At 38.5% G+C, this 144,179-nt stretch overlaps 2 protein-coding genes and 3 long non-coding RNA genes across 7 annotated transcripts; 3 read left to right on the top strand and 2 right to left on the bottom strand.

Annotated features, from left to right (window-relative positions):
* Positions 1-4,296: 4,296 nt before the first annotated feature.
* LOC110676659 lies at positions 4,297-5,458 on the bottom strand. Its single transcript, XR_002500606.1, has 2 exons — positions 4,666-5,458; positions 4,297-4,599 (listed from the first exon to the last, which is right to left on the bottom strand). It is a non-coding gene; the product is annotated as an uncharacterized LOC110676659 (long non-coding RNA).
* Positions 5,459-41,497: 36,039 nt separating this feature from the next.
* On the top strand, positions 41,498-61,962 carry LOC5566990 (myosin heavy chain, muscle). The gene is given in 23 exon segments (XM_021845407.1): positions 41,498-41,735; positions 43,059-43,353; positions 43,970-44,113; positions 44,747-45,127; positions 45,201-45,363; positions 47,172-47,275; positions 47,699-48,106; positions 48,936-49,106; positions 50,732-51,327; positions 51,490-51,607; positions 54,031-54,294; positions 55,325-56,421; positions 56,607-56,685; positions 57,611-57,811; positions 57,813-57,896; positions 57,898-58,029; positions 58,031-58,255; positions 58,257-58,293; positions 58,296-58,789; positions 58,870-59,403; positions 59,405-59,542; positions 59,544-59,780; positions 60,574-61,962. Coding segments are annotated over 22 exon segments (5,889 nt in total). The 5' UTR covers positions 41,498-41,735; positions 43,059-43,146; the 3' UTR covers positions 60,649-61,962.
* A 15,875-nt stretch (positions 61,963-77,837) lies between these two features.
* Positions 77,838-124,459, bottom strand: LOC5566989 (cytochrome b5-related protein). 2 transcript variants are annotated; one of them, XM_021845406.1, is made up of 6 exons: positions 124,341-124,459; positions 82,354-82,653; positions 79,349-79,740; positions 79,101-79,295; positions 78,817-79,038; positions 77,838-78,757 (listed from the first exon to the last, which is right to left on the bottom strand). In XM_021845406.1, exons 2-6 carry the CDS (start codon positions 82,645-82,647, stop codon positions 78,472-78,474), a joined length of 1,389 nt encoding a protein of 462 aa, XP_021701098.1. In that variant the 5' UTR covers positions 82,648-82,653; positions 124,341-124,459; the 3' UTR covers positions 77,838-78,471. The 2 variants fall into 2 exon arrangements, with proteins under 2 accessions (XP_021701098.1, XP_001651389.2); XM_001651339.2 differs by lacking the exon at positions 124,341-124,459 and adding an exon at positions 109,619-110,037.
* LOC110676657 lies at positions 84,955-85,917 on the top strand. 2 transcript variants are annotated; one of them, XR_002500604.1, is made up of 4 exons: positions 84,957-85,423; positions 85,491-85,563; positions 85,645-85,758; positions 85,846-85,917. It is a non-coding gene; the product is annotated as an uncharacterized LOC110676657 (long non-coding RNA). The 2 variants fall into 2 exon arrangements; XR_002500603.1 differs by having other exon boundaries at positions 84,955-85,423; positions 85,491-85,758.
* On the top strand, positions 85,910-88,661 carry LOC110676658. Its single transcript, XR_002500605.1, has 2 exons — positions 85,910-85,941; positions 88,527-88,661. It is a non-coding gene; the product is annotated as an uncharacterized LOC110676658 (long non-coding RNA).
* Positions 124,460-144,179: the final 19,720 nt, after the last annotated feature.

Genomic DNA, 144,179 nt, shown 5'->3' with positions numbered 1-144,179 from the left:
GGTCAGGACAGCGAAGGCGATGGCTACGTCAGCACAGCGGACAGCGGAAATCAACCAGCTCCCACGATGGGGGAAGTTAAGGATGCCATTCAACAGCTCAAGAACAACAAAGCCGCTGGCAAGGATGGTATCGGAGCCGAACTCATCAAGATGGGCCCGGACAGGTTGGCCGCTTGTCTGCATCGGCTGATAGTCAGAATCTGGGAAACGGAACAGCTACCGGAGGAGTGGAAGCAAGGCGTTATATGCCCTATCTACAAAAAGGGCGACAAACTGGAGTGTGAAAATTATCGTGCAATCACCATCCTAAACGCCGCCTATAAAGTGCTATCCCAGATTCTCTTCCGTCGTCTATCACCTATAGCAAACGAGTTCGTGGGAAGTTATCAAGCAGGTTTCATCGACGGCCGCTCGACAACGGACCAGATCTTTTCCGAGCGGCAAATCCTTCAGAAATGCCGTGAGTACCAGGTCCCTACGCACCATTTGTTCATCGATTTCAAGGCGGCATACGATAGTATCGACAACATAGAGCTATGGAAAATCATGGACGAGAACAGCTTTCCCGGGAAGCTCACAAGATTGATCAGAGCAACGATGGACGGTGTGCAAAACTGCGTGAAGATCTCGGGCGAACACTCCAGTTCGTTCGAGTCTCGGCGGGGACTACGACAGGGCGACGGACTTTCGTGCCTGTTGTTCAATATTGCGCTTGAAGGTGTCATGCGGAGAGCCGGGCTTAACAGTCGAGGCACGATTTTCACGAGATCCGGACAATTTGTTTGCTTCGCGGACGACATGGATATTATTGGGAGAAAATTTGAAACGGTGGCAGATTTGTTCACCCGCCTGAAACGCGAAGCAACAAGAGTCGGGCTAATGGTGAATGCGTCGAAAACAAAGTACATGCTGGTTGGCGGAACTGAGCGCGACAGGGCCCGCCTAGGAAGCAGTGTTACGATAGACGGGGATACCTTCGAGGTGGTGGACGAGTTCGTCTACCTCGGATCCTTGTTGACGGCTGACTACAATGTTAGTCGGGAAATACGAAGGCGCATCATCAGCGGAAGTCGTGCCTACTATGGGCTCCAGAAGAAACTGCGGTCAAGAAAGATTCACCCCCGCACCAAATGCACGATGTACAAAACGCTCATAAGACCGGTAGTCCTCTATGGGCACGAGGCATGGACTTTGCTCGAGGAGGACTTGCAAGCTCTTGGGGTTTTCGAACGCCGAGTGCTAAGGACGATCTTCGGCGGCGTGCAGGAGAACGGCGTGTGGCGGCGAAGGATGAACCACGAGCTCGCTCAACTCTACGGCGAACCCAGTATCGTGAAGGTAGCTAAAGCTGGAAGGATACGCTGGGCAGGGCATGTTGCAAGAATGCCGGACAACAACCCTGTAAAGATGGTGTTCGCCATGAATCCGGTCGGAACAAGAAGGCGTGGGGCGCAGCGTGCTAGGTGGATTGACCAGGTACACCAGGACCTGGAGAGCGTGGGTCACAGTCGAGGATGGAGAGAAGCGGCCATGAACCGAGGGAATTGGCGAAATATTGTTGGCGAGGCTTTATCAAGATAATTGATGTAGAGCCAAATAAGTAAGTAAGTAAGTATTCATACGTTTTCGTCAAAAAATTCACCTTAGTCAAGTTGTATTTACTATTGGAGTTAGGCATGGAAAAATTATTCAAAAATATGTTAAAATTCAAGCTATGCCTGACATGCTGTGAAAATTATTTTAAATCCGTCAGTGAATAACTGAGAACAAGCCTGCCTAAGTTGACCATTTTGTATGAAAGATTGAAAAAATTGCAAATTGTGGTCTTAACCTGTATATTCTAATTATCAGTCCAAACCAGGGATAGGGTGCGACTCAAAACTCTTTCGGTGCAGCACGCGCTGCCGGGAGACAGCACGTTCGATTTGAAAGAGACGTGCTAGTGCAATATGAATTGTGTTGCACCCATTCTTTTTTGTGTGCTAAAACTCCCATGTGCCGTTGCTGAAAATCTCTCTGAGCATTAGGCAAGGCTCTCTCAATTGATGATGGAGTACGGATGGACGTCACTCTCAAACGAACCACACAAACGTTTGTTTACTTCAAATCATACATGATTTCGCCTCACACATACTTTGATAATTTCGACGACTTCAGTATACTTTTCGTGTTGACCAGGAGTTTTGACAATGGACCGATGCACGAGTTCACTAATTTGACGTTTGAGCGGTGCCGAATTCACTAGTTTCCATGGTGACATAAATAACACGGCACCGCTGAAACGTCAAATAGTGAATCCGTGCATAGGTCCATTTCCTGAACAAACGATTGCTTTGATTAGATTCAATATAACTGACAAAATTTTCGCGTGCTCGTTGTGTTCATTCCGTTTATTGTCGTTTTCGCTTTTAGGAACTGGGTCGGTGATCAACACATAAACAAACCAACAAGCAAATTGTAGATCGGTCGATCCTGAATCGGGTTGGGGTTGAAAATGTGATTTAGAACGGGTTGCGACAGTTTCAACGTAGGTTCAAAAACGAATTCGACATATGTTATTGCTGTGTGCGTTTGAAACGCAAATGTCAAATGCAGGAAGGCGAAGTCGAGAATTGCTTTTCCACGGAAGTGTCAAGAGTTTTGTTGTTTTTTTTTGACACCCCCCTTTTCCGAGCGGAAGATTTGTTGTATGAAATTAAAAATAATTTGTCTGGCACAGGGTTCTGAATTTTCGTATCAATGATGCGAAATCTACGAATTATCGCTCGTCAGGAGAATATGCTTTTTTGCTTCCTCAAGAGAATATCTTTTTTTCGCTCACACTTATTTTCCCTGGAGTTACGATGGAGGATAACCGAAAATCATTCCACTCCAGGGATAATTTCTTTATCACTCCATCACCAACTCCTCCTGAGGATTATCACTATGTTATTAAAACCGGTGCCTCAGACGGGATTCGAACCTACAACATAGCTAAAAACGACCGCGATGTGTGCACGCTAACCATGCTATCACATTAACTTGACGAAAGCAATGGTTAATTTGATGCATAAAAGCGCCTGCTGCTTGTGGCGATGAACACATGAAAAGTTCTACATGGAGAGAAAGAGAAAATAAAATTCTCACAGCTGTGAAGTTGTGCCATGATCAATTTTCGCTTTGTTTCTTATAAGCGGTTTCTTCACCACCGCTTAGGCCTTAAACCTGGTTTAATCGTATGAGTAAACGTGGTTTACGGCGTAAGCGGAGGTGAAGAAATCGGCCCTTAGACGGATAAGCTTGCTCTGGCACATAACAAACAACTTCCTCCCCCTCCGCATGACTCACCCTACACATAACTCTTTATTTAATTCATGAACGGCCTCTAATAACAAAATAATTTCTGTACATTGTAAGAAATATCCTACGTCCTACTTTCAAATTCACGTCGGGCCCGTTCACAAATTTCATAACGCTGAAGGCGGGCTTGATTGGCCATACGAAATACAAATTGTTACAGCTCATACAAAATTCCAAAAATTTTCATACAAAATGCGTTACGAGGGGGTGGGTAGGTGTCAAAAGGGACCATTTTTGGCGTTATGAGATTTGTGAATAAACCCTTGAATGATTTTGAAGTCTAGAGCAAGCAAAAAATGATACGACACCGCCGTCAGTCACATTTCCTCGACTATGTTTTTAATTCAAAGCACATTGTGCTTTACTCCATGCGTTCCAAAGAGTAGAGCTGGAGCTATCTTTTGTCTCTCACACAGTTGAGGAAATACTCGCACCTTCTTTTGTGTCACTCAACAAAAACAGGAGACGCACGCAAAAGTCGGGTGCAGCACATGCATATTTTGCACCGCTCCGAGTTTTCTGCCATTCTCTGGTCCAAACATTTGAAAATAAAAGTCCATAATACTTAAATATGGCAGAAAATACGTCAAATATATGAATTCAGCTATTTTAAGGAGAATTTGAGGTTTTGTCCGACATTTGTTCTAGATCGAACCACTGTGCAATGCTGAGAAAATTAGCTTTGTTATTTCAGTGTGTTGTGTGAAAACTTTTCATTGAAAAGTGTTACATCTTCAAGTAAAAATTTAATAATCAAAATTCATAAAATGTCAAAAAATACCTACGAAATAAGAATAACTCATTGCTTTTTAAATAAATCATAGAGAGTTTCAATTAGACATGTAACCACAGAGATATGGATAAACTACTTTTGCATGTTTTTAGGGGGTGAACCATTTTTTTTTTTGAATGGGAATGTAACATAATAGATGTAACACCAATCATGCATTGAAAAAGTTTCAATGAAAAATGTTTATTAAAACTTAACTTAAAGGTCAAATCTAACAATGCAATTCTGTTTTGCAATACTTTTCTTAAGACTTAAAATATTGTTCATGCATAATCCTGCAACCACATAGATCTGCTATATTCCATTCTAAGCTCGATTCCACCTCATTAGCGTTCACCGGATGAAAATATTTTTCTTTCCTCCTATTTTTCCAGCAGATGTGCACAAACCTGCAGCAATGAAATCCCGCGTTGCAGTGCCAAACGTTTACTTCATTGCCAAAAAAATAAATAAAATTCCCAAGCACCCTCCTGTGAAAAAAGATGGAGAAAATTTCGGATTCCTCACAGATTCGTCATGCCGTTATGTGTACCTACCTACATATACCTACCCAGCAGCATCTCTCCGAAGGCATCATTCGGTCATTTCGGTTCGCACTCAAGGCAAACGACGTCGTCGGTCAGTTAGTTGTTGCTTTCGTTCTACATACATTTGGCCGTTCGGGGTGTGCTAATTGAAATATTTCCACCATTAGCTAGCAGCAAAACCTTCCCGCACCGGTTGCTGATCCCATATGTGTCCTCGTTTCTGAGCTGCCTCCTCGCTGATGAAAAACACACACCCTGAGGTTTGAAAAACTGGCCGATATGGACGACGCTCGACGCACGTAGCACCCACCAACACCACCGGCCACATTTTTCGGTTTATCTATTTCGGTTAGTCTAATTCAGTGGTTTTCAACCTTGTCTATACCCTTTTGAAAATTCCCAAGCCTCTCCACAGGGAAACAGTAACCAATCTCAAGGAATGTTTATGTTTTGTCATGGTTTTATAATTGATTTGAAACCTAAACTTGATTCATAAAATTGCAATAAAAGTTTTTATTGAGAAATGTGCATGTACAAAGTAAAATTGAAACTGCGAAAAGAGAGGCTTCGCAGCTTGTAGCTTGAAGCGCGCATCTAGCGAATAGGAAGTCATGGGTTTGATCCTCACTGGAGTACACACTCAATCAAGATTTGCTTGTTCGGTAATTTTTTTTATACTGGGTACGAATTGTAAATCATAAAAATACCGAACTATCAGCTTTTTGACTGAAATCTTCTGAGGTTCAGTATAATTTTTACTTTTTACTGAACTACGGTAGCTGTCAGACCCAATTTTGCAACATTACCGAACAAGCCGAAAATTCAGTAAAAACAATTACCGACTATTCAGTAGATACAAAGGTTTCGACCGTGATAATTATATTTTGAATTTGTTTATCGACATATCGGTCTATTTTGCTCGAAGTATGAGGAAGCATGGAGAAGAAAGCAATGAATACTAGATGGATAGGTACCGTAAGGGAACGGCGAGAGAAATTGGATGAGATGTTGAAGAGGGCATAACATATGAAATAGTATTACTTGAAACGTCCTTCCTTGTGGCTAACGTCCCCTATGGGAACGGCTTGGGTGTGTTTTGAGAATGACACTACCAAGACAGCCGGAGAGGATCGTCTCTCAACTTAGTGCAAAATGAAAACTCGTCACTTGCTGGGCTCCACACGATCCCCAATACGCGCTCGTTGCCGGACTTCTCATTTTTGCTGAACCGGACGCACTGATCTGCTTTCCGTTCTCCCATATCTACCAGAAACTTCGGACTGGAACCCAAGTTGCGGAGGTCGAAGCCGCCTTTGGCGTGAACGTGCCGAACTTTCTTCGCTCGCTTCACTGCTTGGTCGACCGTATCTGCACTATCGAAGTCGTCGACGTAGTGGTTCTCCACGATCGCCATCGCTGCCTCCGGAAACTGTCCGGCAAGGTCCTTCGCATTAAATTTTGTGCGGAGCAAAGCGAACTCGTGGATACAAACGTCGCCACGTCCATCACGTATAGGTATCTTCGGCTTTTCTGAAGGCTCGTTCCGTAATAGGAACCTCTGCGCTCGCTTGTTTGCTTCTCGGATCCACCGCTGGTGATGATCCTTGATATCTGCACTGAATTCGATCGCTCGCTCTCTTTTACTTCTCCTCTGACGTTCCACATCAAGCGGGGCTTCTTCTTCCTCGGACTGTAGATGATGTTCAGTAGCGGTACATATCAAACCTTTCTACAGTTGAACGTCACTAGCTCCGACGATGTTGCATTGTGTGCGTACTAGCCTGGGACTCGGTTATATGAATAAAAAAAATAGATTCTTGCTCCAGTCCACTTTTCGGATTGCTTTTAGGTCCTATAACAACCATGCAAAATTTCAGTTCGATCGGAGAAACTATAATTTTAGCGCCAGCCGTTCAAAGTTTGTATGGGATTTACCATGACCCCACAGTTATGGATCAAATAGTGTGGAGTCCAACCTATGAAATTCAATAAAACGACATGGAAAAAGTAAAATTGTAATTGAAAAGCACGAATTGAATCGTTTCGAATTGGAACTTCGGTTAGTAAACTGTTTTGAGTGTAATATTTACATAGGATTGCATAAAAATTAAAAATTGCATCGGTTTCTGAAAACCATATTATGGATCAATTTTCATATTATGGATCAAATTGTGACATATTACGGATCAGTGCGCAAAATCAAGAGATTTTAAACTCAATGCATCTGTATTGCATGATTTGGTGAAAGTTAACAATGTGTCACATATTACTGCCAAAAGTAGCATAGTTAGAGCTGGAAACAAGGGTAAAATGTCCTTTTTTGTAATATACTGCATTGTAGTAACTGAGGCATGAATTGTTTTCGATCCACACCAAGTATTCCACCATTTTTGTCTGCTAAACAATGAAATTTACCAACCTTGATGTTGTATTAGTTTTATCCTTAGTGCTATTGTCTGAAAATGTCGACTCCAGTGCTTAAAACGGTAGAAATCTACATTCTTTGGTAGTGATCCATAACCGTGGTAAACAATCATTTCTTGGTCCATATTATGGATCACTAGTTAGAAGTGCTAATATTCGGTATTTAGAATCAACAATCAAGAAAACTGTTTTCTAAAGATGAGTTCACACTAAATTGAAGCGAACGAGCATGTTTTATGCTATAACATATGAATTTTACCACTTGTGGGAGCTTATAAATGCTGACGGCACTTCTTACAGAAAACGATGATAGCTGTGTGGTACCAACTAAACATTTGTCAAATACACCGTTATTAAGCGGTTGAATGTTGTGCTTAACTTTACAAATGCTAGAAGACAAATAGTATAACATGGGAAAAATATGCTTTACGTCAAAGTTTATGTTTTGAGCGAGTTATCCGTTGTTGAACGTCAAAGTGATCCGTCACTGTGGGTGATCCGTAACTGTGTGGGCATGGTACTATTACTATTTTTCAAAAGTGTCGGATTGTTTCGTGGTCTTCGGCAATATTCTTCATAATGAAAATACCTATCGAGGTCTGTGTTTAGAATTTTTAGAGATGTCAATGGGTGACCTCTGGCGATTTTTCTTTGTAAAAGTAAGTTTTCCCATAGTAATTCCCATACAAACTTTGAACGACTGGCGCTAAAATATAGTTTCTCCGATCGAGCTGAAATTTTGCACAGTTGGTATGGGACCTAAATGTAATCCAAAAAGTGGACTGGAGCGAGAATCTAAATTTTGTCCCACACTATAGTGCGTACCCTTTGATTTAATACTCGGCTTGTCTTTGATTAAATACTTGTCGTCGTCCTTCCAAATCAGTCTCGTTTCGAATCGATCGCCGATCCACTGCGTCATCTTCTTCAAGCTTTCTTTCGCTCTTCTGTTCTCTTTCGGATCGGGAAGCAAAGTGACGGAAATGCCGGACTCCTGCAGTGAATAGTGGATCATCAGAAAATCATAGAAGTCTTGGTAAGTTACGGTGGTGCACGTGTGGTACCCGATAATTCCTCCTTCTACATTTCTTCTACTAATGAATTCAAATGAGAGCCACATTATATTAATTAAATGTATTTTTACATTTTCCTCGAAAGCTGAAATTAGATTATGAAAATGTTTTAGCTTTGTAATATCGAGTTGTCTACGTTTTCCTGATATTGGTTGAAAAAAATCAAAAAAGCAACATTGCCAAAAATCTTCCAGAAAGAATTGTAGCATTTCCACATAAAAAAAATCAAATCAATTTTAGCTCCCTTGGGAGTAAATGACATGGGTCAAAAGCGCCAAACTCAATGGATACTCAAAAATCATTGATGAAATTCAAAGTATACCGCAAAACCTCAAACACAAAAAAGACACAGAATTGCATACTACCTGTTGCATACATAAGAATTTGGAAAATAGCTTAGTTTTGTCTCAAAAAAAAACGTTTTGCATTTTTCCCAGCTGTTATGAGAATCGTTGACTTGGATACATTTCTTTAAAACTAACTTTCTTGGATACGATTGCCTTAACCCAATTATTGTTTTAGTAGTTATAAGCTTATTTATACGTGTTACCTATAAACCCAATTAAAATGCATTTTCGACAAAATTCACAGTTATGGAGTTACTTGCTTTTCCTTCGGGGGTGCGTATTACCTCGGCTTCTCTAATCTCTTTCAAGACGAACGTTTTTCCACCTTCATGATAGAATATCTTTTGCTATGCTTCAAAACGAATTGTAATCTTTCGGCAACTTATGTTATCTTGATGCAACTAATTGGTAATGAAGAATTGAAGACGGAGACAAAACATATGTGAATCCGGCCCTGAATAAGCAAATTCCAAATATCATGTCTAGCACAATTGTGCTACTTCGTACCGAAAGGGTTATGCTTTCACTAACACGCCATTCGTTTACCGTGCAAATAACCTCCTCTCCCACTGATCCACCTTTGAGGAATGATTAATAACTGTGGGGTGACTGTATAGCACTCAGAGAGTTAAGTAGATGATAAACCGAAATTAGAACTGTACCATTTAATTCCCCTAGAGTGTGTATCCTTTGACAGATACGCGTATTTTGACCTCAACTGTATGGCCGTCTTCAGTGTCGTGTACTAGACTCAGAAAGTTACTAGTTTATTAGATTTTATCATATTTTTGCTTTAACAAACTTTAATTGAAAAATATTTTAATGCATAATATTGAAATCAGCAGCGAGCAAAATTTTGTTGATAACTTCGTAGTACTTCGATGAAATTGTTTGTCTCTTACGTGATCTTGCTGACTGCTCACTGAACACCAAGTGATCGTTAAATGAACAAATACTGAAATCTAGTGAGGTTAAATCCGATATACGAGGGCCCAAATAGCCGTAGCGGTAAACGCGCAGCTATTCAGCATGACCATGCTGAGGGTCGTAGGTTCGAATCCCGCTGGTCGAGGATCGTTTCGTAAAGGAAATTTTCTCGATTCCCAGGGCATAGAGTATCTTCGTACCTGCCATACGATATACACATGCAAAAATGGTCAATCGACAAAGAAAGCTCTCAGTTAATAACTGTGGAAGTACTCATAAGAACACTAATCTGAGAAGCAGGCTTTATCCTAGTTGGGATGTAACACCAGAAAGAAGAAGCACATTCAATTTTTATAAATGCCTGGTCCAGACATAGGAATTATGAGATTCGAAATGTAATGAATTTCTTGGATGGACAATTCTTCCTATACCGGTCAAATTCCCCCTAATTGAAAACCACTGGTTTAACCTAAATACACAAAACTGGCTGTTGGACGTTGTTTTGTATGGGTGAAATATTGATTGGACCGATTCAATTCGTACTAGAATCAACTCGGTATTCCACCATTCAAAAGAGGCGAATGGCCATACTTGGTCTATGTTGGAAAATGTACATAACCATGAGAAACGCCGCACCAACATTAGAAACAAAACAGCACAAAAACATAAAATCAACCATATTTGTTAATTTATCACAAAATAGGAAAACTAATACCTTTATACCATTTGCAAACGAATATTCTACTTGCGGAATTCTTCAACGGGGTCAACACAGCGACTTATCTAGCTGAAGGAAAATGATGAATCACAGTTGCGTGGATACGTCTAACAGGTAAGTCTGAAATAGATTCGCTTGAGGTTCGTCAAAATGTTACAACAACAAATGTGGTGTTTGGTAGTGGTTGTTGCGATCGCATGGTATACATGACTGGCTGATGAGTCGGTTATTTACGTATGGCCACTCGTTGAAGAAAATTATGGATTATGTAGTTTTGGAAGACGTGGCATGTTGTGGAAACATGGAACGAGCAATATATTAATTTATGGTTTGATTTTACACCTGCACTGCACCACAACATGTGTGACTGAATTGCTTCATGTATACAAAAATAATACTGTGTCAAAAAGGCATAGCTTAATATATATATTTTTATTTTTTTTATTTTTTTATAATAAACGCTAAGTTTCTAAGTTTTCATGGTATTAAAAGAAACTGGAAATGCCTACTGTCTGTCTTTGATTTTGTTTTCCTATCTGAACAATTACAATTAATGATCAATGCAATGTTCAAAACGTAACTATGGCCAAAGCAGTACAGTTGGTTTGAAATGGCAATTGCGTTAGGTTTATAAATGGGTCCAACTAAATTTTCCAACATTTCAAATTGTAATGCTCATATTCTTTTAATGAGCTGTTTTATTTCATATTCAGCTATTCAGCAAAACCAAGCTGAGGTTCGTGGATTCAAAGCCCTCCGGTCAAGGATCTTTTCTGGATGGAAAATTTCTCGACTGCCCAAGGCATAGAGTAACTATGTACGTACCTGCCATACGATATAGGGACACAGTTTCACATCAATTTGTCCATCTAATCCAATTGCAAAATAAATGTAATGTTTAGTTTTTCGGTAGTTGTTGATAAGATGAAGTTAAGTATCTAGGGCTCATACTAGACACAAATTTAACTTTCAAATATCACATTGAAGGCATTCATTCATATTAATGAAAAATCGAGCTTTTGTCATAAGAACAAGTTTTTGATTTACAAACAAATGGAACATGGAATTTGTTTTTTGATCACACAAGCATGAACAAAAACTATCATAATTACTGCTGCAGTCAATACCAGTAATATCACGGAAGCACCGATTTTTTTTCTTGGATGAACCGCGATTAATGCAGTCGTTTTGATATTTTTCATAAGAAAGCCAACATATAATGCAGTCAAAACTTATACACATTTATACATTTTACAACAAATATTCAATTTTGGACCATGTATCAACCGCACCGACAGTTTTGTTTCATTTTCGCGTCTTGATGGGCAGCTTCTTGTCGGACAGTCGAGGATGGAAAATCAACTGTTGAGCTCGTTTCATGCTTATATGAGTTAAATATGATGGTTCACATTATTATCGGGATATCTATACCATGGTTATGTGTATGTTCTCCAAATAATAAATAGATGGTTTTGACAGACCCTATTTAAAACTTTACCTAATATTTAAATGCAGCATGATTTTTTTTTTGTTTATTTGAAATAATTCAAGATTTTTGAATGTTTCGACGCTGCAAGTGTCGACTTTTTCTTCAGAGACTAATAGGTAACTTCTTGGATTGATGTTACTTGATCAGTATCTTGCTAAATCTTTGAATGTTTCGTCATCAAAGGTGTCAACGTATTGTGCGCTCATTCATTTTTTTTTAATTTTTACATTTGAGGCATCGCTTTTGTCTTTATTATGTTTAAAGTGAAAATAATGCGTTATTTCTGGATGATATATAGACCAAGCGTGTCGTTTATCAAGTCTCTTATAGAATTCCTTAATTCTACCCTTTGCCATTTTACAAACTCCCAGTGAACTCAACACCTTCCGTAAAGCGAGTAACATGTCAACATTTCCTCTCCATCGCAAAATGGCTTGCATTTGGACTCAACTGGCGCCAGTATTGCTCTATGCAAAATATGAGAACTGCAATACTTGCACATTGAGGGTGCACTATTCCCAAGTAACATCATTATTGCGGGTGGCCAATCATGCTCATTATCACGCTCATGTTGAAAAAAAAAGTTGATTTGATAAGGTAAGGTAGGCAGCCATTGAAATCTGTACTGGACATCGATGATTGTGTCTATTTCGTCTAACGATTACAAGTTAAAGCATATCACTTGGTTTTGCACTGACATAGCTGAAAAAATACCAGCATACTTTTTGCATCTAAGCGCAAGTAATGATACTTTTCTGAATCAATATTTTTTTATGATGACTGAGTTTTATCACTTTGAAATTGCAAGCTGCAAAATCAACATGTTTAATCGAATGACGGGCAAGGGTGCCGGTACCAATGGTTGTAATGTACAAGTAGATTGGACTATGGAATAAAACGTACATTTTTCGATAAAAACGGCATGTGTTATTTTTGGTTGATAGATCGTTTCTAGTTTAGTCGATTTGCCAAATTTCCTCTCTTTATTCTATCAAAAAGTCATATAAATAATTAAGTTTACGCGAAAAATTTGTTCCCTTGCACCAATAGTTGCCGTCGTTCCAGTAGTGGATCAACGGATGGAAGCAGATTTTAAAATGGATGTATAAAAATGAAAAAAAAGTCCCAGAGATGATCTTTATGCTTCATTTGAAAGCTATTAGTTGCTGTTCCTAGGGAAAAATGTTAAACCTATGTAAAAATTTACCATTTTTATTTTTTTTGAATTTTAAATTCTCCAACGTCTACTACTGGAGCACTAGCGCAACTACTGGAACACGTGTACCAATAGTGGCTCAAGGGATCGTTCAAATATTACGTAACGCAAGAGGGGGAGGGAGGGGGTCTCACATAGTGTTACGGTCCATACAAAAATTTAAAATTTTCCATACAAAAGCTGTTACGTGGGGGAGGAAAAGGGTCGAAAATTGTCAAATTTTGCGTTACGTAATATTTGAATGAACTCCAAGCGATTTTGTGTTTGAAAATTAGTTTTATCACTCTTTTTATATATTTCCTATATAGTAGAGGTTTAAATCTTTCTGTTGACGCCAAAAGATCTCTGTTAAGGCTTTTCGTTATTTTGTTATGATTTTCCATAGCTTAGGTAACTCATTAATGGTACCGGTACCCTACTTAACCTTAAACTTTTTTGTAATTCAATCCACAGAGCATAAAAAATAAGGCTCAAACTTTTATATTAGACATAGTTTAATTTAGATTTCACTTTTTTTTTAATATGCTCACGAATTCACGAATTTTTGAACACGCTTGCCCCTTTATACCAAATTCGTCATTTTTTATATGGCCAGATACAATACTTTTCCAAACCAAAGGTATTATGAACGACGTTGATTCTTATTCTCTGACTCTCAAAAACTTATATTTTTAAAACGGCAGCGATCTCAAACTGAGGGTAATAGTGGTAATTTCGTGTTAGAGATAAAAACTTCTTTCGCTGTGTTTGTCTTTTAGTGTAACATGATGACAAACGTTAGTAAAACCATTTCTTTGGCGTTCGCGTTTGACGTTTACACGCTGTACATCAAAAAATAAATCATTATATCACGTAATTTTAGCTGCACATCAGTCCCGTCACTAATATAGTGTATAATTACTTCGTTAAAATGAAAAAAAAAAAAAATCAACTGCCGAGAGTTGAAAATCAAAGTCTAGCAATTGCTAGAACTGTTTTCAGAAATTAACAAAATATATGTAAAAGTTTCACTGGGATTTGAACACTGGTCTAGCAAGTGAGAATCACGTCTGATATCTCTCGGTCATCTCACCACGCTAAGGGAAGTAGGTTTAATTTGCCACAAATTTTGTGTTGCTACTCGAAATGGTTATCTTGGCACTTTCGTCGATCGAATCAAATTACGTTTTGAACGGAATATTGTTGTAAAAGCGATGTGACCAAATTCAATAACATCCGATAATTGATACATGGTCAAAAATTACGTCGGTCAATATTTTTTTTTTTTTGTGTGTGTGGTACCTTTCCTCTAAAAGTTACTTCCCCGACTTGCCCAGAAAGTGTCTGGGTTTTTAATGTTCACAACTACACTAGTTTTGAACGTTTAAAATTGATAAGCAGTTCTTTGCAGTGATGGAAAGTGGCGATTATTTCTGCTGAACTGGAACAAAAACAAAACCATACGCTCCCGATTGTCGGAGCGCTGGTTCACTCGCATCTATCGTGCTCCCGAGTAGCCGAAGCTAAAGTGATTCTTGATCGTGTTCAGAGCTCTTCAGAATCATAATGTGCAAAAAGCTGCTTATTTATGATTTCCAAGGGTTTTTGACTACAAACTAGTAGTTTACTGTCGATTTTATGGTTATACAAATAATTTGTCTGTCAAAACCATAATAAATCACATCTTGCTCGGTTACTCGCGAGTAAACGTTCCCGAGCTTGTTGCTACTTCTTTAGACATGTTCTCCCGAGCAGACGGGTGTGGACTTACTCACACCTAGACAGTTCGCGAGGCAGTGCTGTTTGTTATGAGTTGGTATACACTCGTGAACTGCTTCGTGATGCAAACTTTTCTAGCACTGGTTCTTTGTTGTACTTTGCTCGGCGTTTTGAACATCAACAGTTTGGTTGCAATTGATTACTTACCGTTCCTTAGAGTTCTTATTCTGTAACTGGAGATTATCCAGCTTGTTATAGAAAAAAAAATCAATTTACACCGTCTTCAGCCAAAGGCTGTACAGACAGGCAACGGACAACACGAAACACACATTAACCCAGTGATGATTTTTTCGTTTGACGAAAAATTTTCACCGACTGGATCGGAAATCGAATCCACACCTCGTGACATAATACGCCTAAACAACTGACGCAGGCTTAACCGTAGGCCACGGAGCCCACTTATGAGCGCTAGTAACTGACGAAGAGGGATATATCACTACATCTACGCCAGGTCATGCGGGAAAGTATAGGACTGGTATAATTTTATGGCAGAGAGGCTTGCTGTTTGGTTAGCAGACTGCCTATGTATCAGGCGTAAGGAAAGGTGTTCCAGAATGATGAAAGAATGGACGCGTAGGGATAAGGTTGTTTTGTCCGTTTCTGGTTCTAGCAAATGCTATGAACTATGATAGATTAACTATGATGGATTAGGAGGGGAAGATAGAACAAGTGAAAGATATAACTACAAAGTACGAGGAATGGAGCGGGCCTAGGATTGAACCCATGACCTTCTGCTTACGTTGCATAGCCATTAGACCATCAACCCCGTCAATGAAAAGATTGTTTTCAACAATTTCATAATAAACCTTAAATATTAAATTACATTAAAACTCTAATATGTGCATTTTTACCAATAAAGCTTGGTAGGAAATAGATGTTTTGAAAAAAGTTTATGGATAAATAATAATAAAATAAAAAAGTTTTTGAAGGAATAACTTTTTGTTGATTTTCAAAAGTTTTGTTTTCTTGATTTATTCAATATGTTCTGATGATAAAATAATGAATTGAATTTTCTTTATTAGAGGCTTTCAGCACTTAACCTAAGAGGAATTCAAGCACAAAAAGTGGTACCTACCGGTATAAAGACATCGGAATGTCAAAAAAGTAATACCACTAATACATTAATGGACATTGTATTTAAATTAACCAAAGATAACATATATCCAAAGTGGCAACGAAGATAAAATATGTTCGGTACAACTTTAAAATTAGATTTTCGCTACTCATATCCGAGCTAGTTGAGTCAATGTATAAGATAACTTTGTTGTTTTAAGCATGAAGTATTTTTTAGGTGAATGAAATGATTTTTGAAAACAATAGTTATTTCAATGAAATAGGAACTATTTTGATTGGAAATAATATTTCCAGGGAGATCATATTCAGACAGAATGACAGAAAACAATTTTATTCTATTAAAAATATCTGTTTTATCTTCAAACAATGTTGTTCTAATGTTGTCGTACGTCCCCCGATCTTGTTGTTTGCAATCTTCGCAGCAACTGGTCTACTAATTGAATCATAGTGTTGGAAGTGGGTACAAATTTTCAACTCATTTTCACCTCTAAGTTTCACATATGTTATGTGCTGTCAGTCTTAGGGTTCACCTCTTTGGGAAAGATGATAAAATAAGAATCTCGTAAATATTATCAACGAAAATGATTATCATGATATTACTTTTCTAGAATTGGCCATTTTCGAGTTATTATAACAACAAACTGAAAGTTTTAAAATCGTTTAGAAGTTGGAATTAGAAAAAACTATTTTCTTAAAAAAGTCTCTCTCATGAAACATTGTCCCAAATATCTACTTCATTTCAAGATTATATCACAGACAAACAGACGTAACACTTAGAACAAATCTCGATCAAAATCATAGTCACGAGGACATGTGCGCCCAATGCTAAAATGATTGTATTTGGCCGACGGGCCAACAGATGGCGGTAGTGTGCAAACGTCAAACGCGAACAAAAACGATGCGAGCGCTGCGGGTGGCGGATTGGCCACCTACCATATTTTTAAATCGACCGTTAAAAAGGTGGTCGATGGACAATGATGAGAGTGTGCCGTCTGTTTGTCTGTGATTATATGGTGAACATTGCTGCCATAAACGAGCACGGATCGAACGATCTGACGTTTAGCTTGAATTTCATTTATTTTCGGGGAACTGAGTCATTTGGGACACAACATTTATTTAGAGCAAGTTTCGGATTCCCTCTATTGGCTGATTCTGTCGGAAACAAATCCAAGTGTACTTAAATTCTGTGGATTTCATTCAAAGTTAATTCTAGAAGTTAAAAGAATATGCCAAGAAAATCTTAAAACTTATGGCATGCAAATTGGAAAAGATCTTTACCATACTGACAACAGACTTCTGCTTACACATCAAGTTTTTGATAGAAAGGCAAATTTCCGAATCCTAATGAGTAACCGAGAAAGACTTGATCAGTAAAGGTACCTTTCTATGACACTCTAATGATTTTCAAATATCAACTCAGTTCCAATCAAAAATCTTCTCATTTTAAATGATTTAACACAATATTCATGATTTTGTATGACAAATTGAAGAAAATGGTTGACAATGCCACACTGCGAAATTCAGATACCTAGAACATGAAAAAAATCAATGAATTATACTGTTTAATATTATAATTGCCATGAAAGTTTAAAACTAATTGTCTATCGAGGAAATTTTGAAAAGTATTTGATCGGGAGATTCGGGACAATCGCACTCTTTGCCCCTTCTCAAATTCAGACCTGGTGATACATCCCAAATCAAAAGCGAACGACTAACATTCTTCACGATTTTACACCGACATTGCGAGTGGGTGTTTGTGGGTGTAGATTTTTTTTTTCTCGGTGGCTTACGTCCGATGCACAAATCACACTGACAAGTTGTGTGGGAGCTTCGATTAATTTTACGTTTGATCAAATGGATATGATGGATTGTTTAATGGTAAAAGTCTACATTAGGTGGACAAGAAGCGGTGTTGGTAGATTTATGATAATTTATTGGGTTTTACAACCATTGGATATTTTCGAGCTGTAAGATAAATGCAATATGACCCTGTCAATGAGGAATTTAAATTTGTAAAATTTAAATTAGAAATTATTTAAGGATTTAGTTGTAGGTCGAAGGCATATGCACATCTCAATGCCGTCTCTACAAGATTTGGTGAGTTCAATTGAACGATCCTTTCAATATCGAGTTATGGAGAGTTGACTGTATTTCATTAGTACAGCACCAGGAAAAGAACCTTAAGATCATTTTCCGAAATTTTATGTTGAATCGTGTGCGTAGCTTTCTTGCTGGTATTACAACACCTAGTTCATAATCGTACTCCATATATTATGGCCGGACCGAAATTAAATAAATAATTGGGTTCAAATATAAGGTGATACGTCATTTCTAATCGATTTCTAAATCTAGCAGTTTTTCAAAAATGCATGCATATTGAAACAATGTGATCTTCAACGCAAAAACTTTTCTCTGAAATAGCTTCCCTTACTTCTAATATACCATTATGGTTGTACCATGGTTTCTCCATTTTTGATCGATGGTTTTGTCTCAAGCATCAAAATATCGTTATTTACTAAATTAAGGGTTGTTGAACCAATTGCCGTTTTCGAAAATATCTCAGCACGTCTAGGTTTTGAGATATTGACTTTTGAAAATGCGAAATTTGACTATTTGAGCCAACTTGCATGCAAGTTTGATAGATTGCATGGCAATTTATTCGCTTAATTTGTCACAGAATCAAAACTTCATGTTCAAACAAAGTTCATAACTTTCATTCCTCGAAAGTTATTTTTAATGGTTTCGAAACAAGTTGTATTTTGTCATATGAAAGAAACGAAGAATTTTGTATGGAGGCTGCAAGCATGGTGGAAAAAATCGATTTAATCTAAATTTAATCGCGCAATTTCCATCAAATTATATCTGAAATGAAAGTTTAAGTCATAATTTACATGATTGGTGGGTTAGATTACAAAAAAAATAGATAAAATATACTTTAAATTACATGTAAACATAAATTAAAACGGTGTTTCATACAACGTTGGCGACCTGTAGCTAAAAATTGTGTCGTGCTGAGAACGGCATTTAATTTACTAAAGACATAATTTGATCCTTGAGACACACAAAAATCTCATTTTTGTTACGCTGTGTAATGGATGGTGTTTGGTACTAGGGGATCTCCCCCTATATTTGGAACGAACATTCCATTCCAAATTCAGTAAGTTTGTGGGATAGAAAACGAGCTGAATTTTGTATTTAGGGCCCCTTTTACAGTTAAACCTCCATGAGTCGATGTTCCATTACTCGATATCGACTCATGGAACCATACTAAAAACCTAATTTCATGGTTACTATGATGGGGACCATAGCAATGCTGTTTCCATGAGTCGATGGTCCCTTCAATATCGACTCATGGAGGGATGACTGTATGAGATCCAAGGCCCCCCCCAACCGTAAATCCGGCACTGGGTATCACAAAACTCTTCTAAAAGATGTGCGACTGTGTGATGACTGCCTTTTCCCACCGATAAACGATCTGCTAGGCGGTGTTATTTTTGCCATCGCCGTGAAAAAACACAACACAGCTTCAGTCAGCAGCCGGTGGGAGAACGGGATTCTTGCCAAACTATTTTCTTCACCCTCTCGACCCCGATGACTTGTATGTCTGATCTGATCTATGTACAAATGTTATTGTCAGACGACGGTCGGAGATTGAGAGGTTCGGAATCCGTAAGGGTATGTGGCCTATGGGCAGATGTTGGTATGTTGTATCGCAGAGGATCATCACTCTTCTTTTACGGTGCTTTAAAACTGGGGAATTTTTTGCTTCGAAACGACCGAGTATTGTGGTTGTAATATTTGAAGTATTACTCAATTATATTTGGCGGATTTGCTCGACGGACGTCACCATCGTCGGATCTAGTAGAGTGAGAGACAGGAAAAGCACTTGAAAGCTAGTCAACAACCCAAGTGCTCAATGAAAATTTCTGTTTAGCAGTTCATGGCAAACGGCGAAAGTTGCGCTAAATTTATTGAATGTTCAATACACAGTTCAAATAATGGGCCTCGGTACGAGAAAAAACAACAACGTCAATACCAGATCATTGTGAAAATAGCACTCGATTTCGTAACGTTGCGTATTGGAAGCGATGGAAATAGCAATCTTTGCTATTGTCAGCTGAGCTGGGCCGTAACACAAGGACACGCACTCAAACTTTGCACAGAGTTTGTTCTATTATTACGACCTGCGCGAAACATCCGAGACTTTGAATACTCGTGTTACAAAAGAAGAAACATTGAATTGTAGGGGCTTTATCGACTTGACAATGAAAATTTCACGGGAACGTCTAAGCGGGGATGTAGCTGCGAGATAAAGTGTCAAAAAATATTACGCGCTATGAAAAGGTCGGAATGGATCTTTCAGTTGATTACGAATACATTGTGATATTTTTTTGAATAGTGAATCTTCTGTGAGAAATCCATCAATATAGATTATCTGATATAAACCCTCAAAATAAAAAAAAAATCTTCTTTAAAACAGAGGCAATAAATATATCAAATTTTTTTATAGATAAATGAGACACACACCTATAACTTTATCATTCTCATAGAAATGGTCAATTCTAACATTGTGCAGCATAAGACAAATCGAAGCCAAACCTGGAATTTTTAAAAGCACCAAGCAGATAGTAAGACACTCTATCATATTGAAAGCTTGGTCGTTAAGTATGTTTATTCTAAATTGTGTGCTTTTAAAAATGATTTTTTCAATTTATTATTTTTGTTTGACAATAAATCTTCGAGCTGTTTAGTGGAATACCTATAAGTAAATGAACAAAAAAAAGGAATTTAGTACCGTAATTCGGGGTGTAGTTGATCAGTGGGGAGAAGTTGATCATTTCCGTACCCACAAGAGTTGCTATTATCCGTTTTCAATTATCACAAGTTGAGTCATATCGTATTACCTGATTGCTGCTCTTGATGTTTCTAAATTCGGTTCGTCGTTCAATATAGTTATACCATGGAAAAACAAATTTTTAAGGAAATGTTCGATGAACTGTTAAAGGGTTCTACCCTAAACATTCGACTATTGTCAAGGCTATATAAAGCCACTATTTAAATAAACTGTTTCGTACATTCCATATATGTTCTGTGAACCCAGTTTTATGTTTGCATTGAGAATAAAAAATCATTTTCAGAGATAAAAATGTTCTTTTTGTGAGCGAACAACAAATTTCAAAGAAAATTGCATACCTTTAGGCGTTATATTTGGTGTATTCTGGTTTTCACAACATTCAATACAAATATTGATCGATTTATCAACAAGTTGTAAGATTATTGAGACTTGATTCGGGATCAGTGATCCCAAATTTAGTAATTAGCATGTCTCTTTATTTTAGGAAACATGTCACAGTAATTGATCAACTTCACCCCGGAATCGAAAATTCCACTTCTTGATTTCTAAAAAATGTTTTTGTTATTATGATAACAATTCGTAAAAATTTCGTTTCTATAATTCGATAAACATCCAACCAGTACAGCTTTTAAAAATATTTGGATGAGAATACATGCATCTTACTAGGAATTATAGAACAGAATCACTCAAAAGTGATCAACTTCACCCCATTTTACGGTACTATACCATTTAGTATAGTACACGACACTGAAGACGGCCTTACAGTTGAGTTTGAAATACGCGTATCTGTCAAATAATACAAACTCTAGTAGAATTAAATGGAATAGTACTAAATTCGTTTTGTTTATCTACTTATTTTTGTTTATTTCTTTCGTATTGTGTGTATATTTAGCATCTAAGAGGCATCCATAAATAGACATATTGAAACTACGGGTACCCCAACGTAATATAACATTCTGATATTGCAGAATATTCCAACCATCCATTATAACCATCAAAGATATTCCCTAAAAACGGGTATGTAAAACATTCATCAGCGGGGATACATTGATCAGAATGACCCTTCTCGTTAGAAGAACGTATATAAATTTTTCGTTGATTTTTTTTCACTGCATGAATGCTGCTTTGTTTTCTTATGTTTATCTATCTATCTATATAAATAAAAACTGAGTGGTGTTTGTATGTCACGAAATGGCTTGAGAATGGGACAACCGATTTACACAATTCTTTCACTGTTGTTTTCTTGAAGGGTTCCGACGTGTTCGTGCGACGAAAAAGTATAGAGAAGTTTTCAGGAAATTTGGTAAAACGGGAGAGTACCGATATGCCATTTTGTATGGGAGGTATCATTGACATCTTCCAACAGCCTACTTGATGGCAAGACGAAGTTTGCCGGGACCACTAGTAAGATTATAAAAATTGATGCTTTTACGTAAGTTGAGATTCATTTATGCGTTTTTTTTTTTCAACTTTTCGAAACAATAGTACAACAACGAGATACGGAATATGAATTTTTGTAGCTTTTATATTATTTCCACAAAAACTAGATAAAAAGCATTTAGATGATTTAGATGAATAATAGTGCTGGCTTTATTTTTCGATTTTAAACGAACATTTGTGTTTAGCCTTGCGGCTATTGGTAAACCGACCATATAACAAACATTGTTATAACAAAAGCTTGTCTGATCAGCGATAGCCGATGCAAATATTGCATTCCCTGACTTTAATGGTAACTAATGAAGAATAGTCGATTTGCAATAGAAAAATAAAACTGAAATAACAAATTGTTTTTTTTTCTCCGGATTTAATCCAAGAAATTTTAAAGGGTTTAGTGTAATTAGTGAATTATTTACTTAAAAAATAGAGCTGTCATTTGAAATTCCTCCGGGAATTTTTCAATTAAGGTGAACAATGGGATTTCTCAAGGTGTTTGTTAATTGATACTTCACGCAATTTCCTTGAAGGTTATACAAGAGTTCTCAAGGAATTCTTACAGAAATTATCTAAAGCAGGGCTGGTAGCGGTCAGACAGCAAAATAGTAGTGACTTTATTGTTTCAAAATATCAAAATTGTAACTAAATAGTGACTAAAAGGTGACTTCAAATCTTGAAACATAAGTCCAAACTGTATGTTCAGAAACGAAAACATGGGACCATATTTTAATTTCAGAATATACAAATTGGGAATTTTTTTTTTAATTTTTGAAGTCACCTTAATCAAAATTAGAAATGTTACAAACCTTCACAAATACGCGTATCTGTCAAATGATACAATTTTTAGTGGAATTAAATGGTGTACTAAACTCGGCTTTTCGTTTATTTATAGGTATTTCACTAAACAGCTCACGAAGACATATTAACTTTACATTATATAAAATTAAAAATGAAATTAACTTTAGAATATTGAAATATAACGCATACAAATAGTATCACCGAATTACAATAGATTTTACCTTTAGTAACTCTCAAACTTCCAAAGTCTGACTTTTCTTTAAAAATAATAGCTTTTAAAAAATCATAACTTGGACAGTTACAGACCGATTTCGAATCTTTGGTCCCAAACAAACCGCATTCTCTTCAAGATTTATTATATTTCAAAAGAAATGAGATTTGACATTTGGTTCCGGAAGTGATGGTTCACGAAGATGTTTCAAAATTAGCGGTAAGTAAATTATTCATTGTGTACTTTCTACAGATGAAAAGCTGCCAGAAGGTCGAATGGCATTGTTTCTTAATGATTATTGACCACTTCGGATACCCTGTCACCTAGCTCCGGTTCCTGAATGTACCGATAGAGGACATTTTGTGAAACTTGAAGAATAGTGCCGTGCGACGGCTCAAAATTCATGATATTTCATCCTGAACCAATATGAGGTTCTAGCCACATCCGGATACCCCGGAATCGGTTCCGCCTCAGTGGGACACTTTTGAAATCCTATTCACTCATATCGTCCGACGGCTCAATATTCATGATTTTTTATCCTGAACACCACAGCTATAACGCCATGGACCATGGGCCAATATGAGGTTCTGGTCACATACGAGTGTATAGCACAAAATACACATTGTTTATCGAACAGCATCAGGCCATAAAACAATATAAAGACTCTTTACAGATAATTGAAACGGATACTCTTGAAATCTTAACGAGACGCTGAGGCGAAGAGTGACCATAAGGAAACAGAACCTGGACGAGGAGACAGGGTCTGGACGTGGAAGCAGAACCTCGTCGTGGAGATATAGCCCGAAGGTTGAGGTGTAGTCTAGAGGAAGAGGTAGAAAGGACGAGGAACTAAGATTTGAAGGTTAAAACGGATCGAACAAAACTATGTCCCGTGAAGTTCGCCAAAATGATATGACGCGTGAAGTTCTAGAGCCGAATCTAGAGTGCTGATAAAATTGTACTGTGAAACTTGAAAAAAATGTAACAACAATTGTAATCCGTAGAAAACTGTACATAAATATTTGTTCGTGATTTGTATAGGAAAACTTTCCAACTCATTATATTTTTTTATGACATTCCTTCAGAAATACCTCTTACGCATTATTTGTTTATCTTCGACTCATCGATATGGATCCAAAGCCATTCCAATGGATGCAATAAAAGTAGCTTCCATAGTTAAACCTCCGAGTCAAGGAGTGTGGGTTAAATTCCCGCTTCAGTCCGGAAAACTTTTCGTCAGGAACGTATTTCGACTGTGCCACTGGGCGTTGCATGCTAGTCCTTTGTCTACTGTGGTGCCTCCTTAACCCATATCCGCCCAGCGTCCTAAAAATAGGACAGAAGCCCTGAACGCCCAGCGTCATATAAATAGGACAGTACTTGTAGTGAAAATATCTTGAAAATAAAGAGGTTTAGGAGAAGACTGTCTTCGGCAAAGTTGATCACAGGACTGCTGACTTCCACTTGATAACTATTTTAATTCAGAATTAACTCACCAGGTGGCGCACAGACGCCAACAAATGTCGCATATATAAGCAACATATGAAACAGCTTGGGGCCCAGATAGCCGTAGCGGTAAACGCGCAGCTATTCAGCATGACCATTCTGAGGGTCGTGGGTTCGTATTCCGCTGGTCGAGGATCTTTTCGTAAAGGAAATTTTCTCGATTCCCAGGGCATAGAGTATCTTCGTACCTGCCACACGATATAAACATGCACAAATGGTCAATCGGCAAAGAAAGCTCTCAGTTAATAACTGTGGAAGTGCTCATAAGAACACTAATCTGAGAAGCAAGCTTTGTCCCAGTTGGGACGTAACGCCAGAAAGAAGAAGATGAAACAACCTTCCAGCGTACAAATATTTGCTTCGTTTAAATCTCAGTCCAGCGATGAGATACAAAAATGGTGTCTATGTCTATTCGCATAGAACCTTATAAATTCGGAAAACACTCCCAAGATGGCGCTAGTGAGCCAAAACTTCATTTGCTTATATCATAGTCCAGTTATGAGATACAAAATTAGTGTCTTCCACAAAGTTGAACAAATGAATAATACCTATTCGCATAGAACCTTATAAATTCGGAAAACACTCCCAAGATGGCGCTAGTGAGCCAAAATTTGATTTGCTTATATCTTAGTCCAGTTATGAGATACAAAATTGGTGTCTTCGACAAAGTTGAACAACTAAATAAATCTATTCGCATAGAACCTTATAAATTCGTAAAACACTCCCAAGATGGCGCTAGTGAGCCAAAACTTTATTTGCTGGTATCTAAGTCCAGCTATGAGATACAAAAATGATGTCTTCGACAAAGTTGAACAACTAAACAATACCTATTCGCATAGAACCTTATAAATTCGGAAAACACTCTCAAGATGGCGCTAGTGAGCCAAAATTTGATTTGCTCATATCTCTGTCCAGTTATGAGATACAAAATTGGTGTCTTCGATAAAGTTGATCATCTAAATGAGAACTATTCGGATAAAACCTTATTTGTTCGGAAAACACTCAAAAGATGGCGCTAATGGTCGAACATTTTGATTGTTTATATCTCAGTTCAGTGATGATGTACAACGTTGCTGTCTTCGACAAATGTGTTTAGCTGAATGAGATCTAGTCACCCGAAAACTTATTAGTTCGTAAAACACTCCCAAGATGGCGCTAGTGAGCAGAGATTTTACTTGCTTGTATCTCTGTCCAGTTATTGATTACAAAAATGGTGTTTTAGACAAATTTGAACAACTAAATAATACCTATTCGTATAGAACCTTATAAAATCGGAAAACACTTATGGCGCTAGCGATCGAACATTTTGATTGTTTATATCTCAGTTCAGTGATGAGATACAACATTGGTGTCTTCGACAAATGTGTTCAACTGATTGAGATCTATTCGCCCGAAAACTTATTAGTTCGAAAAACGTTCACTAAATGGCGCTAGTGGGCAAATATTGTATTTGCTTGCATCTCAGTTCTGTTTTGAGATACAAAATTGGTGGCTTCGACAATGTTGAACAACTAAATGATTCTTAGTCACATAAAACCTTATAACACTCACAAGATGGCGTCAGTGGGCAAAGATTTTCGACACAAATGTTCAACTAAATGGGATCTATTTGCCCAGAAACAAAGTAGTTGGGAAAACTCTCCCAAGGTGGCGCTAGTAGACAAACATATTATTTTCTTATATCTCAATCCAGTGATTGGATACAAAGTTAGTGTTTTTGACAAAGTTGAAGAACTAAATGAGACCTATTCGTCTGGAAACTTATTACTTCGGAAATCACCTGAATGGCACTACTGGGCACACATTTTATTCGCTTGTATATCAGTCCACAGATTAAATCCAAATAAAGCTATTCGCCTAAAACCTTCTTAGTTCGGAAGTCATTCTCATGATGGCGCTAGTCGGCAAATATTTTATTCGCCTATATTGAAGTCCAGTGATGAAAAATTTGGTATCTTCGAAAACGATGATCAACTAAAGGAGATATTTTCGCAAAAAAAAAACATATTAGCTGGGAATTGCTTTTATTTGCGAAACATCAAGGAAACAACGAATAAGAAATAGGTCTACCTAGATCAAATCAATGGATACTTACTATCGATTCTAGTAACAATCGCTTGCTCCTTACATTTTAGATGAACCTTTACACCGTTTAGATCTTTTGATCTTTTGAAGGGAGTGAGAACGTAAAAACCAACAAATTGACTTATCCATCCATGAACTGAACTCTATGGGTGAAAGGCGGCTGTCAAATGAGAGTAAAATTGAATAGCCGCCAACTTAATTCCAGAACCAGTTTTATGGCTTAACGTGGAAAAGTAAAAATTATTATTCGCAAAATTACAGATAATAAATGCGCTTGAAAGATACTGTTTGCAAGCAGTTTTTTACTACGCACTACTGCGGTGTTGCCAATTTAATCAGAAAATTCTACTAAATTCCTAAAATGTATGTTTTCGAGAAAATTGAATACGCCTTAACCATTATTTGGTCGTAATTTTGTATGGTTGTTTACATTTTAGAACCAGCGACACTTTGAGGTAGCAGTAAAGAGCCTTCCTTGCTGAACTCAGCCGGTCCAAGAATTGTGACATTTGAGCGGGCGCGCTTCCGTATGCTCCCCAGGTACTCTGGCGCGCTCTAGTGTCAAAAATCTTGGGCCGCGTGGATTCGGTTCTATCGGTGGATAAGACCATATGCATCAGTGATGCAGTAACTTCAACGTTATAGACGAATAATGTTGGTAACAAATATTCACGTCTGTAAAGCATGTAATAGTTGGAGTTCAATATTTAACTGTCATTGGAATGAAGAATAAACTTTTGATTAGCACTAACGAAATTCTGATATTGCCAAATATATATTTCGATCGCTGTCAGATCCGAGCCACATTGTATACTAATAATTTTTGATAGTTATGTTATGTATCAGCTGGCAAGTTTTATAGAATCTTTTTGAAGGCTATTCTGAAACATTTATAGGTTTTTTTTATAATCAAAATATTTGACGTTAGATTTTATTTTGTTTTTGGTATATTTGGTTTAAGTGTGCATAATTGTACATATACATGTATGGAAATGTATATATGTCTGTATCTTACTTACTTTTTCCATATTCATCCTCCTCAATTTTCCTCTGTATCACACTTTTTGTATGGATTCCAATTTTTATATGGGTAGTCACGTTTCCTTGTAACCCCCTCCTTACTCTTCTGTACGTGGTGTAATTTATGAATTACCCCTCACCTGCAGTTTTTTTCAACTTGTTTACATTGTAATGGGTCGAAGAGCATGAAAATTTATTTATTAATCTCGAAAATAAACTTATAGAACAGCAAGATATGGACGACACTCTTTCAAGAATTTTTTGGATCGCCACCATAGACTTGAAATTTTTTGGTGAAATAAGGTTAAATTTATGGGAATACGATTATGAATAACAAAAACGGAGCTGAACCCCAATTGTGAGACACCTTGGGCGTTAACGGGTTAAGTAGATCGATTTAGGTAGAATAAAAAAAAATATTGCAATCCGCATGACGGCAAATAAAATGTTACTACCAAAATGTTGCTAATAGTTTATTTTCATTGTATCAAATTAGGATGAGAGTGTTGCCCAACACAGAGCACCTCGATATAAGAAGTAATTCTAATGTTTTAAATGATGCTAAAAAGTTATTTCCACTTTAAGGATCAAAATTTGAAATTGAATTAAAACATTCCGACTCAAAATTTTAAAAACAGCAACGAATTCTTTAGACTCACTCATCGCCATAACGCTGAAACGAGAATCAAAGAAAACCAAATCCACAATGTTCTTTCATTAGAAAGAAATATATTCGGGGCGCCTCCGTTTGGTGTAAGTTCAAAATAGATTCGAGAAAATTTTGTTCCCATTCAGTTCCCTGGGTGCAAAATAAAGAAATTTATTTCAGTACTCCCACACTGACTGCTGTCGGTCGGTAGCTAGGTAGGAGCGTAGGTATTTGTTCCTCGGAGCTAGCCCAAAACGCGAACAGATCACGCCAAGTGGCAGCATGAGATATGTATTCATCACCCAAGTATGTGATGGGCCGTAAACCAGTGGGCCGGTGGGTGGTGGGAGGCGATCGGGGTGGAGTAACCTACCACCGTCATCCTCATTTTCGTCTTCCACTTGCGATCGGTAGGGATTTTCTTCTGGGAAAAATATTATCATGCCCTAGATAAAGGATTAACATAATAAAAAAATAAAAAAATAACGCATAGAACAATGTGAAACAAGTAATTATTCACATTTGAAAAATATAGAATAGCATTTATCAATATATTTTTTGTCGAAAAACAGCTAAAAAGCTATCAAAAATTGAAAGTTAGCTTTAAGGAATGGAATATTCAAGAAATTCTGTTTATCAAGGAGTATCGAATCGATATTCGATAATTTTAAGAAGGAGAATGTGAAAGCAAAATTAACAAATTTGTATTCTATTATGCATCAACTTTTGCATTATGGGGTATATTACGTGAATGTTGTTGTCATACTACGTTAAAACAACGTTCAATTCCATTACACATTTTAGCTATAACATCAATGATTGTAGTTCGCAAACTGTCGGGTCGAGCGATATCGGATATCGTTTCGATAATATTAACCCGATAAATCGATAATATCGATAATATTCATTCATATTTGCACTACCTCTTCTTCTATGTGGCCAGATGCAATATTTTTTAAGTAACGAAATTATTACACACTTCGTTGATTCGTATTCTTCAGCACCAGAAAACTGATTTTCGTAGAAATTAAGGCACATAAATCAACAAAAAAATCTGGTAAACTTACATGCCAGTTTATGTAAATCTGTAAGTAAAGCATTTTCAATAGTCGATATCTCAAAAACCAGACGTGCTATAACGTTTTTGAAAGCTGCAAATAATTGAGCAACATCTAATTTAGTAAATTGAATTATTTTGGTCCTAGATACAAAATCTTGTTCCGCAGTGTTATATTTTTGACAATTTTTTGATGAAACGGAAAGTGTTCCCCTTCCTTAAATGCTTGTCAATTTGACTGCCATTTTCTTCTAGCTCTTGCTGTGTGGCACTTACGCTCCGTACGAATCGCTCGGCTGCTTTCCATATACCATGCATTCCAAAGAAACAACCGGTGGTCGTCGTCTTCTTCGTTGGTGTCGGTTTCTATTCTGATGATGATGGTGGTGGTGGTTGTGGTGGGATGGCGTTTTTGCGGAGCACCGTCGATTGTGCAAGTAAAAATAAACTCAAACCCGAGCAAAGCCGGGTGAAACGTTGTTGACCCATTTCGCGCAGCTATTCAAGGAAAGCCACAATGACACTTTGCCGGCCGGTGGTTGTTGACTGGATTATGGGCCCATACCGTACTCTTTTGGAATGATCGCTGCACAAACAAGGCATGACACCGAGTTCTTCTCAATACGATTAGAGGGTTTAGAGCTTTGGGATTGATCCCTGACTACATTCAGCGCGATGTGATCAGTTGATCTTGCTTGAGGATTCGATCGACCAGAAGAATGCGTGTTTTTCCAGCAGCACAAACTAACGGAAGGGACTTTCTGTTTTCTGTAGGAAATAGTTCGCGCGATCAACAAACGGCCGCAGCGATCGCGTCAGTTCGCGCCTGTGGAACGAAAGCAACTAGCATGCACCGGGACAAAGTGGCAGAGAGCGTGCCAGTGGTCCGGTCTGCCAGATTGACCCGCTGGCGATGGAAAGATTTCCCGAGACAGATTTTCCCAACTCGCATGCTGCGGATTAGAAGTTGGATTCAGGCCCGCGGGCGTGTTTGTACTATTCGATGTTGATCAATGTTGGGTGCACGAGTGTGGGTAGATTTCGGCTAACCACCATCGCACCGAACGCACGAATGACGTGTCTTGCGTCATCCCGGGGTGAAACATAGGCGTCAGCAGACCTCTAACAAGAATTTTTGAATGTGGAGATTGCCATGCAAATGCTTATTCTTCTTCTTTCTGGCGTTACCTACCAACTGGGACAGAGCCTGCTTCCTAGCTCAGTGTTCTCATGAACATTTCCACAGTTATTAGACCCATTTTACACACTTCTACGCCAAGATATCAAAATTGTAAACTCTGAAATATTTCCAAAGCTATCAGAATATGTTTAATGGTATAAAAAACATAAATTTTATTAATTTTTTATGAAATTTATTAAATCATAGTGAAAGTGTACCAGTTATGGCTATTGTAGTTCCCTATTTCGCTATATGTGCACACCAAAAAAATCTTAGATTTACACGTAACGTAATTTTAGCTTCAATCATGCAAAGCCATTTCTCATGTATTATTCAATGATAAAACCTATAAACACTTCTATTATATACAACATTGTTATATACTTAACATTGAACATGAAACGTCTTCTCTCGAAGAATGTTGCATGCAAAACGGCTCGGTTTACATGATTTTCACGCTGAAAATTCAATCATAAATAATGCACATGACATGACAAGCCGTCGATCCATCCATGTGCATTGTTTTGACAGAATTTTCAGCGTAGAATCCGAGCATTCTTGCAATTTCACTTTCAAGATGCAAGAAAGCATGCAATATTGGCGAATGTTGGATGTAAGATCATGAAATATTTCAATTTTACTCAAGATTGCAAGCATTTTCGAGTGCAATGAGACAGTTTACATTAATTATCGTTTAATGTTCAGTTGCAACTTCTTTTACATGATTATCGTAAAAAATTACGTGCCATGTAAATTTTAGATTTTTTTGCTTTGTGTTTTCTCGAAATTATTCACATTTTGAATATTTTTTGATGTTTTAACATCATGATATATTTGATATAAAACTACTTTAACACACAGAATGATTAAAAATTTATAGATAGTAGAATTATCACGTATAGCAAAATGAGGAACCATTATTAAACCATAGGTAAATCTACCCTACCTGAAAAGTTATATAAAGTTTGGCGAAAATTGCCTAATTTTTGACGATGTAAGATAAATACTTCTTATAGAACTCTTATACTTTAGATTCTCTTAGTACTCGTCAAGATAAGTGTTTCCACAAAAAAAAATCGGACCTTTCATCGAAAAGTTATACTAGGTGTAAAATTAGCGTTACGTTAATTTATACCGTTAACTTTCAGCACGGACCTACAATTTTCAAAACGCTCGTTCTCAGCCATGCTCCAGCCGCTTTTCAAAATGTTTGACATTTAGTAGAAGGAAATAGTTTTACTAGCTTTATGCGTTGATACCACCCCGCTTAAACCTTCCCAATTTTTGTAAGATGTTAATATGTCTATGTTTTTTCTCGTTTTCACTAAAATGCTGATCAAATAGCTATGGTTTTTGAATGGTCTCGATGGCTAGTTACCCAAATCTTTTCAGACAGGTGCAGTGTAGTGAAAAAAATAGTCACACACACATGTTGGCAAATACTTGGGATCGATGTTAAACAACCTGATTCTCCGGTTGGAAATCCGGAATGAAATCGAAGCAATCTGAGGTTTTCCTAGACCGGACACGTCAGCCGAGTCGGCGTCAAGGTCGTAGTCTAGGAAACCATGGCAACCGAATCAACAACCGGAAGGGCTATAAATTGCAAATTTTCTCCCTGCTCGGTTAGTTCTAAACCAATCATCAAGCTGTTAGTTTATCTTAATACAATAGCTCTAACGTTGTAAAACGCATGTTTCTCTGCTACCTAAACAAGAGGTTATGGGCAGCCCGAAGGAAGCTGTGCGAGAATTGGAGTTTCACGTGAAGATGTTCCTGAATGTGGCGGGTGTACTGCGGACCTTGACGGAAGATGAGCCAGAAGCTAAAGCGGCAAAAGTGACTTTCGACGAGGCCGACCGAAAAGTGAAAAGTTTCATCGTCGATTCCTGACGGTTGATGCCCTAGAAGTGGTCCAATACAAAGGCAGTGCGAAGGAGATGTGGTCAAGCTTGGGCGACACTTTCGCCAAAAAGTCAGTGGCCAGTCAGACGCTACGCTTGGTCGCTACGGATGAAGGATGGATCGTCGATGCGGTCCCACCTTTTGGTGTTCGACGACTAAAAACGGCCGGTGCGAAACTGAAGGACGAAGATCTGGTGTCCCAGCTGTTCCTAAGCTTGCCAGACTCGTACGATTCCTTAGTGACGGCGTTGGAAAACATCAGTGAAGATTACCTTAGTTTGGATTTAGTCAAACAACGGCTGCTGGCGGAAGAGCTAAAATGTTCTGATCGTCAGGGTGAAACCGTTCAACACCGAACGGCAGCGTTTGTGGGTCACCATGGTGGCAAATTCAAGGGAAAATGCCACCAGTGCGGTCAAACCGGCCACATGAAAAAGGACTGCAAAAAGAACGAAGGTCAAGCTGCCAAGTGTCAGAAAGGGGTAAGTTTCATGGCTAACCGCGATGCGCCAACCACGCCGAAATGCAACGTCATCAATTTCAAATTGGACTCCAGGACGTGCGACCATTTGGTAAATGTGAAGACATTTTTCTACGTGGTTGAAAAGCTGCCGTGCTCGGTGGTGATAAACGTGGCCATAGACGGTACAGGTCTGGTCGCAAAGGAAGAAGGCGTTAATCGGCATGAGTAGGTAATCATGGTGTCCCCCTGAACATGCGTAAGGAGCTCTACGTTTCAGACCTTTGAGACAATCTGCTGTCGGTAAAAAAGCTGTTTGCTGCTGGCGTCGAGGTGCTATTCCTCAAGAAAGAAGCGGTGCTCAAGAAGGATGGAAAAATCGTCGCTACCGCACCGATGAGGGGCAACCTGTACGAGATCGAAATAAAGGTAAGTGGCTCAATTGGTAACGTTTGTCAGGTAGAACGAAATGATCTGTTGCATCGTCGCCTGAAGCATCTCGGCCAAGTTGGCATGGGCAAAATCGTGCAGAAGTAGTTGGCAACTGGCGTCGACTCCAAGCCGGGACAGAATCGATTCTGTGATGCCTGTGCCCAGGGTAAGCAGTGTCGAGAACCTTTCTATGGCACAAGTCCGCGAGCCAAGCGGCCCCTCGAGCGCATTCATTTTGACGTTTGCGGTTCCATCGATCCGTCGGCCTGGGATGGATCGAGATATTTCGTTTCGTTCATCGACTACAAGACGCACTTCGCCATGATCTACTTGATGAAGCAGAAGTCGGAAGTCTTCGAGAAGTTTCAGGAGTACGAAGCCCTTGTGACCGCACAGTTTGGATTGAAGATCTCGAAGGTTTTTCGCATCAAGAACGACGAGGACGGACGAGCGGTGCGACACATGGCTCGAACCGTTGTCAAAGGTTTAGAGCAAATACCGCGACTGGACTACGACGAAACGTGCGCACCGGTTGCAACGAGCTTGCGACGATCATCTACTTCCCCCAGATGAACATGAAGACCGCTTTGCTTCATGGCGAGCTGAAGAAACATATCTGCATATGTGTCCCCGACGGTGTGAAGGCAGCATCAGGAATGGCGTGTAAGCTGCAAAAGTCACGGTACGGCCTGAAGCAGTCGACACGGTGTTGGAACCAGAAGTTCACCAACTAGATCGAGAAACTGGGCTTTGTAAGATAGAAGAGGGACTACTGGTGATGAGGTTAAATAATTGTGTACGTCGACGATCTGCTGATTGCCGAAAAAAAAATCTAAGCACCATCAGGTTGATAAAGAAGAAGCTGGCGTCCGTGTTCCAAATGACCGACTACGGTGAGTTGCGGCTTTTTCTCGGGATACGGATCGACTACAACCGTGGTGACGGGTTCCTGAGGCTGTCACAGGAATCGAGCATCATGAAACATTTGAACAAATGTCAAATAAAATAATTAACAATTTCCGGCAAAAATCGTTACAATCTTCTATTGCCACGATTAATGCGTTATATATTTAGGTTAAGTTAGGTTAAGTAAATTGAATACGTGTTTTTTTTTCTCTTATAAGCAGGTGAAATCAACTCACCTGTAAAAAATCTGAACTGCTACGGCAAATGAAATGTAATATGTTGTTAACAAAATGCTAATAAAATCTTAAATTTGTTTTACCAAATTAGGATGATAGTGTTGTCTAATAACACAGAACACCTAGATATAAGAAAAGAATGTAATGTTTGGAATAATACTAATAAAAAACCTGACTTAATCCACCGATGGTGAGACTGAACCCTTCTTACATTTCCATACAGGTATGAGATAATAATTATTCATCATTCATTTGGAACCTTGTACCAGTATAGTGGGGATTCGCTCGTTGGGGTTCCGCTACATGGAATGACTCGATGGTTGGATGTTCGCTGGTTGGAAAATATTCCAACTAAAAGCACTCAAATGTCAGCAGAAAATGTCAAACTGACTTTGACGTCTGAGTATCGTCGCTTTGAAGTCTCCATATATAGAACAAATGCGTATGTATATGTGCGTTTTGTGGCGATTTGCTGTCCAGATGCGTTCGTGTGGAGCATTTTCACCAGCTGTCAGTCTTTCCTACTAACGGGTCGGATTCGCTAGATGGAAGGCAGTCGTGTTCCAACCAGCGAATCCCCGGTGTATAACTAAACTTTAGGATGTTGTGACTATGTTCTATCTGCCCTAATAGTTTAATGGTTTGCGAAAAAGTCCAGGAAACTGCACTGTAAAATAATATCGAAAAATGAAAAATTGATGTCCTTAAATGATTTTGCCAGCGATTTTTTTAAGATTTATGTGCAGGTTTAAATAAAAAAAAGGGGAATTTTAGAGATTTTTCAAAATAATAATTTTTATCTCTGTAACTTTATAATTCGATTGCAATATGGTTGTGAATGATGTCCGAGCTTTCAATCGACGAAAAAAGAGCTAAAATTGGATTAAAAATAGCTGAGAAATTGATCAAAATGTAAAAAAAAGGATATTTCAGAGAAATTTTTTTCCAGTACTTTAGAAAATTTTTCCAATGATATCTCTGAAAATAGTAATCCGATTTCAATGAAAATTTAAAGGCTCATGTTTGAATGTCAGAGCTTTCATTAGCCGATAAAAGAACTTAAATCGGTTCAAAAATGGCTGAGAAATTGATCAAAATGCAAACAGTTGAAAGTAATAAAATATGTTTTTTCTAGTACTTCACGATACTGTTTGAATCATAACTCTGTAACGAAATGTCCGATCGCAATGAAGTTCAATAGCGTTCTACGGGAATGTTGTAGCTTTCATTTAGAGCTAAAAGTGTTTAAATCGGTTGACAAACAGCTGAGATAATTGAGTGACATTTTTTGTAACACACACACACATACAAAAAAAACACACACATACACACGCACATACACACACATACACACACACACACGGACATGTGCTCAGTTCGTCGAGCTCTATCGATTGGTATATGAGACTTGGCCCTCCGGGCCTCGGATCAAAAGTCGGTTTTTCAAGCGATCTTTATACCCTTCTTATGGTTGTAAGAAGGGTAAAAAGAGGAATTTTAGAGATTTTTTTGGATAAAATCGATTTTTATCTCTGTAACTTTACATTCGATTGCAGCATGTTTATGAATGATGTCAAATCTTTCAATCGATGGAAAAAGAGCTCAAATCGGATTAAAAATAGCTGAGAAATTGATCAAAATGTAAAAAATTGAATATTCTAAAATAAACTTATTTATTTCCAGTACTTTACAAAATTCTTCTATTGATATCTCTGTAACAAATAATCCGATTTCAATGAAAATTTGAAGGGTTATGAATGAATGTTAGAGCTTCCATAAGTCGATAAAAGAACTCGAATCGGTTCAAAAATGGCTGAGAAATTGATCAAAATGCAAACAGTTGAAAGTAATAAAATATGTTTTTTCTAGTACTTCACGATACTGTTTGAATCATAACTCTGTAACGAAATGTCCGATCGCAATGAAATTCAATAGCGTTCTATGGGAATGTTGTAGCTTTCATTTAGAGCTAAAAGTGTTTAAATCGGTTGACAAACAGCTGAGATAATTGATGGTGTTTTCGAAGATTACTTCAATATTTATGCATGCTGTTTCGAAGAATTACAATTTATATTTTTAAAACAAGTACTGACTAGCTATCGATTGCACTTGATAGATTGCCAAAAAAAATATTCTGAATGAATATATTATTTTTCATATAATCGATAGTCGGTTTACTGTTTTGAGGTAACTTTGATAATGGAGTATAATTCGAACAAAATTGAATGAATAACCGAACATTTATAGGGCGTTGCATACCTCTAGGCGTTTAACGCTATATGGAAATTTCTGACTTAGATTACAAAAATGGTCCCTGTCTGTAAAAATGGTTTTCGCTAAGAGATTTGAGACCGAATTCATGTTCTAGTATAACTAGGCTACCATGGATAAGTGACGAACTTATTATGGCTTTATCAAATAGGGATTGTAGAACAAATTGCTTATGAGCGTTTCGAAAATGCCTGAAGTGTCATACTAATATTCCTTAGTTTTGCATTCGTTTTGCTTAACCTATTAACAGAAATTATGATATTTCGTTTTGTATGTGATGGGTAACGCACTATCAAAGTTACCCACATTATCAAAGTTACCCCGTTTTACGGTAATAATCAATCCGCTGGTGCTGACCCTACATGCCTAGAAATCGTACAGAAATACAAGCATAGTCTTTTAATCGTAAAACCGTTTATTCTACACAAGCGTGCTTATTTCAAAGGAAATTTGCTACATTTGGATGTATAATGCTTGTTTTCAAAGTTCCATTTTGCCATAAAATGGCAAATTTTCACCGCATTTTCCGGCTCAGGGGCACCATATTTAGTACATAAGGGGCTGTCCATTAATTACGACAATTTTGGTATTTTTAGACCCTTTCCCTCACAATAAGACTTTTAAATTATTAGAGAACGACCCTTAAGGACATTTTTATTCCTATACATTTTTGTTATCCAGCTTTTCACACTAGCTATAAAAATGCGAGGGGTTATTTAATTTTGGCATTTCATGTCTACAGATTTTATAGTTCATTCTTAGTAGGCAGTGATGTTAGATTGTTTATTCGTTTGTCAATAATTTTCACTTCATTTGTTTTCAGCTGTTTTGTCTATCAAAATTGGAAAGATGTATGTATTTTTCAGTAATTACATCCTTTTTTATCTTTTTTGGCACCAAAAGACAGCAAAACTGTATGATCAAACGATGAGAGACGTTCACATTTTAGTCGAGATGTATGTAGTTAACGATAAGAGACACCTAATAAGATATGTATAATGCTTCCACCATGCTGAAGTGGAACATATGCGGGTATGGAGTTGTCCAAATATTGCTCATCATTTGTGAGCGACACTTTATGTATTTGATAGGGTAACTGTTCCCTTAGTTGTGGGTGTTCCTATAGTTGCGGTAGTGCCGTTCTCGCTGTTTTTATTACCTTAACCACAGAACCGACACTGCCAATCGACGTATTGGCCTGTTGATACACGGAATAGCTGAAAAGAACGTTTAAATTGCTTTAAAACTGATGAAATATCACTAAAATAGCTAAAACTTTACTTGCTTGTACCAATAGTTGCGGTAAAGTATTCCTATAGTGGAGGATCCCATAAGACACCCACGGATACCGCAACTATAGGAACACAAATTAAAAATATACCGCAACTAAAGGAACAGTGTACTTATAGTGGAGGTATTATTTTTCACTGACATGCCGTGGATTAATGCGATGAAATCATTTTTCTCATTAAGTCAATGGTCGTTACTTCCGGTTACAACATAAACATATACATTAATTGCGCTTCTTGAATTTAGGCGGTTAAATGAAGTTCAATCGTGCTTAGTACCTCCACTATTGGTACATCTACCTTATATGTAAAACGAGTGAGATAGAAGTAACATTATTTTATTGAATTCCTGGAACGGCAGTTAACGTTACGCCAGAAAAAAAGCAATGGTTCAAAAAGGATAACTGTCCAAAAATAACAATGATCATTCCTTGCGCTGCTAAATTAAAATAGAATATCCGCTAATCTTTCTTCGTTGTCATCAGTTTGCTCAATAGCTTCCGTATGCATGTGAAAGCTTCAAATAATTTAAGCATGTATTTCGTGGCTCAGTCTAGTAGGACTAATATCACCCATTTTTCTTCAGTATTAATTGGAGTCATTACCTCGGCGACTTGTTTTTTACAAACCTAAAATAGTCAGAGCTTTAACATGAAATAGAAAGTTATGGAATTTATCGTTTTTTTTCTGAATAAGAATGCAAATTTTTGTCAACATAATACATTTTCATACTTGAATAGCTTACTACGATCAAACCATAAAAATCATAGTAAAGGCAAGAAATGTCAGAAAGGGATGATTCAAATTTATTGCATCTCTTTTGATAGTGTATACAGTATTAGGAATATGAGACAAAACGAGCACAGTGTTCGGCATTTGAATCATGATGCTGTACTTTACATATGTGAAAAAACGACTGTGCTACTTTTCCCCGAATACCAGTTCACCAAATGACTGTTGTTCACGAATTTTGAGGATGTTGAGAAATTTATCGGTAATGATTTGGAAACTGAATAAATTGGATTTTCTTGGTGACAATATATTGGATGCCTTGAATAAGATTATGTACAAATCTTGTCCGTAACACTGCTCAACATTTTCTAAGAGTCCTGTCCAAGATTACATTTATTGTTCCTAGGAAGGAATCTTCACAATCTTGCCTATTACTAAGTTAGAAATCTTGTCTTAAAATCTTCGATAATTCTTTAAAAAAAGAAGCCTTCTCTTAATCAATTCTATTAGGAAGATTATGTCAGATTCTGTCTTAGATACTGTTAGAATCCTTCCCAAGATTATAATGCAACTATGCCCAAGATGTTAGAAAATAACGTCTCGAGTTCATTGGAAAACCTGGCAAGTATTATGTTAAGATTTTATCAGAATGCTGCCTTAGTTTTCCAATCATGCCCAGATCTATTTGAGAAACTAGCCTGCTATTTTTCACAGTCCTTCCAAGTACTCTGCGAGAATATTTGCTCATAATTCTAGATGAGAATGTATCAGCGAATGATACAAGTGTTGATAGATATTTCCTATTTCTGGAATGTTCGGAACAATTTGTGTAATATTCCCTGACGAAACTCTTGATTCCTTTTTGAATCTCTGGGGGAATAACTGATGAAATCTATGTAATCATGGATAAAGCCGCTGAAGAAATTTTTGGGGACTTTATTGATGGATGTCTGAAGAAACCTCAGACAGAACCCTGAAATAATTATCCCTGATGGAATTCTTGTAGGAACTTTTACATGAATTCCGGGATGGGTCATTTTATAAATCCACGGAAGAAAACTTTCTCTCGAACATATGGACAAATTCCAGGTAAAACGTCTGGCAAAAAAAAAATTGATAACTTCAGGGAAAAACATTTGGAAAAAGTAGGTATTGAATAATACATTTATATTTTTAATGCTTTGGTTGTGCAGTAACAATTTTAAGATACATAAAACCCTTTTCGATTTATTTTTATGAATAAAAGAAATAATTTGGTAGTTCTTTTCAATTTACCGGCGTTGCATACGCCACCGCCGCAGACTTTCAATAACGATACCGAGCTATACACACGGGGGTTGTATACCCTTCCGCGCCCCTCCACGCATGCCAATGAGGTGAAAATGTGTGGAAAGCTGGATGGTTTCGCAGGTCCTCGCACCCGCCCGCCGATGCTCCGCGACCGTTATGTACAGGAGGTCACCGTGTTCGAGCGCATGCTGATCGTGTGTGGGTGCCCGAATACATAGGCCGCTGGGGTGGTGTGCGTCACGATCGGGAGGATCATCCCAGGCACTCAACAGGCGATCAAATTGCCCCGTATAAAAAGCAAGTTCCACACATTTCTCGGTTAGAACGGCTTTCGAACGCGTAAGTGATAACATCAAATCCTAGCATCTTCCCATATTCCCTTCGTAAGAGCCATTTCGGTGTGAAAGTGAGAGACGGTCAGGGTGCGCTCCGCATTTGGGCGACGAATGACACGAAGGGTTAAGGAGTAATGGCCCTGGTGTCTGGACAACGATCGCAATCCGAGGATTACATCATCATTTTAGTGTGAACAGTGAAAATTCTTTTGGAGATCGAGATTATTGTGTGTGCACCTGAATATCTGGATAATTTGATCCTGAACTTTGGATAAAAGGATGGAACTACTGGGAGTGACAGCTGTGGGGAATTACGTGATCGGTCTAGGTGATACGCAATTAGTGAATGGGAAATCAAAAAGTGCCTTGAACAGTGGAAATTTTGATTGGAGAGATGTGATATGAAGGACTTTTAATGGCTGTAGTCTTCCAGTGATGAGTGATAGATGTGGAAGAAGGTGAATGGGAAAACGTTGCAAGGCGCTTTTTGATCTTCAATCATTAATTTCGTGATAGATCCATGTGCTGATCAAGAATTTTCTTATGAATGAAAATTGTGACTTTTTGTAATGTTACATAATGTTCAACTGGTTATGAATGAAATTGGCGCCACACAGCTGTCGAAATGGGACTACATTTCAAAGATTTTGATGAAGTGCATCACTTTGGAAATTGTTGCAGCGATCGCCACCTGGACGTAGTGACGCAGCCAAGTTACCGCCAAGTGAAGTGCGTTTGCGCATCCACGTGTGTATTTGCGCACGCGTGCACACGCAATTCATCCCCCGCGAGCATACGTTTCGTTCCATGTCCGTATTGGGGCACAGGTTGGCACCGAGCCGACCGTTAGCCGATCGCTAAGCTGGTTACGTAAATAGATGACACCCCTTGCCGGTCGGTGTAGACCCGTTTCAAAAATAGAACTCCCGAAACGCATCTCTGAGCCGATTGTCGTCATCGGCACCGTCCGTCGTATTTGTAACCGTAGTCCTGGGACCCAGAATCGTGTTCCCGATGACACACGGTTCGCACCACTTCGGTGTCCTTCCCAGACGGTGGTGTGACTCACGATCTTCGTGTCGGGTCTTTTGCGCCTGCTCGGATAATTTTCGGCTAGGTTCCACCGTGGCACGACCACTTGATCGTAGCGATCGGTCGCCAGCTCTGCTCAATTCGATCGCAATTGTCGTTGGTTGCAGATCGTCTCTCTCTAGTCTCTAGTTTAGCCGATCTCTGTCTCTCTCTCGGTGTTACACCTTGGAGTACAATTTTTGGTTCAGTGTAGTTTTTTTAAGAAGTGATTGTTCTCACATAAGTGATTAGACTTACTGGACTTTACGAACATAATCGAACATTTAACGAAAAGTGAAGTGATCTCGAAGCAATCGTGCTTAGTGTCGAGGTAATTTGGAAAGGTGGCAATCGTGATGAAGATTTATCGGAATTACAGTTGATAACTCAATTTCAATCAACCAATTCTACAAAGTGATGAATTCTAGAGGCGTAATCAGATAAAATTTAATATTATCCACCTTGCTTAGCACATTAATCAGTGGCTCGACGATAGTGGTAGTGGCATATTTCAAATCAACGAATCATACTTTTCCTGTGCCCGTTCATACATTCAACCCGGTGGAGTATATAATTCTGTTTTCGGTGCGGAATAAAAAAAGTTTAAAAATATCCCAGCAGCGCGCGCGCAAAATTTTGCTGCGCGCTTAGAGTTTGAAAATTATGGCCCCAGAGGCGTAAAATTTTGTGACTTGTGCAATCCCGGTGGCGGCTAATAATAGAACCCAGTTGCCGAGGAGTTGCGTGAAAATGTGAAAACTCGTCGCGATCAACACCGTTGCATAATTCGACACCACGAACAACTTGGTTGGAATTTTCTGCGTGGGATCGAACAACTCGGACCTGCCAGGTCCAGGTTGAGCCATCCCTTCGGGTGCGCAAGCGTTGAATTTTTTTTTTTTTTTGTGGATTTTGACTCATCCGGGGAATGTATTGTGCGAAGGTGGCAATATTGTTTGCAATGATTGCACGCAATGACAATGATTTGGATGGAACATGGCATCAATTGATTGACTTATTGCGCTTCAACTTGGAATAGAAAGCTGAATTAAAGTTTCGGATCTCAAAATCTGTTAGCCTTTTTTTTAATTTTGAATTGGATTTTTTGGGTAAAGAACTACTTGAGCATTTCAATTATTGCCTTTTGAATGGCAAGTTTTCCCAGCTGAATTGTCTGAAACTTAGCTATCAAAAGCACTTTGATACGACGCATGATGGGTCAAATATGAGCTCAGCAACATTAATAAAAACCCCTGCCGAAGTGAACTGCCAGGAATTGGATCCGGCTCCCTATTGCAGATACTTTCAAGTTTACATAAACGGCAAAATTTTATGCATTTCTGTAGCTTAGATTATCTTTACGGTCTTGTTTCCGCCACAATAATAATAATAATAATAATAATAATAATAATAATAATTGATCCTAAATTATGTTAATTTCTAAAAGGAATATGACGAATCAGTGACTTTATTTGGATTGACCATTGATAATGCAATCAATAGTCGAGCCAAATAAGGTCACTGATTTTTTCTACGTTGGGATCTCCTCGATATCACTGAAACCTGGAATGGCTCCGACTCAATCCCTAACCAACCCGCTTCAAGAAATAGTGCTAACGTTTAACCGATAGTTTTCTCTTTTTCACCTTTGCAGGAAGGCAACTAAGGGCTGAAAAATCAAAAACCAAACAAACGTGTCTCTCATTAGCCCCCGTCTCACTTTAAATTAAAAAAAGCTCAAGATGCCGAAGCCAGTTGTCCAAGTCGGCGATGACCCCGATCCAAGCGAGTGGCTGTTCGTTTCGCTCGAACAGAAGCGTATCGATCAAAGCAAGCCGTACGATGCCAAGAAGGCTTGCTGGGTTCCAGATGAGAAGGAGGGCTACGTCCTCGGTGAAATCAAGGCCACCAAGGGTGAGCTGGTCACCGTTGGCCTGCCAGGTGGAGAGGTAAAGCCAATCGTTCCACTGTCCTGAGACCGGACTAAGAAAACAGTATCGATCGAATGAAAGCGCACACTTTGGAAGAACCTACAGAGGATTCAAATACGCCACCATTTGGTACTTGGCCCCGGATGATGTGAACCACGCTCAGATCAAATAGATGTCATACTCAAGGAGTACGGCTTCTGTTTGATCGGCAGCTTAGATCATCCAGAGCTAGTTCCTGTTCAACGCTACACACGTCAAAAGCATCCATACTTACAACATTTTCCACAATTCTTTTCCATCCATGTCTACACGAGCAGGAGAAAAACTTCAAAAAGGAGTTAATTTCCCAAGTGAATCCTCCAAAGTTCGAAAAAGTCGAAGATATGGCCGATTTGACCTATCTAAACGAAGCTGCCGTACTGCACAATTTGCGCCAACGATACTACAGCAAACTGATCTACGTAAGTGCCCAGCAACAGGAACTAACAGATGCTCTTCTTTTCTTTTATACTTCCATCGAAACAACTCGAATTTGTCGATATTGTCGAATTATCCCACGTGGTTTCGACTTTACGTGTGGTCTCCCACACTTCGGGGTACTTGATGTTTTTCGTTGAACACATGACCTATTCAGACCAAGGACTTCAAGAAGGATCTGGTCAGCCAGGTCAATCCACCGAAATACGAGAAATGCGAGGATATGTCCAACTTGACATATCTTAACGATGCTTCTGTCTTGCATAACTTGAGAGAGCGTTACAGGGCCAAGCTTATCTACGTAAGTATCCGGCTATTGCGGTTAAAACTAGCTAGCTAACACCGCCCATCATTCAAGAACCCAAAGCTAACACCAACTGATCTTCACCGTTGTCAATGATCATCTCGACTTCTAATCAAAACCATTCAACTCCTGATTCCAAAACTAACACTTCCTTAGAAAATCCCTTCTCCCAATGCACCGTCAGCCTTTGCGAGCGTGAAACCTCCTCGAAAAAGGACCAATCAATCGCAAAACGCACCCGTGTTTGGATCTACACCCGGCTCAACGAACACCTGCACTACATCACCACCACATCATTTCTCTACGGAATCTTTTAAACCACCAGTCATCTGCATATTCGAGGACACTACTCTACGCCTCCCTGCGTAAATTTTAGATTTACCTATTCACATTGAACAGAATTCATACAATCATTCCGTGAGACGGCACCGTAGAACAAAATCTACACCGCCTCACGAATCGTGTTCGCCACTACGTCCCGGACCGACAAACACATGATAGCAATGTGCCACGAGTTCGGGACCGGCGATTTCGTTTCGTACCCCGTCGCATTTTATTCAGAAGTTTTCAGTCACAATCCTCACCGTCACGTCACGTTCTGACCGAAATGTCTTCATCAATCACCCACAGACCTACTCCGGATTGTTCTGCGTTGTCATCAATCCCTACAAGCGTTGGCCGCTGTACACCCTGCGTGTCGCCAAGATGTACCGTGGCAAACGTCGTAATGAAGTGCCGCCCCATCTGTTCGCCGTTTCTGATGGTGCCTACGTTAACATGTTGACCAACCACGAGAACCAGTCTATGTTGATTACCGGTGAATCTGGTGCCGGAAAGACTGAGAACACCAAGAAGGTCATTGCCTACTTCGCCACCATTGGCGCGTCGACCAAGAAGGAAGAGAGCTCGGAGAAGAAGGCCTCCCTGGAAGATCAGGTCGTCCAAACCAATCCCGTCCTGGAAGCCTACGGTAACGCCAAGACCGTCCGTAACGATAACTCTTCCCGTTTCGTAAGTTACACGAAAACGTCCAGACATGAACTGATTACTGAACAGAATACTTCTCTTCATCTGCCACATCTAGGGTAAGTTCATCCGTATCCACTTCACCGGATCCGGTAAGCTGGCTGGTGCCGATATTGAGACCTACCTGCTGGAAAAGGCCCGTGTCATCTCCCAACAGTCGCTGGAGCGTTCCTACCATATTTTCTACCAGATGATGTCCGGTTCCGTCAAGGGACTGAAAGGTAATATGATCGAACCGAACAGGATCAACTCTACACTTGATGACGACTCTTACTACCTCACGGACGTGGACTCAATAAGACTTCATACTTGACCTCTGTTGTTGGACCTGATCGCCGACAGCAATTTGGAAATTGCTCTGTTGGATACAACCCACCCCTCACTTTGTACTTTTGTAATGATCGCACCTGAGTGCACCCGTAGCACAACTTTTCCTTTCAATCTGAAACGCGAAAGGAAAAGTTCTTTTTTACAGGAGACACATCAACACCAGCACCGAAACTGCCTAGCCTGGCAGCAACCGTCAGGGAACGCACATTAATCTTTCATTTTTCTTTCGTTCGATGGACTTCAAATAGAAAAATGTTTGCTCAGTAACAACATTTACGATTACATGGTTGTTGCCCAGGGTAAAACTACCATTCCCAACGTAGATGACGGCGAAGAAATGTCTCTGACCGATGTAAGATTTCGAGGAATCGTGAACAGTTCACTCGATAGCATAGGTTTTGACAGGGTGTTAGTTTCATGTTTTCGCATTGTTAAGCTTACGGTAGAACGACCCCATGAGGAGTCGATTATCTCATTGCCATCAGTAGATATCCCATTTTAGCCATCCGTAGAGTAGTAGCATCCATCTGATGGATCCCTCGGAACGGATCACATCAGGTGGTTTACCGATATCCTATAGCTGTAGCACCAGAATATGACACCAACCAAGATACGGGACCACAGTCGTACGCCTCCGTTTAATTACACACACAATTCACTAACGCACCCTACACAATTCAAATCACCTGTTTCATGAATCCGTGCTTTCCCACCATCAACCCGCAGAGATGTGTATGCTCTCCAACAACATCCACGACTACCATATCGTATCGCAGGGAAAAACTACAATCCCAAGCGTCGATGATGGCGAAGAAATGCTGGGTACCGAAGTAAGAATCGGCAGAAACTGGACTCTGATCTCAATGTTGCTTCTGTTGTTGTCCTCAGTCAAAATTCCCCGAAAAGAAATCGATCAACAACAAAACTACCAATACTAACCACCAACCTCAACCCACTACACTTCTAGTTATCAAGTGATCAATGTTCCCCCATTACTCTTTGAAATCCATACATTTTGAACCGATCCAAACGGACAGAGTTAACGATGCTCAGTACGCGTATTAGCGATTACCCTACGATCACCCAAGGCAAGACACGCATCCCGGGCGTAAACGACGCGGAAGAACTAGAATCATTGGACGTAAGTCTGCCTGGCAGCCATACCGTGACTTCCCCCTTGATATCTTACCTCCGGTTCACTCGCACAACGATCTAAATTCCTTGTACAGATCAAAAAGTAAGCCACACATGCCACTTCAAGCGATCCTCTGTTGTACAAACTCGTGTGCCGCTGTAAAAATACGAAGCATCCACAGCCGCTGATGGAACCTGTTCCGGATTGTATTCCCAAAATGTATGAATTTTGATGAAGTTATCCCTGCAAACTGACATTCCCCGCTACTGATCCCCACCTCCGTGACAACGTCTCTTCATTCGCACTGTCTGTGTGTGTGTGTGTGTGTGTGTGTGTTTTTTGTTTCCCGTACACGTGTTTGAGTGTTTGTGTGTTAAATGCGCTGTAATCAAACTTACAAAAAAAGCCGAAGCGCACTTGCAGCACAACTCACCATGAACCGAAGAAAATCACTGAATCATTCCAACGAAATGAACTCCAAAACTTGACGGACCGTTCCCAACGATACCGCTAGAATCCAATAATTAAGATCCCTTCTTTCAAATGCGCCGTCAAAATCAACAGATATGTGCTTCCTGTCCAACGATATCTACGATTACTACAACGTCGCCCAGGGTAAAATTACCATTCCCAATGTCGATGACGGCGAGGAATGTTTGCTGACCGATGTAAGTTGTTGTTCCACCCTTTTGGAAACCGTTCTTCCAAATCCATCCACCAAAACGAGCACCACCCTTAGGGCGCAGCCAAGCTGTTTGAAACAGTTATGCGTCAAACTCGCCGAATCGAAGCACCTCTGTTTGGAACAGAATACTTAGGAATCGAATCGAACGAAACTTCTTTGTATAGAAACAAAAAAGCTACCAAAATAACGCTACAACGCCATTTTGAACATTACTAACCACCGTGCGTCTCCCGTTTGAAAGGTCTTCTGAAACCTCTCTCGTGGCAGCTACCTCGGGAGAGTCAAGGAACGACAGTCATGCTGGACGAGCGCGGATTATCCTATGTGTTGCATATTCCTCGAAAGATCGTCGTTCAAACGAATTCCCCCTAATGCAAACTTTCTTCCACCCCCTCCCCCAAAACAGGAAGCCTTCAACGTTCTGGGCTTCACTCAGGAGGAGAAGGACAACATCTACAAAATCACCGCCGCTGTCATGCATATGGGTGGTATGAAGTTCAAGCAGAAGGGCCGCGAAGAACAGGCTGAAGCTGACGGTATGGAGGAAGGTGATCGCGTCGCCAAGCTGTTGGGTTGCGTCACTGAGGATCTGTACAAGAACTTGCTGAAGCCACGTATCAAGGTCGGTGCTGAATTCGTCACCAAGGGTCAGAACAAGGATCAGGTCACCAACGCCGTCGGTGCCCTCTGCAAGGGTATCTTCGATCGTCTCTTCAAGTGGCTGGTCAAGAAGTGTAACGAGACTCTGGACACTCAGATGAAGCGCGTCCAGTTCATCGGTGTACTGGATATTGCTGGTTTCGAAATTTTCGACGTAAGTATACACACAACACTGGCAACAAACACTTGAGCGAGTCGAATGAGGATCTTGGCGCTGGGAAGTGATCTTCCAATTTGTGGCAGTGATCTTCAGCGGCGCTTTGTTCCGATTCTCCTCGCTCTACACCCAAACCAATAGGGGTTCTAGAAGGGCATGGAAAAGGGAGGAGGGTTTCAAAAATGATCAACCAACACGACCAAACAAACTTTTTGGGGAGACATTGGAACCACACACTAAATGATTTGCCCCTTCACATAGTACAACGGCTTCGAGCAGCTCTGTATTAACTTCACCAACGAGAAGCTGCAGCAGTTCTTCAACCACCACATGTTCGTCCTGGAACAGGAAGAATACAAGAAAGAGGGTATTAACTGGGCCTTCATCGATTTCGGTATGGATCTGCTGGCCTGTATTGAACTGATTGAAAAGGTTCATATCAATTTACTTTCCCATTGCCCGTCGTGATACGAGTTGTTTTCTGTGATTGAATGTTTCCGCATCCAAGCCAGGGACACATTTTCCTTGGGCTTGACTTTTATTGGTGAACGAGTATCTTCTGTAGCATGAACAAGTCTTGAATCACAATGCCCGCATGCACCACGAAGTTGGTCTTTCTAGCTTTTTCAGTCATGATCACCAAGGAACTCAACAGGTATACTTGCGTTACCCATGTGGACATCACCTTCATTTACCTCAGTAGAATAAAACCATTCATCAAAACTGGACACTGACAACCTAAGGGGAACTCTATAATGTGTACGACTAGAATCGGACTCGACTAACCATACCAAATTACTGTTTCCATTATTCGCAAAAACTACAGTACAACGGCTTCGAGCAGCTTTGTATTAACTTCACCAATGAGAAGCTGCAGCAGTTCTTCAACCATCACATGTTCGTCTTGGAACAGGAAGAATACAAGAAGGAAGGTATTAACTGGGCCTTCATCGATTTCGGTATGGACCTGCTGGCCTGTATCGATCTTATTGAAAAGGTACAACTCAATGACGCTCACAACGACTGCTTCAATGCAAAACGCTTCCAACAACTACAACTACCGTTACGTGGATCATGACGAAATGAACTCGTAGATTCCCAAGCCAAAGACGAAACTACCATTAAATATCATAGCCATTACTACGCCATGTCAGTTGCGTTGATCATTAGTCACGTCAAAGTGTCTCTGTCGGAAGAATTGCAAACGATCCGAGCGTAGGATTCTCCGCAGAGTTAGCACAATACGCGACGATGCCTAGCCATTCCTCTGGGTTCTACATCACCTCCCGGCAGAAGTCTGAAAAAGAACAATACAAAAATTGTTGTTTTGGGACGATGCGACTCTGCACGTTCATAGTTTACTCATCACTAACCACGCCTATTCCTTCCCATGCGAATCATACAGTACAACGGCTTCGAACAGCTCTGTATTAACTTCACCAACGAGAAGCTGCAGCAGTTCTTCAACCACCACATGTTCGTCCTGGAGCAGGAGGAATATCAACGCGAGGGTATCGAATGGACCTTCATCGATTTCGGCATGGATCTGCAACAGTGTATTGAACTGATTGAGAAGGTAGAGCGCCCATTTGTTCGGGAGTGTTCTCTGCCGGCCAACCACAGCTCGCTGCGTTTTGTGTATTTTCTCCTTGAGTCTCTCGTAGCAGATAGATTACCACACACGTTTTGAATGTTGTGAATCCTCCACAAACACACAAAACAATTCTATAACAAGCCAAAATTTCTATCCACGTTCATTCCTAATTGCCCAACCAACCGAAATATAACCACGAGACGTTATATTCCAACATTCCACGACGGTTCTCTTGGCAGAACCCCGTTTTTTATTATCAACGACTAATCACTCTCTTCTCTTCGATCATCATTCTCATAGCTCATCCAAACAAATGTGTTTCTCTTTCTCCTTTCAACCCACACACACAACCTCATCCCCCTGTTCAACCCCGGCCATGGTACAGTATAATGGTTTCAATCAGCTCTGTATAAATTACACCAACGAGCGTCTGCAGCAATTTTTCAATCACTTCATGTTCATTCTCGAGCAGGAGGAATACGAACGCGAAGGCATACAGTGGACGTTCATAGACTTCGGTCTGGACCTCCAGCCGACGATCGACCTGATCGAGAAGGTAGTAAAAGATGGTCGCTGCGAACCTTGCACACAGATCCGAGCCTTAGCCTCCAGTTTTGTCCGGTAGATTAGTTCAATGCAGCGTCAACGCTGAGACCATTTTTGCTGTACCACAATGGGAAACAGACGTATTTGATTTTTGACGTGTTTCTCGCTCATTTTTCTCTCATTACCTGCTATTTTTTCGCTGTTAAACCGCTGTAAACAAATGCGCTTGAAACTAAAGCTAAACGAGTAAGGTAAGCGCCTGAAAAAGTTGCAGGAAACTGTATTGTGTAGAATGAGAAGCTAACTATGTAGTGAAGCGAAACTTTGATGGCACTAACTGAATATCTGCACGCATTTTTTCTAGCTTAGCATGCTTTATAATGCATCCCGGACGGTCCGTTTCGTCCATTAGCGAAGGCGTGAAGCACCGAGTTAACCGACGTTTCTTTTTCTCATTCTATCCGAACGTTTGCACTCTCTAGCCCATGGGTATCCTGTCCATTCTTGAAGAAGAATCTATGTTCCCGAAAGCCACCGATCAGACCTTTGCTGAGAAGCTGATGAACAACCATTTGGGCAAGTCTGCTCCATTCCAGAAGCCCAAGCCACCGAAGCCAGGTTGCCAGGCCGCCCACTTCGCCATTGGCCATTACGCCGGTGTTGTCTCGTACAACATCACTGGATGGCTTGAGAAGAACAAGGATCCTCTGAACGATACCGTTGTCGATCAGTTCAAGAAGGGTCAGAACAAACTGGTGGTGGAGATCTTCGCTGATCACCCAGGACAGTCTGGCGGTGCTGATGCCGGTGGCGGCAAGGGTGGACGTGGTAAGAAGGGTGCTGGTTTCGCCACTGTCTCCTCGTCCTACAAGGAACAGCTGAACAACCTGATGACCACTCTGAAGTCGACTCAGCCTCACTTCGTCCGTTGTATCATTCCCAACGAATTGAAGCAGACCGGTCTCATCGATGCCCACTTGGTCATGCACCAGCTGACTTGTAACGGTGTACTTGAAGGTATCCGTATTTGCCGTAAAGGTTTCCCCAACCGAATGATGTACCCCGACTTCAAGCTGCGGTAAGTATCGAATGATTCTGCCATATGAACAAATGTACTTTTCCACTTTTCAGCAATACAGTAGAGCACTTAAACACACTGTGTAGGGAAACTACAGTTACAGACTTTGGACGAGCATTAGCTTAGCAGTTGACTAATAGCTGACTTCTATTTAACTTGTAGTTATCTGATTTTGGCTCCAGCAGCCATGATGGCTGAGAAGGAGGGAAAGAATGCCGCTCAGAAATGTTTCGATGCTATCGGTTTGGATCCGGAATCCTACCGTATCGGTCACACCAAGGCGAGAATTTACCTCTTTATAATTCATATCTGTTACCCAGTCGTCTTTGTCTGATACCTACCCCAACCCCTCACCTGTTATGGTCAACGAGCAGAATCTCGTCTGAACTTGGATATTGTTGACCAGCCTGTCCAATTTTGTCTTGTCTCGTTCCTTCAAAAGTTACCGAATTGTGATTGTCCCCTAGTTTCATAAAAGTCCACAAACACACAGAAACCCTTCCATAAGGACTTGGAGAAATGATACCCCGCATTCCACGTTGACAGTACAAACCGAATCATATCCTTACAGCGGTTACGCCAACTTGAAAGTTGAGCCACACCTCCCAGCACATAATAATTTATCTGATTTTATATGTTTTTATTTTCTCCGACATTTCGTTCAACCCCCGTTACTGTGAATGTCCCATCACGTTCTACCTGAACTACACGCACACATGTTATACCACACAATGTGTATGTACCCATATCCAGCTACAAAATCCTGAACCCCAAGGCTGCCGAAGAACAGAAAGAGCCGAAGAATGTCGCCGACGTTATCTTGACGTCCATTGGTCTCGACACCGAGTCGTACCGTCTCGGACACACCAAGGCATGAATCCCCAATACCATATCGTTTGTTATGCCAATATCTTTTGTATGCGTTATACCGTTATGTCTGTCTGTTGCAACCTACCATGAACCCCGTGACAGTTGTGTAGTCTATGCTTCCAGTTGAAAAGAACCGAAGCTGAACGTCAATGATCAGGACAAGCTTGGCTCTCTGAAACACAAACCACCAACACCCTACAAACCACTCCTCTAGCGAATGAATTCCAACTGAAACATTGAATTCACTCGTGACTTTAATACACCCACAAACCACTGAATGCTAATCATCTACCTATTGGTTATTTTCTATTCCCCCGGAAACTGTATTCCACACCTCCCAATTACGTTAACTCTAACATGCTTCCCCTCGAATTGCTTCAACATCACCATACAAATAGTTACAAAATCCTCTGCCCCAAGCTCATTGAAGGCATCGAGGATGGCAAGAAGGTCGGCGGTATCATCATCGAGAGCGTCAACATGGGCCAGGAGCACTACCGATTGGGTGTCACCAAGGCATGGTCAAAATTTTCCAATAGTTGTAGTAGTAGTTCGATTGAGTAGAATCATCATCAGAATTTGGCGAATTGTATAAAGCAGCAACAGCAGCCCAGCAGCTACATCATCCACGGTCGTCTTATGAAGCCGTAAACGCAGAACTATAAATATTCCATTTGGCTATCCGCAGATTCCAAGGGGTTATACGATTGAGACCGTTGACTCCCTCGACCGGAATTCTACGTTGCATAGGGACTTCATTCGCTCTGATAGTTCAATCACCCTCAATACAGCAGTTGTCCGCAAGAGGTTACCCAAGACAAACCTCCCCATGAACAGACTGTTTAGATCATACATATGTACATAACCTCTTTTAGGGAATTAAGGTTGCCAGGATTTTCGACCGAAACTAACCTCATACTGTATCATAACGCGCACGCATACAATCATATCAAATCCTCTGTACTTTTACTCTCCCAACACAGATACAAAATTCTGTGCCCCCAGCAGATTAAAGATCCCTGTACGCCCGAAAAGGCCTGCCAGATTATTCTGGCCAGTATTCAGCTACCGGACGAACAGTTCCGTATGGGCAAGACCAAGGTATAACTGGACGGTCTCTGAAAAAACGGTGTTGAATGTAACCGAGGATATCCGAATGTGAGAAGATGCTAACGAATCGCTATCTCTTGTAGACTTGGGAGTTCTAATTTTTGAACAGTTTCAATATTTTTCAATTTGATTCAGTATTCTCGCTTTCGGATATCTTCGGTTTCTATGTTGTGCTACTTCTTCTTTCTAGCCTCACACACTAGAAAAAAAAAACATTAGGAAAAATAAAATTCCGTGACTCTGCGTGAGATCTAACATATCCGCCCTCTTGGCGAAATTTTTCCTTTCCTCACTCACCTTTAGGAAATAAAAATAAAAACCGAAAATTTACGGCTCTAAACACTGCTGAAATTCTGCACTCGCCCCAAAAATAACATTCCACACTTTCTCACTGCTCGCCATCTCTGTGAAAACGCACATTCCACGTCCATAAATTTTCCCCCTTACATGTGTCATCTGCCCACCGAACGTCATTCCCGATGATATGTGTTGATTGCTTCCTTTCGCTAGCCTCCTATCCTGTTTGTGTGTAAAATCCATTCTATGTGTTTTCGTGAATATCTGTACCTATCTCACTCATCACTGCTCCGGACCTGGCCGTGTGCATTCTGCACGCGCCGTTTCGGTCCAGAGAGATCTGAAGCCGAACGAGATCTAACCGATAACTTCTTTCTCCACGTTGCGCGATTTCCCACCTCGTACCGTTACTTCCACACAAAACAGGTCTTCTTCCGTGCCGGTGTCCTGGGTCAGATGGAGGAATTCCGTGACGAGCGTCTGTCCAAGATCATGTCCTGGATGCAGTCCTGGTGCCGTGGTTACCTCGCCCGTAAGGAGTTCAAGAAGATGCAGGAGCAGCGTGTTGCCCTGGAAACTGTTCAGCGCAATCTGCGCAAGTACATGAAGCTCCGCACCTGGGCCTGGTGGAAACTGTGGCAGAAGGTCAAGCCTCTGCTGAACGTTTCCCGCGTTGAGGACCAGATCGCCGTAAGTATCCAGTGGAGACAACTACATATGACGACAGCGACAACTACTGCTTCTGCTGCGGTTGCAACACGATCATCGCGATTTGATTTTCCATGAAACTCGGACCGCCAGTTTTCCACACTTTTCACCTGTGTCGGATCCATAATTAATGGCGCTGATTCAAGTGCTAAAAATACTCTCGCATCACCTTTGCCACTTAATGCAGAAACATTTTGGAGCACACACTCCGACGAGGAAGGAAATTAGTGAACATAAAATTTCATTAGCACCCCGAAATTTCGCCTCCAGTCAGCCTTGCGGAGGGAAGATAAATTATTTATTCAGTCCGTGATTGGATCGGTCTGTGGGTGGAAAATATTCCAGGTTATTTTTGAATAATTTTTGATCAAAATTTCCCGTCGCGATAATTATAACACATGCCCCGTGTCGGAGATGCGGAAAATTGTTTCAACCTGTCGGATCCCGAAGTGTGTCGTTTTCCCAATGGATTTCCATTGCGTAGGCCCACTGTGTGGGTGCCGAAGTTGACACGAAGTGGTTCGTTCGGCTTTCGTTTCTGGAGCCGAAGTTGGTGACACAGCCAATACTGCATCTTGCTGGAAAGCCAATCAGGCCCCAAGCAACATACACTCCAGTGATTCGCAGTACAGCGGACGGACCTCTACCTGAGCTTTACGTGGTCCAACGACTTTGAAAAAATATCAAGCAGTATTCATAACCATTTGTGGTGCAATTAAGTAGTGTTTAATAGTCTCCATCAAAGAATAGTGGTTCAGTAGCATTTATCAGTAGAAGCATTTCATTTATACTTACCTCATATAAATCGAACACTCGAAGCATAATGGAAAATCAAATCGAACCCGATGTGGAAGTTACATTCAACTTCAACTTTGCTAATGGAGCAAACTCCCCAGCTAATAACGATGATGAAAAACTAGTGAAAGCAACCGTGCAGGCAGCTAGTCCAGCTGATGAAGAAATCAGTGTGATCAGTGCTAAAGGTGCGCCCACTTCTAAATCTAAATTACAGGAACTGGAATCGAAGGCCCAGAAGGCTCAGGAAGCCTTCGAGAAGGAAGAGAAGGCCCGCAAGGAATTGGAAGCCCTGAACAGCAAGCTGTTGGCTGAAAAGACCGCCCTGCTGGATTCTCTGTCCGGCGAGAAGGGTGCCCTCCAGGACTTCCAGGAGAAGACCGCCAAGTTGACCGCCCAGAAGAACGACCTCGAGAACCAGCTGCGCGACACCCAGGAGCGCCTGTCCCAGGAGGAAGATGCCCGCAACCAGCTGATGCAGACCAAGAAGAAGCTGGAGCAGGAAATTGGCGGACAGAAGAAGGACGCTGAAGACCTGGAACTGCAGATCCAGAAGATCGAACAGGACAAGGCTTCCAAGGATCACCAGATCCGCAACTTGAACGATGAGATCGCCCACCAGGATGAACTCATCAACAAGTTGAACAAGGAGAAGAAGATGCAGGGTGAGGTCAACCAGAAGACCGCCGAAGAACTGCAGGCCGCTGAAGATAAGGTCAACCACCTGAACAAGGTTAAGGCCAAGCTGGAGCAGACTCTGGATGAACTGGAGGATTCTCTGGAACGCGAGAAGAAGCTGCGCGGTGATGTTGAGAAGGCCAAGCGAAAGGTTGAGGGTGACCTGAAGTTGACTCAGGAAGCCGTTGCTGATCTGGAGCGCAACAAGAAGGAACTGGAACAGACCATCATGCGCAAGGACAAGGAAATCTCTGCCCTGTCTGCCAAGTTGGAAGATGAACAGTCCCTGGTTGGCAAGACCCAGAAGCAGATCAAGGAACTGCAGGGCCGCATTGAGGAACTGGAAGAGGAAGTCGAAGCCGAGCGTCAAGCCCGCGCCAAGGCTGAGAAGCAGCGTGCCGATTTGGCCCGCGAACTCGAGGAACTGGGTGAGCGCTTGGAGGAAGCCGGTGGTGCCACCTCTGCTCAGATCGAGCTGAACAAGAAGCGTGAAGCTGAACTCGCCAAGCTGCGTCGTGACCTGGAGGAATCCAACATCCAGCATGAAGGTACCCTGGCCAACCTGCGCAAGAAGCACAACGATGCCGTCGCCGAGATGGCTGAACAGGTTGACCAGCTCAACAAGCTGAAGACTAAGTAAGTAACGCCCAAATTGCAACAAAACCATTTCGATCTTTTCTTTCACAGGTCTCCCGATTGTGTCGATTGGTTGGAATGCATCGCTGAATCGAACTTCTCTAAACGCAAAATCTCTCTTCTCTTTCTTTTCCCCTATTTTCGCACCTCCTTCCTCTATCCGGTAAAAAATGTCCCAAAACCAGGGCTGAACACGATCGCGCTAACATGTACAATGAATTGAACAACACTCGCTCCGCTTGCGATACTCTTGCCCGCGAGAAGGTAATGTATCCCCTATCTTCCTATCAAACTTTTCCGTTCGAATCCGCCTGAGCAGCAAGTTGATGACTGAGCATGGTCTTCCACCACACTCCCAAACTTTACAATACAACATGCATCCAACCAACCTCAGCGAGCCCAACCACCACCACCACAACCACGAGTAGATGCAGCGACCAAATTGGTTGATCGTTTTTTTCTAATATTCAAAAATTTTACCTCACAACCCACAACGTCACCGATTCTAACCGTTACCCGTTTGTATGTTTGTCGTCCAATTATCTTCCCAGAGCCGAAAAAGAGCGCAGCCAATACTACGCTGAAATGAACGACGCCCGTCTCAGCTTAGATCATATGGCCAATGAGAAGGTATTAGAAAAATTGCAGCTGTCATTAAGTTTTCAATCAAGCTACGACTAAAAATTTGTACAGGCCTATTTCAATCAGAACAAATCAATTCTCAAGACCTAACGCTGCTTTTTTTAAAAAAAACCAAGTCAGTTGAAAAAATACTAAATAATTTACTGTACCCTTCGGTACGAATCTACCCCATAAAACAGCTGTAAAATATTTGCCCAATACCTGCCCCTAAAACATGCACTACTCACATCAAATAGAAAAATAAATCAATTGCACCTACCACACATCAGATCACCGAATAACACCTACTTACTCACTCACACCAATCCATCTTTTTGAAAATATCACCAAACACTTTGGAGATAATAATCCTACTGTAAATAAGGAAATCAAAAAGAAAGTAAACATGCACAGCCTCAGCTTCTGTAAATGAGTGGCCTCAATATCCGGCTTAATATTCATGAAACTAACCATCTGACTTTTCTTTCCACTTTCATCCACAAACACACCCAAATGACGTCATCCTGGTACGCGCAATAAACGATAATTAAATCCAAAAATAAAACAGGCTGCCCAAGAGAAGGTTGGCAAGCAGCTGCAGCACACTCTGAACGAAGTCCAGGGCAAGTTGGATGAAACCAACCGCACTCTGAACGACTTCGACTCCGCCAAGAAAAAGCTGTCGATCGAAAACTCCGATCTGCTCCGCCAGCTGGAGGATGCCGAATCTCAGGTCTCGCAGCTCAGCAAGATCAAGATCTCGCTCACCCCAGCAGCTGGAGGACACCAAGCGTCTCGCCGACGAAGAATCCCGCGAACGCGCCACCCTGCTCGGCAAGTTCCGCAACTTGGAACCACGACCTCGACAGCCTGCGCGAGCAGGTTGAGGAGGAAGCCGAAGGCAAGGCTGACATCCAGCGCCAGCTCAGCAAGGCCAACGCCGAAGCCCAGCTGTGGCGTACCAAGTACGAGTCCGAGGGTGTTGCCCCGTGCCGAGGAACTCGAGGAAGCCAAGAGGAAACTCCAGGCCCGCCTTGCCGAAGCCGAGGAAACCATCGAGTCGCTCAACCAGAAGTGTGTCGCTCTGGAGAAGACCAAGCAGCGCCTGTCCACCGAAGTCGAGGATCTGCAGCTCGAGGTCGACCGTGCTACTTCGATTGCCAATGCTGCCGAGAAGAAGCAGAAGGCCTTCGACAAGATCATTGGAGAATGGGAAACTCAAGGTCGACGATCTGGCTGCCGAGCTGGATGCTTCCAGAAGGAATGCCGCAACTACTCCACCGAACTGTTCCGTCTCAAGGGTGCCTACGAAGAAGGCCAGGAACAGCTTGAGGCTGTCCGCCGTGAGAACAAGAACTTGGCTGATGAAGTCAAGGATCTGCTGGACCAGATCGGCGAAGGTGGCCGCAACATTCACGAGATTGAGAAGTCTCGCAAGCGTCTGGAAGCCGAAAAGGACGAACTGCAGGCCGCTCTCGAGGAAGCTGAAGCTGCTCTGGAACAGGAAGAGAACAAGGTTCTGCGCGCTCAGCTGGAACTGTCTCAGGTCCGCCAGGAAATCGATCGCCGCATCCAGGAGAAGGAAGAGGAATTCGAAAACACCCGCAAGAACCACCAGCGCGCCCTGGACTCCATGCAGGCCTCTCTTGAAGCCGAAGCCAAGGGTAAGGCTGAGGCCCTGCGCATGAAGAAGAAGTTGGAAGCTGACATCAATGAGCTTGAGATTGCTCTGGATCATGCCAACAAGGTAATGTGATATAGCTACGGTGATCAAATTGAAACAATATACTAATGGGGTTTATTCTTTTTTTATCTTCTGCTACACAGGCTAACGCTGAGGCCCAGAAGAACATTAAGCGCTACCAGCAACAACTTAAGGATGTCCAGAGTGCCCTGGAGGAAGAACAGCGTGCCCGTGACGATGCCCGCGAACAGCTTGGAATCTCTGAGCGCCGTGCCAACGCCCTGCAGAACGAACTGGAGGAATCGCGTACTCTGCTGGAACAGGCCGACCGTGGCCGTCGCCAGGCCGAGCAGGAACTGAGCGATGCTCACGAACAGCTGAACGAAGTTTCCGCCCAGAACGCCTCCATTGCCGCCGCCAAGAGGAAGCTGGAGTCTGAACTGCAGACCCTGCACTCCGACCTGGATGAGCTGCTGAACGAAGCCAAGAACTCCGAAGAGAAGGCCAAGAAGGCTATGGTTGATGCCGCCCGCCTGGCTGATGAACTCCGGGCCGAACAGGATCATGCCCAGACCCAGGAGAAACTGCGTAAGGCCCTTGAACAACAGATCAAGGAACTGCAGGTCCGCTTGGACGATGCCGAGACCAACGCCCTGAAGGGAGGCAAGAAGGCCATTCCAGAAACTGGAACAGCGCGTCCGCGAGCTGGAATCCGAACTGGACAGCGAACAGAGAAGACACACCGATGCCCAGAAGAACCTGCGCAAGTCTGAACGCCGCATCAAGGAACTGACCTTCCAGTCCGAGGAAGACCGCAAAGAACCACGAACGCATGCAGGATCTCGTCGACAAGCTGCAGCAGAAGATCAAGACTTACAAGAGGCAGATTGAGGAAGCCGAGGAAATTGCCGCTCTGAATCTTGCCAAGTTCCGCAAGGCTCAGCAGGAACTGGAAGAAGCCGAAGAGCGCGCCGACATTGCCGAGCAAGCTGCCACCAAATTCCGCACCAAGGGAGGACGTGCCGGTTCGGTGCAGCGTGGTGCTAGCCCAGCAGTAAAGTATATTTGAAACTATGCGCTTCTACTTGAACTCGACTTTTCTGTTTCATGCATTTTCATCTTGATGAAGGACTTTTGCTGTTCTTTGGTCTTCATTTTCATATTATCAGCTTTCTTGGATATATTGACACTCTATGAAGTTTTCAGAAAGTTTACGTTAGACGTGTTTTGCGCCTAATTATACCTTTTTCTCTTGTATTAATTCAGCCATCGGTCATCAGAGCGTAAGATCGCTGCTGTTAAACAAATGATAGACTATTGTACGCTATATCCATCCTACGAGTAAATTGATCCAAACGAACCGTTCTCATTTGTAAGTGTACTGAATGGTAGAAATATTTATTGATTTTGTCGAAGCCTGATTAATCCGACCTTCAGTGTGATTCATAAACCTTTCGCCGTCGACACCAGTTGTTAACGATAAGTTTCTTCGGTTATTTGGCTTGACTTCCTACCATTCATTTTGCTAGTGAATCAATCAAAATCACACATAATGCACCGAATAAATGTTACAATCACAAGCTCAATAATTTGAACACTGGCATTCATTTACCTTCAAACGAATCACTACAGAAAGTGATAAAACTCTCAAAATTACAGAGAAGTCCACATAGCCTGAATCACCATCTACTTGAATGATAATCGATGAATGATCATGAAAATTTCCCAACCGACTTACAACCATAGCTCTCATACAGCACTGTTTTGAAATAATGAATTTTTCAGAAATTATTCTACACCTGTGGAACAAAAACTCACCTACCCCTCGTTTTTCTTCTACTCCACAGCCCCAGAGACAACCATCTGTTATGCCAGGACTTGCAGGTCTTAACTTCCCAACATTCGATGACCATGGCTTCTAAATCTGAACTACCCAAATTAATTTATAGATAAAAACACACACACTTTTATTTATTTAATTAATTTATTTACACTTTAAAAATCCTCACGCGTACTCCGCTGACGTAGGCCGTCACCACAAACAAAACCAAAAAGATTTCAGAGCAAAGCCGGTGCACGTGGCACGTTGCCCCTCATGGCCACCATACGGAGAAGCGTCTCCGAGAACAACAGCAACGAACATCTTGCCAACAATAATTGAGAGAGAGACACAACCAACAACGATGATCAACGCTCACACATACACATTTTCAGCCTTAAAATTAGTATTGTTTACGTTTACGCGTTATCTGTATGTGGGTAGTGAGAAAACGTGCCCGTCGCCTCTTATCTTCGAGAGAGGAACATGTATATTAGGTATTGGAAGATCTAGCGAGCGTCATGCGAGGAAAAGAGAAACAAATCGCCTGTCATAACAAGAGAGGAACGCTATGTCCATCAAAACATAATGATAATGATACTTTTTTTCAAACGTTATCATTCTTATTTTTCTATTTATTTTTTATTCGTTTTAGTTTATACTTTCGCTCTGAATCTTTTATAATTTTATTAATAAAAAATGTATTTATTTATTAATTAAAATAACGAAATAAGATACTATTCGAAACTGAAACAAAAATGGAAATGATTTAGTTTTTACTGTGAAACTGCGCTTCGCAGCCGAACAATCCGAATAATTGCATTGGAAGTTGTTTGCTAGTCCCGCTCCCCTGGCCGCGGCCTATAAGGGGCTCGATTGCGACGCGTGGTACGTTTAGTACAGCCCGAACGACCATCTTCAACAAGGCAAAACAAAGAGAGAAATATAGAGACACTGTTCAAAATACCATTCCAACAAGAAAAATCAAGCCCATCGAAAGCAAATTAAGAAAACTTCGTACTTTGTCTAAACGTTCGACCGTTACTCCCCGCAAAAACTCCATCCCAGCTTGCCACCCGGCGAGCAATCCGGCTCCCGATCGGGTACGGTGCTAGGGGGGGATCCACCAGGGCACCAGTTAGCAGGTTCTCAATGCAGACCCAGAAAAGCCAGACGCGAACCGCAGCCTCCTGAAAACGAATCTATTTTCACGACCTATACACTGAGAGAGAACACTAGAAAAGTAATACTAAGAAAAATACCACAAAAATACTAATTCGAATTTGACCTGAAACAACGATCTGTAAAGCCGAAAGAAAGGAATTTTCTTGGAGAGAAGAAAGCTATTGTAAATGTATATGTGTGGAAGAAGCAAGCCAAAATTTTTAAAATAACTGAATTTTATTTAAAAAATATACACACGAGTGTTTTTTTTCACTTATATCCGATAACAAATAAAGGGTTTCTGAAAATTCGACCAGGAATAACTTAAAGCCAATATTGATACCAATTGAAAATATTGCGGTAAAAGCCGTAAGTTTACCTACACAAATATAAACTGAGTATACCACTATTCTACGTCTACTTATCCATATTCTATGTATACCTTAGGGACCGCAGGACAAATATGCATAGAACGATTTCTCACCAAGATTTTTTTTTTCTACTTTCAGTTACAACTTTTGACAACAACTTTGAACCTTTAAGTAGTAGTCGCATCGTTGTATTTTGTACTACACATATGGAACAACCTCGCTTTTTGTACACAGCGTGCTGATGCTTCTGGTAGCAGGCAACTACGGATGACTTAAATGCGCAGAAAATTTTAAATCAAAACGTTCATAACCGGGGTTGGAAGAATCTGATTTTGTTAGCAAAATCATGAATCTAGAAAAGTTTTTATCGTTAGTGTGATTGCGAAGGAGCCCTATTACATTAGGCCGTGTCGATATTGGCACATTTTCGAAATCGATAAACCGCATAGTCACCAAATGGTAGCAAATGGGCCCAAACAAAGCCGTGCGTTTAGCTACTCGGCAAGTGACTTGAAGTTTAGTATGGGAAAATGATTTATTCAGGTATAACTAGAAAAAGGTACTGTTCGGTCTCACCGACACGACCCTCCCATTGAATGATAGGCACACTCAGCTGCAGCAGCAGCGCAGCAGTGTGTATTTAATTTGTCTCCTTTCGCCCCAGCTAGCAGCAAGCAGCCCATTTGCTTTCATGCTGTTGCTTGTGAGCTGCGTGATGCTAGCTGTCGGCGCACTGTTATCTGTGTAACAATGCCGTAAGCGAATGTGCACATTTGCTACCTCTGGCATATATAAGAATCACTGTTCTCTCTGTGATATTAGTTGTAAGCAGTAATCTGTAATGAGTAGTATCCCCCACCGAGCAGGAGCACTGCCTCTCGGTGATGGGCAATAAATCAATAATCGTGATAGTAGTTAGCGTAGTTCGTTCATTCGTCTGCCCCTTCGGGACCATAAATTAAACATAACGTAGGGCCTGGTCAACCCTGGACGAAACAGGTACCTTAAAGACGTACTAAAAATTCTCTCCCTAGCTGATAATTTTGAGCATGAATTAAGTGAACTTTGGAAGCACCGAAAGTTTTTCCGATGATTTGTCACTTTTAATCAGGCAACACGGTGCATTTTATGTGGGAAAGTGGTGGCAAATCCGTCTTCCGCATCACCGCCCGCTGAATGAAGGTGCCCAGTAGTTGATGAAACTAGTTTCACTTCAATGTTGAATATTCTTGTGATTTGGTGTTTGATAATTCGACCTTGACGCTTGCTCCTGCGGGGCGGGTAATGAGAGCAGGATCAAACTTGTCCCCACTGGGACAGAGCCTGTATCACAGCTTAGTGTTCTTATGAGCACTTCCACAGTTATTAACTGAGAGCTTACTTTGCCAATGACCATTTTTGCATGTGTATATCGTGTGGCAGGTAAGAAGATACTCTATGCCCTGGGAGTCGAGAAAATTTCGTTAGTATTAGTAGTGAATCTATTGATCGCGTCGCTTGCTCTTGCGTGGGCGAGTGACGAACACTTGTTCGGCGTACAATGCGATATCGAATATTTCGCAAATCCGGTTAGGCGTGATTATATCATAGATCGCATCACCAAACATTGGTGACTTCCAGATTCCTACCTTATCCCACTACCTAATATCCTTTCCATGACAACTGTGGAGATTCAGAGGTGATCTCGGTCTCTAGTAACCACGGTTTGTGGAATTAACATTCCTTCCCTTCCCCGATGACCGTAAGGACGTGGCCAGCGCCGTTATTGACTTTTAAAATCTGAGCTCTCGATTTGTGCACATTGAAGAACGGTAAGCAAATCCCAAGCCCCATTCTTTAAATTTCTGTGCAACTTCGATTGTTCGACAAGTTTGTTAAGGTTGAAAATAACTGTCAATTAAACATTTCGGAATCCAAGATGGCGACCTATAAAACAAGATGGCGACTTCCGGTCCATGAAAATTATTGTATCTTCAAGATCGTGATAATTAAGAAGAACGATTTCGTCGACAAGTTTGTTTCAGGTTGAAAATTACTTTCATTGAACATTTCGGGAAACAAGATGGCGGCCTAGAAAACAAACGGCGACCACCAATTCATGGAAATCATTGCATCACAAGATCCTGATGACTTAGAAGGACGATTTATTAGACAAGTTTGTTAAGGTTGAAAATGGCTGTCAATTAAACATTTCGAAATCAAGATGGCGGCCTATAAAACAAGATGGCGACTTCCGGTCCATGAAAATCATTGTATCTCAAGATCGTGATAATTAACAAGAACGATTTCTTCGACAAGTTTGTTTTAGATTGAAAATTGCTTTCAATTGAACATTTTGGAATCCAAATGGCGGCCTAGAAAACAAGATGGCGACTTTCGGTCCATGGAAATCGTTGTATCTCAAGATCATGATAATTTGGAAAGGTTCTCGACAAGTTTGTTTAGGTTGAAAATTTCTTTCAATTGAACATTTTGGAAACAAGATGGGGGCCTAGAAACAAGAAGACGACTTCCGGAAAATTATTGTATCTCAAGATCCTGATAATTTAGCAGGACAATTTCTTCGTCAAGTTTGTTTATGTTGAAAATTGCATTCATTGAACATTTTGGAATCCAAGATGGTGGCCTAGAAAACAAGACGGCGACTTCCAATTCATGGAAATCATTGCATCTCAAGATCCTGATCATTTAGAAGGACGATTTTCTTCGGAATCCAAATATGGCGGCCAAGAACATAAGATGGCGACTTCCGGTCCATGGAATCGTTGGAAATCTATGCATAAAAAGTATTTCAGAACGGAATCGTTAATAAGTTGTTGAAAACCCCCCACCATATGTTGTAGGCTTCGTGGCCGTGTGGTTACGTAGTCAGTCATTTAGCCATCGTTCGTTGTTCCTCTTGAAAGTTGTACGCCAGTGCAGCCTTTTCTCTACTTGGTGGCATGAGTGTTCATAAAACTTTTTGTTTTGAGGATATTTTCAAATAGTTAGCCATCTCAGTCCTAATCTTTCATGCTCTCAAATAGTCAGCCATTTCAGTCCTAAGCTTTCATACTCAAGGTTAACTTATTGTATAGAGATTCCAAAATTTTTCAATATATTGCAAGTATAGTTGTACCTTAGTGCGCTTCAAAATTTAAAAATTTTTGAAAATCCAATCACTCATATCTTTCTTACCATCATTACCGTAAAATAGTGTTCTGTGAAATTTTCAGCTTTTTCGGTGGTGATTTAAAGGTGGCCCAAACGCATATACGTTTATATGGGAATTACTATGGAGAAATTTTTTAAAATAATTCCAAACACGTAAAAACTGTAATGTAAGTACAAACTTATCATCCCAAAATGAAAACTCATTATTCAAACCTTAAAAAAGGATGTTGCTGAATAGCAAATTCCTTTAGAGCTAATTTTGTTTGGATTTTTTGTAGGTGTTTGCAGGGCTATAATCCCATATGAAGCTAAATAATAGCAAACTAACTCAATGAATATCTCTCTCCAATTCGTCGGATTGAATTGCTCTCTTCAGCAAATATCTTTATTACAGTTTGAAGAATGAGTTTCCACTATGGGATGATAAGTTTATACTAACATTATAGTATCAACGTGTTTTAAACATTTTACAAAATTTCTCCATAGTAATTTCCATATAAACCTACATCATCTTTGGGCCTTAAAGGTGCCACCAAGAAAGCTGAATATTTCACAGAACACTATTTTTATGGTAAGGATGGTAGGAAAGGCATGGGAGATTAGAATTTCAAACTTTTTTAAATTTTGAACCGCCCTACTTACCTCTTCCCTTAGCCTTGAAGCAGAAATTTTGCCATTCTATGTGAATGGATTAGACTGGCCCTTAAACAAAAAAGTTGTAAAACTCAACGGGGCACCCCTAGATATGAGCCTTAGGGTAAAAAAAACACTCTCTCAAAATTTCAACTCAATTGGTTGCTTCACCAGTGGCGCATTCGATTTGAAGTTGTATGGGATTCGTCTCAAATATATTTGAAAAGTGATCCTACGTCACTGTTTCGTTCCGTATACTAATTGTTCGCGTTCAAATAAGCCCAGAATGACAATACACTAGTTGATACCCTAATGAACAAGAAGGTTGTATCTGGATTTTCATTTACTCTTTCAGTTGTTGAAAGTTTAGGCTTAGATCAGCACTCCCGTACAGTCACTTATATGCATGCGACATGTGCCTCAGCTCGCCCAGCGTCATAGGTGGCTATGATGCGCTTAGTGGCTACCTCCAAGCTATGTTGAAGAAATACAAGCAGTAGGGGGCCGGTGCCATTAGTTGACTACCTAAGCTATAAAAAATCATAACAAATAACGAAAAGCCATACAGAGATCTTTTGGCGTCAACAGAAAGATTTCAAGCTCTACTATATGGGAAAAATATAAAAAGAGTGATAAAACTATTTTTTCGACATAAAATTGCTTGAGCCACTATTGGTACACGTGTTCCAATAGTTCCGCTGGTGCTCCAGTAGTAAGACGTTCGGAATTTTAAACAAAATGATAAATTTTTACCTAGGTTTAACATTTTTCCCTCGGAACAACAACTAATATCTTTTCGAATGAACCATAAAGATCATCTCTGGGACTTTTCTTCATTTTTATACATCCATTTCATAAAATGCTTCCAACCGTTGATCCATTGCTGGAACAGGACGGCCAACTATTGGTGCAAGGGAGCCAATTTTTACGTAAACTTTATTATTTATATGACTTTTTGATAAAATAAAAAGCTGAAATTTAGCAAATCAACTAAACTAGAGGCGATCTATCCACCAAAAATAGCGCATGTCGTTTTTATCGAAAACTGTACGTTTATTCACAGTCCAATCTACTGGTACATTACAACCATTGGTACCGGCACCTATTGCATGATATACTTAGATGGTTAAATTATTAATTTTGATCATGGTACAATCTTCTACAATATTCTTCGCTATTACATCAAGTAGTGTTTTTGATATTCTGGGTCCAATTGAACGCGATCATCATTTTTCCTGAACCAGACAGTAGATGATGTGCTGTTGCTCATATGGTTTGAGCTGAAAATCCCATATTAATTTTCAATTTAATTGCGCCAGCTCATGGAACGATCAAATGAGCTGAATTTTTCAGAAAGGCTTCGTCTAACCCCAAGAAATAAATCCTGGAGGGTGCCCCGTGGAATCATACAACTTATTTTTCTCCCATACTGAGCTGGGCCAGTTCTAGAATGGATATCGTGTTTGAATTAAAGAGAGCAAAGTTCTGATAAAAGTGTACTGTAATCTGTCAACGGTGCAACTCTAAATACGTATTTAATCTAACTAATCACAATCCCCAGTTGTCGTTAGAACGTGGCCAGAGAAATTATAGACTTTGGAAGGGTGGGTCATGGTGGTCCAAGTCCAAGTTAAATTTGAGAACTCTGATAGGAGAGCGGACGGAAAGGAGGCAGCTCTCATTGATGGCATAGGACTTGACACCTTGCTGAATACTTACTTAATGTACCTACCTACAGTACCGACGCCCGCCTTGGTATGACCTTGAGCGACTGAAGCTGCCGGATGTCGCCACAGCATACGCACAGCAACTCGAACAAACGTTGCCGGAAGAGGATTTGCTCGCCGAAACTCCTCTCTGGGACTGCTGGAGTACAGTAAAAGCGCAATCAACGTCGCAGGCGAGAACATTGTTGGGTTACGGCTGAACGGAGTCGACGAAACGATTGGTTCGACGAGGAGTGTGGAATGATTCTGGAGGAAAAGAATGCAGCGCGGACGATCATGCTGCAGCACAGGACCTTGCAGAACGTGGAACGTTATAGACAGAAGCGGAAGCAGTAGACCCGTCTGTCCAGGAAAAAAAAGCGCCGCATGGAGGAGACGGAGTCTTCGCTAAGTCTTCGAAAGCTATTGCACGGCACCCAATAAACGCGAAAGGTTTCCTTAAAAAACTCACACATCCCGCAGAGACTTTGTGCCGCGAGCCGAAATGCGCAGGGATAAAAGATGGGAACATTTTGTCGGACTGACGTGAGGTGATTCGAAAGGTGACGAACACTTTTTTTTTGTTTTTTTACAAGGGGAAATCTGCAAACAGATCCCCTGAGAAGATAACTCAGGGAATGCGGGGATGACGCACCAACGACGACCCGCTAAAAACCAGCCTATGCACTGTGCATGAGCAATTCATTTAGAATTGCTCAAGTGGTGAACAGTGCATCGACATGACCCTTGGACTCAGACCCTCATCTCCCCCGGAACCACCTTACGGTATTTCTTCGGGAAGGACCAGTGCATATAGCACAACACGTGTAGCAGAAGTAGCCTAGGCAAACTGCTTCTCCTAGCCGACTTAAACAATGTTACAAGGGACCAGCCTCGGCAGGGCTAATCCTCTGCAGCCAACTCTTGGTCGGCGCGCCATAGACGCTGCAATTCTAACATAAATGTGAGTGACAGCCGTAGTTACTGCATTCCAGCACTCGGCATCCGCACACATCCTCTCTATAATATTGTCGGGGGACGTGTCCCCTCCGCATGTAGTGAGCATGCGACCTCTCACAACAATGAAACGGGGCAATCGAACACGACATGCTCCGCTGTTTCCTCTACACCAGCACAATTGGGGCACGCAGGAGATTCTGAGTGCCCGAACCTATGCAGGTACGTCTATAGCAACCATGTCCTGACAGAAACTGCGTCAGGTGGAAGTTCACTTCCCCATGGCTTCTACCATACCAATCTGACACATTTGGTATTAGTCGATGGGTCCATCTACCCTTAGTGGAGTTATCCCATTCCTGCTGCCCAGCTTCTGAGCGTTTCCTCTTTACACGTGTCGCGGACTCCTCTGGTACCCCTTTGGTTGAAGCATTGAACATCTTCCTTGATGATGAGCCCGATGGGCGTCATCCCGGCTATGATGCACACGGCCTCTTTAGATACCGTCCGGTATGCACTTGCTACTCTTAAGCACATTATCCTGTACGTGCTTTCCAACCGCTTTAGGTTTCTGTTCGTTCTAAGCGCTTTTGACCAGATTGGTCCTCCATACCTTAGTATGGATAGCGCCACGCTTGCCAGCAGCTTGCGTTTGCTGGCAATTACAGCAGAGCTGTTAGACATCATCCTCGAAAGCGCCGCTATAGCCGTAGATGCCCTTTTACAGGCATATTCAACGTGGCTAGCGAAGCTCAGCTTGTCATCGATCATTACCCCAAGATGCCTGAGGGATCGCTTGGACTCTATGGTGCAATCACCTACCGAGATAAGCGCCCGTTGCTCGGACTTGCGGTTGTTGACCACCACCACCTCAGTCTTGTGACGGGCCAGTCCTAGTTTCCTAGACTTCATCCATTCCTCAACCAGGGAAATAGAGTGCGCTGCTGTCAACTCTACTTCCTCCATCGATTCACCATAGACCACTAGGGTGATATCGTCGGCGAAGCCAACAATCTTAACACCCGTCGGAAGGGGCAGCCTCAGTACGTCATCGTACATCGCATTCCATAACAGCGGGCCCAGGATTGAACCTTGAGGTACTCCCGCGGTAATTCGAACGCTTTTTCTGCCCCTCCTCTGTGTCATACAGTAGAATCCTACCATCAAAATAGCTTTCTAGAAGCTTACACAACTGCACCGGTACCTTGAGGCGGTGAAGCGCGTGTGCTATTGCTTCCCAGCTTGCGCTGTTGAACGCATTCTTCACATCCAGAGTGACAACCGCGCAGTAACGGATGCCGCTCCTTTTATGCTCGATTGCCACCTCAGCTGTTTGAACGACCGACTGGATGGCGTCCAGAGTAGATTTACCTTTTCTGAATCCAAACTGGTTGTTGGACAGGCCGTCCACACTCTCCGTATACGGTACTAGTCTGTTGAGAATCAACCTCTCCAATAACTTGCCCGTCGTATCTAGTAGACAGATAGGTCTATACGCCGACGGGTCACCTGGTGGTTTCCCCGCCTTTGGTAGTAGCACCAATTTCTGTCGCTTCCATACATCCGGGAAGATTCCTTGATCAATGCAGCGTTGCATCGTGGTTCTGAACATGTCCGGATCCGTGTTCACTGCCGCTTTTAAGGCAACATTCGGGATACCATCGGGTCCCGGTGCCTTGTTTGACGCGAATGATTTCACGACTTCTGCCAGCTCTTCGTTCGTCACTCTCGCCACTTCTTCTCCTTCATCTGCCGCATACGGCGCTGGGGGCCATGGGCTTATGGGATGGTGCGGGAAGAGTACATCGATTATCGATCGCAGCAACTCGGGCGATTTCTCTTGGGGCGCTATGGCTCCTTTGGTCTTAGCCATTACCACTCTGTAGGCGTCACCCCATGGACTAGAATTGGCACTCTCGCATAGACTTTCAAAGCATGCCCGTTTTCGACTCTTGATTTCCTTTTTGAGAGCCAACTTTGCCTCTCTGAATGCTGCACCGCGTTCCTCTCTTTGTGCTTCTGTGCGTGCGCGTTGCATTCTTCGTCTAGCCCGAAGGCAGATTGCTCGAAGATTTGCAATTGATTCGCACCACCAATACACTGGCGGTCTGTTCTCTCTAGGAGGGGCTTTTCTCGGCATGGAAGCATCACACGCTCGTGATATCATAGCAACTAGCTCATCACCGTTTAGGTCCAGAGTGTTTCGTTCGCGCCTCAGGGCTTCAGTGAATACTTCGCCGTCGAAGCGCGCTGTTTTCCATCCTCGGGCTTGGGTCGAGTTACATCGCGCTGCCTTCTGCCCGCCTGGTATTATACTATAGCGAATCGATTGATGATCGCTATGAGTATAACCGTCATCAACGCGCTAGTTCATGATACCTAAAAGGTTAGGACTACAAAACGTCACGTCGATGATCGAGTCTGCACCATTTCTGCGGAAGGTACTCACTGTACCCACATTTGCCAGTTCTACATTTAATGCGGCCAGGGATTCCAACAATAGCTGGCCTCTTTGATTGGTGCAGCGGCTACCCCACTCCACTGCCCATGCATTAAAGTCGCCAGCTATCACTACTGGCTGCCGATTAGCTAGTTCGGCCATCATCCTGTCAACCATGTGGGAAAATTCCTCAATCGACCACCTTGGGGGCGCGTAACAACTGCAATAGAACACGCCGTTGATTTTTGCTATCGCAAAACCGTCATTTGAGCTAGAGACTACTTCTTGGATTGGGTATCGTCCTGTCGTCCCTATAGCTGCTAGCTGTTGAGACCTATCCGCCACCCAGTTCCCGTTGTTGGCTGGTATGCGGTATGGGTCCGATAATAACACCACGTCAGTCTTGGTTTCCGAGACTGACTGCCAAAGCAGCTGCTGGGCTGCATCACAGTGGTTTAAATTTAACTGTGTTACTTCCGTTTTGGCTGCTTTGATACTCCGCTTGTGCCCAGACATTTGGGTCCGCCCGTTAAGTGGCCGTTGTCTGCTCTGTCGACACATATTAGGCACTTAGCGATTTGCTTACAATCGCTTGCCCTATGGCTTTCAGCGCCGCATTTTCTGCACATCTTACTTCTGTCGGGACCATTGCAATTCCACGACTTATGGCCCTTCCCGAAACACTTGAAGCAAACTTCAGGAGGCTGTTGTATGCTCAGCCGGCAAACCGACCAGCCTACCTTGAGTATGCCCAAGTTCTTCGCTCTGTTGGCCTCTGCGACCGGCAGCCTGATCGCCGCCACCTGGGTGTCCTGCGGGCCCTTTCTAAGGTGGATGGCCTTACTGGCTACGTCGATGTCACACTGCTCTTTGAGGGCAGCCGAGACCTCCGCTGCATCGGTGACCTCATCCAGATTTTTACACTGGAGAGTCGCTTCAGCAGTAAGGGATCTTACATCAACCTCGTCACCAAGTACTTCTTGTGCCAGTTGCTTATAGACTGCACCCTTTTCCTTGGCGTCCTTCTTTAAGACTAGGATCATTTCACCAATCCTAGTTCGCCTTATGCTTCGCACGTCTGCGCCCAATGGCGATAGCTTCTCTGTGCTTCGCATCGCCTTCAGAACCTCGGCGTATTTTGCTTCCTCCGTTTTGATAACGAGGGCTTCGCCTAAATTCCTACGTTTCGCTGTTTTCGGTTTAGCGCTCTCCTTGGGCTCCGTTTTCGGTTTCCTCTGTTTTTTCTTATTTCCAACTCGTATCCACGGGTTGCTGTTGCCTTGCGCCCGTGGTTCCTGTGGATGCACTGCCTGGTTCCGGTTAACCCGTGGCTCCTTTTTCTTGGCTTTCTTGGCCTTAGGATTGGTGTTGGCCTCTCCTTTGTTGCCATGTCCTCTTGATCGCGGGGCTTGGCTCGTGCCAGCTTTTCCGCTTTGGAGGACGGCCGCGTAGGTCACTTTTCCCTTAGCAATCATATGTCTTTTCGCCACGTATTCATCACCGGAAGCTTCCCTCTTCCGCATCGCGTATCGAATAATATCATCAGATATATTCGCGTTGCCTGTGAAGGAAAAACACTTCGGTCTGACACGACCTAGTGTCTTTTTGGCCTTCTACCTTGCCCAGTTGTTCCTTGGCTTTCTCGTAGTCCTGCTTTGCAGCTAGGACTGATTGTCGCAATTTCAGTAGACTTGTTTTCAAGTCTTTGCTGATATTTGTTTTGCTTTTAACATATTCGATGATGACATCAAGTTGCTCAGCAGCTACCTGCATTTTAGGGAGGTACTCCCTATTGCGATCCATGGCCTCGATTAGTCCCGGGCCATCGGTCACCACACATGTTGCACTGGAGCGGCCAGTGCCTGCCGTCGTCACAGTATCTAGGCTTTTGTCCACACTGTTTTCAATAAAGTTGGTCGCCTCCTTCCTTGGCGGGAACCTTAGCCGGTTACTGATAGGTCCAGAAGCCTCTCCTTCACATTCCGCTAGTTGTTTGTTTTGGTTGATCATCTCTTATGGGTCCCCCTAAGAGCCGCTATCCATCTCCGCTGGAATAGTCGCCTTTATAATCCCATGGTCATCTATGCAAGCAGGGAGGCCATGCTAGGGTTGACATAGTCCTTTATGGGGTACTATGTTCAGAGCCGGATCGGCGCAGGTCAGGTAATGGCATCTGAGCCTACTCCCGCCCAGTTGGAACAACCAGGCGACGGATTTGGAACGTACTCTAAGGCCTGCCACGGTTTTACGGGACGGGGGCAGCCTGCGCCATTAACCCACTCGCCGTTTCGGGCCAGTGTCACCCGACCCTACTAAGGGAGTAGAATGTCGCCGCTGTCAGCCTCAAAGCATATTATCCAGTACTTATACCGTTACTTGTCCTTTGTCGTGCGCTGCCAGTATACATAATTGGGGCCGTACTGGCGTTGGTCCCAATGTGCTCGAAGCACTCCTACTCGTAATTCCATGCCTTGTCCGTTTGTATCGCGACCAGTATGCCATAATCAGGATCTCACTGGTATCAATCCTGATGTGCCGGTTGGCACTCCTGTTAGTTTGGGCTAGGGTACTTTAAGCGGCACCGGTCGCTGTGACAGAGTTGCATTCGGATTTTTGTGGTTTTTATGAAGGTTCATCAGAGCCCACTGCGAACTTCACCACATCCTGGGCAACTCCCCAACTCGCAGAGGTCCTGGGGGGGGGGGGGGTCCGTTAAGCCCCTGGACTGTCGTCCCTGCTGCCCCAGGTGACGAACACTTGAATGGCGCTGAGAGCACAGGCACGGAGGTTCAAGGCAGCGGATGAAATGACTACGTCGGAATATTGGACAAAAGCAACAAACCAGGTTCCACTTTGATGAAAGTTAAGGATGCCATTCAACAGCTCAAGAATAACAAGGCAGCTAGGAAGAACGGTATCGGAGTGGAACTCATTAAGGTGGACCCGGAGAAGTTAGTCGCTTGTCTGCATCGGCTGATAGTCAGAATCTGGGAGACAGAACAGCTACCGCAGGAGTGGAAGCAAGGAGTTATGTGTCTTATCTACAAAAAGGGCGACAAGCTAGAATGTGAGAACTATCGAGCGATCACTATTCTAATTGCCGCTTACAAAATACTATCCCAGATCATCTACCGTCGTCTATCACCAATACCAAATGAGTTCGTACGGCAGTACGACAGTATCGACCGCATAGAATCATGGACGAGAACAGCTTTCCTAGGAAGCTCACAAGGCTAATGAGAGCGACGATGGACGGTGTGCAGAACTGCATAAAGATTTCAAGCTAACACTCCAGTTCGTTTGAAGCCCACCAGGGGCTAAGACAAGGTGATGGTTCAACATTGCGCTAGAGGGTGTTATGCGGAGAACCGGATTTAACAGCCGAGGTACAATTTTCACAAGGTCCAGCCAATTTGTTTGTTTTTCTGATGACATGGATATAATGGATCATTGAAGGTAGTTTTTGTCAGTGCTTACCGCATCAAAACAAAGGCGCCACTGTATATGGGATTTAACATTGTGACAGCATTGCTGTTCTGTCAAACACACAAAGCTACGGTGGCGCTATCTATGCTTTCCATAGCGGCCGTTTTGGTTATTTTAATAATCCAGTGGAAGAACATTTGAAACGGTGGCAGAAATGTACACCCGCCTGAAACGTAAAGCAACAAGAGCCGGAGTGGTGGTGAATGCGTCGAAAACAAAGTACATGATGGTGGGCGGTACCGAACGCGACAGGGCTCGCCTAGGAATCAGCGTTACGAGTGACAGGAATTTCTTCGAGGTGTTAGATGAATTCATTTATCTCTGATCCTTGCTGAAGGCGGACAACAATGTTAGCCGTGAAATCAGGGTAGACAATCGTCATCGTCAAATGGAAAAAGTCGTCGAAGAAACTAAAAAAAGAATCGTCATCGTCACTCAACCAGCGTTGGATGACGATTTGCTGCAGTGGTCCGCCACAAAGGCTCGGCGTCATGACGAACAAATAAGCCTCCTTCGTTATGGTCGAATCTTTGTTCGGGAGCTCTGAGCCGACTAAAAATGTGAACCGTGGCGTCGATACACTGAGAACAGCGTTGCGGTTGAAAATACTATATCAGAGGGTTAAATCAAATACACAACGCCACTTGATTTGTGCAGGCTGAATTCGCGTTTATTTCGAACAGTTTGTGTTTTTAATTTTACCATGGCACCATTCCGACAGTAAAAATGACTATATCATGGTTAAAAACTTGCAGCAGGCCAGAATCGAACCGAAGATCTGGCGATTGTTATGCGCGAACGCTTACCACTCGGCTAGCGATGCGGTTGGATTGAGATGGAACAAAACGCAAATAAAAAGTGACCATCATATCTCAATCTTGATTGGAATAGTAAATTTAAAAACATGTTCATGGTTTTCATTACTGTAACGCTTGTTTCAGTGTAGATTAGGCCGGAACAAATGTTAAAATCTTCTTTTGTCACCTTCCATCAAAATGTTTCGAGGGGGGGGACAAAAAATAATAAAATGTAAATTCAGAGAAATTTATCATTTTTTATTCTCATATGGTGAAAAACCATGGTTTTGCCACATATGTCCGTCTAATCAAAATGTTTGAATAATAAACACGACATTTTTTATTGTTCGTAACATCGATCGCATAAAATTTTTCATAAAACGGCTTTCAAATTGTACTGTAGCTATTAAAAATTTCAAGAAGGCTGCGAAAATGTTGCACTTATATGCAACTTGAAATCATATTTAGATTGTATCAATTCGGTCCAACATGTATGTAACATTAGGGCGATTCAAATTTTAAAAAAGTTCGATAATCCAACCTCTCATATCTCTCTTATAATCTTCACCATAAAAATAGTGTTCTGTGAAATTTTCAGCTTTTTAGGTGGTGATTTAAAGGCTCAAAGACGATGTAGGTTTATATGAAAATTAATATGCAGAAATTCTGAAAAATGTTTCAATTACGTTAGTACTGTAAGAACAAACATATCATCACATAGGGAAAACTTATTCTTCAAGTCTTAATGAAGAAAGTTGCTGAAGAAACAAATCCGTTTTGAGCAAATTATCTTTGGGATTTTTGTAGATGTTTGCAGGGCTGTGAAGCTAAATAATAGCTAACAAACTCATGAATATCTTTTCTCCTATCGGTCGGATTGAATCTCTTCAGCAAACTTCTTTATTATGATTTGAATAATGAGTTTTTACTATGGGATGATAAATTTGTACTTACATTCCAGTACTAACGTGCTTGGAACATTTTTCAACATTTTTCCATAGTTATTTCCATATAAACCAACATTGGGCCACCTTCAAATCACCACCTAGAAAGCTGAAAATTTCACCGAACTCTATTGATATGATAAGGATTGTAAGAAAGATATGGGAGATTTAATTTTTAAACTTTTTTAAATTTTGAACATTCCTAATGTAACATTCTCGGTCGGTCTAGGGTTTTTTCGTAATGGAAATTTCCTTGACTTCCCTGGGCATTGAGTGTCATCGTACCTGCCACATGTTATACGAATGCAAAAATGGCAACTTTGGCAAAGAAAACTCTCAGTTAATAACTGTGAAAGTGTTCATAAGGACACTAAGCTGTAAAGCAGGTTCTGTCCCAGTGGGGACGTAATGCCAAGAAGAAGAAGAATTCATGTAAGTCATAGGCCACACAGTTACAGTGAAAAAAATAGATTGAGGACTTGTAATCGAATAACCCCTGTTATCTCATATAATACAGTAAAGACGAATTACAAAGCTAGCTAAAAAAAATCACGAAGAATAATGAAAATCTACACTGAAAATAGGACATTTTATTTATTTGCCCCTTCTGACTTTTTGAAAATTTTGAAGGGGGGGGAGACAAAAGTAAAATTTCAAATTTGTTCCGGCCTTATGAGCCTTTTTTGAAAAAATAAAACAAAAACAAAATAACAAAACGTGTCCGGAATTGAACAAACGATCTTTGAATCGTCAACGTCACGCGCTTACCAACAGAGTTATTGTTGAAGCTTGAGGAGTATGGGTCAAATCGCCAATACAAGCAATTCTGGGATGGCATTCGCCGTTTTGTGCATAACAAGCGAATATACAATTAACGCCTCCTTCGTTTAAGAAAGGGGAGCGAACGGGATAAAGACAAAGTTGTTCGTTGACGATTTTGGATTGACGTTCGTCGTGCATTCTTTCGTCGATGACGAGACGACGACCTGTCAGAGTTATTATACTGGATGACGATGTCTTTTTTTATTTCGTCATCGCACTGTGACGAATCTGACGATTGCCTGCCCTGCGTGAAATACGAAGACGCATCATCTGTAGAAGTCGTGCCTACTATGGGCTCCAAAAGAACCTACGGTCAAAAAAGATTCGTCCCCGCACCAAATGTACCATGTACAGAACGCTGATTAGACCGGTGGTTCTTAACGGGCGTGAAAAGTGGACGATACTCGAGGACTCGGAGTCTTTGAAAGTCGGGTACTTAGGACGATCTTTGGCGGCAAGCAGGAGAACGGTCCTGTGGCGGCGAAGGATGAACCACGAGCTCGCTGCACTCTACGGCGAACCTAGCATCCCGAAGGTAGCAAAAGCTGGAAGAATGCGTTGGGTGGGGCATGTTGTAAGAATGCCGGACAACGACCCTGCAAAAAATGGTGTTAACTTCCGATCCGGCAGGCATAAGAAGGCGAGGAGCACAGCGGGCACGATGGGCTGACCAGGTGCTGCAAAATCTGGCGAGTGTGGGCTGCAGCCGAGGATGGAGGGAGGAAATGATGATGATGGTGAACTCTTAAGGTTTGGTTGGTACGAGAAGGCGTGGAGCCTAGCTTGTTACGTTAGGCGGACTAAATAAATAAATTGGAATAAATACAACTTAACTTTTATTTGCATCTTCAAACCTACATTTATCATAGTAAGTCAAACGGGATCTCGTGTGAAATCATATCACTTTTATATTTACCTTAGTCCTCCAACAAAGTTCTCCGAGCTTGAAATAACATGACATAAAAATTTCATACGCAATCTTTAAAATTTCGTTTTTTGCTGGTGTACCCCGTTTGATTGACTTCCGTATCAACATAGGCACTGTAAATTTATGCCCTACTGTCCATGCATGATTCATTAAAGTTTGTTTTTGTTAAACCTCTTTCCATAGTTATTTAATAATTAGGTGGAATTTTGCTCAGTTCAGTAAATTGCCTTTTTAAAAAATCTTGGAAACTTAATCGAATACAAGAATACTGAGAATTTGTGATAGTTATTCAACGTCACCACTTGGCTGCATGTAATTGGATTAAAATTATGTTCAAACAACATTGTGATACACAAATAAAATATGTGATGATTGCAGGATCTGCATTTGATTTTTCAACGCTGCCGACCTGACGGTTATGATATTTAAACATCTCTGTCTATGATCGCATTCAACCTCTTCTACCGGTTATTAAACAGCCTTAATATTTTTTTGAAGAGCATCTCTACGATTTCCTAACAATTATCATTTCTTCGATGGCACGTAAACTTTTGATTCGATTCGCGCTAGCTGCTGATGTTGACCAATGACTGCCTGCAGCCAATGTTGCTCACGATACTCCAACTGGAATTCAGCACAGGTTTTGAAGAACACCGGATACAACTGCGGTAGTATTCCATGATCAAGCGAAGGAAACAGATGGTGCAAACAGTGATCCCCGAAGCCGATCAACACTTTGAATTGCGAACCCTTCAGATCGACCCGATCGATTATTGATGCCATTTGGTATACGCCAAAGTCGATATCCGCTCTGAAAGTATTGGGAATGTTTGAAAACCTATTCAAGTTATGATCTACTGAGCAAGTTACGGAATCAAATCTCCGGAATGCACGATATCCGGATGATGATGAGCTGCATGCAAACCAATTATTCCGAAAACAAAACTGGCGACCTGCACGATGAAGAACCACATTTTCGCAACTTCCCAAACGCTGCTATTGCTGAACATCCACATGAAAAGCGGCAGAAGCGCGCATATGGCATCATCAGCATGAAAGGTATTCCGTTTCGTCAGGATCGTTTCGGCCAATCTGTGGTTTAAACAATAATACGTGTTATTTAAGCCATGTTGATCCATCGTAGTTATCATTACCGTTTCCCAATCTCAGAAATGCACATTGCAGTGTAGATTAACGGACCGTAGATCCATGAGCCGAATCGTTGGAATAGATTCTTCTTGGATGCTTTTGGGAACCAACAGAGGAAAGGTTCGAAAAAGGATATTTCCAGATCCAGCAGTGAATTGGGATACAGATGGTGCGAAAGTGCGTGTGATACTCGCCATTCCCTGCAAAGAAAATTCTATAAGCAAGTATTTTTGTGCTAACAGCCCAATCAAACCTGTAGCTGAAAAACGCCAAATTGAAAGCCATCATCCGCCAGTTGTCCTTCCGGTGCAAGAAGTTGTGTGCACAATTCATCGTCCAGGCCACAAACAGTCCAGACAGTGCCGCCAAGATGTAGCTGTTCCAGTTGATGGCCACACAAGCCAGGGCAAACGATCCACACAGCAGTGAGTCCAAAATTGTTTCCGAGGTGCGAACTGGTGCATAGTCAACCGTTAGCAGCTTATCGGCAACTCGGCGTTTCAATGTTCTGTAGAATCCATGCTTGTGGAACGTCAACCGAACGTTTCGCGGAGATCGAGCCGCTCGCACATAATATTTCGGCAGCACTAGTTCGGCTCGGGCAGTTATGTGATGGACCTCGAATGCTTCTGTGATGTCGGTACCCTGGAAGAAAAAATAAATAAATTAAATCACTAGATGGTAGACATGGCGGTATTATCTTTTTTTACGATTAGGAAGTTATAACAGCTTTTTAATTACATAGAAAGATTTGAAACTTTTGAGGTGATCCTGAACAACAGACGAGACTTGCATAATACTAACTAAATGCGAAATACTGAAATAAAATATTCAAACTTTAAATTTCATTTAAGAGTCAAATTGATATTCCAAAAGATTTAGAAATACATATCAATGATAAACGGGATAAATTTCGCATAACTTACACACCAAATTTTTATTGCTGGAAGCCAGCAAAATTTTGCTGATTTTTTTGTGCTGTAAATCCAGCAATCCATCCAGCAATATTGAGCTTTGCTGAACTTCCAGCAATGTAATTTGACAGTTCGATTGCTGGCTTTCAGCAATTTTTTCTTCACGCGAACCTTGGCTATTACTGATTAATCAGCAATTGTAAAATCTCGTTTTTTTCTATTCAGTTCGGGCTATTTTTCTAAGGAAAACTCAAAACATAATCACGGATTAAGTTTTTACACTTCGTCCGATACATTACAATCTTATTATATGTATAAATTTTAATTTGTCTTCTTATAACATTTTTGATCCTGGTTGCAAACAAAGCCACTGAACTTTCACTGGATGCGACTATCTGAAAACGATTGCACAACAATTATTTCGTAGTTCTCACCTAAATGTATTAAGATGCTTACCTGACGCTAAGAACTTCCAAATTTATGATTATTATTATTTATATATAACGCCGAAAGAAACAACTTTATGATTGAGGATGCTGCTCGAAATATTCTTCGAGAAAATACAAGTGTTTGACACATGCTTTGCTGATAGTTTCAGTATAGTAAACCTATTGTTCCTAGAGTAGCACTACTGAGGGAAACTATTTTTTAGTATACGAAATTATTGATAAATTAAAAACTTTTTATACATCAAACGAATGCTTTTGATCCACACTTTAAAGGAAAAATATAAAAGTTTTGTAAAAAACGGATTTGATTTGTATTTTGCCAAACGCCGTGGTGCTAGTGCTACTATAAGAACAAAAATTAGAAATAGTGCTACTATAGGCACATTTGTTCCTTTAGTGGCACAAGCGATAATAAATACAAACATATGAGTTTTCGTAGCTTTCATATTTTTTCTACAAAACCAAGATAAAAAGCTTTCAGATGATGTGAAAATAATGACGTTAGCGTTATTTTTCGATTTTATATGAATATTGTTCTTAGCTATGCGGCTATTGGTACATCGACCCTATAAGTCGCCAAAGTTGTAAAAACACTGGTTTCATTGATGTTTATTTTAAATTTAACTGATTTATCAAACTTTCTTGTAATTCAATACATCAAGCAAACAAAATATGACTTTTACTTTCAGTTCAGATATAATTTAGTTGAAATTGCACTTCAAATTTAGATTGAATCGATTTTTCAAACATGCTTGCAGTCTCCATACAAAATTCTTCGTTTCTCTTATATTACAAAATACAATACTTTTCGAAATCATCAAAAAATAACTTTTGAGCATCGAAAGTATTATAAGCTTTGTTGATAATTCTTGTTATACATATGAAATTTGAATTTTGTGGCAAATTAAGCGAATGAATTCTCTGTTACGGTCTCTGTATCGTCCAAAACAACAGGCAGCCATATTGAAAATGTGTACTTTGTTTTGTTTCGCAACGTATTGTAAAGGTTTGAAGTTATTCTTGATTTATTTTGTGCAATTGTGTTTAGTAACAATGATTCTTGTGTGTAATGAGTTAGGAGGTTTGTGGCAGCAGACAGTAAAACATATACGGAACATACATTTTTCGAGCGATTGTCCTGGGAGAAAGCGGTGTGAGGTGCTTGACGGAGAGTTAATTAGTGTAGTGCCCAATAATTTGTGATTTAATTAGAAATAAATAGTGTTTTCATTCGAACTTGTGTGTATCCTTTACTTATTGTTGAGAAAGAAGCATTCATGTGGTTGTCTCCATTTACTGAAGATCGGCTCTTCCATCTTCATTTCTTTTCAGCTTGTTCGTTTCTCATAGCAAACACGAAACATCAGAACCCAAACATAGCACGATGTAATTTTACGCGTTGATTAAAATTTACATGTGCTACCAAATCGAAGGTTGTAAATTTAGTTGTCAGCAGAATTTTGCGCTATCTGTGACATTCCCTTCATGTGCATTATAAATAGCTTAAATTTACATGGATTTTTTAATACTGTGTATCTTAAAAACTAGACGTGCTATGAAAACAGCAGCCCTTAATTTAGTGAGAAGCGGTGTTTTTGGTGCTTGAGACAAAAAACGTGTTCTTTTTAATGTATTCGAATCCTCTGAGCTGAATCTCAATAGAGAAACTTAAATGTAGATTGAAGTACCTTGTACCTTTTAATTCCGCCCTAAATGCTTATATTTTACAGATACGCGTATTTCGACTACCACTTGCAGTCTTCTTCAGTATCAGTTACTTGTATCCACGTGTACGAGTGGATAATACTAATAAAGGAATAAAAATACTAATACTAATAAAGGAATAATAAAAAACAATATTCTTCAATGTGAATCATACTGAACAAAGCACATACCTTAGTAAAACGAATCCACTCGGATCCCCCTGGATGACTATCGATGAACTCCGTAAGATCGTACAGCGAGTCGTGTATCCGCCAGAGGCCCTCCGCGTCGTCATCGCGCCGTTTGCCCTTCAACCACTGGTTTACCGTGCGCAGTGGGTGCCGATAGTAGGAAGGGAATTTTGCGGTGATGAACTTCGTCATGGGAGTATTGTTGTTGTCAACGGCACAAGCGTCGTCGTAACTATCGTCACCAGGGGCCACCAGCGTGGTAGTGGCCGGTTCAACCCAGGGATAGTTAACCATGATGCGCTGGAAGAAAGACCCCACATGTTGTAGTTCACTAGCTTAAGGAAATATTCGCATCGCAATCCTGCTATGAAAATTATATGACAGGATCTGCAGAAAGAAATTCAAAAAACGATTTGCACAATTAATAAACAAAAATTTTGAAAATGAACCTTCTCAATGAGACCTTGGCTCTGAGCCCTTTTGAAAATTATCTAGAATTAAAAAAAAAACTCAGGAGCCTATTCCGGCATTGAAAGGACTTCGAAAACATTTTCAATCAAGAGAGCGTTTTTGAAAATTCCTGGGAGACTGATTTGGAAGAAGTGAGAACCGAGATGAGCCAGCCTCGGGCTGCAAATCTCGTTAATAAAGATAATAATAATAAGAAGAAGAAGTGAGAACTTTTATTAAATAATCAAAAATATGAAAGCTCCTGGCGATGATGGAATTTTCTACATCCTCATCAAGAAACTTTCAGAAAAGTAGCTTATCATTCTTAGTTGATATATTTAACATATGTTTTCAGTTGGCATATTTTCCTGATAACTGTAAGGTTGTACCGATTTTTAAACCAGACAAACATCCTGCAGTAGCTTCAGCTATCGTCCAATCAGCTTGCTTTCCTCCATCAGTAAACTTTTTAAAAAGGCCATCGTGAACAGAATGATGGTCCACATCTACAAAAATTCCAATTTTTGCCAATCAACAGTTCGGATTCCGACATGGATATTCGACCACTCATCAATAATCACGTGTAACAAATTTGATTCGTTCCAACAAATTTGAAGGCTGATCTACTGGTCTTGTTCTTCTTGATATAGAAAAAGCATTCGACAGTGTTTGGCATGTATGTATATATGGCTTGATGCAAAACTTTATTTATAATGTTGAATAACAGATCTTAATGATTTATGCAATTTAAATTGATTGTCATTGCAAATAAATAAAGGTAACTTGACATGCCCCATAAAAACAACCCTTTTTTATCCGACTTGACCCAGTGACCCATCGGAATAACTCCTGCCGAGTTTCTCTGGCCACTTCTAGACAGGTGACATCCACAAATTACTAGGGGAGGGGGAATAGGATCAAGCGTTACGACTCATACAAACATTTTAAATTTTTCATACAAAAAGCGTTATGGAAGGGGAATGGGTAAAAAATTTCCAGTTTTAGCGTTACGTTAAAAATGGACGCTGCTAAACTAAATATGTGTGCCAGTATACTGAGAAAAAATCCTTTGAGTCCATTAGGAATTCGCTGAGCGGTGAGGATTTTAGTATTTTTGCTTTCACTCAGGCCTGTATGGGTTAAGATGTGTTCATTCTTTTTAACATCGCCGAAACGTCAAGCAAGTTTACTAGTGGATTTCGAGCATTGAGCTTGAGCTTCAGAGCTTGAGCTTGATTGGCCGCCCGTGGTTGCTACTCCAGTATCACCAGATCAGCTGCACTTAGGGGCATCCACAAATTACGTAACGCTCTAGGGGGAGGGGAGGGTAGGCTTAATCGTTACGGCTCATACAAAAAATTGAAATTTTTCATACAAAAAGCGTTATGGAGGGGGCGGAGGGGGTCAAAAATTTCAAATTTTAGCGTTACGTAATAAATGGACGCTGTCTTACACAAGGAACCAGCTAGATGACTGTTTGGGATTAACAGACACCCTCAATGTATAAGTGCTGGTGATCTTCTATTTTTTGGCAACAATGGTGCCTGCCACGTCAGAATGCAGACCATTGAGGGGGAAGGGGAAGGAATTGATGCTGCATTCAACTGGCTCCCACGGTTGACCATATATACCACTGCGCCAGTTCATGCGGGAAGGGTGAAAGGGTGGGGTAATTTTTATGGCAGAGAGGCTTGCTGGTTTGGTTAGCAGACTGTCTATGTATCAGGAAGGCAAGCTATAATGATGAACGAATAGAAGCGTAGGGAAACGGTTTGTTTCTGTCCGTCTCGAGTTATAGGAAATGCTATGAACTGTGATAGATACATCAACTGTGATATATTAAGGTGAAGATATATCGAAGCCAAACTTTAAATTTTCAAGAGCACGAATCTGGAAAACCAAACTTCCGTTTAAACTGAAAACTTAATCGATTGGTCACTAGCTGGTGGTGACCAATCGATTAGGTTTTCAGCTCAAACGGATGTTTGGTTCTCCAGATCCGTGCTCTTGAAAATTTGAACTTTGGCTTCGATTCATCTTCACCTTAAGAGTGGTAGATAGAAGCAAGTGAAAGATACAACTACAAAGTACGAGGAAAGGGAAGGGCCTGGGATTGAACCCATGACCTTCTGCTTATGAAGCAGAAGCGGTAGCCATTAGACCACCAACCCTGTCTTTACTAGTGGATTTCGAGCATTGATTAAAAAGACACATTCCACGCACATCTACGCCAGGATACACGGGAAAAAATCTGATCCCATTTTCATGATTTACGAATCATGAAAATTATAAATTGCTCTTGGGACGAAATCATGATTCAGACTCATGATTTTTGAAGCTGAGCTACCACTATCATGATTCAGAGCAACCATTTTCATGAGCTCCAAATCATGACCATGAAAAGCGTTACGCACACGGTGCACCTGTCAAAACGTGTTTAGCAAAGCTTGTGCAAAGCATAGTTGGCTGCGCATTCACGGAAAAGTTGCCCTTTTTTTAAAAAAAAAGTTCACTTTTATTGCCGGTTTCCTGCGCCGCTGTTGCTCTACTGTCGTTCCTGCTCTACTATTCCGTTCCTGCTCCGTTGATATCGAGCTATTCCGGCTCTGCAGAACTACCGGTAAGTGAAAAAAACGCATGCAATTCAATACAAATGCTGACAATTTTCCACCGTCTTCTCTGTTTAGCCGTTTCATTCTGTTGCCCGTTCCGGCTCCGCATTGAGGGAAAATTCTTCCGGCTCCGCTCTACTAACTACCGGTAAGTGATACAAAATTAATCCATTTTTGCGCCTGTAATCGAAATCCATTTTGACCATTTTCCACCGTCTTCTCTTTTTAGCCGTTTTGTTGTCCCAGTGCCACTGTCGCCATTCCCGCCGCGGCTGTTGCCGTCCAATAGGTGCATCCGTTCCGGCTCCGCATTGAGTTACCAGCTCCGCCCTACCAACTACCGGTAAGTGATACAAAATTAATGTATTTTTGCTCCTCTAATCGAAATCAAATATTGACCATTTTTCACCGTCTTCTCTTCCGTAATAAGCTCCCGATTTTGTTGCCGTTCCGGACGTTTCGTTTTCAGCCTTGGCTGGTTCCGCCCAGTAGGTGTTTCCCGTTCCGACTTCCCCCACAACTACCGGTAAGTGTTACAAAAATGAATCTATTTTTGCATCTGCAATGGAAATCAAATGCTGACCACTTTCCACCGCCTTCTAATTCGTAATTAGCTTCCATTTCCATTGCTGTTTTGGATGCCCCATTCCCACTCCTACTATCCTGTCCATAAAAACATAAAAATTGTCCCACAAACACATAATTGTCCCATGTTAGTTTTTGACTCTTTCTTTCCCGTCTCGACGTTTCTACTAAAATTTGGCCTGCCTCTTCAACTCAGTGTTTCTTTAGCACTTCATAGTAATTAATTGAAGAGATTTCTTTGCCTGCCATTGCACGAATAATTATTGTACATTGTGTGGCAAGCACAATGATAATCTATGCCCAGGGTGTCGAGAAAAATTCTTTCCTCGACCGGATCGGGAATCGAACCCGTCGTCTCCGAAATGGCGATCCAAAGCCTTAACCACTACGCTACCTGGAAACCCAAAGTAACTGCATATCAGCCCCATGATGGAATTGAACTGACCAGGAATCATCATAAGGATCTGCTTTCGAGGTCATTCTATTTTTCTGTAATTTATTATAATATTCTAACTTCATTGTAACTGTAACTTTATTATAGTACATACATTATTGACCCAATTTTGTCAGCTCCTGTTTGGAGAACATGTTTTGCTCTCCTTTAAAATTTAAACATATTTTTCAACTTTTTATCGCTCTATTTTTTAGTTTTCGAAAGCAGTTTGATGATGACCAAAAAGATTTGGAAAATATTCATTTGTAAAATGATGACAGCATAAAGATTGTCGCAAAATGGAGCTGACAAAATCGGGTCCATGTTGTATATTGGCTAATAATAAGTGATTTTTCAAACATTTGCATGAATTATGTAGTTTGAAACTTTGATAACGATTTTCTCAATGCCAACTTTTTTTCATATGGAACTGTTTTGCAGATACAGGCAATACATTACACAAAAACAATCTAATAAGAAGAATTTGAATGCTTGATACGGCTGACAGGTGAACTGTACATTGCATCCCATTCAAGATATTTGAAAAAAAACATCGTTTATAATAACTCAAACATAGTATTTTATCGAAAGGCACAGAAGTTCGGAAGCATAATGGAGCCGAAGTAGAAAAAACATCGTTAAAAAGTCGAATGCAGTTCTCTGTCTAAGCCAATCAGTTTACAGAACAGAGGTGAGTTATTAAACGAATTAGAAAGTTGGTGAGAAAATGATAAAGTGAGGGACTTAGTGAGAATATGGGTGATTGGGTGAGTTAGTGAAGAAAATGAGTTTGTGAAAAGTTCAGGGAGAAAGTACGTTAGTAAGAAAGTAAATTGGTTGGTGGAAATATGTTGATGAGAAATTGAGTTTGTAAAACAATATGTTGGTGAAAAATTGAGTTGATGTCCATATATACCGAAACCATCTGTTCGACGAGCATCTAGATTCGTTTATAGTGGACCCGGAAGATTACGATGTTGGGAAATGTTGCATTGAGGATATTAAGTAATCCTCCGTCCCATCTTCATAACCTACCCGATGGTCGAAAGGCAATTTCCATTCAAAGCTAATATGTAATGAGAAACATTGAGTTAGTATGGTTTCTTTTGCTTCATTATAAAAATAAGTATTCTGAGTCTAATATCCTTGTTATTCTTTGGCGAGTAGAAGTTTACACGGAATGAAAGTTGTACTTCCAGAGAAAAACAGTTGTATTGTTTGAACAATATCTATATATATAAAAATGAATTTCTGTCTCTGTCTGTCTGTCCTGTCTGTCTCCTCCCTCTGGAAAGGGGAGAAATAATGTGTAAAAATGAAAAAAAATATTATTTTTCTTTTTCTTTGCAGGTATTCTTCTAAATGAATCACTTGATTGATTCTAAATGTTTCTATATTTACCTTTGGACAAGCTGAGGACCACTCAAATAGAATTAGTCCGTTTGTTGTATAAAGGATAATGATTAAGTGTAATATAATTTTACTTGGGTCTCCAGTTAGCCTAGTGGTTAAGGCTTTGGATCGCCAATCCGGAGACGGCGGGTTCGATTCCCGGTCCGGTCGGGAAATTTTCTCGACTCCCTGGGCATAGAGTATTATTGTGCTTTCCACACAATGTACAAATCATGCAAAGGCAGGCAAATAAAGCCGATCAATTGATAACTGTTAAAGTGCTCTACTACTGTAAAAGTACTCTCTACACAAGTTGAAGAGGCAGCTAAGTTCCAGTAAGGAAAGTCGAGCCAGTAAGAAAAAGAAGAATATAATTTTACTTGCTTCAAATAAAACTATACCTTGTATTCATAGTGACAGAAGCCCTAATAAATGTAGTTAATATCAGCACAGAAAATCATGATTATCGATCATCTGCATATTCTGGATGTTACACATTCTTCTTCTTCTTCTTCTTCTTTCTGTCTCAAACGTCCCCACTGGAACTTCGCCTGCCTCTTCAACTTAGTGTTCATGAGAACACAATTATATCAATTGTACCACATAATTTATAGCTGCACTTCATAACAAAGTTGTTTTTTGAGTATAGTTTTATGCTTTATTATTTAATTTCGTATTTACTTTTTCTTTTTTTTATACAGAACGCAGGTGATATAGAAGGGAGGATCGAGCGGCGACTGAACCATCTCCGCGAAAAATTTGGGGAATCATCGCTACAACCTCAAATTGTCGCAGTGGGCACGAGCAACTCAACAAAAGCAACGATGGTTATTTTTGGCGGCGCGGAGTATATCGCAGATAATATTGTGCATGCTGTATGCATTTGTATGCATATCACTTATGTGCTAAATTTGCGATATACTCCGGACTGCAAACCGCTGTGGCTCTTTGTTCAGTCATACCTGTTCAAAATCCCGGCGTCCATTATTGAGCTCCCGAAGAGCACACGTGATTTGCTAAAAGGTATAGATAATTAAACTGGAAGATGGTTCTTTTTTCTTAAAATAATCTTTTTTCAAGTGAATAGAATAGAATAAATGAATTAAACTCAAAACCCCAAAATATGTTTTAAATAAATGTTGTTCTCACAAATAGCTTAAGGTGAAGGTGCAGTGCGTTTACTCTCAAAACTATGCATTTTGCCTCGCGTTTTCTCGAGCACAAATCTGAAAATCTGCCTCAATCTGAAAATGTACCACAATGTTTACTGCGAGTGAGCGAGCAACGAGTTATATTTTCAGCTTCATAGACCTGCTGGATGATCAGATTTATGATCATGGGAATTAGAGCAGAATGAGAGGCTGTCATTGTGATAGCCATTTTTAGATTTCACAAACCATGTCCTTAATCAGACCGTCACACAGTAGTTTAGTCTGCAAAAAATGACAGACAAAACCTCTAGCTCAGTGCTTCCCAAACTGTGCGCCGCGGCGCCCTGGGGCGCCTTAAATCTTTTTCAGGGGCGCCGTGGGCCGATTAAAAGTAAGGCCTGGCAAACCTTCTCAACTTATGTTATAATTGTATTACATTGATCGAAAGCATCAGACGAAAGTTGAATACGAAAATCGAACAAAGAAGACAATTAAGGGGTCGTCCATAAATGACGTAGATTTTTAGGGGGGAGGGGGGGCTTCACGAATTTGTGACGAAGTGTGACGAGGGGGAGGGAGGGGTCCTAGCTAGTGGACGTAGCATTTTGAAACAAGTCTGTAAAACAGAGGCGCTGAAAAAATGGCATACAATTGTTTTATATCAAACTTTTTTTTACTTATAAACTTGGGTTATAAAATGAGCTTCAAAACATTCATATCACAAGAATAATGAAATTGCCCTATCTTTAAATTTTCTAATAACTCGGTAATTTGAACAATTTTTATTATTTAACTGTTTCATTATAGGTTGTGCAAGATTATTTCAGTATGGAAACGATAAAGAAGTTCAGCTGATATTAATGGATATGAATAATTTGTATAATAATCGTATCTTCATGTACCTGGCCACTGATTGCTAAATGGATTTGATTTTGGATAATAATGACAATGATTCATTTCAAATTAATATATTTTGTTGATCGTTTTCATTGAAACTTATTTCCCTAACTAAAATTAACTAAAAAACAATCCTGTATAATAACGTAATTTCTGTTCAATATATTATAAAATATATTGCACCCTAACTCGACAGTAACAAGTTTCATCAATCTAATCAAACGTTTTATTTCACATTTTTTATAGTAAACTTGTTTTTCATTGTAACATCAGCAAAAGTAATATAATTTAGCCTATATGAAACTGGAAACCAAAATTATGTAACTTAAACAGGAAAATGTTTATTTCAAACTGTTTACTTTTGAGCGCTCTGTATAACAAACTGTTAGATTGGATTATCCTTACATTTCAGTTTCAGTAATTAATATCAAACTATGTATTGAACTTCTGAATTTATTTTTTTTTTGTTTCAAAGAGGGGGGGGGGTGCTTCATATGCTACGTATTTTCCAAGGGGGAGTACCCGTATTTGTGACGAAATGCTACGAGGGGGGAGGGGGGTGTACAAAATCAGTGAAAAAATGCTACGTCATTTATGGACGGTCCCTAAGCTGCTCGCCACAGAAGTTGAATGCAACTTTTTGGGAGTGAAAACATTAAGATAGCTTTGAGATATCGCTCACCAGTTCAAAAAAAAAATTAATATCTATGTTCAAAGTTTTTCAAATTCCATGTTCCAAATTTATGTTGACAAACATTGTAAAGGTATATACAGTAGACGTTCGGTAACTGCAACATTTTTACGTTTCACTTAGCGAACGAAATTCGATATTGCAACGACTGACAAACGTCAACAACCCATCAACTGACGTAAAATGAACGTGAAATTCATTCGACTGTTCATTTGGGCTAACAGGGGCTAACATGGCGCACCATTTTGACGTTTGGTGGTGCGATAACTGGAGAATTGTTGCAGTTACCGGACTTGCAGTTAAAAAGCATTGCAGTTAAACCGTTTGCACCGACCGAACGTCTACTGTAATAGAGTTTTCTGTAGGATTAGTTAGAACTTTCTCAGAGTTTATATATTGATGAAGTTCTGAAACAACATCCTCTATAAATGATATCAAATTGTTATTACGCTATAGTCACAACCTTGCTGGTAGGGATCTCAGTAACAAACAGATCTTCAGGCTGGATGGAGTTACATTGTGTTGTTAAAAGCTCCACTATGATTTTTTCATCTTGCTTGCTTGCTCTTTCCTCTGTTTACCTGTGTTATACTACACATTTTCATAGAAACGGAAGAACTTATGTTATTAATTGTTCAAGAGAATTGCAGCCCTAGGCTGGCTCATTTCTGCGATCAAATGTCAAAAAGTAACTAACCTGGAAAATGCCATAATTTTTATTCTCCTTATCAAAATTAAAGTCGCTTAGTTATATCGAGAAGGGGGTTTCACAACACTGGGAGAAACAATTTAACTTTTCTTATTTCTTATTCTGATGCAAAAATGTTAACCATGTTAAAAGCTTTCGCAAATGTAAAGACATTTTTATAGCCTCGAATTGAAAGGAATCCTTTGACGATTTTTTTTAAATCCTGCTTCGATCAAAATTTGTCGTTTTTTCTATTTTTATGCTTTTACAATACAAGCGGCGCAAATTTAGCAAGAATTTAAAGTTCACTACAGGATCCAGAAACACCAGAAACTGTGATAGTTCAAAATATAATTTAATATTTTTTGCAGATTCCTATTTTTGTAAAAAAAATGTGCAATTGTTTTTCATATCAATAATTGTATTGAATTATCAAAGAACGTACTTTTTGCAAAAGTAGATTTTGTTCTAGCATGAAAAGTCTGGCAGAAACTTTGTCGAAAATATTCATATTTTTGTATAAAATGATAATAGTGCGCCGCGCTTCTGATAAAAAATGTCAAAGGGCGCTGTGATTACAAAAAGTTTGGGAACCCCTGCTCTAGCTAATCCATATGTAGTTACTAATAGCTGATATTACCAGTTAGGAATACTACAAGCAACTTCTAAAGGTACTAAAATGACAGGTAACTTCTTAAATTTAGTACCATACACTTCTAGTCAAAAGTTTGGGGGTCACCCCTTGAAAAAACATGTAAAAGTTTTATGGTCATATCTCTGCGAATTTACATCTGATTTCAAATCTTTTAAGCTCATTTGAAAGATAAGGAATGAAACTCATTTTGTACAAAGTTGGCAGGCAATGTTTTTTTACATTTAATATATGAAAAATTGACACAAAAGTCATTTTGGTCATCGACCAAAAGTGTTGGGTCACCCCTTAGTATGAAGCAGTCCATAAAAGTTTGAGTTCATTTTCGTAAGACTTATAATGAGTATTCATACTATTCATTATCCTTCACCAGCAGTGTAGAAATATAATTTTGAAAAAAAATGATAGAGATATGAACGAAAAATTGTTACATTTTTTATGAAAGAGACTCAAAACTTAAGGATTGCAACATACTAAGGGGTGACCCAAAAATTTTATCAATGACATCAGTTGATATTTTTTGGAATACCTTTTTTCCTAGATTTTTCCGCCATGATCTCTTAAAAGTGGCTGAGAGGGTATAGAACTAGGCTTCTATAACAACCTTCATCTCAAAATTTGGTAGGCGCAATTGAAAATATCAAAATTTTGGGTCATTTTTCCATACCACTATATGGTCGATGTCCAGTCAGAATGGACCATGTATTTTTCAATGATTTTAGAAAAAATGTCCTTCAGGAACTTAGGATATCACATCAAAACGCTTTATTTTCTGAAATACCATAGTTCTTTTATGTAATAAAATATCTCTAACAAAATAGCATCGAAAAGTTCAGAGTTGTCAAAATTGTTGGCTTGTCTACACCTGTCCCAAAATATCGCCTAGTTCACTCTGACTTAACACCGACCATATGTAAAAATTATTATCTGCAAACTATGTACAAAGTTTAATTCTTTATCTTTCAGATGAGCCTAAAGGATTTGAAATCGGATGAAAATTCGCAGAGATATCACCATAAAACTTATATATGTCTTCCAGGGGGTGACCCCAAACTTTTGACCGGGGAGTGTATGTAGGTACTCTATGTGTAGTAGCATTTACCAAAGAACAAACCTTCATCATTTCAATAAACAAGAAAATAATACAATATTATCTACAAATCACCAAACATGAAAAGTCAACTTTACGCACAATAATAGTTAAAATATTATTCTGTCTTTCACACTACAGTAGTTCTTTACAATAAATGAAAGTATCAACGCAATTTTGTCGTTACATCCTCCTCAGAGTCCATTAGCAATGCGCACCAAAAATCATGATTCCAAATTTCAAAAACGTGATTTGGTTTTATGGTGCCAACAAATTCAACCAGAATCATAAATGATGCGCACCCAAAATCATGATTCCAAATCCCAGTATCATGATTTCACTTTATGGTCCGAAAATATAATGATAATCATAAACGATGCGCACCAGAAATCATGATTTGGGATCCCAAATGGCATGATTTAGCTGCATGATCCTGTAAAAAACGACCGGAATCATAAACCATGCGCACCTGGAATCATGATTCTAAAGCCTAAATATATGATTTAGCTTTATGGCGCTTGCAAACCCGACCAGAATCCATAAAGATGCGCACCGGAAATTATGATTCCAAATCCCAACATCATGATTTAGCTTTATGATTCTGCCAAAAGTATAACGCACTGACTGCGTTACGGGTGCACCGAATCATGATATCATGCTTTCGAATCATGGTGTATTTTCATAAACTGAAAATACCCTAGGCTCCAGAAATCATGAGTCTTTTTTTATGATTTTGGGATCCGATTTTTACCCGTGTATCGAAAATTCAAACTCTGAAATATTTCCAAAGCTATGCAGAACATGAAAGACAATATGTTGAGTTGTATAAAAAACATAAATTTGATTGAAATACAGTAGAAAACATACCTGAAAAGTAATATAAAGTTAATATAATTTATTGGTGATAAACTGGGACAATTTAACAACATTTTTATGAAGGCTCTGTAGATCGTAGATTATCAAGTGTAATATGACTGTCTTATCCGTTAACTAGAAGGGTATTAGACGGCATTGTTATGTGCGGGTTTATTCTTTTTAAACGAATTATTGGTTCTTTGGAAACATTTTTTTTTCATATAGTCACATTATTATGGTGTCGCGTTACAAAAATTGCCTAATTTTTGACATTGTGAAATAAATACTTCTTATATAACTCTTATATTTTGGATTCTCTTCCTACTCGTCAAGATTCCATAAAAAAGATTTAAAATCGGACCATTCTTCGAAAAGTTACACTAGATGCAATATTATGGTGTTGCGTTACGCTAATTTCAACCGTAAATTTTAAGGATGAAACTACAAATTTCTAAAGCTCGTTCTCAGCAATGCTACTACCGATTTTCGAAACTTTTGGCTTTTAGTAGAAAGAAATAGTTATACTAGCTTTCATCGTTGGTGCCACCCCGCTAAAACCCTCCCCGTTTTTGTGAGATGTTAGTTTTTTTTTCTTGTTTTTCACTAAAATCTGATCAAGTAGCTCTGGTTTTTGAATGAGCTCGTTGGCTAGTGACTCAAATCTTATCAGACAGGTGCCGTTTAGTGGCAGGATTATTTAGGTAGCCACTATAAAGCTCTTAAGAGGATCTGGAAAACCCTAAAAATGGTCATCTCATAAAAATCAACATGACTTGATATGTTGACATTCATTTTTTAACGTTGTATAATAATGAATTTGATTAATTATGCAATAAACTTTGGTGATTTCAATACAAATTATACGTGTATTAAATTTTTTTTATTTTCCTATAATTATGAGTTTTACGTGTTAAAAAACGCTAGTGCACAGTGGGACGGATTGGGGTTTTAGGAGGAAAGATGGAACTCACGCCTTCAATTGGGTCCTAAAATGTTTAAATGAAATCTTGTTTTTTATTTAATGAGACGAAAGAGCATGTTACTGCAACTATTTTAGCAATTTTCCCCGCTCAAACACGGCTACATCATATTTAAACATTAATTTAAAAATTGGGTCCATAAATGAACCTTGATACTTTTGATCATGTTTGACGTTCGCTTAATAGACAAAATCACCACAGGGCTTTTAGTTTTAACACTGGAGTTGTTCCTATCTGACATTTCGGAAGGGACACGGAAAGCAAAATACACTCAAATTTGAGTTTAAACCAAGGAGTGTGACAAAATCTAAAAAAATGTTTTTTGGACTTAAACAAAAGAAAAACAATAAAAAATTGAGTAAACATGTGTTTTTTGCCTAAACTTAAGCGTCTAGCATTTAAATTGGGACAGGCCTTTAGGACCCTATTGTGATTTTACTTAAAAAAGATAACCATCAAAACTCTTTTATTTTACGGAAGATTGATATAGTTTGTTTTACAAAGTTGAAGATGGAAAATTTTAAGCCGATTTGACAAAAAAAGTTTTTTCCTAGGCCAAAAATTGACCGTTTTAGAGCATTTTTCGCTATTGATGTAGGGTGGCCCTTCAAAATACGTTTTTGTGTGTTTTTTTAGATTTTTCAGCAAAGTTGTCTTCCCTTCATCTTTAGAGCCGATTGAGACGCATGTTTTGAGGTCTGTACAATTTTGTAGGTGTAATAGTTATAAACATTTTTCATATAAAACAAACGTAAAAAGAGTTCAGCAATAAAAATAAGGAGAAAAGTCTTTTGAAAATAAATTCAAAATTTACCACACGGTTGAATTTCATGGCATGGCTCCTCCCAAACATCCAAATACTTCTGTTTGGGATTTGTCAGGCTTTTTGGGAAACATTCTGATTGGAAGTTACGAATGCTTAATTGCTGCAAATCCGTTTACAAGTAATTTGTCCACCGTAAGAGATATATCGTATCTGAAACGGTATATTACTAGAGTACGATTCCTGATTATGACGCTGACTTTCAAGCCTAGATTAGGGAGAATAACTAAATGCATTATTTGATCATGTTTAGATGTTTTGACTATTTAAGGCTTTAATTTAGAGATAGTTAATTTGAGTGTTCTTTTAAAAACCTGTTATTAACGGTTATTAACATATGAACCAGTCATATCGTTAGCAAACATATCCACCGAATAATACGATTTTTATTCACATTTTCAAGCTATCGTCATGTCAACACAATTTTTTTCTTGTTTTCCCAGCTAAACCAACATATAGAAAATGTTTTTTTTTTGTTATTAAGAAGTCTTTAACTTTTCATCAGAAAAAAATTGTATCAATATTTTTTTTTTGGCATTGCGTCCCCGCTGGAACAGATCATACTTCTCAGGTTATTGTTGTTAGAGCACTTCCACAGTTTTTAACTGAGATCTTTCTTTGCCATTTTTGTCATTTTGAATTCGTGTATCGTACGTATTAGTATCGATGATACTTTATGTCCAAGGAAGTAAATTAAATTTTCATTACGAAAACACTCTTGTATCTATTTGTTCCATTAGCTATATCTTTCATGTTTGCGTTTCAACTAGCATAGCATAGCATAGCATAGACTGACTGTACATGTCAATGGTTGCTACTCCGTGATTGATCGGAACTGGTAAGAATTGCACTACGATCCAAATGAATAAGGGATGGGAGTTTCTGCTTACTCTCGAAGTGGCAATTTTAGCAGATCTAATATTATTGATCAATAACGGCGCCGGCCAAGTCCTTACAGTCAGTTGGGAAGGGAAGGAATGTTAGGGTGTAATGATTGTTGCTTCTAGAGACCGAGAATACCTCTGCATCTCCACAATCACCACGGGAAGGGTGTTTATTAGTGAGAGAGGAAAAGATCTGGGAGTCACCTCTGGTCGATGATGCGATCCATGGACAAGGGGGAAATATACGACTTGTATTTAAAGCTAGTTTTGTATTTTTGTCTCGAGAAGTTTTTGGAAAAAAATACGTCAACATCTATAATGTCGAACAATTCAAAAGACGTTTTTATTAATGACGAAAACTGAAAATTACATGTATATATTTTAACTTATATAAAACAGGAATAATGCCGACACTTGTAGTGACGAACCATACATAGTTGTTTGAAAATTACATATGAGTATTACTGTGCATTTTGTCTCGATATGGTAGAAGTTTTAGAAAATACGTCAACATTCACAATGTCGAACAATTCAAAAGATAATTTTTAATAATGTCAAAAAGAGAAAATTTATGTATATTCAAATTGTATAAGAAAAAAGCATAATGCCGACACCTATAGTGACAAACCATACAAAGTTTGTTTTATTACATAAAAGTTACGCTTTCAAGAAAAATATGTGTTATCATAAGCATGAAACGAACTCACCAGTTGGTAATCCATTCTCGACTGAACACAAAACTGACACTGACAGCAAAACTTCTTGGCGTCTCGAAAATAAACCGTCTTGCTGGCTCCATCCCATTACCCCCGAACGCCATTACCCCGAACGCCACTACCCCGAACGCCACCACCCCGAAAGCCACTACTCCGAATGGGTCATTACCCCGAACGCCACTACCCCGAATGAGCCATTACCCCCGAATAGTATGAGATACAGTACAGTATCTTGTTTTGCGTGCAAAAATGCGTCTCTAATGAAGGCTGGTAATCAATGGCAATGTAAAATTCGTCGGTAAAATGTTCATCATATATTTATTCTTTCGAAATATCTTGATGGCAACTATATTCTTCTCATTCTTTCTGAGACAGTGCCTGTTTATCAGCTTAGTGGGCACCTTCGCAATTCAAGGGTTCATTCACAAATTTCATTTCGCCAACAATTGCCATTTTTAACACCTACCCACCCTCGTACTTTTATGTATGCAAATTCTACATATTGTGAATGAGCTGTAATATTTTGAGGACAACCACCCACAAACTTTTTGCTCCCTTCAGCGTTATGAAATTTGTGAATGGGCTTTAATAAAATAAGCCTTTTATTGACTGAAAGGAATTCGAATCCATAACCCCCAATATGGTGTTGCTTAACAGATGCGTAATCACCGGTATTTGGACTTGTTGGTGGTGTTCATATTTCAATTTTGTTTTTGAACAAATATTTTTCTTTCTTATGAATATAGGTTGTGTCATAGCATCACGTTGTTACAGTGTATTTCATGTTTGCGTTTCAATTAGCTCGAAAAGTGATGGGAAGACAGTTTTGCTGAGAAACTTGAAATAATAAAAATAAAACACGACAACAAATTTTTGATGGGCCACCCTACATCAATAGCGAAAAATGCTCTTAAACGGTCAATTTTTTAGCTAGGAAAAAACTTTTATTGTCAAATCGGCTTAAAATTTTCCGATCTTCAACTTTGTAGAACAAACTATTTCAATATTCCTTAAAATAAAAGAGTTTTGATGGTTTTCTTTTTTTTACAGAGGGCCACCCTAATTTTCGTTCCGACCAAAAAAATTGTTTTTATAATAACAACTTTGTAGAACATCATTTTTACGTAAAATCACAATTGAAGGCGTGAGTTCCATCTTTCCTCCTAAAACCCCAATCCGTCCCACTGCACAGTGCACTATGGTCCAGGAATCAGTTTTACGCGGAAAGATGCATTTTGAGCTTTAGAATGAAACATTAGACAAAAACGGTCTTCTACAAAGTTGTTTGTATTAGTTAAGCCCTTTATTTGGTGTTATTGAAAATTAGGGTGGACCACATTTTCATAGAAATTGTGTAACTAACTTTCTTATTTGTAGAAATTATATTATACATGCTTCAGCAAAGTTATAGACCATTTAATTTCAAGCAACTTTGCCAAAATAAGTTTTTTTTTTGTATCTCTTAAATTGACCGATTTAGAGCTTTTTTCCTGCAGTGACATAGGGTGGTCCGACAAAACTGTTTTTTTGGCTATAGGTTTTCAATTCAATGTTCTCATCAAAGTAGTCTATGAAACACTTTTAGAGCTTTGAAAAATGCGTAATTTGGTGAGTGAAGAAACTCGCTATCTCCTTTCGTTTAGGAGTTATTGTTGTTTTTCTCTCAAAAACATGCCTACTTTGATTGTGAATATCTCATTGGGGCAAACATAAAATATATCTTTTGACGGCATTCAAAAGATAAAATAAAATTGTATATTATATCAAAAAATTACAGATGTATTATTTTTGTAACTCTAATAAAATGCCTTGAAAAACAAAGGATTTAAACAGAAAAACTTTAATAACTTTTGAACTAAAATAGATATTAACAATATTTTTGCATGAAAATTTGCGTTTTGTTAAGTTCTTAAAGTCGTTCATAGACCGTTTTGACGAGAAATGAGAAGATAGGGCTTTAAAACTATTTTGAAGATTTTCATAGTATGTCTTTCTATATTATTTTGCATTTTGAGCATGAAAATGAAATTTTAGTCAGAAGATCATTCTACAAAATTGTTTCGCAAAATGTAAGCAAATCATATTGTGTCATTTGAAACTAGGGTGGTCCACAATATCACACACATCATATTATCATTTTTTTATTTGCAAAAATACTGGTATATGCTCTCAGGCAAAGTGGTAGAACTTGAAATTTTGACCAACTTTGCCAAAAAAAAAGTTTTTCTGTAGCTCGGAATTTGACCAATCTAGAGCATTTTTTCCTAATCATCGCAGGGTGGTCCAACAAAAATAAGTTTTTCAACACTAGTTTTTTTAATATTATTTTCTCATCAAAGTCTTCTATGAACGACATTTAGAACTTAACAAAACGCAAATTTTCATGCAAAAAGATTGTTGATATCTATTTTAGTTCAAAATTTATTGAAGTTTTTCTGTTTAAAATCCTTTGTTTTTCAAGGCATTTTATTAGAGTTACAAAAATAACACATCTGTAATTTTTTGATGTAATATACAATTTTATTTTGTCTTTTGAACGCCGTCAAAAGATATATTTTATGTTTGCCCCAATCAGAGATATTCACAATCAAACTAGGCATGTTTTTGAGAGAAAAACAACAATAACTCCTAAACGAAAGGAGATAGCGAGTTTCTTCACTCACCAAATTACGCATTTTTCAAAGCTCTAAAAGTGTTTCATAGACTACTTTGATGAGCACATTGAATTGAGAACTCTATAGCCAAAAAAACAGTTTTGTTCGGACCACCCTATGTCACTGCAGGAAAAAAGCTCTAAATCGGTCAATTTAAGAGATACAAAAAAACTTATTTTGGCAAAGTTGCTTGAAATTGAATGGTCTATAACTTTGCTATAGCATGTATAATATAATTTCTACAAATAAGAAAGTTAGTTACACAATTTCTATGAAAATGTGGTCCACCCTAATTTTCAATAACACCAAACAAAGGGCTCAACTAATACAAACAACTTTGTAGAAGACCGTTTTTGTCTAATGTTTCATTCTAAAGCTCAAAATGCATCTTTCCGCGTAAAACTGATTCCTGGACCATAGTGCACTGTGCAGTGGTCTAGGATGATTTTTACGACCAATTTTGCGGAGCTTCCAAAGTGAGTTATAGTGGTCCATGGGCAGTCCCGATAGGATGATTTTATAAATTAATAATTTTTATGGATATTGTGAACTTTCCAGTGAACCAGGTTGTTATCCATTGAAGTCAGGCTACATGTGTGAGGTTATCTTTTCGCTGACCGGTACCTTTCTGATAAGATTTGGGTCGTTTCTTAAAACAAGACCAAAAATCAGAGCTATATGATTAGCTTTGTGCAAAAAAGAAAAAAAACACATACTTAACACTCACAAAAACGTGGAAGGTTTCAGAAGAATGGTGCTGACGCTTAAATCTGGTACAACTATTCCTTTCAATGAAAGCTCAAACAATCGGTTGAATAATTGAGGAATTTAATTTTATGGATTAAAATGTATCCACAGTTTCGCCTGATAATCTGATCTAATAACTCATCCGTCCGGCAGAATTCCATGATCACTTGAACCCACTTTTTTAACAATTTTGCGCATAAACATTATCCTTAAAATACAATGAATTTCGGCTAGTTCCGACAACCATAAACATCTGCTTGTAGACTTTTCCGAAAGCATACTTTTAAAAGTATCGTTGAAAGGTTTACATAATTTTATTTTACTATCAAATTCAATCATTCGACCATGTGTCAAAATTCAAAATTATACGCGCCGCCATCCGAAGGCACTGTAACGGAAACATTCTTAAAAAATCACAGGAACAGCTACACATTGTTGCAAAGAATTTAGTCAATTTTATATGGTGACCCCAAGCGCCATCTATGCTTGTACTAAGCACGATATCCTCAAAAGGTTTCACAGCAACGTTACATTAATTTTAACCAGTGTCGGGTCAAATTACTTCATTGTGACGCAGAATATCGAATGTATTGAAAAAATAACAATACTAGATATACATTTTTTCAAAACCTGAAAGCAACATTACCGATTTTGTCAACAAAAATAAAAAATGCTTTTTGCGTAACGTGACACCATTTGAAGAACCCTGTTGGAAGATAAACGTAACGCAGCGCTCCTAAAATGAAATCAATGAGAGTCTGGAATTATTCAATATTTCCTTCCAGTTGGAAGTCACACTCTGGTTCTTATCAATACATAGAAGGATTGCCTAGAACAAACCCGGATTGTAAAATTATAGCAGAGCAGATATAGGCGATTATAGAGTGATGTTTGAAAAAGTGCATTTCAGCGATGGTATCGCGTTACGAAATGCAACTGCTTTTAGTTACCATATATACAGTGTTATGTTTCAAAATGAATGTCGCAACATCAAGTACATTTAATATGCAAAATATAAAACCTGTTTAATCACATGATCACAAGGCATATTTCCGAGAACAGGCCTAATTTGATAATGAAAGTCGATTCCTCGTAGTGTCTCGTTACGCTGGAATGTGTTAAAAGACAATTTACACCGTCTTCAGCCAACGGCTCACAGACTGAACAAACACGGACAACACAGAAAACCCAGTAGCCAAGTGATGAATTTTTCGTTTGACGAAAAGTTTGCACCGACTGCAGCGGGAATCGAACCCACGCTTTGTGGCACAATACGTCTGAACGACTGACGACGCTAATCGCACGGCCACAAAGCCCACAATAGCAATACAAAGCATTTTGTCGGCTTCTAAACCCAGCAACTGTTTTTCGTGCACAACAACATCGCAAGATTTTTATTAAAATTCAATTAATTATTTAGTATTTTCAATTTACAGAAACATGTCGCAGAAGTACAAGAGAGTTGATGGATCTCGGATCTATCGAGATTATTAGGTCAGAAACTTGGCAAACTGACTGAAATTGATTGAACGCGGAATGTGACACCGACATTAAGCCATTTGCGATTCTGAAGGTGCAAAATAATACCGATTTAAGTACACATTTGGGAAACAGAATAGGCTGTATGGCAACGAGTATAAGACTTTGAAGACAATTGGAGGGAAAAAACAGAGAATTTGTGTAAACATGACGAAAAATGCTGCTCTTACATACTTTTTGCACAAAGCTCTTCAATGTTTTTGGTATAATCGTACTTTTAAGTGTACTTGTGAAACAATTGTCATGAGCATTTACACGCCCTGTAGGGCATCAATCTTAATTTCCTTGTTGTATCAGCGCCCTGGAATGTTTGACCTTATGTCATGTAGATTTTTGCGAGGTCAGGAGCATGTTGACGCCATGTAGAACATAAATCGAAATGTCATAGCTAGATGACGCTCTGATGAATAAATATAAACGTAAATATGAATATTTGTAAGGTCATAAGTAGGGGTACCGGGGGCAGTATGGACACCCGGGGCAGAATGGACACCCCCTGTATCTTTGCATAAGCGAATACTTTTACACTTTCAATGCAAACAATATTTCAGTTGCCTATCTGAAGAGTAAACTATCCACTAAAATTTCAGAAAAAATGTTCAAAACATTGATTTTAAATCGAAAAATTGAGCATGATTTTATTTAATTCGAAAATTATAACATTCACACCTCACTAAATAAGGTTTCAGAGGCAAATGACTGCAAGTTAACCGATAATGTAGCTCTTGATTGAATCTTCAATTATTTATGCTATATTCAAAAATATAGTAGATTTTTTTCTGGTACTTTAAGACATTGAAAAACTTACATGGAAATTTCTTATACTGTTGGGGCAATATGAACACCGGGTGGCAAAGTAGAGCTGGCACTTCAAAGAGGAAGAAATATAACTTCAAACATAAAATTATCCATAAATATTTAGCATTCAATGCAATAATTATGAAGTGGAACCACAAATCGGTTGAAAATCGTCAATTCTTGATTAAAACTAACCTGGAGGCAATATTGAAAGCATCTCTACGAAAAATGGCGTAAATTGATTTTAATCATATTTCCAGTGGCACTATGGTTTCCTGAATATGTACTTCATTTTTCGAGGTTTTGAGAACGATCGCAGGACAATTTTCCTATGGAGGTGTCGTCGCCTTTCCAAAAGGTTTTCATTGAATAACTTTTTTCACAAGAGTCGGATTGTTCCGCGGTCTTCGGCAATACCCAGACAACCAAAATGTACGTATAACGAAATCACCTGGAGGCTTTATATGTGCAAAATTTCACTTATAAGATGTCTCAAAAAGGCCATCTACGCACAAAAGTGGAGGCGATATGCGTGCATATATTATGTGATGAATAATAACATACAATGCGAGTGTATAAATATTCTACCGAACCAACCTGTGATCTTGTGCGACTTAACTTATAATAACAAATGTTGATTTGACAGCTGCTACGGATTGATGCGACTTACTTTGTACGAGTGTACGAGACGAAACAAAATGTATAAATGAACTCAGAAAAGAAGTGTTTTATGCGAGGAAACTCATCAAACTGACGAGTTTATCCACGGTGTTTTGCAGGTTTGATGTAATTAGTATGAATAAACGAGTTGTAACGTGAACTTTCATGCGATTTCTGGTTGTCTGGGTATTCTTCATCGAAAAAATACCTATCGAGGTCTGTGTTCAGAATTTTTAAAGAGGTTAACGGGCGACCTCTGGCGATTTTTTTTTGCAAAAGTAAGTTTTCCCATAGTAAATCCCATTCAAACTTTGAACGGCTGGCGCGTAAATATAGTTTCTCCGATCGAGCTGAAATTTTACACAGTTATTATGTGACCTAAATGCAATCCAAAAAGTGGCCTGGAGCGAGAATCTAAATTCTGTCCCACACTAGTGTCCATGGGGTGTCCACTTTGCTCCGCTAGCTTGATGGCGACTACCAAATATAAGCTTTTTTTAAACCTTTTCTTGAAAACAAACTATTTTTTCCTGATTATGTAACCATGTTTAACAAATGCTCAAGAACTTTAAAAAGCAGACTGCACATAAAAAACAGTATAATATTCATGTTTTTACAGTCAAAATAGGCATATTCCTTAGGGTGTCCATACTGCCCCGTGTCCCCCTATTGCAACATCCTGTAGGACATCAATCTATTTTTTTTTTCAGTTGTACTGCAACTGGTTTCATCATGTTGGTTGTTTCATCATGTCAAATATTGCGCTAATAACGCTGATTGATGATAAGAAGTCCTCGATTTAAAATCCAGTATCCACATTAGTTCTAAAAATGGATTCTGTTCCATGATTGCTGTAAATTCCTTTAAAAATTCTTCTAGATTCAAACATTCATAAAAATCCTGCAGCAGTTCTTTCTTTCCTAGATAAAACCTTCGAGCTGAATCTCTAGTTTGATCTCTGAAGAACTGCAATTATTAAAAGAGCGAATTCTAGAGTGATCGCTGAAGTAATCTATGGAGAAGTTCTTGAAAAAACTTCTGGATGAATTTATGAAACGGTTAAAGACAAGTTAAATTTCTTATAGTTTTCCTGAGAAAATTATCTTTGGCTTTCCTGGACAAGATTGATTGATTGATTTGACTTTATTAATGAGATTTTTAGCCCTGGACAAGATGTTAATCTCTTGAAAAGTCTATTCAAAAATCTGTTCTAAGAAAAATATCTTATTTTTTTCCTGAACTACTAGAAGACTTCGAGGAAAAATCCTAAACGAACACTGTGCAAATTTCCGGAAGGATGTTTAAAAAAAGCTGGTAACACTTGATATATTTTTTTTTTTTTTTTTCAATATTTCTGGACAGGGCTGGGGTTGTTAAGTAGTTGGCTTAAATTGTGTGAAACTTACGTGGATATACTCAATATAGTAGTAATGCGTTAATCCTATCAAGCAGCCTATGTTTAGTGCATGAATTTTCCGAATAAATCGTGCCCAGACAGGCAGTAAATGCAGGAAACTGAATGGTTTATACAGTAGTTCTGGGTTTTCCTTAGATATCGGTGATTAGCTAGCTTCGATAAATTTTCAATTTAACTTCCTTCTGCGAATCTCTGATAAAAATCATAGACATTTTCATGGGGTAATTTGGGAATGCATGTGCTGCAAAATTTGGAGGTTCTGTAGAAAATCGCAAGGATATTTTTTGTTTTTTTTTTTATAAAACTGTTAGATTACTGAATTTTTTAAGATACATAAGGATGAGTTGTTAAAGAACTCCTGAATTGTCTTGTAAAGAGTTCTAGTAGGAATTCCTGCACAGATTTTTTAATGATTCAATGAAATTATTGTTCTTCGAATTTTTGAAAGGGTTGTTTAGAGATTAATAATGAATTTTATGAGGAACTTTTGCAAGAACCCTTATAGAAGGGGCTGAAGAAATTTCTGGGGGAACTAATGTTGGAAAAGGCCCCGGATCAGTGTTGTAAGCAATCACGGTAGTCGACGCGTTTCCGCTGATATTCGTCAGCGCTTCCCTTAAACATGCACAACACGAATGTCGAAAAGAAAAATGTATCGTTGATAGTTCGACTGTAGTTCGTTGTTGGTGATATATTGGCTTTTCAGTCTTGACAAAATTAAAAACTGTTATTTTATTTTGTCCAAGGTTTCGGTCCGTTTGGGACCTTCCTGAGTCCCTGAGGAAGGTCCCAAACGGACCGAAACGTTGGACAAAATAAAATAACAGTTTTTAATTTTATCAAGACTGAAAAGCCAATATATCACCAGAAAAGAAAAATGTCAATTGAATGCCACTGACCTAGCTTCGCTAGGAAACATTAAGGTTTTGTTTGTTTCTGTTCTGCTTTCACTGTATGTGTGTCACATTCAACATAATCGGCAAGATCAAACTTTTCATGTTGTTTATGATCCGATGTCTGAATTCAATGCAAAACTTATGATATGCAAATGTCTTCGTCTCAGACGACACTCAATTGACACTTTTTTGTGTTTGTCGACGTTCATTCTAAAGCTCGTGCTGTGACTACTAACCATGGCAACGAAACGAACTTCGGGCAAAATGTCGAACGACGACTTATAAATCGGGTGCATTTCTGTTTTATTCCACTGATCGGACATAAGCCAGGCGTTATTTTGATCTAGAAATATTTAGTAGAGTAAAGTGGGGCAAGAGTTTAGTTTTAAGATTTCTAGCTCATTGAGCTCAAAGGATAGTTGAAATGCTATTCAGGTAAGAGACTTTCACTCCAAATATCATAGGAATCAATTGAGATTTATGAATGTAATGGCTATTTGTAGTTTATAGACATGAAAGTTGTAGTTTTCGGTCCAACTTTCATTACATGTAACAAAATAAAAACAAAATCTTATACGATTTTTTATGTGAGGGTTTTTCTAGTCTTATTATAAGGAGAATTAGAGGCGTATAAGTTTTTGCTTAAATTCTTTGAAACTATTTTTGGCCTACAGTAAAGCGAAAGTACGAATACGCGGGGCACAAGTTCGAGCCGTATATTGTCTCGCGGAAATATTTGCAAATTGCATATTAGGGCAGTTCAAAACTTGACAATGTTTGAAAATCCAATCTCCCACATCTTTATTACCATCCTTACCATAAAATAGTGTTCTGTGAAATTGTCAGCTTTTTCGGTGGTGATTTGAAGGTGGCCCATAGACGATGTAGGTTTATATGGAAATTACTATGGAGAAATTTTGAAAAAGGTTCAAACACTTAAGTACCGTAATATAAGTATAAAATTATCATCACATAGTGAAAACTCATTCTTCAAACTTTAATGAAGGATGTTGCTGAAGAAACAAATTCTTTTTGAGCTAGTTTGGTTGTGGATTATTGTAGGTGTGTACAGGGCTTTAATCCCAAAAAAGCAATATAATGGCAAACAAACTCATGAATATATCTTGTCCTATCGGTCAGATTGAATTGCTCTCTTCAGCAAATTTTTTATTATGGTTTGAAGAATGAGTTTTCACTATGGGATAATAATTTTGTATTTACATTCCAATATTACCGTGTCACTATGGACGATCAGGTGGCCAATAATCGAAAAAATGACTTAATCTGATAGGTTTTTCTTGTACATCATTTCATAGTAAACACTTCTATTAAGATATTCCTGGAATATTAGGGCAAGATGTTTTGTAGTTTAATTGATACAGTATGTCAAAGTTAGAGTTTTTAAGAAAAATCAAAAAGTCAGTGCAAACACAAGGTACACATTGAATACAATATACTGCATAATCGTAATATTTTATACAGATCTTTATACACTATCCGAAAGCTTATTCAAAAAACTATCTTAGAAAAATAAAATGAAATAAAAATTCGTACCTTAGGTCGAAAAAAGTGGGGAGTTCACTGAAAAAAAAAAATGATATTTTCTCGAAACTTTACACATCTAATACTTTTTTGTCCCAAGTTGTCCCAGGCTAAAATTTATTTCCAAGGGTACTTTGAGATGTAAACTAAAAGATCGTGAAGAAATCAGCTGCACAAATTTGCACTTTTTTGGTTTAGGGCTTTTTGAATTTTTCCAATATGTTTAACCATTTTCTATTTAAAACAGCTAAAAAATAATTCAGAGGATGACTGAATATCGCTAAATCATTCATATCATCGTTTCTTTGTAAGTTGTAATATTTTAATGGTTTGCACAACGTTGATCGCATAAATGGCTTATACACATCATTAGTAACAAAACTTATTATTTCGCTATAGGCCCTATTCAAAAGTTAGTCTCGAAAACTTGTCAAATTTGTATCGCAAAACTCATGAATACGACATCAGATGGAAACAAATATTTTCGGCCGCCAGTCTGTATGGAAACCGCCCATAGTGCGTGTTCGGAACGTTTTTCAAAATTTCTCCATTTCTCAAATTTAAGCTTTTTCGGTGGTGATTCAAAGGTGTCCCAAAGACAAAGTAGGTTTATATGGAAATAATATGAACCTACTTTGTCTTTGCGTCACCTTTAAATCACCACCGAAAAAGCTGAAAATTTCACAGAACATTATTTTTATGGTAAGGGAGTTATGGGAGATTAGATTTTCATTTTTTTTTTTTTTTTAACTGCCCTATTCTACATAGTATCTTTAAATTAAGCGAAACTTGCCTGTTCGTGCAAAAAAACAGTTATCAAAACTTCACGTTTTTACTCAATTCTGCGAAAAACTGCTATTTTTGGGTATATTACAATCAACCCTGTTTTGGGCAATATTTTGATGTAAATTTAGTGTGTATATCTCTGCAAACATAAGTTCATAACTGGTATAAAGTATGCCTGTGATAAAAGTGAAATTGGGAACCGCTACGACCATAACTGGTAAACCTACCCAAGATTGTGTGATTAAACATTGAAGCTTCAAAACAAACCAGAAACACTGTGCAATACTACTCCAAGTATACCTTACATTGAATTGAGATATAAATGTATTGTTCACAGAGCAACAACTACGAAGTGTTTATTCCATCAGTTGATCACTTGATCGCTCGAATGTCATGCATGGAAAATCGTCAACACATGTGTGTCTTTTGTGTCCCGAGTCCATTCACCCATTCACGCTCAACTTGTCCACCAAAAACAAAATCTTACTAGGGTGCCGGTACCAATAGTGGATTAACTAAACAAAATAACATCAGGCATTGCAGTCCGTTCTCAATAGATTTCGAAGCACGATGAAAGCAAGCGACGAATAACATCGCATCTTTATCTATCTATGATCGGCAATATTTCGCAAGTTGAATAAATGGCAAGCTTGATAAATGGCAGCAGCAAAGGAGAGCCCTAAAGAGAGAGCGCTGATAAAACCCCTTTTTCCTCGCCTATTTACCATTGAGAGCTAGGTGTTTCACTTTACTGGCATGATAAACAATCCCCGAACATCAAATATGTACTGTTATCCCCCGATATAATCAGAGCTGTAGCAGAAGACGATAAACAGATCCTCATGATGTGTTGTAGATCACGATTGTTACAGAGAGCTATGAATGAAAGATACTCTAAATTTTCTCAGGATTCAACCCTTGAACATAACATAACAACTAAAAGTCCCTGTTTTAAATCAAAATAGTTGATCCTGGAACTTTGCTTAATTTTTATACGTCTATTTAAATAAAACAACTTCCATTAGTTGATCCACTACTGGAATCCACAACTGGAACACGACGGCAACAACTGTTGCAAGGAAGCTAATTTTTTGCAAAGACTTATTTATTTATACTGCTTTTCATCAAATAAAAAGTTGATATTTTGTCAAATAGACTAAACTAGAGACGATCTATCGTATAAAATAAATAGCACATGCCGTAATTTTCCGTAGTCCAATTCACTGTCACATTTACAGCCATTGGTACCGGCACCCTACTAAACAACAACAGTAGTCGACAGGAGTTAATCAATTTAAAGCTATTCCACCGTTCAAACAAAACGTACCAAAACACTTCACGCCGATGATATCACACAGATGGGGAGCACGATTTTTGAAACCAGCAAACTCTGATCAAAACGATCACACCAAAAAGTAATTAATAAACGGAATCACACGCTTAGCTGCACTGCCGAATCGCTAGACGACCTTCGCAGCTGTGGGGCGTTGCAACAACCGATCGCGTTGATGTTCAATCCAAAACTGGCCAAAGCTACCGAACAGAACAGAACTCGCAGCATCGCACCGGTTCTAACGAGAATGCGAAATGATACAGCGGCGGCGGCGGCAGCGTGCTTCCTACTACTCAGTGTGACAAACTCGTTTCGTCACAGGTTCACGTTATGATCCGGAAGATGGAACCAACTAAAAATAACGTGAACCGCTTCGACATGTCACTTTCACTTCACTACCGGAGATTGACGAATAGCTATCTACCAGTTGGATTAGATTATCAGTTTGTGATTTAGGTATATTTATTTCCACAGTGCTGTCCGTAAATTTTGAACCTTCAAATTATTTTGCCCAGAATGACTCAGCAAAAAACCAAATACTTTTTAATCCCGTAGAATGTATATTAGCAATAATAATGAAAATTTATTGCAAACCGGTTTAGGGTTGGTTTGGGTCCCAACTTTAAAGCGTATTTCGTAGCAAATTGAGTTAGGCCGAAAAATTAGAATCGTATGCATAATAAATTTATAAAAAATATGATTGCCATTTGGATTGTGTTCAGCTGATCGCTCACGCTTTTTTTTTTTCTTCTAAGCAATGGGGGGATAATCTGCTCAACAGACGCCGTGTGGGGTTAGGGACCTTGACCTTAATTTTGACTATAAGACGATTTTCCATGATAGTATGATTTTAAATCCATGTGTTTCATATGAAATGTACCTCAAATTTATGCAATTATTTAAATAGTAGAACATTTTACAAAGTGCTTAAAACATGCATGGGAATTAAAATGCAGTGAATACTTGAAGCCAAATTTTGCATTTATATACGAACGAAAACGGGTTTTCAATTTTACAATTGTGTTGGGCAAATTGAAGCGAATAAATGCTAGTAGTGATACAATGCACAGTGTACTACTTTGGGAGGAAAAATGGATGCAATTCAACCACGATCGAGTGGGTTTGAAAAATACGAATACGAAATATCTCGTTTAAATATCGATGTCGCCCTAAAAGCCATTGATAATCAAATGTGTAGCTTGTAGTTACAGGGCAAACGAATGAACTAACAATGCTGCGAGTAAGAGAAGATCTTCCTCTTTCTCACAGTGAGAAATTTCGTCATTTTAGCGCTTTTGATTATTTATGCTTCCTATCATTTCGATGTCTTCTTGTTTTTCTAGTTTTCCGGTGAGTAACTGCGCTTGTTTTGATTGATTCAACCTTATGATCTATCCCCGTAAATGTGAGATAGGAAGTTTATTTTTTAAACTTTTCAACACACAGGGTTGTTGTCCTTACAAAAGTTGTAGACATTTTTTTATACTGAACTCATTTGTCAAAGACTCCAAGTTCATAATTTCATTACTTTTCAAGATGTAATGTATTAAATTGAAAAATCAAGACTAGTATTTTCTAATGTCTACCACGTTTGCTGGCATGAATTTTCACTAAAAAGGCTATTTATACTTCGGTGTGATGCAAACGCAATTTTTTTTTTTTTTTTTGCTGAGACGCATTTAGAAAACATGAAATAAACCATGTTTATTTCTTTTTTTCGTGATTTTTTTAAAACAATAACGCAATTGTTTTGCACCATAGAGAGTAGCAGTAAAACATTAAAAAGGTAATGTGCGCATCGTACCTTCGTGCTGTTCGTATACGAATTCTCTCTGCTCGTGGAAGTTTTTTTTTTCTAATTATTTAAAGCAATACAACAGTTCTCCTCAGTGTTACAAAAGCAGTAATTTTAGTGCCAAAATAAAAAAACGTATTTTCAGTGCTACTTAGGCCCTTGGGGAGGGGGTGCCAAGGGGCCCCCGAGGAACCAAAATTAAGAACAAAAAATGTTTTGAAATTTTCCGTAATCCGGGGGCAAATTGATCACTATTTTACAACTTTTTGTTGTGTTAACTTTCAGAATTCAAATATTGTCAAATGAAATGCAACAAAATCAGTACTCCATTGATCATTATCAGTTTATGAAATCGATTTTTCATGAAATAGTATTAAACATATCATAAAAATAGCTTTAATATCAAAAAAATAAAATGACACACTGGGGCGAAATTGATCACCATACAAAAAAGCAGGTTAACTAATAAAAAATATCCCTATCAACTAAATTTGGGTCTCCTAAATCTGACAATGATGTCAAAATTCTTACAAGTCGAGTATTTGATCATTTTATTGCAAAATTAAACTCTGAAAATCTGCCTAGGCAATTTCCCTTGAAATAAGCACATTATTTGAGAAATAACGTTTTATGGGCAAGAAACTATACTTGCTATGCTGTATGATATCAAAAATGAGTTCAGTAGTTCATACTTAAGCTTTCACAACATTTTGAACACTCTAAGTTGACAGATAGGCACAGCACCAGTGGATTGTTTTGCTCCGACATTTTCAACTGTATTGCTTACACCTACAGAAAGTGTGAATAGTTCTATGCAAAACTGACACTAATAAAAATGAAATAGTTCAAAATCATCATTAGACATCTATAAACCAGAAAACATGGAATGTGTGTGGTGCCAACGCAACCTTCAGCATCCTTGGGAGGAAATGTTTTTTGGTACCGACCTGATCAAATTCGCCCCAGTGATCAATTTGCCCCCGGACTACGGTACCTTTCAATATTTTCTCTTTAGACATTTGAACATATAATTCAAACGTATAAGGCTAAGTAGCCCGTCATTCATTCAAGCAGACATTTTGACATTGCAGCTCGCCATTTCGAAGTAATAAATTTCAATCCTCATAGTTCATGGGATCGTACAAAAATGACGTCTATCATTTAAGGGAGAGGGGGGGGCTGTTTGGTTGGTCTACGAAAGTGTGACAGTGCGTGCATTAGGTATTGGAAAACGCTTGACAGAGGGGGAGGAGGGTCTAGAAAGCCCGAAAAACGATGGACGTCATATTTGAATCATCCCCATATTGATCCGAAAAAGTGTCACTATATGCGCTGACATGCAGATAGTGTGCTGATAAGCAAATGAAAAAGCGAATTCAGTACTATACCATTCAATTCCACTAGAATTTAGTAAACGGCATTGAAGACTGCCTTACAGTTGAGGTCGAAATAAGCGTATCTGTCAAAGGATACAAACTCTAGTCGAATAAAATGGTATAGTGCTAAGTTTGGTTTTCCATTTACTTATAGGTGTTGAACTAAACAGATCGAAGATTTATTATGAGTTTGATGATACTTTTTCAGATGCGTCAGGTGACATGATTTAGCATTAACGACATATAAAAATTTCAATGACGGCCTACTTTGCCTTAAGTCAACTTTCCAATATTTAAGTGAAATGTCTTTCCTTACCTAATATCAGAATCTCACAGTATGATTTGGTCAATGATTATACTTCAATATTTTACAAGAAAACGTGAATGTTAAGCCAAAATCTTCAAAATTCTTTTCTAATTATTAAAAAAATATTAAAAAACAAAAGTTTTTAAAAAAATATTTGAATTAAAAATGCACCTCACGCTTTTGCAGGATCTTTAAAAATATGGCCAAACCTGTAAAGCACTGCTTAATTCAAAGAGTTTATTGGGTTCCTATCATAACTTTGAAATTTAAACATATTTGCAATTCTATCAGAAATCTGAAGTGTAAGGGAAATTCTTTTGTGACGTAGTAGTCAGTATTTAAAAATACTTTTCTATTTTGTATGCCATAGTTGATGAAGTTTTCTTTGAATTCAGTATAGGCTTAGCTTTACTTCAGTAATGACTAGGCTTTGAATATAATCCATAGAATATACAGTACTGGCAAGAGAAAAAATACATAAAGGCCGATGTTCATACAAAATGTTCAAGTTTAGGGAACTGTATAACAGCTTCTAACAAACCAATTGACTTGAAACTGAATAATATTTAATAAACAATTAGCAATTTGATTTATGAGATACTAGATGAATTCAATTCAAGAGTTTGGACTTTAAATTTTTTTAAAAAATGCCAATATTTTTAAATTGGACATGCTTCTGCAAATTTGTTCACTTAGATGAAATGCAAAAAATTGTAGAAGATTGTACTTATCGTAAATCATTTGTTTTCTAAATATGTGAGTATTAAAATTTAGACGTTTTTGTCCAAATGGGCAAATTTTAAGAACTCAGACGCTTTTGCATAGAATTTGATAAATTATTCACAGATCTAATTTGAACTTGCAGTTCAAATTCCATGCAGCAACATGCGGTTCAAATTTCAGCTCAATCGGTTTGCTAGAAGCAGAGATGCAGGTCTCCAAGCTGGACCATTTTGTATGAAAATCAGTTTTTGTGTATTTTATTCCTGCCAGTAGTGTAAATACTTTTTTTCAACCCGACACAAACTGGAAACTTGTACCAAATAGAATCAAAAGGAATTTTTGAGAGAAATCGGCTTTGAAGATTTTAAGTAATTTTTCACTCCATACAAATTATATGGAAGCTTAAAAACGAGCCGGTATTTTACGAATTGTAATTGTTTTGGGCAGAATTGGACGGAAAATCACCTAAATACACTATTGAAAAGCTTGAAAACAGTTGATTTTTTTTATTGTATATTGTTCACAATTGAAAATGTCACTTAAACCACTTTGCATTTTGGTTGAGGCGCTCATTGGTGGGTGGATCTTTGGACCGTCCGTTTTATTCAAAACTAACATTTAATACGTTGATTTGTGGAATCCCAAAATATGCTGAATTTTGTATAATAGAGACCCCTTTGTGAGATCTGACCTGGCCCCTTCCGAAGCCCAAATCCAGCACTGGTGCTACAACATGCTCCAGCAGTGATGCATTTGAACGCGTTCAGTTCATTTTGTTGAACGCAGCGATCAAGTATGCTTGAACATTGTGCAGTTCAAAAATATGAACCCGTGCGAGCCGAAAATTGAACCCAATTGATTTAGACTGATTTACGCCAAAAATCTATGTCAAAGTTATGTTTTTATATGCATAATATTAAGAGCTGCACGCTTTTTCTATTCATGATAAATTACAACAATTAATACATTCAATTCCCAAGTGGAAGCTTCAATCATATTTGCGAACTGAACGGGCCGTTCTTGAGCAACGGCAGGCTCTTGCTCGTAAGTTCATTGACGACTACGTTCAAGTGCAATTTTTGCTCGGGATCCGTTCAAAATGCAACACTGCTTTCCAGTACTATTTTTCTACTATTTGCACACGTGCCTTCGATTTTTCGTTGGACCCGTTAGCGAAAACTAGCAATGGTAATCCTTCTTGGATACCGCCTTGGCAAAAAAAAATCTCTTAGAAGCTCACTTCTTTTGTTTATTCACTAAACATGGTAGCAACTACAAACAAAAGTTAGGGTGAATCTCTGAATTCACAAATTCCTTCCAAAAGTAGGTTTCAAAACTGTCACTATGGGGCTTCATACAAAATGGAGGCCAAAAATGTTTTATTGGTTTTTCTGCTCTTTTTGATAGTACCGTAAAACGGGGTAACTTTGATAGTTTTTTTTTTTTTAAGAAAACTTCAATATTTATGCATGCTGTTTCAAAGAATTACAATTTTTATTTTTAAAACAAGTACTGACACCCTAGTTTTCGATTGCACTTGATATATTGCCAAAAGATTCATTCTGAATAAATACATTATTTTTCATTTAATCGAAAGTCGGTTTTCTGTTTTGGGGTAACTTTGATAATGGAGTATAAATCGAACAAAATTGAATAAATTACGGAACATTTATAGGGCGTTGCATACCTCTAGGCGTTTTTTTTTTCTGTTCGGAACGTAAACCACTGCGACCAATGTTTGATCTATTGTAATATATCCCGTGTCCTTTGTGTAGTGCATGTCGTTTTACTTTGTCACTATCGAGAAGTGATAAGGCATTCGGTTTTCTTACAGTTGTAATTCCTAACTTGATCACAGGAAGGATTCAAAATGAAAGGTTCCTACCCTTCGAAGAGTGTGGTGCATGCACTCTCCAGAGGCGCGCCCCTTTATCAAGTAAAATCGGATTCCTCGATAAAACCAAGAAATTACACCGATATTGTTCATGCATCAGAATCCTAGTCCTTACTTCTTCAAACTAGAGAACGAAATAAATTAAAGATTAGAAAACAAATTGTTGAATTCGGCTCATTTTTTTTTCCTTGTCTCAAGATCATTCTCGGCAACTGGGAAAACCGAGACTTGTCACTTTCAACAAGGTTTAAAATGTAACAAGGACTAAAAATGTTCCTTTGATTACTATAACATCCTGTTCTCTTCGTTTGAAGCAGTCAGGACTAGGGTTCACTGGTAGACCTTTACCCCATAACGCACCACGAAAAGGTGATCTACCCGCGTTATGGGTCAACCTCTAGGCGTTTAACGCTATATGGAAATTTCTGACTTAGAATTCAATAATGGTCCCAGTTTGTAAAAATGGTTTTCGTTAAGAGATTTGAGACCGAATTCATGCTCTACTATAACTAGGCTGTCTTGGATAAGTGACGAACTCATTATGACTTTATCAAATAGTGATCGTAGAACAGATTGTTTGTATGCGCTATGCTAAAATCTTGTATCTTTTTAATATTTGCATGCAAATCCTCAAATGCACTTGATTCCAATGAAAATAGCTCTGACATGAAGTGTCATACTAATACACTTTACTTTTCTATTCGTTTTTCTTAACTGATTGACAGAAACTTCGTTATTTCGATCAATATGTTGTGGGTCTCGCACTATCAAAGTTACCCTGTTTCACGGTATTTTAGTAAGTTTAGCATGACATGAGTCGTATTTATGTATTTTCATCGCATCCGGGAGGTGTTACTAGTATTTAATCTAGTAATGATTTCTGAACAATAAACTTGATCGTTTGTTTTTAATTTTAGGGGCAGATCAAATGCAAATCAAAACTAGAATAAGGATGCTATGCATAAAATTGAATTGGAAAGTTGGAGATGGAAGCTCCACCCCCCTTCTAGCCAAGATTTGACCCCCCCCCCCCCCTATTTTTTCAAATAGGTTGTACAAGAGTATTGTTTCATCAATCAAGTTTTTTAGTGAAAAATTATTTGTATACCAATTTGTCCCACAAAAATACTATCGGCACCTCAAGTAGGTATGAAATATCTGGCTATCAAATAGTATGGTAGGTATGGTAGACACGTTATTCAAAGCAAATTATTTTCGATTTTTGGCCAACACTTTCCGGTGAAATGGTTAATGCTGATAATTGCATCAAAATGAGCAATCAGTTCGATGCTTCAGACCAATTTCCTGAATACCAAATCGAAGCAGTCTCTAGTAAAGGCTTTTTGACTCAAGTGAGGAAGCAAGGAGTACCGCCTATCGTGGTCAAATGTTCCGGATTTGGGGGATTTACGCAGGAGATCTTGAACTCCATTAGGGGAATCAATGTTTCCTTCCAAATCGCAAAGAAACGAAACTCTTAAAGATCGCAAACGTCTTCTTTAACGTCTCTGTAAGTGACCTGAAGAGATCAAAAATGGAATAGCTGATTTACTTGGATTTTCATGAAACGTTGCCCTTATCAAGGAACATGCTCTACACTTAACACGTATTTTCTTATTTATTTTTTTCGAATATGTACTTCGTAAAGCAAGATGTCGTACATATATCGTGGTGAATGAAACCCATCTAAAATTTATTGTCTTCTTGCATCTCTTTGTTAATGCAATGTTCTATATATGTTTAAGCGTTTATTATGTTCAGAGGATAGTGGTTAAAATTAGATACTATTTTGGTCCACACTAATCAGTGTAATCACCAAATGATTATTTGGTCGAATTTGCAAAAGTCATTAATATTTTTCAAAGTTTTTCTCTAGTTTCTTCCAAAAATATCGACATTTTATAAACTAAAATAATATCGTCAAAACATTGCATTCCAATTAAATACCATATTTTTTAACCTAACACGTTCGATCGTGATTGAATTGCCGTATTTTCTTCCAAAATAGTACACTGTGCAGTGGTGCGAGGACTTGTTTTGATCCCAAGAACAACGCAAAGACCTAATATGAAAAAAAAGTCCCATAAAAAATCAGGACAGGTTTGATGCTATTTCGAGGGTGCAACTTCGCTTAATGTTTTCATTGCAGATTGATGTCCATGGAATCAAGCCAGTTGAGTTATTTATAGGAAATGATAGTTTGAGATTGGGCCAGTTCCGAAGCATCAGTTGTGCCCATATATCTTTCTTGCGTTACGTGCCTACTGGTAAAGAGCCTATTTCTCAGCTTAGTGTTCTTATGTGTTATTAACTCATTTGACCATTCTTGCATTCGAATATCGTGTTTCTTGGACAAATGAACTAAAATAACATAATTATTCGTATTACTGTTTTGATGCATATCACGGACAACTTCAAATTTTGGACACTGTACTTTGTACGGGAAACATTTCACACGAAATGTTCAAATTTTTGTCATTCATAAGTTCTCGCTTTCCAGACTCGTTTTAATAAGCATTTTGCAAAGATATCTATTAAAAAATTGCCTTACACCGACTCGTTAATGCTTCCAGTGGACTATTTGCCCTTTGAAGGAAGCACCACACTAGACAACGGACTAGCATGCAACGCCCAGTGGCACAGTCGAAAAACCCTCCTGACGAAAAGTTTTCCGGACTGAAGCGGGAATCGAACCCACACCCCTTGACTCGATGCGGCTAAATGCTTGGTAACACTAACCACACGGCCACGAAGCCCGACGTCTTTTTAGTGGTTGGACGATCCAAGTTGATAATTTGGCGTTTATATTTATGATTTTCGTAAGATGTCCGGAGTTTGATTCTAAGTGTCCGGAATATGAGAAAAAAGTAAAGATGCGTCCGCAATAAAAATCATGAAATGTCATCAATTCTACTTATTTAAAATTATTCATGTTGCTGAATCAAAACCTTCATTCATCATTCTATAGTTTGAAAGCTGTTTTGAATGCTTGATAAGGAGCTGAAAGTGTTTTAAAAGCTTGATAAGGAATGAATTGTACAGAATGATTTATTTTATATGACTTTTGATGAGTTATACTTCAATGAGGCTTTGAATGGCTGTAATATTAATCAAAATGGTGTAATTTTTTGAAGAACACACAAGGACTATTGGTAAAATACTCTTTGAAGATATTAAAAGAAGGAAAAATCTATATGCAAAATATTGAAAGCTCTGATCCAATTACTTATTAGCAGGATTTAATGTATTGATTATCCTAGAAGCAAAGCTTGAAGGAATGATTCAAACAGCAAAATATTGAATACCGTAATTTCGGGTGAAATTGATCACTTTTCACGGTTTTTCTTGTCTGATTTCTATAATGTTGCAATTTCAAACAACTGAAAGCAGGAAAACAAGTATGAAGGTGAGCCTCATTGACTCAAGTACCGAAATTTCCTAACATGTGCAATTTTAGCGCTAAAAAATATCTCTAAAACAAAAAATCGAGAGATCTCATTTCGGGGTGAAATTGATCACTTATCAATGAGATTGTTGTTAGTTTTCAAAACAACTCTACATAATAAATTTTAGCTTCCTGAATCCGAATATGCTTGCCAAATTCTTAACAATACAATATTTATAGAAATAATGAATATTTAAATTTCAAGAATAACGCAGAAAGCGCCTAAAAGTATGCAATTTCCTAAGGAATTTCCTGATATCTAACAGAAATTCATTTATTTCAACCAAATCAGCGAATTGGTACGAGTTTTGGTTATACAATCTAGTTTGGGGATATTTCTTAAGTATACTCACAAATTTTTAGGATTATTCCATGTCAGAATCCTTGTTCAGAATCAGAAGTTTATTGACGTTTGTCAATACTGCACCGTACATGGTTTTGAAATTTTACATTATTTTCATAGAAATGAACATTTTTGAACGCAAAAAACTTCACAACACACAATTTGGACATACTTACGACAAACAACGTTCATTCACTGCAGGTTACATTGATATTTGTGCTCCATTAGGAAGATATAAAATCGAGTGACACAGTGATCAATTTCACCCTACTGATCAATTTCACCCGAATTTACGGTAACAATTTTATTTCTAAAGAACAGTCTATGTTTAAAAGAAGGCAAAATTAATTAACAGAGCAATAGAAGGTTGGACAACGAAAAAATACAAGTAAAAAAAATGGAAAAATAGTAAAACATGCGTTTGTTATCATCAGAGTAACGGCAGCAATCGATTTATTTTCATTCATTTTTCTTATTACTGATTACTTGGGCAAATTAATGTATTCATTTGTCAGTCTTTTATTTTCAGTAAAAAGTTCAACATCAGCTTCAAAACCAATAATGATAGGAACAATAATGCTCCAAGGAACAGCCGGTATATGGTCGGCGTTAAGTCAGAGTGGATCAAGTACATAAATTGGGAAAATTGGATTATTCTTTCATTAGATGCAAAATTACCTTACATCCATTTTACTTTGATCAGATTTGATGCATGATGTAAATTGCGAGAGATATGTTACAATTTTTTTTTTGCCTGATCAATAAAAATCCATAATAGTATGCAGTTAGAGTTGACCAAGTGCTTATTACCATAACAGCGAAAATGATCAGCGCGCTGAGGAATGCGAGGAAATGAATGACATTTCAAGTGATTTGTCAGACTTTTTCATATCGAATGATCTATCTTCCCAACCATCAATAGAAATTCTTAAATATTACATAATTCGATGCGTTTTATTTTGATGTTTTACCATTTACCATATTTGGATGGGTGGTCCGGAATTGCAACAATTTCTGTGCAGACAAAGTGGACCAAGTATCAAAAAGCAATAAACTGATTGATTATTTCATTTTTTTGAGTTTTCAGAGTCCTATAGAAGTTTTTGGTAGTTCTTTAATGTCTGTATGGAATGTCCTAGAACCCGCTTATTGGACCAGTGTATTTTGGCCGGTACTCAAGATTTTCAATTGGTCCACTCTGAATGAACGAATATTTGAATATTTCTAGTCTTCAACGCAAAACTTTAATTTTCAAATTATCATAATGCAACTCATTTTGAGATTGAAGATATGGATTATTGATGAATTTACGATACTGATGTCGAAAGATGTTGATAACCTGATTTTCTTAGAGATATGCTTCCAGTTTGACCATGCAAGCGTTAAATGATTGTTATTTTCCTAGAAATTGTTCAGCCATACTAAACCAAATCACTGAATGGTGGTCTTTAGTTCAGTCAGAGTGGACCAAGTGCATATAGTTCATCAACAAATCGTTCTATTAGTGGTTTGGATTGGGTTTTTCATGATTATCACTTTATATTGTTTGAAAGTAACACAAAGATGTGTAAAGATATTGAATCAAAATTCTAACGAGGTAAAAATAATACAAAGTGTTGGATTTTAGGCCCATTTTTCTCAAAATGTTCAAAGTGTCACTTGGTCCACTCTGACTTAACACCGACCATATGTAAAAGAAGGTTAAATTCATTTAAGTTTAAATTACTAGTTGTAATAACTATAACTGTTGTTACATCATATTAGAATAACCATTATTTGAGATAAGGGTAAATTTGAGATAAATATATCAAATTCAAATCAAGAAGGGTAATTTAGGCTAAATATGCCAAAATGTATTCCGGTAGCGCAACAAAAAAGAATAATTTCAAAATCGTTATCGGAGATCTCAACGCTCAGGTTGGCCAGGACGACGAATTAAGACCGATTATAGGAAAGTTCAGCGCTCACCAGCTTACGAACGAAAACGGCCTTAGAATGATTGATTTCGCCGCATCCAAAAACATGGCCATACGTAGTACCTACTTCCAGCACAGCCTCCCGTATCGGTACACCTGGAGATCACCCCAACAGACTAAATCTCAAATCGACCACGTTTTGATTGATGGAAGACACTTTTCGGACATTATCGACGCCAGAACCTATCGTGGAGCAAACATCGATTCGGACCACTACCTAGTGACGGTGAAAGTGCGCCAATGACTCTCCGTTGTGAACAACATTCGATACCGACGCCCGCCACGGTACAATCTAGAACGACTCAAGCTACCCGAAGTCGCAACTGACTACGCGCAAATCCTTGAAGCAGCGTTGCCGGAAGAGGGAGAGCTCATCGAAGCCCCTCTTGAGGACTGCTGGAGTAGTCACAAAGCAGCCATTAACAAAGCAGCGGAAGGTGCCATTGGGTTCGTGGAAGGAACTCGACGGAACGCTTGGTTCGACGAGGAGTGTCAGACGGTTTTGGACGAGAAGAATGCAGCGTGGGCGATGATGCTGCAGCAAGGCAAACGTGGAACGATACAAACAGAAGCGAAGACAGCAAACCCATCAATTCCGGGATAAAAAGCGCCACCTGGAGTGCGAAGAGATGGCAGAAGAGCAGCTGTAGCGTTCTCAAGAAACGCGTAAGTTCTACAAGAAACTCAATGCATCCCGCAAAGGCTTTGTACCGCGAGCCGAAATGTGCCGGGATAAGGATGGAGGTATCTTGACGAACGAACGTGTGGTAATCGAAAGGTGGAAGCAGCACTACGATGAATACCTAAATGGCGCAGAGGAGGAAGAAAGCAGGAGGAATGGCTTCATCAGTAGGGCGAATGAAAGAGACGTGCCAACTCCCACAATAGGCGAAGTTAAGGATGTTATCAAACAGCTCAAGAACAACAAAGCAGCTGGAAAGGATGGTATTGGAGCGGAACTTATTAAAATGGGCCCGGACAGGTTGGCCACATGCCTGCACCGATTGATAGCCAGGATCTGGGATACAGAACAGCTAGCGGGGGAGTGGAAGGATGGAATAATATACCCAAAAGGGTGACAAGTTAGAATGTGAGAACTATCGAGCGATCACCATTCTTAACGCAGCCTATAAAGTGCTTTCCCAGATCATCTTCCGCCGTCTATCGCCACTGGCTAGCAGATTTGTGGGAAGTTATCAAGCCGGTTTTGTGGACGGGCGACCGACGACAAACCAAATCTTTATGTTGCGGTTGATCGTCCAAACGTTTCGCGAATATCAAGTCCCTACGCACCACCTATTCATCGATTTCAAAGCGGCCTAAGATACCATCGACCGCGAAGAGTTATGGAAGATTATGGACGAGCATGGTTTTCCCGGGAAACTGACTAGACTGATCAAAGCAACGATGAATAGTGTACAATGCAGTGTAAAGATATCTGGTGCATTATCGGACTCGTTTGAAACACGCAAAGGACTTCGACAAGGCGATTGACTTTCCTGCCTCCTGTTCAATATTGCGCTAGAAGGTGTTATGGAACGGGCGGGCTCAACATGCGGGGCACGATCTTCAATATATCCAGCCAGTTCATCTGCCTTGCTGACGACGTGGACATTGTCGGAAGAACGTTCCAGGTGGTTTCTGAACAGTATACCAGGCTGAAACGTGAAGCAGATCGGTTTGGATTGAAGTTAAATACGTTACAGATGAAATATCTGCTGGCTGGAGGAACCGAGCGCGATAGAGCTCGCATTGGCAGACGCGTGATGATCGACGGGATGAGTTCAAGGTGGTGGATGATTTGTCTACCTCGGATTATTGATAACGTCGGATAACAACTGCAGCAGAGTAATTCGAAGACGTATCATTGCCGGAAGGAGTGCTTACTACGGACTCCACAAGACCTTGCGGTCTGGTAAACTTCACTTCCGTACTAAGTGTACCATGTATAAAACGCTGATAAGACCGGTAGTCCTCTACGGGCATGAGACGTGGACAATGCTCCAAGCGGACCTACAAGCGCTTGAAGTTTTTGAACGACGTGTGCTTAGGACGATCTTCGGCGGAGTATGTGAGAACGGCGTATGGACGAGAAGAATGAACCACGAACTTGCGCAACTCTACGGTGTACACAGTATCCAGAAAGACGAAGGGGAACGACACGAGCTAGGTGGTTTGACCAAGAGGAGCAGGATCTTGGAAGTGTGGGGCGATCGAGAAATTGGAGGATAACAGCCATGGACTGAGTTGGCGTAACATTGTGGCACAGGTCATGCCTTAAAGGACGTAGAGCCAGCAAAAGTAAAGTAAAGTATAAATAGCTGTCTACTACGGAAACACCGACCCTGACACTTTCAGATTCAGACATTGCTCCCTCTTTATATGCTTGGAAGCATGATGACTGTCATCCTACAGCAGTTCAGTGCACTGAAGGTTGATCACAAACATTACAATGTTTAAACATTTATCAGAACCATTTTAGATATGTTGACCACGGAAATTGACAGCAAAGCTTATCGATTGCATAATAACACACTTTTTGCGCGAATCAATAAATCTACCAACTTGAACATGGGCACATGACACAGGATAACCATAAATAAAAAATATTGAATCCGTGTTGGGTGATAATCTATCTACCCATAGGTTGACACATAATAATCTAAAGAGGTAAACTACAGGCACTCATGCGGAAAAAATATGGAATTCCTGTTTTCGACTGATGAATCAGTCCCTAAAGCAAAACAAAAGAAATTAATTCTTAATACACACAAATCCACAACAAATCGATATTAACGTTCATGAATCGATCTATAATGTTAAACACACAGATAAAATATCAAAATTTGATTGTAACCTATGCAATACGATCACTTCCGATATTGATGTGTTCCGGATTATGCACAAATATAGTGCACAAAATCACAATAAAATTCCGATTATTTGATCCGTAACGTCCACGCACTGCCACTCTACTGGCGGCGTATGCAACGGACTTGCCCGATGGTTCATACTCTGCTTGCGCAGATTCGTTACGGGCCAGAGTCGAACATGAGCAAAACAAAACAAAAACATAAATCGTAAGAGCACAGGCTCTCCTCGCCTTGCATATAACCAAATTGGCGATTTTTACTCAACAGTTCACACTGATCCACTGTCTTGGACATAGTAGTGATTTATTCATCCATACTCCATACTGATTGGCAAAATGGCATTCTTTGTTCAGGTTCACTTTATGATATCTGTCAACGATGGATTCAGCCTCAAAAAGAGTTTCTTCGTGGCATTGAACCACAGTTTGACCAGATTTCCTTCCTCGCGAAACCCGAGCAAAAGAAGACGGCAAATAAATGCAATACATGTTTTCATGAACTAATCATATTATGAATGATATGGAAGAAACCATATTATTCAAGAAACCATATTCAATTTAATAACTAATTCAGCCATACAAATTTACAGTGATTTCTACACATACCTTATTATATGAGTTGAGTCATAATAGCATAACATATTCTTTATCATGTTCATCTATGTAATACCCAACCCAAATGTAAGTCGAGGTATTATTGCTAATTTTGGTATGCGATTGCTATTAGTTTGGTATTTTCTTCTGATCGGGAAGTGTCCCATATGCTCCACCAGATTTGCTTGGTATAAAACGCTACCGGTCTTCGCAGATTGATAAGTGAGCAGACTGGGTAAACCCTAGCGCTTGAGAGATACTCTCCTATAGTATCCGACACGCTATGCGCCAACCGCTTTGGAGCTTACCGGTGCAGTTAAATCATACACAGGCTGACGCATATATCAAACTGGTCTGAATGTTTTAACATTTAGCAATTACTTCTGTTCGGTAAAAAAAAATTGAATAATAATTATTATTCGATTTTTTTTTTACCGAACAGAAGTAATTGTTAATAAGTTTATTATTAATAATAAAGTTAATAAGTTTATTATTAATAATAAACTTATTAACTTTATTTACGAGACTTTCAGTCAGCTACTGTTTAGTCCTCACTTAAATGTTATTTTTTGTCATTAGGTTATAACAATATAACATATTAATTGTCAAGAATATAAAATATGTATTTAAAGAAAAGATTATCTTTTGATGGTGAATAAAATATTGAATATTTTTTTAATATGTATCACATTTCATCAAAAAATGATTTGTGGAGTCCGAGGCAAGATGCACAAATTAACGCTTTTAATCAAGATTTTCGACCCCTAATAAGTAACGTTTCACGGAAACCTCTCCCCTCTAATTAGGTACGAAGAGCTCACAAAAAAAAATATTTAAAAAAGATGGCCATGGATGGTGGAAGTGTGGAAATGTTTTTCTTCGTTTTGAACAAAAGTATCTTCTATCCTTGGCTGACACGCATTTTCTTCCGTAAGCACAACTGATTTGTGTTCAATCGTAAGATTTATTTGTGTACCAGAACCACCCTACTTTCATGCGTTACGTAATTTGTGTACGATGCGTAATATGCGGTTCCGCCCTATATCAGATTTCAAATTGTTTTGTACAAGACTTTACCAATTTTCTATGCAGCATAATATTCATCACAACATCTATAACACTGCGGAACACATTTTTGTCTCAAGTATCAAAATACCGCTATTTACCTTATTAAGGGTTGTCGAATTCATTGCCGTTTCCAAAAATATCATAGCACGTCTAGTTTTTGATACCGTTTTGATTCATATTACGGACAGCTTCAAATTCCGGACACTCTCGTTTGTATGGGAAACATTTCACACGAAATGTTTCAATTTTCGCCGTCCAAAAGTTCTCATTTTTGAGGCTCGTTTTTTAGGTTTTCTCCATAAATATCATTGCAAATTTATAATGCCCAACTACCTTAGACGTCTCTTAAGTGGTTGAACGATTTCAATTGATGATTTGACTATTCCATTAATGATTATCATGAGCTGTCCGTAATTCGAATCAAAGCGTCCGGAATATGAGGCAAAAGTGAGGGAGCGTCCGCAATAAGAATCATGAAAAGGCCACACGTTTTATTTTATTTAAAATTATTCAAGTTGCGGACGCGTATTCTTTACCCACCATCCGAAAGTTAAGGGCTTCCGACGCTCGATAATGCTAAAAAATGATACAAAATGATTTATTTTGTATGGTCCAAGCTGGGTTATACTTCACTGAGGCCTTAAGTGTCCGTAATATGAATCAAAACGGTATATTGGCTGTTGAAAATGCAAGTTTTGACTATATCGACCAACTTGCATGCAAGTTTCCCAGCTTGTAAGACAATTTATTGACTTAATTTGCCACAGAATTCAAACTTCATGTGTATAGCAACTGTTGGCGCGTCAGATTTAACTGGCTACCCTATAAGATGTATTTTATGATAAAACAGGTTGATTAGAAGAATAAGGTATTGGAGTGTGCTGTAACGCGCGATCGGATCGCAGGAGTGCTTGAAGCAGAAATATTAGTCTATATTATGTGAAGTTCAGGGGTTTGAAACCAGTTGAAAGTGCAGTCGAATTACTGAAGATTGTAAGTGATAATCTTAATTAATGTATGTATTTTTATTAAATAAAGTATTTTCAGTTTAAGCTGATCATAACAAACAAAAGCCTTGATCTGCTCTGAAACCCAGTGTCGTCGCTGCAACAGCAACATTTATCAGCAAAGTTTATAGTACTATCTAATGCTCTAAAGTCAATTTTTGGTGTTTCAGAAAAGTATTGTATTTTGCCATATAAGAGAAATGGGGTGTTTTGTATGAAGACTGCAAGTGTGTTGAAAAAATTGATAATTGATAGATTTTATCGTGAAATTTCGAACAAATTATATCTGATCTGAAATGAAAGCCAAAGTCCTATTTTGCATGCTCGTTGGATTATATCACGAAAAAGTTTGGTAAATAATACCTTAAATTTCAAGTAAACATCAATCAAACCAGCATTTTATACAACTTTGGCGACCTGTAGTTAAAAATTGTGACGTTCAGGGACATTTTTGAGAACGGCAACAGATTCAGCGATCCCAAATCTACTATAGACACATAATTCAATCCTTGAGATACGCAAAAATGTAATTTTTGTTCCGCTGTGTTATCAAACTGTCGTAGCCTACAATAACGCTCTGTCTATTTCGAACCAGTCTGCTCAAAGTCTGTAAATATGTATGAAACTAATAACGCTCTTTGGGGATTTGGCAGCCTCCTGACACAGCCCATACAACCCCATTGGAAAATAACGAACAAACATCTCTGGTTCCTACTGGGAAGTGGTTCCCACTGACAGCTCAATGTTTGTAAACAAATAACCGTTTGAGGAAAAAAAATCGATGATGGCGAAATCTTTTTCTCCGAAAAATTTATTTTCCCGCAAAACAACAGTTATTCGAACAAACAAACGGTTGCAAACTATTGCATTGCAGTACAGCAAGTCAATTTGGGTTGAAGTGATTAGCTAGAAACACATTTTAGTATTGGAAGAAAAATTTCCTAATATGATTAGGCCATTGTACGTTGTTGCTCTTGAGTTTGATTCTGACCACGAAAACATGGCTGCCTAGCACCGGGTTGGGATTTGGCGAATTGGATGCACTACACGCTCAGAAAGGTCCAAACAAAAACCACTATATCGGTTAGTCCGTTTTACGTTATAATAATTTTATATTTTATTTTAAAGATATTGTACTGATTTAATTTAAGTTGTAATGATGTTTGACTTGCTGAAAGCTTACATCGAGTTATTGAACTGCAATTGTAACTATTGTCCAATCCAAATTTCAGGCGAGAAGTCATCGAAAACCAAATAATTCTCCCTGTTTTCGTTGTTTATAGGATCTTGCTTACAAATCAAAAGAGAGCGAATTGCCAACATATAGTTCACACACGTTTTGTGTGACCACTCTCTGGCGTGAAGTGCTCTCGGTCTCTCAGCGCAATCTCGCGCACAGTGAAAGGTTTGCGTACGGCAGTGCGCATTACGTTGCGCAATACTTTCCATTGATACAGGGTGGTTATTCCTCTTTACTGTACAAATCATCCAAAAAGCAGCTTTAACGAACCTTCCGCAGACAAATCAAAATAGTATTTTTTATGAAATTGGTCAGAAGCATGTATTTGTATAAGTAGGGTTTATATCATTCATTTCATTACAAAGAGATCACCAATATTATTTCACCCTGTAGAACATGAACTTGTTTATTGCTACAATTTTCATTTTGGAATGATTAATCATTGTTAGTGGAAAAGCTTTAAGTAAATGAAAAAAGGAAATTCAGTATTTCACTATTAAATTCCATTCTCAATTCGATTTTTTAGTTGCAGTAAATCGCATAATGCCACTTTTCTACATTTAGCTTATTTGGGGTAACATTGAATACCTATGTAAACAATGTTCGGTATTAGAACACCGTTACTAAATTTATGGCCCCTGACGTAGAATATGTAGCCGAAACTCTTACAAGTTACATATTACCTTTTTGAGTTACCCTAAAACGGGGTAACTTTGATAGTGCGGAATTTACTACATACTGAACGAAATAACATAATATGTGTCAATCGGCTAGGCAAAACAAAATCAGATGTAAAGAGTATTAGTACAGGTCGAACTCGATCATCCGGAATGTTAATTTTTTTTTTTCACTCCGGATAATCGAATCCTCCGGATAATCGAATCACTAAGAAAAAAATTAAAATCTACGATAAAAGAACAGCCAGATTTTTTTTTTCTTCATAAGTAACATTTCAAACATTACAATTATTTCTTATATCTTGGTGTTCTGTGTTATTAGACACTATCATCCTAATTTGGTAAAACAAATTTAAGATTTTATTAACATTTTGTTAACAACATATTACATTTCATTTGCCGTAGCAGTTAAGATTTTTTACAGATGAGTTGATTTCACCTGCTTATAAGAGAAATAATACACGTTTTTAATTTACTTAGCCTAACTTAACCTAAACATATAGCCCATTATTCGTGGCAATAGAAGATTGTAACGATTTTTGCCTGAAGTTATTAATTATTTTATTTGACATTTTTTCCAATGTTTCAACATTGGATATTCTATGTAACTCATTGGTACTATACCAGGGAGGAAGCTTCAGAATCATTTTCAAAATTTTATTTTGAATTCTCTGCATAGCTTTCTTTCTGGTATTGAGTGATTCCAAGCAACAGCACCAAAATTTGGTAAATTTTTTAATTCATTTTTTTCTATTGAGCTGAAACTTTGCACAGTTTTCCAGTTCCATCTAAATCGTCATTTTCCGATATCAAATCTTCAAGTTGAGTCACGACTAACTTTTCAAAAGGGTGTATGTGAAAATGGTTCAAAAATATTTAAAAAGCTGCACAGCAAAAACGGTTCGTTCGATTGTTAGACAACTAAAGAAACAAAGTTAGACAACTAAATAAAGATTCCAAAAAAAAATACACACAGTAAAAAAAATTTTTTTTTGCATTAAAAAACATAATTTTTGACACAAAAACTCAAATATCTCAAACCCCTATCGGAATACCAACGTAATTTTTTGAGGGAAAACGGTCCATTATATTAGCTATCTACCATAAAAATTTGGTGATGGTAAACCAATAAACAAAAAAGTTATGACATTTCACATTTAGTAGAAAAAAAAAAAAATTTCGGTGTAAATTATTACGGGAACCGCAGTTTGTTGCTGATTTTATTGTTAAGGGCTTTGCGTGAATTGAACAAGTCGTTTTCATGTATTCATTAGTATTATGTATATTATATGTATAAATATTATGTATATGTATAAATATTATATGTATATGTATATATGTATAAATTAAAATGAATTAACAGATTACACGAAAATAAAAATTTTTTTTACCAGGATATTTTTTTTAGAGTATGATTGATGAGTTTCTAAATGTTATATATAAATTTTAAAAGTTTTGGATTTGGGTATGCGTTATGAGATCATGAAAACATTTTATTAATACTTATTTATTTATTTATTGTTATTCAATTTTTTTACAATATCGAACACTTTTGCATCATTATCAGTACAGTTCGAGTATAGTTTTGCTTTAATTTTATTTTCTGACAATGGAATGAAACAGTGAAATTTTTGGGTTCCTTGGATCGTTTTCGCGTTATTATATTGCTCGCTGAGCTCTGATGCCGTTAATTCGTACTCTTCAGTAGTAGTAAAACAAAATGATAATTTTGTTAAATCTTCTTCTTTTCTGCGATTCGCCCAATCAAATAGTTCTTTTGCAGTTTTAATTGGATGCTCACGTTCTTTGGCTAAACTTGCTCTTGTGGCCATGCGCTTTATGGTTCCTCCAATAGCATCACAAGGACCTTTGCCATGTGACGTAGCAAAGAAATGCCATTCTGCATCAATTCCGTACTTTGATTTAAATTGACATAGGCTCGAAAAATTCTTACGGTTTTTGTACTGCGATGCTGCTCCATTAGACATGAAATATATCTTTCTGATTTCTTTATCCTTATCAACGCGTAAAAAGTTAATCATTTTGGCAATGAACAAATTTACAGATACTGAGTCGTGTCTTAAATCTTCGGAAATTACAATAAAACTAAAATGTTCAATTTGCGTACTTCCATTGAAATAAATAACGAATGGATGAATTGTAGCTTGTTGTACGTTCCAGTGATGGGACTGCACTTCATCTTGCAATACAAAGCTATAGTTTTCAGAAAAATCACAAATGACTAAAAATTCACCATCTTGTAATGTATTTTTCGTATTTTTTAAAAAGCGGGATTGCTCTGTTTTAATAAAGTCGTGAGGAATTAAACTTTCTAATTTCAAGCAAAAAATGACACAAACTCATCTACAGGTTTTACAATAGTTTCTAGGTCACACCTATCCGTGGTCACCCATTGCTCAAATGATAACTGATCAATATAATTTTCTTCAAACTCAGTGAATAAAGTATTTTCCAATGATGAAGAATCTGGACAATCCGAACAAGATCGTAGATAGCAATTTGATGTTGTATTTTCACACAAAAGACTACCAGTTAACATTTTAATATCCTTTGATAAATTGATTCTTTTCAAACTATGTAAGATTAGGTTAATATTTTCGTGTGTTGTGCACACACAATCATTATGTGTTCCTGAATTGGATAGAAGCTTGCATTGCCTTGGACAAAGGCTTGCAAATGAGGAAAAACCTACCTTAATATTTTCGTTAATTTCCTTGAAGCGTGTATACGCTTCTTTCAAAGTATTCATCATTAATCGTTTTTAGATTGCTTGACGCTTTCCATCTTTTTTACAGATACATAATCTTTTTGGCCAGGCATAGCTCTACTTACTTCATCGTCTTCAAAATATTGAATTATTTTTTCTTTTGTCTCATCTGTTAATGAAGTACTCGACCTAGCATTTTTGGTTGCAAGACAGTTATTTTTGAATTGTTTTGCCTCTTTTGCTGTATTTCTATTGGTTTTGAACTCATCAATGGCGTCTTGAATAGACCACGAGCTTGGCAGCATCGACAAAATCAATAATTTTTCTTTCCTTGTCGTGGCTAGATTCGAGAACCTTTCCTTCATATTCATAATTACCTCATCGTAGTCTGTATTTTCCACATCCTCAGGTCCTAATTTGAAGAGGTTTCTTCGTACAGCTTCGTTGATTTCACGGTATTTTTTCTCGGGATAATTGACGTAACCCATCTTCGTCCATTTAATCGGAGTCACTTTTATTCCAGCTATCCCTTCGTTGAAGCGTTCGATGTTGACCTTCTGGATGCACTCATCTTCTGATTGATTTGTTGAAAGACTATCTGCACTTGGTACTTCTGGTAACTCCTCAGTTGTTGTCGGTGCATCTAGTAATTCCTCAGTTGTTGTTGTTTTCGAACTTCCTACAACCTGATCCACCGAATTTGTGCGTAAATTTGTATTCAATGTAGACATTGGAGCATAACCAGCCGCTTTCAGTTTATCTATGGTGCTTTCGGTGAGATTTCGTAGCTCTTTCGAACACTTTTTTTCTGCAAACGGCCTGCAACAGTTGAGAAAGCGACTACTCATGTTGCTCGTTAGATTTTAATAAACAAAATCACTTTTAAATTTTTACTGACTAGTTTGGTGTCGTTTGCTTGACTGAAGAAAAATTTTACAATTAAATCTTTTATAACCATAGTGGTAGTATATTTTTAGCTTTTTCGTGAGTATGTTCATGGTATGTACCTATCATGTTTTTGATGTTGTTGAAGTTACTCGCTTTCTCCCAAATATGATTAACAAAGTCTATTCTCTACCAAGGCGGGTCTATACCCAGGTGTAATCAGATTTTAACTTTGTAGAGAAAACCAGCGCCGAGAAAACCGACCTGCTTTACATATACTAGATCACCTGGGTATAGACCCGCCTTGTTCTCTACGAGGTAAACTTTTTGCAGGTAAACTAGTCGTATACCTGCATAGAAAACTTTTTTTGTAGCTTTTGTCATCAATATTAGATTTCTTATAGGTTTCTTTTGTCAAAAGGTTTCAACACTATTGAGAGAATTTTTCTTCAGTTACGTACAATAAAAAATATGACACTATCAAGACTTTAGATCACAACACTGGATCGCGTCTAACTTTCTAATAGATGCTATAATAGTTATGAATAATTAAATAAAATATCATGAAAATAACTTGTTAACCTCATGTGGTACCCTTAACAAAAAATTCAGCAACAAACTGCGGTCCTAAAAAAAATAACAATGAATAAAAAAAATTGTTTTCACTAAGTGTCAAATTTGTGAAATATTTGAAATGTCATAACTTTTTTGTTTATTGGCTTACCATCACCAAATTTTTATGGTAGATAGCTAATATAATGGACCGTTACGTTGGTATTCCGATAGGGTTTTGAGATATTTGAGTTTTTGTGACAAAAATGATGTTTTTTAATGCAAAAAAAAAAATTTTTTTTACTGTGTGTGTGTGTTTTTTTTTTTTTTTTTTTTTTTTTGAGGTCTTAATTAAGTTGTCTAACTTTGTTTCTTTAGTTGTCTAACAATCGAACGAACCGTTTTTGCTGTGCAGCTTTTTGAATATTTTTGAACCATTTTCACATACACCCTTTTGAAAAGTTAGTCGTGACTCAACTTGAAGATTTGATATCGGAAAATGACGATTTAGATGGAACTGAAAAACTGTGCAAAGTTTCAGATATTTTTGAAATTGTCGATCAGAATCGACTTGCATGCCTCCGTGGAATCCCTCTACAACAGCTAGTCCATATTGGTACAGCATACAACATGGCTTGCCTGAAAATTTGTTTGAATATCGTAATCATCGTCATCATCGAAACTTGAAAAGCAGTTTTTCTGCTCAAAACTAAAAATTATTCGATGAAAATGAGTTCACTGTGTTTTGGTAGGGAAACAGATACAGTGAACACATTTTCCTGTAAATTTTCTTGATTTTGAACGAAAAAACTGCTTTTGAAAATTCCGAAATCAATGACGGATCCTGCCCCCTTAAGTCGAAGTCGGCCGTCATTGAAATGTGTACGCGTCGTTGATGATTATTGCTAATTCATCGCACGATTTCGAATCAAACAAAATCAGTTGGTTTTGCACTGACACAGCTGAAATAGTAGTTTACGGAACAAGTTGCAGAATAATTATTTTTACAGCATGAGTCGTAAATTTATCCTACGAGGCTTACCGAGTAGGATAATTACGACAAATACTGTAAAAATCGAGGTCTGCAACAAGTTACGTACAGCATTTTTTTGCAATTTCGTAGAAGACCACTTGAGGGTATCAGAAATTATACCGGAAAACATTCACCATTATTTTACAATTTCTGAAAATTGTTGTATTATGATTCATTACGCAACTCAAAATAGTTCCGTAATGAGAAAGCGATGCGCAATGAATCATTACAGCACTGGTTTCAGTTGCGTAATGACTATTTCCGCACTGCATACTTCAATGCAGGAAAGTAGGCCGTTTCATGACAGATTGGCGTGATGAAAAACAGCCTATTACGATGAGAAATAGCAAAAAAACAAAGCTGCATGCTTGGGCTTCCGAATCACACTCTTCTTCTATTAAAACAACACTTTGTCAAAAATTTGTACTTTTTGTCTATATATTCTCCGGGTGGCACTACCCACCGCGCCAATTTGATATTTTCTCCGGCTGAGTTGTAATAAATGAGGAATCAAGATAAAACGTGGTAGCAAATACAAAACACATCAACCTGAGCGCACGGCCTGCTGCGATCATTAAGCAACTGCACAAACATAAGATTTTATTTTGAGATAGGTCACATGCTTAAAAAATATTCTTCCTGATTTTTTAACGTGTAAGCGTCAAATGGCTATTTCTTACACATACAAAAATGGACTCTATGACACTACCCCGAACGCCACTACCCCTAAAGCCATTACCCAAAATTAGTCATTACCCCGAGCGTCACTACCCTAAATGAGCCATTATCCCGAAAAGTTCAGAATATTGCACAGTATTTTTGTGGGTAATAAAATAGGACTAAGCTTGGTTTATATGTATGCGTCTGTAATGAAAGCTGGTAGACAACGGTGCGTAAAAAACGGCGTAAAGTTCTATTTTCTTTCATCTGTTAGTTGTTCTTTTGAAATATTCCCTGTAGAATATGGTGGACTATTATTTTAAGCTGATATTTTACTTTCTTTTGGCTGACCTATCAATTCTTTTGTAATGCTTTTTATAATTATAATTATTACTTTCGTTAAGGAGATTTTCAGCCCGAGGCTGGTTCATCTCGGTGCTTATTGTCATCACAGCTGCGAGAATTTCATCACAAATATTCCACTATGGGCGGTTTCCATACAGACTGGCGGCCAAAAATATTTTTTCCATCTCATGTCGTATTTATGAGTTTAATGATACAAATTTGACGTTTTATTTTCAAAAACAAGTTTTCGAGACTAACTTTTGAATAGGACCTATAGCGAAATATTAAACTTTGTTACTTATAATGCATATAAGCCATTTATGCGATTAACGTTGTGCAAACCATTATAAATATTAGAACTTACATAGAAATGATGATTTGAATGATTTAGCGAAATTCAGTTATTTTCTAAACTTGTTTTTAGCTGTTTTCAATAGAAAATGGTTAAAAATATTGGAAAAATTCAAAAACCCTTAAATTAAAAAAGTGCAAATTTGTGCAGCTAAATTCTTTACGATCCTTTAGTTTACATCCCAAAGTGCCCTTGGAACTGAATTTAAGCCTGGGACAACTTGGGACAAAAAAGTACTCGATGTGAGAACTAAAAGCTTATTCGATTTTTTTAATTGCTTCATAAAAAAGACATCATAAAAGCCACTATTTTGAAGCTTTTTTTATTTGTTTTATTGTTTCTAGGAAGCCTTTTTTGTAAGCTTTCAAATGGTGTAAAAACATTTTACATAAGTATTATATAAAAAAAGTTATATTAATTTGAGTAAACCATAGTTTTTGTTAATAAAAACAAGTTTTTCTCCATAGGCTCAACTTTGGCACCTCATATCTGAGTGTGCAATGCAAATCATGCCCTAATATTTTAGGGATTTCTTAGCAGACATGTTTACAATGAAATGGCGAACAAGAATTGAAATTTGGGGCACATCACTTTTTTGATTATTGGCCACCTGATAAGCCATAGTGTATTCCCTTATTTCTAAAATCGGCTGTTCTTTCGAGTTATTGTTACATAAGGGGATTTTTTTATTATTATCGTACAAATTGGGCCGAAGGGTCTCAGATTTTCATGAAACTTTTTCCACAGGCAGGGCTCATGGATATATGAATAAAAAAAAAATTGAGAAAAATTCAGGGTCGCCTATTTTTCCGGAAAACTCAGGTGGAATTTTTTTGTTTTCCCTTGACACTACTTACTTTGAAAAATCATAACTCAAGAACAAAGCATCGTAGAAACAAAGTTTTTATATGAAAATTTAAGCAAATTTTCTCAAAAACCAAAAAAAAATATGAACTGGAAAAAGTTATCCACAAAATTTTCCACCGTTGGGAAAATTCGTAAAGAAAAGCCGGAAAAACTATGCCCGAACTCGTGGAAAATTTTCAAAAAAATATTTTCGAGAAGGTAATTTTATAAGCTTCAATCACTGAAATTTTTGGAATGCACTTTTTTTTCGTTTTTGAGTTATGGCCAATTTTGTGAAAAATGTCCAGATGTGCCATATAAGACTTTTCTTTGAAAAATCATAACTCAAGAACGAAACATTGTAAAAACAAAGTTTTTATATGAAAATTTAAGCAAATTTTCTCAAAAATCCAAAAAAATATGAACTGGGAAAAGTTTTCCACAAAATTTTCCACCGTTAGGGAAATTCATAAAGAAAAGCTGGGAAATCTATGCCCGAACTCGCGGAAAATTTTTATTAAAATATTTTTGAGAAGGAAACTTTATAAAATTCAATTCTAGTAACTTTTAGGATGTATTTTTTTTTGTTCCTGAGTTATGGTCAATTTTGTGAAAAATAACCATATTAGCCTTTTCTTTGAAAACCCATATATATAGTTCAATTTGCTTGTCAGGTTCGGCTTTTGTCACAGCTGAGTTCAAACTTAATAAAACGGAATTAAAATCCTCTGTAACATCGACAATATTAGGCGGAAACCAAGTCTTTATTTTACTCAAAATTTGATTGAACATTTCGTCCATAGAAGCATTGCGATAGTTACTACTAGAAGCATCCAAACGTGAAGATTTTACTTGAAAGGAAATTTCCAAGAATTTAGCAAGCTCTTGTATTTTTTGTACATTATTTATAGAACCAACTAACTCACCCGAGGAAGGAGTTTCCTTTGGCGACGCCAACGAAGATAGTGGTGAAACTTGTTCCTCAAACGCCATTGCTTCTGGAAGATCCGTTACGAGTGCCTTCTGGTCACCGGTAATGGAGCACTTCACGCAAATTTTCATCTTTTCCGTAATCCACCGAACTCCATTCGAATGAAGCTTACTGATGAGGCCTTGGCTGATCGATCATAGATTTGTCCTTACTGATTTGTGGCCGTCCAGTCCGAAGGGGTTACAGCATAAAGCATTGTATTCGTAATATTGAACTTTGTCCATTTCAACAGCTTCGGGAAAACTTTTTTCACTTTACAAAAAATAATAACGAGGAAAATACAGCTGATAGACAACACTTGCACTTTCTCACTGCTCTTTGTTAGTTTTTGGTAAACTTATGATTCTTAAGCCATTTCAACGCTTTAAACTTGAATTGGTAAATACCTATTTGTCATATTGTCTACCCATTTATTTAACTGTCAATTTTGTAGTTACCTAACAGGAAAAAATTGCCTACATTCTGATTGAAAAAACTTTGTTTCTATGTAGTTTCGTTCTTAAGAAATTTTGTTTATGAACTTATAAATTTGTAAATAAATGGTTCAAACAGCTCATCCTAGCAATATTTGATCATGTTTTAGGAACGAAAAATGAGCGTATTGAAAAATATTGTAGGATTGGATCTTATTGATCGCTCTTTTCAAATATACTTTGTTTGAAAGCTGGAATAGCTAATCGGGTTTTCATTATTTGTTTTCATAAACAGTGAAAAATGTCCTGGGAAACTGATTCCTTTTCAAAAATTTCATATTTTTGAGATAATTTGAATCCGGTTCGACAAGTCATGATGAGTCTTGAGTCATGATTTTTAAACGAAAAGGCATGTATGGCAAATCTTTGCATTTTTTACAAAATTGTCCATAGATCAGGAACTAAAGAAAAGTCACCACATCCTAAAAGTCACCAGAATTGAAGTTTATAAAGTTTCTTTCTTAAAAATATTTTATTAAAAAATTTCCGCGAGTTCGGGCATAGATTTTCCAGCTTTTCTTTATGAATTTCCCCAACGGCGGAAATTTTTGTGGAAAACTTTTTCCAGTTCATATTTTTTTTTTGATTTCTGAGAAAATAAGCTTAAATTTTCATATAAAAACTTTGTTTCTACAATGTTTCGTTCTTGAGTTATGGTTTTTCAAAGAAAGGTCTTATATGGCACATCTGGACATTTTTCACTAAATTGGCCATAACTCAAAAACGAAAAAGAAGTGCATTCCAAAAATTTCAGTAATTAAAGCTTATAAAATTACCTTCTCGAAAATATTTTTTTGAAAATTTTCCACGAGTTCGGGCATAGCTTTTCAGGCTTTTCTGTACGAATTTTCCCAACGGTGGAAAATTTTGTAAAAAACTTTTTCCAGTTCATATTTTTTTTTTTTTGATTTCTGAGAAAATTAGCTTAAATTTTCATATAAAAACTTTGTTTCTACAATGTTTCGTTCTTGAGTTATGGTTTTTCAAAGAAAGGTCTTATATGGCACATCTGGACATTTTTCACAAAATTGGCCATAACTCAAAAACGAAAAAAAAGTGCATTCCAAAAATTTCAGTGATTAAAGCTTATAAAATTACCTTCTCGAAAATATTTTTTTGAAAATTTTCCACGAGTTCGGGCATAGTTTTTCAGACTTTTCTTTACGAATTTTCCCAACGGTGGAAAATTTTGTAGAAAACTTTTTCCAGTTCATATTTTTTTTTGATTTCTGAGAAAATTAGCTTAAATTTTCATATAAAAACTTTGTTTCTACAATGTTTCGTTCTTGAGTTATGGTTTTTCAAAGAAAAGTCTTATATGGCACATCTGGACATTTTTCACAAAATTGGCCATAACTCAAAAACGAAAAAAAATGCATTCCAAAAATTTCAGTGATTAAAGCTTATAAAATTACCTTCTCAAAAATATTTTTTTGAAAATTTTCCACGAGTTCGGGCATAGTTTTTCCGGCTTTTCTTTACGAATTTTCCCAACGGTGGAAAATTTTGTGGATAACTTTTTCCAGTTCATATTTTTTTTTGGTTTTTGAGAAAATTTGCTTAAATTTTCATATAAAAACTTTGTTTCTACAATGTTTCGTTCTTGAGTTATGGTTTTTCAAAGAAAGGTCTTATATGGCACATCTGGACATTTTTCACAAAATTGGCCATAACTCAAAAACGAAAAAAAATGCATTCCAAAAATTTCAGTAATTGAAGCTTATAAAATTACCTTCTCGAAAATATTTTTTTGAAAATTTTCCACGAGTTCGGGCATAGTTTTTCCGGCTTTTCTTTACGAATTTTCCCAACGGTGGAAAATTTTGTGGAAAACTTTTTCCAGTTCATATTTTTTTTTTTGGTTTTTGAGAAAATTTGCTTAAATTTTCATATAAAAACTTTGTTTCTACAATGTTTCGTTCTTGAGTTATGGTTTTTCAAAGAAAGGTCTTATATGGCACATCTGGACATTTTTCACAAAATTGGCCATAACTCAAAAACGAAAAAAAAAAGTGCATTCCAAAAATTTCAGTGATTAAAGCTTATAAAATTACCTTCTCGAAAATATTTTTTTGAAAATTTTCCACGAGTTCGGGCATAGTTTTTCAGGCTTTTCTTTACGAATTTTCCCAACGGTGGAAAATTTTGTGGAAAACTTTTTCCAGTTCATATTTTTTTTTTTTGATTTCTGAGAAAATTTGCTTAAATTTTCATATAAAAACTTTGTTTCTACAATGTTTCGTTCTTGAGTTATGGTTTTTCAAAGAAAAGTCTTATATGGCACATCTGGACATTTTTCACAAAATTGGCCATAACTCAAAAACGAAAAAAAAGTGCATTCCAAAAATTTCAGTGATTAAAGCTTATAAAATTACCTTCTCGAAAATATTTTTTTGAAAATTTTCCACGAGTTCGGGCATAGTTTTTCCGGCTTTTCTTTACGAATTTTCCCAACGGTGGAAAATTTTGTGGAAAACTTTTTCCAGTTCATATTTTTTTTTTTTTGATTTCTGAGAAAATTTGCTTAAATTTTCATATAAAAACTTTGTTTCTACAATGTTTCGTTCTTGAGTTATGGTTTTTCAAAGAAAAGTCTTATATGGCACATCTGGACATTTTTCACAAAATTGGCCATAACTCAAAAACGAAAAAAAAGTGCATTCCAAAAATTTCAGTGATTAAAGCTTATAAAATTACCTTCTCGAAAATATTTTTTTGAAAATTTTCCACGAGTTCGGGCATAGTTTTTCCGGCTTTTCTTTACGAATTTTCCCAACGGTGGAAAATTTTGTGGAAAACTTTTTCCAGTTCATATTTTTTTTTTGGTTTTTGAGAAAATTTGCTTCAATTTTCATATAAAAACTTTGTTTCTACAATGTTTCGTTCTTGAGTTATGGTTTTTCAAAGAAAGGTCTTATATGGCACATCTGGACATTTTTCACAAAATTGGCCATAACTCAAAAACGAAAAAAAAGTGCATTCCAAAAATTTCAGTAATTAAAGCTTATAAAATTACTTTCTCGAAAATATTTTTTTGAAAATTTTCCACGAGTTCGGGCATAGTTTTTCAGGCTTTTCTTTACTAATTTTCCCAACGGTGCAAAATTTTGTGGAAAACTTTTTCCAGTTCATATTTTTTTTGGATTTCTGAGAAAATTTGCTTAAATTTTCATATAAAAACTTTGTTTCTACAATGTTTCGTTCTTGAGTTATGATTTTTCAAAGAAAAGTCTTATATGGCACATCTGGACATTTTTCACAAAATTGGCTATAACTCAAAAACGAAAAAAAGTGCATTCCAAAAATTTCAGTGATTAAAGCTTATAAAATTACCTTCTCGAAAATATGTTTTTGAAAATTTTCCACGAGTTCGGGCATACTTTTTCCGGCTTTTCTTTACGAATTTTCCCAACGGTGGAAAATTTTGTGGATAACTTTTTTCAGTTCATATTTTTTTTTTGGTTTTTGAGAAAATTTGCTTAAATTTTCATATAAAAACTTTGTTTCTACGATGCTTCGTTCTTGAGTTATGATTTTTCAAAGTAAGTAGTGTCAAGGGAAAACAAAAAAATTCCACCTGAGTTTTCCGGAAAAATAGGCGACCCTGAATTTTTCTCAAATTTTTTTTATTCATATATCCATGAGCCCTGCCTGTGGAGAAAGTTTCATGAAAATCTGAGACCCTTCGGCCCAAACCCGTACGGTAATAAAAAAAAATCCCCATAAGCTATCCAATGGTATCTTCAAATATTGTTAATTTTAATGCAAAACAGAATTTTTCAAGTTATACTGTTGTAAACATTATTCATTAGACATGAACAGTTCTTTTTCTCCATGCTTATGGGGCTTTAATTTTGATCATCATGTTTCATTCCTTTTGAACATTAAGTTCTTTTCGTTAGGTGTAAATTCAAATATATTATAAGGATGCTCAACACATATTATCGGAATTAAGTTTAAAAAAATATTTCTTCTCGAAATTCAGCTAAAGAATTCCGCATAACAAAGCATTTTTTTGCGGAACGGCAATGGAAGCTTGTAATTTCATTGTGGCGTCGATGCAGGCACAAGCTACAGCCCAGTGATTTTGGTCAAATTGGTCATCCAGATGGTCTAGATGGCGTCCATTCATTGCAATATTTGAAAATAAAACATGAGCGAAGATATTAGGTAGCAAAGATTTATGGACTTGATAAATTAGTGTTTTTGGGAATTTCATAGTTTTCTATTTCATAATTGTCCTTTTTTAAGATCGGCTTTTGTTTTGAACATTGCTCTTATACACATTCAAATCATAATGTCGTTTTGTTGTGCAAGTTTTGTAACATACGCTGAAATCTCGACAAATGAAACGTATTGTGCCAGCGGATCGTTGAATAGATCAAATCAACTAATTAACAATCAATTTACTCCCAACTTTCTTCCAATTGTCTGACGTTACATCGAGGCCCAGATAGCCGTAGTGAGAAACACGCAGCTATTTAGCAAGACCAAGTTGAGGTTCGAGGGTTCCAAACGCACTGGACGATGATCTTTTCGGGTTTATACCTAATACACGATATACTCTTTGAAAAATAGTCAATCGGCAAAGAAATCTATCTGTTAATAATTATGGAAGTGTCAATAGAATCACTAAGAAGTGTCCCAGTAGGTACATAACGCCATCTCAGTTGTAGCAAACTGTTGACTAAGGATTCTATCCCATTACCCCGAATGCCATTCCCCCAAAAGCTATCACCCTAAATGTACCATTACCACGAATTCCATCACCACGAATGCTATTTCCCCGAATTTACAATAATCTTTTGGAATTCGGGGTAATGACATTCAGGTGAATGACATTCGGGGTAATAGCATCAGGAGTAATGTGGTACAATCTAACTAAGAGTTAGCTTCGTCAATTAACCACTTCTGCATAAGTATGTCCATTAAAGTGGTTCAAAAAATCGTTTTTGCTCCACACCGCTCATTCGATTCTAGATCAAATTCTGAGTGTCCTCCCAAAATTTGAGCTCATTTGGATGAAAACTGAGACTGCACATTGTCCATTGGCAAGCACAAAGATGCTCTATGCCCTCGATCGTTGGATTTGAACTTGTCACCCATAGCATGATCTTACTGCGCGTTGAAGACTATGCCTGTTTGGGTTCCATAAGAATATTATCTAATTGATCACAATTCCGGCAAACTTCGTCTTGCCATCAAGTAAGCTGTTGAAAAACGTAATGGATCGTCCCATACAAAATGAAAGTTTTGTTTAGTCTCGTTTTTCCAACTTTCCCGATGAATATACAGGTATGTTCCGTTTTTATCACGTTCCGATTTTGTCACGCACCGATTTTGTCACGTTCCGATTTCGTCAACAAATTATTCCGTTTTTATCAACACACAAAAATTGTTTTTTTTTTTAATTTCAAAATGTTTAGAATGTAAAATAAATACTTATTTTGAAGCAATTTAAATGCTTTTCAATAGCCTCAGAGTTGAATTTTCAACATTTTGTTAATGTTGAGCACCTACGATGTAGGTGTCAAGTCATATACGATTCAATAAGGTATGACTCCTTCTTATCCACTAATCAATTGGAGTTTTCAAACTAAGCATGGTCTGTTGGACAAGATTAACCCATCCTTCATCAATCGAGAGTTGCTCTGGCCACGTCCTAGCAACAACTTGAATTTATGATTTGTTGAATACGTACCTAAGAGAGTTACAGAGACCTCTACTATTTCTTATTTAACATGGCTTCAAAGAATTTTGTATGAAAATTTGACAGACATAGAGACTGTCCTTCAATTACGTAAAACAATTTTGATGGTTTTTCGAACCTTCTCCCCCTATGGTATATTTTTTGTCTGAAAATATTAATGAAAATAATAAAAAATAATGTGTATGGCACGTAAGATATCTCAAACCCCTTCCTCTCCCCCATAATCCCTTACGTGGTTAATGGACGATGCCATAGATTTTTTATAAAGGATGTACTTGAGAATGAGCTCAAGAATGTTTGGGAAACGGCAAGAGACATGATCGAGTTTATTTTATTTTTGATGAGACTGTCGTCCCCGTCATATTTTAGACATTATCTTCTATCTCTTAAAGTCGATATCCCACGTCATGCATGTTACCATCCCAAATTTACTGGGATCTTGATCTTTAAGCAGACATGAACCCCTTCCCCACATGGAGACTTAAAGGTTACCTAAGAGCCTTATACCAACAGCCATACGCTTATTCATGAAACTTTACAAAAGAGTTTCTTACCAAAAAGTTCTAATTTGGTGATGCTTGTCTAGAGTTTTTACACTTTTGAGCCTTTGATAAACTTATTAATAAATGGAAAATGGAATGGTGTTTGCACAGACAAACAGAG

The sequence above is a fragment of the Aedes aegypti genome, chromosome 2 (genome assembly GCF_002204515.2).
Source record: "Aedes aegypti strain LVP_AGWG chromosome 2, AaegL5.0 Primary Assembly, whole genome shotgun sequence".
In the NCBI taxonomy this organism is placed as follows: Eukaryota; Metazoa; Arthropoda; class Insecta; order Diptera; family Culicidae; genus Aedes; species Aedes aegypti.
The sequence above is the reverse complement of the archived record's forward strand: the minus strand, read 5'-3'. Positions and strand labels throughout refer to the sequence as shown.

Bases quoted from the DNA above. Each gene is read 5' to 3' on its own strand.
- LOC5566989 (XM_021845406.1), bottom strand. From the start codon at position 82,647: ATGGTTAACTATCCCTGGGTTGAACCGGCCACTACCACGCTGGTGGCC. The intron at 79,296-79,348 runs GTTTGATTGGGC...TTTTCTTTGCAG, and splicing joins TTGGCGTTTTTCAGCTACAG to GGAATGGCGAGTATCACACG. The intron at 79,039-79,100 runs GTAATGATAACT...TTTAAACCACAG, and splicing joins ATTTCTGAGATTGGGAAACG to ATTGGCCGAAACGATCCTGA.